General features: G+C 39.1%; 1 protein-coding gene across 1 annotated transcript; it reads left to right on the forward strand.

Annotated features, from left to right (window-relative positions):
* Window positions 1-17,156: 17,156 nt before the first annotated feature.
* Window positions 17,157-83,293, forward strand: GPA33 (glycoprotein A33). The gene is made up of 7 exons (XM_053705865.1): window positions 17,157-17,311; window positions 41,272-41,423; window positions 52,240-52,453; window positions 57,543-57,707; window positions 76,904-77,020; window positions 77,811-77,940; window positions 81,394-83,293. The coding sequence occupies exons 1-7, from the start codon at window positions 17,266-17,268 to the stop codon at window positions 81,572-81,574; spliced, it is 1,005 nt and encodes a 334-aa protein (XP_053561840.1). The 5' UTR covers window positions 17,157-17,265; the 3' UTR covers window positions 81,575-83,293.
* Window positions 83,294-144,179: the final 60,886 nt, after the last annotated feature.

Raw genomic sequence — 144,179 nt, forward strand, 5'->3', positions numbered from 1 at the left:
GTATATATACATATTGTTTTGTATGGTGTTATAGGTATTAGATTTGTGCTCTTTCATTTTCAGCCTACCTATAACTATAAGAGGCTGTAGTAATGTTTTGAACTCAACATCCCCTATATTTATGCCCAAATTGTCTTTTGGTATTGGATCTCTACCTGTTTCACTGAGATATAATTACAGCATACAATTGCTCTCTGTAGTGATCCCGTTAAAATTCTACATGTCATTTAGCTTCCAGCTGCGCATTTAGTATTTATACCATTATGACTTATATCAATTTATTCTATGCTCTGCAAGTTGTGGTTCTCTTATGTACAAATCTTTAAAACACAAACTATTTTCTTGATATAATGTGCAATACATGTAATTGTATGCTACATCTGTCACGCTGCCGCACCGCTACTTGCTATGGCTGTTGCCATAGACACGGCAGTGGTGACTCATTGCTATGGCCGTTGCCATAGACCCGGCAGTGGAGACTAAGGTGTGGTAGCCAAGCGCTAAGACAATCCCTTAAGCTGAATACAAATAAAAGGGTCTAACCAACCCCCAAGGGAAAGAACTAGTAGTAAAGGAATATGTACAGCGCCAATACAGGCTAAGGGATAAATATAAACACTAAAAGATGAAATGTACACCTGCTAAGGCTAAAAAAGGATTTATTGTATTGGTAACAATAGATGTATACCTGCTAAGGCTAAAAAAGGATTTATTACAAATAAAATGGTATTGATAACAATAAATGGATAAAATTAATGAGTAAAAACAATGGTAAGGTAGAGTATCTCTGAAAAACTCACAATGGGCAAATGACAATTGGATCCAAGGGTGTGAGAAAACTAAAATGATGATATTGTGAAATCCACGTGTGAGTGTGGATACACAAATAAGCAAAAGTGTTTATGCAACATAAATGTGCAACATAATATGGGCATAAATGTGCAAATGTTTTTACAGCATAAGTGAGCGGCCAAGTGTGAGAATAGAATTGTGAACACTGTGTGTAAAATAAAAAAGAATCGATTCACAACTAATAATCAAAAATACACAAAAAATTCACAAAAAATGAGTAGTCCTGATAACACTGCAGTGCAAAAAATGAGTCACAGGTGAGTTGATATCAATGGGTGACAAATGTGGAAAAAAGGTGATGTGACACAAGGCAAAAAAGAAAAATATATGTGAAAAAATGATCAAAAAATCCAGTGAAAAACAAAAAACAAAAATGATGTTCAACAAATGTTAATAAAGATCAAAAAAGAACAAAAAGGGTGTTGTAATCCAAATAACATAAAGGACTTGTTACGCTATGTTAATCCTTTTTCTACAGGGACATTTCTAGGACATTGGACAAAGAGCTGACTGTTGTTAGGATTCGCCTGGGAACTCTCCCCCTCAGGATTCAAGGTTCCTTCATATGATTCCATTTCTAATTTACTGTTATTTGGATTACAACACCCTTTTTGTTCTTTTTTGATCTTTATTAACATTTGTTGAACATCATTTTTGTTTTTTGTTTTTCACTGGATTTTTTGATCATTTTTTCACATATATTTTTCTTTTTTGCCTTGTGTCACATCACCTTTTTTCCACATTTGTCACCCATTGATATCAACTCACCTGTGACTCATTTTTTGCACTGCAGTGTTATCAGGACTACTCATTTTTTGTGAATTTTTTGTGTATTTTTGATTATTAGTTGTGAATCGATTCTTTTTTATTTTACACAGTGTTCACAATTCTATTCTCACACTTGGCCGCTCACTTATGCTGTAAAAACATTTGCACATTTATGCCCATATTAGGTTGCACATTTATGTTGCATAAACACTTTTGCTTATTTGTGTATCCACACTCACACGTGGATTTCACAATATCATCATTTTAGTTTTCTCACACCCTTGGATCCAATTGTCATTTGCCCATTGTGAGTTTTTCAGAGATACTCTACCTTACCATTGTTTTTACTCATTAATTTTATCCATTTATTGTTATCAATACCATTTTATTTGTAATAAATCCTTTTTTAGCCTTAGCAGGTATACATCTATTGTTACCAATACAATAAATCCTTTTTTAGCCTTAGCAGGTGTACATTTCATCTTTTAGTGTTTATATTTATCCCTTAGCCTGTATTGGCGCTGTACATATTCCTTTACTAATAGACCCGGCAGTGGTTGTGAGCGTGCGGCGATGACGTCATCACCACACGCTGCCTCTCTCCTGATGCCGCTTCCCCATACACCTGGGAGGTCTCCTTGGCGTGAACAGACGCCTATGTAAGTACCTCCATCACTTCATCTCACTGCCCAAGTATAGGTGTTACTGTGTAACTTCATCTCACTGCCCAAGTATAGGTGTTACTCTGCTTGCTTAATCCTTGTATTGATGGATTGCCTTATCATTGCTGAACTCTGCCTATATGACCATTTTATTGGTTTACCCCTGAACTGCTATACTGCTGGTTTTCCTTTGTTGCTGACACCTGCCTGTTCCTGACCATTCTATTGGTTTACCCCTGAACTGTTATTCTGCTGGATTGCCTTCCTGTTGCCGGATTCTGCCTGTCTTTACCATTCTCTGCCTTCATTTTATTGCCGTAAAGAACTACCCTGTCTACCGTGAGTACTGCTTACCTCATTTCATAAACTCACTCTGTTCTGGGATATTTCCTATCCTTCCACTTTGACGCCGGGATAAGAAGACTACTGGTCAAGTGGTCTGATAGAGAAACATCCCACAAGCATTACAACATCTCTGTTTACCAATCTGTTTGTGTGTGTTTTTTCATTTGTATATGGGAATATTACAGGCCACTGCTATGGCATTTTTCCTTCTATGAATATGTTATTCTGTCTACCAGCCCATCACATGTTCTATACTATTGTTTAATTTTATTGGGCTATTTATTATTACTAAGAATTTACTCACATCTCTCTAATATTCAATAACAGGTTAACCTCAGTGTGTTCAAAAGGATTATTCTCTGGGTGTGATGTTTTTAATGGGCAATTATGTTTTTAGCCAATGACAATGCATTCAATTGTGTATTTATATTCACCTGTATCTGGCTTACTACAGCTATTACTACGGCTCTCAGTCGAAACGTGTAAGCAAGCCAGAGGATCCTGTTTGTGTGACAGACTTGCTTTTATGTTTATATCCGAATAAACACTACGTCTTATTTTTACTTTTTGCTGCTGCTCATTTTATTTGTTATGGACTGTATCTCTCCTGCCTGAATTGAGCACCAGCACCCTGCAACAGTCCTGAATATTTCACTAGCAGCTCCGGGATTTCACTTAGAGCACTACTGTGACCGTTCTGTGGTTGTTCCGTGCTGTACCTTGGATTTTCCTATCTCCCGCTTAGCTCACCGCAGTGTAAGGATACACGAAGAGGAGTCGATCAGCCTATAGGAGGGCTAGAACCGATTATTACATGGCACCTGATCGTCAGGCCTTCCTGCTAGAGGAGCTACCAGATTGTCGGAAGCATCGCTTCCCTCACTGGGGCTGTTCATGCCCACAGAGATGGACCTGGATTCCGTTGAAGCACCGTCAACTTCATCACGCCGAAAGAAAGGTAGAATCCGTAGCCGGAGAATCCACTTGTTTGGTGGAAGCACCGCTTTACCTACCGGGGCCGCTCACGCCCATAAAGACAGACTTGGATTCTGTTGAAGCAGTGTGAGCTGCACTACGCCGAAGGAAAGGCAGAATTTGCAGCTGGTCCGGTGGTAAGCGTTTTTGCTTTTGGACCCATGTACTGACATTACAGAGAGCACACTGGACACGGAAATGATTATTTGCTCCACAGTCCTATTTATTTATCTTGTCATGTACTTCCTCTATAGCACTCTTTTGTTTCCTGTGGGGTTAATGTGGCATAGCCATTCTCCCCAAGAGCTGGGACGTGTTACACTTTTGTCCCTACATCGGAGGTCTCCCTACTTGTATGGTTGTATCTTTTAATATCTTTGAGCCCTTATAACTTTTTTATGAAATATTTTTTGTAATAATTTTTATTAGATAGTGCTATTATGAGTGTAACTGTACTTTTAAATGTGTTTTTTATGTGTTTTGTGCAACTATTTTGTTTCGTGAAACAGTTAACCGGAGCTCTGAGGATGTTTATGTTTACTTTCAACTTGTAATATAAAGCAAACGAGCGCAAACACCCGCGATAAACCCCTTTTCACTTACACATAACTGTTAGCGCACCACTTGTAATCTGGCCCTATGTGTTTAACCCCTTTTGCAAGTATAGTACAATATAAAATACTCTAACACAGAGCATTTAGTATTTGTTCTTTTGAGTCCCTTTAAAGATGGCTTCCTCTGTAATAACTATAATGGCTTCCATTTTTCAGCTGTAAACTGCCATAATCCCCAGTACCATGGTTGTAGCTACAGGGGTCTCAGAAGTTTCTATTGAAGCTGGGCTCACACTTCTAGGGAACCCACCTGTTCCTGAAATCATTATTGATATGACTGGCTCCTTTGTAGGGTTGCCACCTCAGCCATGTTTTCCTGGACACTTATGAGTTACACATGCTGCAGGTTGTGCAAGGAGAAACATGTATTGTGTTTCTGGACAGCACTATTCATGTTCCTCCCTGCACACCCTGCAGCATGTGTAACTTATAAGTGTTCTGTATTTTAAGGGACAGGTGGCAACCCTACTCCTTTGTGTATGGATATGGTGTGACAGGGTTGCCAAGATGGCTGTCACAGTGTTGCTTTACAGAAAAACCTTGCACCATATTTATAGCAAGTGCATATCCCTTGGCACAGACTAACCAGGACACAAAATGATTAACAGTCACAGAGTAGCAGCTCTTCATTCTCCTATGTGACTTCCAGCTCTGCTGATCACAAACATCCACAAAGGGCACTATTGAAATTAATGCCTCATCACAGCGTTGCCTAGGTACATAGAAAAGTCTAGTTACACCCCTACCCAATACATTTAACTGCCAGACCAACATCACCATAAAAGCCCTGACTGCTGAAATTCCCTAACAGCAATAATCCCCCCCCCCCCCCCCAAAAAAAAAAAAATACCCTATCCACTATTAAATCCTTAATCTCCATAATTCTTAACCCAAAAGGCTTGAGCATGTTGTGGGTCTGGTTTAGATGGTTAATTAAAAAGGGGTCCTTTGTGGTTAGCAGGTAAAGTGCTGTGAGATTTCTTTTAACACAGACAAAACTCTTACACCATCAGTAGCACTCAGAAAACTATAAATGTGATTCATGTGCAATTCATAGATATTTAACTCTTTGTTGTTCTTATATTACATATTAAAGGGCTATTCTAGCGAAAAAAAATATGTGTTCTAACTCATAAGAGCAAGTATTTTTTCACTATAATGCAATTTTAGATGTGGAACGAGCAAATTATTTAGCGATTGCAGCAAATACCTTTTGGTAAAGTAATGCGTTATACCTAGAGGTAGGAATCTGCCTGTACCCCCTGCACACTTAATTTTTAGCTTTGTGGACAGATTTTCGCTCCCCCAACATGTTATACTCTAGAACCAAGCCATATTTGTACCCCCCCTGGAATTTAGCCTAGTGATTCCAGATGTACACTCTTGCAGCTGATACAGAACATGGCTGCTGGGTTTGCAATAAATTAACCTTATTGCGGCCATAAGACTCCTGTTCATGCTTCATCTAGCAGCTAGATGAATAAGCATCCACAAGTCACACTCACACGTCATGTTTATTCAAAAAAGTAATGCAACAAAGAACTGTCCTGTAATTCACGTGTATAGAGCCGCATCGTGCTCAGTAGAAACTTTCTACACAGAAAAACCACGGAAAAACATCTTTGTGCGCATGGAACTGACACGGAATGTTATTGGTCATTTAGGGAAAACACAATTCTAAATTTAAAAAACAAATGTAAAAATGTATCCCGTTTATGCTTCTGTTATATGTAATTGTTGATTATGTTTGTCTAGATGAAGAATCTGCAACATAAAACGCACGTAGAGAATTTTCGTGCACTAGCGCCACTCTCTTGGCTCTTTTTGCCTCATTACAATAGAGTTCTCCAGCAAGAAGAACTTTTCTAGCGTGATTAGGTGCAGATTCCTATGGCTGAGACATTGTCCTTGTGGTTTTTTTAATAGTGATTCTTGTTCTTGATAACATGGCTTCCTTAGGTGTCATAACTTACAAGCCCATATCAGGGCCACCATTAGCATTTGTGGGGTCCTGACACCTCCTAGTATCATAAATACGTCTTCATAAACTATATACATTGCACCTTCTCATAACTTTACTCCTAATAAACCCCCAAAAACACAGGGCCCGTGCGAGTGACCCCCTCTCCCTGAGGACAGGCCTGGCCCAAATTGTTTATTGCAACAATCTATCAATCTATGTACCTGGGGAAGTGTGACATACATGACAACATATGTGTGTTATTTATGTGGGGTTTTTTTTATAATGGTTTCCCATATTTCACATGAATTTGCTGTGGCTTTTCCATAATTCTTGGTCTTGAGTAGGGCTGTAACTTATTGTCTATTGTGCACATAAAATAGCACTATTTAAACATATACAATAGAGATTGTTAGAGATATTTAAACTGATTGTTAAACTAAGAGGAAGTGAATGTTTTCGCCCAATTCATCCTTATGGATTAATCGCTCACTGGCTTATAAAGACGACTGCTTTATTGGTTGACATGGACACATCTCAAATACACAAAGATTTTTATTTTCATAACAGGAACATACAACACTACAATACATGATTTGCTATTTAGGCACAACAGAATGGCTACAGGTTGTTTTAATTTGCTTACTATAAAATATCATTATCAGATTTCTGTGCTGATATTGCGGATCATTCAGTATTAGGGCTCTATGTACAAAGCATTGTAAGCTGCTCCAGACCCTTATGAGGCAGGGTTAGCACAAGCTATTAGACCGCCACCCCCCAAACTCGCACTCTTTGGGTGATTGACAGACACTTCTCGCGTGCAATTGAGTGTGTAATTATGCATACGAGCCAGTGGACAAAGCCAGTTAAAGGGACATTCCGGTCAAAATTTAAATGCATATAGATAAATGACATCTTTGATTAGAAACATATTTGCAATATACATGCATTGGCAAAAATGCTTCTAGTAAAAGTTATCTCTATGTTAGTGTTAACATTTTTCTCTGCACGTGCATGTGAAGCATAGCTAGATATTCTCAGTGCACCAGCATTTTAAATACTGCAGCTGCTCAGAGCGCAAGTGGGGCTTATATAATGTTAGCAATTAACAAAATTAGTCATTACCACATGGTACAAGCACCTTAGGCTCTCTGAGCAAGTGCTGTTTTTAAAATGCTGGTGCACGGTGCTTACTTAAGTACACTTTTGAAACAGCTATAGCTTTTATTAGAAGCATTTTTGCTAATATATTTATATTACAATAATGCTTCTATTCAAAACTGAAACACATGGGGCCCATAGTATTTTACGGTAATCTAACACTTTATTCCCTTTTTGTTAACACAACCAAATTAAACTCCCTTGTATGGTATGTGGGAGACAAGCAAAAACATGTACAGTTATAACTAATTGCAGCAGCTTTTTACAGAAGAGATTTGTATGCTGGTGATTAGGAAGTGTCAGAGGAGGCCACTCACACTATCAGTATAAACACTTGTACATCTTAGATACCAGGGGCGCGATCCGATATACGGCGTAGTTTTCGGCGCAAGCGAGGGAACCTGCACCGCCCGTAGTTTCACCTTGCACATCGGGGTATCACATATATGGCGCCGGCAGTTCCTAAAGTGCCTTAAATCAGACAAACTAGCGATGTCCAGAAATAAGCGTAAGTACAAATTTCTGGAGTCGCCAGTGACTTACGGCACTTTAGAAACTGCCGGCGCCTAAAAAAACTAACTAAAGTATAAAATCTCCCGTAACTGTCTAACACGCCTCACAAAAATAGCCCGACACGTATAGCCCTATATCCGCAATCCCCCCTCTCACTCCTAATAATAAATGTATTAACCCCTAAACCACCGCTCCCGGACCACGCCGCCACTAAATAAAGTGTTTAACCCCTAAACCGCCGCTCCCGGACCCCGCCGCCACCTACATTATATTTATTACCCTCTAATCTGACCCCCCTACACAGCCGCCACCTACATTATATTTATTACCCTCTAATCTGACCCCCCTACACCGCCGCCATCTACATTATATTTATTACCCTCTAATCTGATCCCCTTACACCGCTGCCACCTACATTAAATATATTAACCCCTAATCTGATACCCCTACACCGCCGCCACCTACATTATATGTATTAACACCTAATCTAATCCCCCTACTCCGCCGCCAGCTACATTAAATATATTAACCCCTAATCTGATCCCCCTACACCGCCGCCAGCCACATTAAATGTATTAACACCTAAACCTAAGTCTAACCCTAACACCCCCTAACTTAATTATTATTTAAATAAATCTAAATAATATTAATATTATTAACTAAACAATTCCTATTTAAAACTAAATACTTACCTGTAAAATAAACCCTAAAATAGCTACAATATAATTAATAATTACATTGTAGCTATTTTAGGATTTATATTTATTTTACAGGTAACTTTGTATTTATTTTAACTAGGTACAATAGCTATTAAATAGTTAATAACTATTTAATAGCTACCTAGTTAAAATAATTACAAAATTACCTGTAAAATAAATCCTAACCTAAGTTACAAATACACCTAACACTACACTATGAATAAATTAATTAAATAAATTAACTACAATTATCTAATATAAAATACAATTAAATAAACTAAACTATATTACAAAAACAAACAAACACTAAATTACAAAAAATAAAAAAATATTACAAGAAGTTTAATCTAATTACACCTAATCTAAGCCCCCTAATAAAATAAAAAAGTCCCCCAAAATAATAAAATTTCCCTACCCTAAACTAAATTACAAAGTAACCAGCTCTTTTACCAGCCCTTAAAAGGGCTTTTTGCGGGGCATTGCCCCAAAGTAATCACCTCTTTTACCTGTAAAAAAAAAGCAATACAATACCCCCCCCCAACATTACAACCCACCACCCACACACCCCTACTCTAAAACCCACCCGATCCCCCCTTAAATAAACCTAACACTACCCCATTGAAGATCACCCTACCTTGAGCCGTCTTCACCCAACCAGGCCGAACTCTTCATCCGATGCGGGCACAAGTGGTCCTCCAGCCGGGCCGAAGTCTTCATCCAAGCGGGGCAGAAGAGGTCCTCCATCCGGCCGAAGTCTTCATCCAAGCGGGGCAGAAGAGGTCTTCCATCTGGCCAAAGTCTTCATCCAAGCAGGGCAGAAGAGGTCCTCCATCCGGCAGAAGTCTTCATCCATCCGCGGCTCCATCTTCAAGACCTCCGACGTGGAACATCCTCCTCGGCCGACGGACTAACGACGAATGAAGGTTCCTTTAAATGACGTCATCCAAGATGGCGTCCCTCAAATTTCGATTGGCTGATAGGATTCTATCAGCCAATCGGAATTAAGGTAGGAAAAATCCGATTGGTTGATTGAATCAGCCAATCGGATTGAAGTTCAATCCGATTGGCTGATTGGATCAGCCAATAGAATGCGACGTCAATTCTATTGGTTGATCCAATCAGCCAATCGGATTGAACTTCAATCTGATTGGCTGATTCAATCAACCAATCAGATTTTTCCTACCTTAATTCCGATTGGCTGATAGAATCCTATCAGCCAATCGGAATTCGAGAGACGCCATCTTGGATAACGTCATTTAAAGGAACCTTCATTCGTCGTTAGTCCGTCGGCCGAGGAAGATGTTCCGCGTCGGAGGTCTTGAAGATGGAGCCGCGGATGGATGAAGACTTCTGCCGGATGGAGGACCTCTTCTGCCCCGCTTGGATGAAGACTTCGGCCGGATTGAGGACCTCTTCTGCCCCGCTTGGATGAAGACTTCGGCCCGGCTGGAGGACCACTTGTGCCCACATCGGATGAAGAGTTCGGCCCGGTTGGGTGAAAACGGCTCAAGGTAGGGTGATCTTCAATGGGGTAGTGTTAGGCTTATTTAAGGGGGGATCGGGTGGGTTTTAGAGTAGGGGTGTGTGGGTGGTGGGTTGTAATGTTGGGGGGGGGTATTGTATTGCTTTTTTTTTGCAGGTAAAAGAGCTGATTACTTTGGGGCAATACCCCGCAAAAAGCCCTTTTAAAGGCTGGTAAAAGAGCTGGTTACTTTGTAATTTAGTTTAGGGTAGGGAAATTTTATTATTTTGGGGGGCTTTTTTATTTTATTAGGGGGCTTAGATTAGGTGTAATTAGATTAAAATTCTTGTAATATTTTTTTATTTTTTGTAATTTAGTGGGTTTTTTTTTGTAATATAGTTAAGTTTATTTAATTGTATTTTATATTAGATAATTGTAGTTAATTTATTTAATTAATTTATTGATAGTGTAGTGTACTGTGTTAGGTGTATTTGTAAATTAGGTTAGGATTTATTTTACAGGTAATTTTGTAATTATTTTAACTAGGTAGCTATTAAATAGTTATTAACTATTTAATAGCTATTGTACCTAGTTAAAATAAATACAAAGTTACCTGTAAAATAAATATAAATCCTAAAATAGCTACAATGTAATTATTAATTATATTGTAGCTATTTTAGGGTTTATTTTACAGGTAAGTATTTAGTTTTAAATAGGAATTATTTAGTTAATAATATTAGTATTATTTAGATTTATTTAAATAATAATTAAGTTAGGGGGTGTTAGGGTTAGACTTAGGTTTAGGTGTTAATACATTTAATGTAGGTGGCGGCGGTGTAGGGGGATCAGATTAGGGGTTAATATATTTAATGTAGCTGGCGGTGGTGTAGGGGGATCAGATTAGGGGTTAATATATTTAATGTAGGTGGCGGCGGTGTAGGGGGGTCAGATTAGGGGGTAATACATTTAATGTAGGTGGCGGCGGTGTAGGTGGGTCAGATTAGGGGGTAATACATTTAATGTAGGTGGCGGCGGGGTCCGGGAGCAGCTGTTTAGGGGTTAAACACTTTATTTAGTGGCGGTGGGGTCCGGGAGCGGCGGTTTAGGGGTTAATACACTTTCGGTGGGGGATTGCGGTTGACAGGTAGATAGATATTGCGCATGCGTTAGGTTTTTTTTTTCAGGCATTTTACGGTGCTCCAATACTCATCGCAAGGCCTGCTACGGGTGCATTTTGTGGCGAGGTGAAAATGGAGTAAGATTTCTCCATTTTCGCCACGTAAGGCCTTGCACTGGATATTGGATACCAAACTGCGTGTGTTTTGTATGTCAGTCTATGGGGGGAAAAAACTACGGGCGAAGGCAGAAATATACGAGCGTAACTTCTATGTTACGCCGTATATAGGATACCAAACCAGTGCAAAATGGTGTCGCAGGCTTTTGCGGGCGACGCTGCATATCGGATCGGGCCCCATATGTCATTGCTTTTGAAATAACCAATATTACAATTTAGAAAGATTACTGTTAATATTTTCTAGACATTTTTATAAATAAGTATTCAAGGTATTGAGAGATACAAAGAACATATTTGTTACCATATTTCAAACAGAACAAATAGCTTTTTTACTATGTTTCCCATCTTTGAAGGACACAGCTTTACTATGTACAGTACCTACCCTTTACACAGGAGTTATAGACATTGTTAAAGAGACATTACACACTAATTTTTTCTTTGCATAAATGTTTTGTAAATGATCTATTTATATAGCCCATAAAGTTGTTTTTTTTAAAAATGTATAGTTTTGCTTATTTTTAAATAACATTGCTCTGATTTTCAGACTCCTAACCAAGCCCCAACGTTTTATGAGAATACCATCAGCTACCTACTCCAGCTTGCTCCTGTTTGTGTAAAGGGTCTTTTCATATGCAAAAGAAGGGGGAGGGGGGAGTGTCTTATGTCTCACTTGCAGTGGGCTTTCCAGCTACCTTTTCAACAGAGCTAAACTGAGAGCTTCTAAGTAAGTTTTTAAAGGGTTTTATACTGGATTTTTATATCAGTATTTGTGCATCTTATTCTTTATAGTAGTGTCTATTACATGCAGTTATATGAAAATGAGTGTATACTGTCCCTTTAAAGGGACAGTGTACACCAATTTTCATATAACTGCATGTAATAGACACTACTATAAAGAAGAATATGCACAAATACTGATATAAAAACCCAGTATAAAACCCTTTAAAAACTTACTTAGAAACTCCCAATTTAGCACTGTGGATGAGGTTTGGCTGGGACATCCAGTGAAAGGGGCTGGGAAAACAAGAAAAGCAGACACTACCCCCTCCCCTGCATATGAAAAGACAAGTAACATAAACAGGAGTCAGCAGGACTCTGTATACATCAGTATGCATCTGACACTGTGAGGCTTGGTTAGATGTCTGAAATTCAGCACAATGTTATTAAAAAATAAGCAAAACTATACATTGTTACAAAAACACTCCCAGATGGGATATATAAATGGATTATCTACAAAACATTTATGGAAAGAAAAATCTAGTGTACAATGTCCCTTTAAATAAAGCAATTTGATTAAAAAGTGCAGAAAGAAACTACTCTAATATGTTAGATAATTTTATAGTTGCACTATTGCTTGTAATTAGCTGCAGGGCAGCAATGCACTACTGGGAACTAGCGGAACACATCTGCTGAGCCAAAGACAAAAGACATATGCGAGTAGCCACAAATCACCAGCTAGCTCTGGGTAGTGCATTGCTGCTGCTGAGGATATGTACATGATTTTCAACAAAAGATACCAAGAGAAAAAAGTACATTTGATTATAGAAGTGAATTTATAAGTGTCTTAACATTACATGCAGTTTTATTGTTAAAAAAGATAGATAATCTCTTTAATAACTATTTTGCCCAGCCAACATGGTTATATTAATACACTTTTACCTTCAGTGATTACTTTGTATCTAAGCCTCTGCGCACTGCCTCCTGATCACATGGCTATTTATTTATTATCTATTGACTTGCATTTTAGCTGTGTTGTGCAGAAACCACGGGCGTGAGCACAATGTTATCTATATGGCCCACATGAACTAGCAGTCTCCTGTTGTGAAAAGCAAATAAAAAAGCAGGTGATAAGAGACCATCTGTAGTGGCTTAGAAACAGGCAGACATTTAGAGGTTTAAAGGTTATAAAGTGTATTAATATAACAGTGTTGGTTGTGCAAAGCTGGGGATGGTTAATAAAGGCATTATCTATATTTATAAACAATACTAATTTTGGTGTTGACTGTCCCTTTAACAATTGAAGTTTAATTTTGACTTTTCTATCCTTTTAAATTGTACACATTATTGACAGGAATTGGTATTTATATATTTTTATAAAAAGCAAAAAATAATTGGAACTCTGGGTGGGTCATTTATAATTATATATATGGTGGTATTTCTGTGTACCTACTGAGGAATGTAATATTCAATAAATGTTTAAATACAAAACATTTAAACAAAAAAGAGCATTATTAACCATGTTAAAATATTTATCAGCATTAAAGGGACACTGAACCCAATTTTTTTATTTCATGATTCAGATAGAGCATACAATTTTAAGCAACTTTCTAATTTACTCCTATTATCAATTTTTCTTTGTTCTCTTGCTATCTTTATTTGAAAAATAAGGCATCTAATCTTTTTTTTTTGGTTCAGACCTCTGGAAAGCACTTTTTTATTGGTGGAAGAATTTTTCCACCAATCAGCAAGAACAACCCAGGTTGTTCACCGAAAATGGGCCGGCATCTAAAGTTACATTCTTGCTTTTCAAATAAAAATACCAAGAGAATGAATAAAATTTGATAATAGGAGTAAATTAGAAAGTTGCTTAAAATTGCATGCTCTATCTGAATCACGAAAGAAAAAATTTGGGTTCAGTGTCCCTTTAATAAGAATTGTTTATTTCAATTTTGAAACTAACCAGAAGTGTATGTTTTTGGCAATGTTGATTCTGTGGGATAGTTAATTGGCTAGTAATTACAGTTCCCACAACGCTATAATTAATGGACAGTGAGAAGCAACACAAAATAAAAATACAAAAATATATACATATAAATATATATATATATATATATATATACGTGGTAGCCGGTGGCCCAGCACTCCTTCCACATCAATGTTTCCAGTGCCTGGGTGCAATCCTCAAGTAATATGTATAGAATACTAGTAGAGAAGGAGGGCACTCACAGGACTTCATACATAAGATAATCTTTTATTGTAGTTGTAACATAAGTATAGTGTCGACGTTTCGGCCTTTTCTTAGGCCTTCTTCAAGACAAATTTCACAATCTAAAAACATAAACAAAAAGAATATGATAAAATACATTACCAAAGTGCAATGTCCAAGTATACACCAAATTGTGACCCTCCACCAAGAAGGACCATAATAACCCAAGTGAAACTTAAAAAAAGGCTTCAACTGAGACAAAGAAGCCATGACATCCAGCTGCCAAGGGAGACGTGAGAAAAAGGGGAATGGAACAGACAATAGAAGGAAAAGAAAGCGAAAAATAGATGAAAGTGTGACAAAAAGAAAAAGAACCACATATGGAATTACCATAGTCCACATGGTACATAAGCTTCCCATATCAGTAATATGCTATAAAACACCTATTGGCTAGCTTATATCATTGTACACTAGCATACGAGTTAAAAACCATAGTAATAGTTCGATTAATAGACTCAATGGTGTCGAGACAACAAGCAACAAACTCCAAGACTCAAAATTGTACAACTCACCCCACATTCCAGTGTCTATACACCTACCATAGAGAAAACAATACAGTAATAGCATCCATATCCCTCATGGAATCAGTATAAGTGGGACGCTATATTTTGTACCACATCCACAAAAGAACAAATTCAACTATAAACCTACCAATCAAACAGAGCAAGAATTAGTCTGTATATACAGTGTAGGTGTAAAAAAAGATGGCCACTTGGACCAGCCTGTGGCAAGACATTTCCTGGAGCAACGACATGCTGTATCTACCCTTAGGGCTATGCTCATTGATAGGGTGGCCCCCTTGAAACGGGGGGGCGACAGGAATTCAGAACTCCTCAGGAGTGAAGCCAGATGGATCCATAGATTGAACACACTTGCTCCAAATGGCTTAAATGCTAGTATTGACTATGCTTTATTTTTCTGATGATTGAATGCAATTGTTATCTTTTCATTGTCCTTTTGCTGTGTCTGGTTGCCTTAACAGTTCTAGCCCCAATTTGGGCACTTGTTCACCTACTGCTTGCCTTCCTCTTGGATGTCCTTCTCTGTTGGACACATTTGACGTGGGTGTTGGGTCTATGTGGTTTCCTTCTATCCTAAGGTCTCTGTCTGGGGTGCACTACTACTATTACTGACGGACCGGTTGATCGAACTTGTGGCCCCTTGACGGATAGTTGTATGACTTAGGCGCTTTATGACACAATGTTTGGCCTCATATTTGGTTGGTCCTCTGGACCACTTCGATCCCAAGTTAGGGGGTTCAACCCCACCTTCGGGTATGGGTGGTTGTGATTAGCAGGTGCTTTTCTCCACCACTTAACACATGTAACTATATTACTAGATGACCTGTCTGTTCCATTCCCCTTTTTCTCACGTCTCCCTTGGCAGTTGGATGTCATGGCTTCTTTGTCTCAGTTGAAGCCTTTTTTTAAGTTTCACTTGGGTTATTATGGTCCTTCTTGGTGGAGGGTCACAATTTGGTGTATACTTGGACATTGCACTTTGGTAATGTATTTTATCATATTCTTTTTGTTTATGTTTTTAGATTGTGAAATTTGTCTTGAAGAAGGCCTAAGAAAAGGCCGAAACGTCAACACTATACTTATGTTACAACTACAATAAAAGATTATCTTATGTATGAAGTCCTGTGAGTGCCCTCCTTCTCTACTAGTATTCTATATATATATATATATATATATATCCACCGTGTGTGTGTGTATATATATATATATATATATATATATATATATATATATATATATGGAGGATGCAAGAGTCCAGCACTCACTTTACTTTCCATAAACCGGGGTGCATCCCACGTAGTATACAGTAGTCAATCAAAAGATAGCACTCGCCGTGATATAAATTTGTGTTTATTCCATCGTGTAAACGTTTTCGGGGAGTGATCCCGTCATCAGACAAAAAGAACACTGATGATGGGGTCACTCCCCGAAAACGTTTACACGATTGAATAAACACAAATTTATATCACGGCGAGTACTCTCTTTTGATTGATTACTATATATATATATAAACATTTGTTGTATTTTTTTTTTTTTTAAATGTTCACTTTTAGATGCAACATAGAAATATAAAGTATCTCAGACTTTCTGTAATATTTAACTTTTGTTGTAATTTGCAGAAATCTGTGGAATTTGTGCAGTTTTTGGACAGGTTTCATTCTGTTCCCTTCCCCCAGTACACTGTAAATCTTGGTGCCTCTATTTGTTTAATGTTAATGAGTTATATTATTTTCCATTAGAACTAACTTATGGAAACTTTAGTTATGTAGAATTTACAATCATAGGGACATTAATTAATCAAATGTTTTTTTTAAATATATCAGGAGAGAGTAATTGTGATGTTTCCAGAATTCTTATATTGTATCTTATAGAAGTTACTTATCTGATTTGTAATTAATATTTTTATACAATTATACAATTTAATATTTCTCAACACTCTTTTGTCCTATAATATAATTATTTTTACACACAACTACCAGCTATGCATTTTATTTAAAAAAAAATCATAACCATAGTTACAGAATTTTACATGAACAGAGAACAGAAAAACTGGGGTTCCTGCTCTATATTATATGACACTATCCCTTTGGATCTGTTTGGTGTTGTCTGGTATTATTTAGCATTTCTATACAGCCTGTTGTGAGTCAAGAGGGAAACTGTAAAACACCATGAACAGTCGAACAAAAATGCTTTTAAATGGTTTATACAACTTCCCTATTAGTGTTTGTCTCATCCACAAAAGGAGGAGTCATCTGTGCTGTTGTAAGCAACAGGTAGAAACCAGCAGGTATAGGTTACAATTGGCTATGAATGCTGTCAATCAATTGAAAAGGGTAGGTTGGGTTAGGGAGTGTAAATGATCTTAGTTTCTGTTGTAAGCCTGGTCTTTCCTGAGAGACACCTCTGACTTCTGTTGGGATATTTTGTGGTGGGCCTGGGTGTTCTGTGATCATGAGGCTGTGGAGGAGAGAAGCTGTAACCCTAATTGTTTGTACAGGTGAGTGCTGTAATTATTAGATTCATTGTAATAACTTAGATATAAATTCCTCATGTGAAGATCCCTTGCCCCTCCCTGCTGGGACATTTGCTTGTTCTGAGGATCTGGTTACTTTCCTTGTGCTCTGATAAAACAGGGGTTGTATTCAAATCTCCTTAAATAATGTATTGTTATCTGTGTTTGCTTTGTGATAAAACAGTGAAATTCCAACAGTATAATCTAATTGATTCGCTAATACAATGTTGCGATTGGAATCTTTTAGTAAATCTGACAAAAGTCACTGGAGAATAAGCAGAATATTTTCTAAACAGATCAAGATTTTTAAAGTACGTTTTACTAATAGCAACAAAAAAAAAACCATGACTGTATATTAGTGTAATATATAACATTACATATGTTAGTGAGAACAGAAATTACTTTGTAAGAAGAAAATAATCAGCATATTGGGGTTATCTGCAGAGAGTAATTGAAGCATTTGAGTTCTTTGGGCAACATCTAAACTAGTAATTATTTTCCCTTCTCACACAAATAAGGTCAGTTTAGATGGACATAGTGATGTGTGTGTTTCATGCAGAGACTGAACTGTGAGGGGGTCTGGGTAATTGTACACAGCAATTGGTTATAGATACTGGTTGGTGCTTACTTACTGGGGCATATTATGTATTTGAAGGTTTTATTAACCCCTTGTTACTAAGGGGGGGGCTGTAACTCAGAGCAATGATTTAAGGTACATGTATTTCTCTGTTATAACAAAAAACTATTACATTCTAACTATCTAACTTACATTTTTCTATCATCATTCCAAAATGAAAACCTACATTTTTAAACAAGCTGAATGGTCTTACCTTAAAATGGGAAGAATAGTGTGTTTAAAAATCTAAATTGAATCTAATACAACATCACTTGTATATTTTCTACAAATACTCATTGGCTTTTCTTGGCTTTTAAAAGGGAGAAAAAGTTAAACAAGCTTAAATTCTGTTGTTAAGTGAGTATAGTAACCCTCTTAAAGCTATGTAATATATTGCTATTCAATATGGCACTTTAGGGGTTACTATTTAAAAACATATTGATGAGGGAGAGGCTTGAGATCACTAGAAATGTAACTAGAATGTGACTGTAAACAAGCACCAAGCTCTGACTCTATAGATTACCAGCTAAAATATGACCCTTACCACTGTTGAATCTCAATAAAGTTTCTTTTTAAAAAAAAAAAAAAAAAAAAAATGACCCTTACAATGAATATAAAGGCAGCTTATGTATATGATACATTAGTTGTGTTCTATTTGTAAGGGCTGGAGAATTCCTATTGTGTAAATGCTTTTCCCTTTTTTTTTTATTTTTATACTGAAACTGCCTTCCAGCAAAGTCCTTGTAAGAATAGATAGTAGCATGGTTTTTTTGCCCTATTTGATATTTAGGTATTTATAGGTATTACAGAATGTTAGAGAAGGCAGAATAGATGACTTTTATACATATAACTGGTATGTTTTTATTTTAGGGATGGTACCAGTTGTTTGTTCTGTAATGATATTAAACACTCTTGTAAAACATAATGAAGTTTTATAGACTTTGTTTAACCCTACTAGATTCAGCAAACAATATTGTAGTGTGTGTTGAAAAGGCACTTGTGTACCCTGTTTATAAACATGGACTGGTACAAGCTTGAGACTTTTTTTTTTTTTTTTTTTTGTTTATCAAATTTATGCAGCTATTTTGGCATCAGTTGCTGAAAAGCTTACTTAGGTAGGCGCAGGAGTTCACAACTGGAAGCTGGTGTTTGGTGGCTACATACATGTGCCTCTTGTCATTGACTCGCCAGATATGTTCAGCTAGTTGCACACAGTGCATTGCTGCCCTAAAGCTAACTTTAATTATGTCTTTCTTTCTGTATGTTATATCCCCTTTAAAGGGACATGCTAGTGTAAAATAAAGTGTTCAATTTCATTAGAACATTTTATTTTCTCTAGGGGTTAAAATACAGTTATTGTATCATTACTTGCACATATTACACACATTAGATAATACACACATTAGCACAGGTTGGGTTTTGCTGCTTTTATGTTCCTGTAAGGAAAGTAAACAGCTGCTGTGTCCCAAGTACTGTTACAAGAGTGCTTTTGGAACAGACTCAAAATCTCTCTGTTATTTCCTAGATCAATTCCTATATTTCCCGTGATGCAGCTTTACAATCCACTAATCCATTTATTACAATTTGTGTTGTATTAACTGCTCAGAACAGCTAGTCTGCAGGCTGTAACTGCCATGCGTGGTGACCTCTGAACCATTTTGTATTGGCTGTATTATGGAATTTGAAGAGAGAATTTGTGCACTCCTGCAGCATGGTGTGATGTACCTTTTGTGTGCAATGGGGGGACCCCAAAGCATGTACCTTTTTATCTCTAAGTGTAGATCAGTCTCCTTACGGTACACACACATTGTTTAAGTTTGAGTGGTATTTCAAACCCAGCAGCTGCTTTAGGTATTGGTTGCTCAATATGGGTGTAAACCAGGTTATGGGATTGCTGAAAAGGTTTTATACTGGCTGTGCACGTGTGTGTGTGTGTATATATGTATGTATGCTCTAGGAAATCTCTTGAGATCACAGCAAAAGCAATGCATTACCTCAGCACTGCTAATGCTGATTGGCTATTGTTTTTTTTTCCAACTTGCAGCTGGACACCAGCTGAAGTATAACTGTTTACACAGCACTTACTCTGGTGAGCTGAAGATATTTTAAGGTAAAACATTTTCATTTTTGATTTTTTACATAGAGATGTTCAGGTGATATTTTGTCAGCTTTTTACAGTTATGCTGCATCACAAGTGATTATGAGTATTATGTCCCTTTAACCCCGTGTGTGTGTATATATATATATATATATATATATATATATATATATATATATATATATATATATATATATATATATATATATATATATATATATATATATATATATATATATATATATATATATATATATATAATGTTCAGTATCTGCACTCTCACCAACTCTCCACAACTGCCAGGGTGCTCTCAGGAGTATGTAGTAGATAAATGATTCAAAGCACTCTCTGGACTTCTGACAACAAAGACAAAATTTATTGTGATAGTGACGTTTCGGGACCAAACCTGTCCCTTCTTCTGACAGTCAAACAATGCAAAACTCAAACTTAAATAGGCCATACAGACCCTCCCCTGTATTGCTACCAATCACAGGTAAGCGTGTGCAAAAGTGAAGACCACACCAAAAATAAGGTGTGGACAAGTGATAGTGTATCATGTGTAATTATGAATGTGTATAACATAAAAACAACTAAAAGATCATTATTAGTATAATCCTCATGTATACTAGTAACCATTGATCATAATAATTAAATTACAAAGTCATATTAGTGCAAATTTACATACTACATATTAAAGATTCACCCCTTCAAAGTGCTCAAAATGGATTCAACCACTATTCAGTGGAACCACCCCTCTTCATTGATAGGTGTAAATCTACAGTCACCATTCAACTATATACTAAGTTTATTTGGATCATCAAAACAGAAAACCAAGCTATTTCTTATTGCTGTACCTTCACAGCACCTAAATGTGAGGTATCACTAAACAGAAAACACAAAACGATTTCTATAAAAGCAATTTATACAAGCTTGCGATCACATCGTAACCTAATGCTGCTGTCATCATAACAATGCTTGACACACCTCCTACTCTCATAGGTCAAGCATACACACTCCCTCTCCACCTCATTATGTGATGGAAAATAGACAGGCTAAAGCTGACAAATCCTTATTTGTTCAAATGGCCAGAACACAAGGAGCGCACCAATCACAAGCCGTTTCTTCCTTGCACAATACCAGTGTGCCCTGTGTTATCAGATCGCAGCTAGGGACAATCGTCCGCGAGCACACCCCTCAAGATCGCACCGGTCAAGTGTTACCATCTGAGCTGGAGACCAAGTGCACTCTCACAACAATCAACAGCTGACGCACTAGCAGCGCATATCCCATAGGGTATTCATTAATTGTACCAAATTACCATAGCAGTACAGGCCGTACGGACAGATCGCAGCTAAAGGCAACTGTCATCCTGACATCTGAAGCCACACCCCTCACGTTCTCATAGGCCAATAGCCATCATCGCCTATCACCACAATTGGGTACATTGGTGCCCAGAGGCCTCAATATACAATCTGGTTGGCAAGCATTCTTGGGCTAATCCATGGATCCAATTACCAAATGAGAGTCCTGATTTATTTTATATATGTTTAGGAGTGAAAATAATGTCCTAGTCGTTTGTTGCCTCTTATTTAATAATATTTGACTTTTAGCTTTATCCATTTAGTTTATTATCAGCCATTGGGGCCATGTACGCATGGTTTATCCCATTGTTTTGGCAGTTTACAGTAGACACTTGTGCTTTTATTTTAATTTTAATTTTGTATGTGTAATATCAGCTTTTCCTATTTTTCATTTCACCATGTAACACGGGATATTTTACACTACACCACCTTTGTTCACACTTTCATATTGAGTAGAGCTTGATCAGCTCGATATATTAGATTCACTCTCTTGAAGTGCTCAATTGTGGATCTGGGACTTGGTTTACCAATGTATCAATGGTTTGCCCCCTCATACAAATGGCTTCTCTTAGGTTGGATAGTCACATATATTGTAGAATTGTCTCTAGGCCTGGAACATCCATTTGGTAATGGATCTTCATAGGCTGTATAGTAGTTGTAATGAATCTGTATTTACCCATAGTCTTACATTCTGCATCTTTATTAATTTTTAGGTGTTTGTAATTTTTAGGTGCTTATATCTATTATTATATATTTTTTTGGCGCTTATATATCTGTTTGATATTACCCATCACTGTTCTAATGACGAAGTCCTTCTTAGACTATAAAGATTTGGGTATGATAGAGTATACATACATATGTATGTTGGTCTGGTTGTAGTTAATATGTAAATTATGGGAACTACACAACCTAATATGAGGCATGTAGTTGAGTAGAGGATGTGGCTGAGTATAATCACTGCTACGAAGCTGAGACGTCACTTTGTACTTCTGATCTTTGTAGTTGTAGCTAATATGCAAAATATGGGAACTACACATCCTAACAGAAAGTTTTTTATTTGAGCATAAGACATATGATGCTGAGACATCATTTGTGTACTTCTGTTCATTATGGGTGTGTGGGGCCCGTGACCACAATGATAGGAGTTTATGCTGAAGGATACCAGTGTTATTGTATATCATTTGCCTTTGGGACTATCAGTGTGACTGAGACTACTAGCTATTCAGATTTGACATGGGGGTGTGAGGCGCTTAAATTATTGGGATTGGTGACGACGGTTTATTCAAGCTCACATTATGGTTACATATACGTTATACAAGCACTTAATATTTGGGTCTTGATGAATAACCTAGGGATTTGATCTATTGAGGGTTTGTTTGTCTTTATTTGGCGACATTACAGCTTGCGATTGTGGTGATAGGCGATGATGGCTATTGGCCTATGAGAACGTGAGGGGTGTGGCTTCAGATGTCAGGATGACAGTTGCCTTTAGCTGCGATCTGTCCGTACGGCCTGTACTGCTATGGTAATTTGGTAAATTAATGAATACCCTATGGGATATGCGCTGCTAGTGCGTCAGCTGTTGATTGTTGTGAGAGTGCACTTGGTCTCCAGCTCAGATGGTAACACTTGACCGGTGCGATCTTGAGGGGTGTGCTCGCGGACGATTGTCCCTAGCTGCGATCTGATAACACAGGGCACACTGGTATTGTGCAAGGAAGAAACGGCTTGTGATTGGTGCGCTCCTTGTGTTCTGGCCATTTGAACAAATAAGGATTTGTCAGCTTTAGCCTGTCTATTTTCCATCACATAATGAGGTGGAGAGGGAGTGTGTATGCTTGACCTATGAGAGTAGGAGGTGTGTCAAGCATTGTTATGATGACAGCAGCATTAGGTTACGATGTGATCGCAAGCTTGTATAAATTGCTTTTATAGAAATCGTTTTGTGTTTTCTGTTTAGTGATACCTCACATTTAGGTGCTGTGAAGGTACAGCAATAAGAAATAGCTTGGTTTTCTGTTTTGATGATCCAAATAAACTTAGTATATAGTTGAATGGTGACTGTAGATTTACACCTATCAATGAAGAGGGGTGGTTCCACTGAATAGTGGTTGAATCCATTTTGAGCACTTTGAAGGGGTGAATCTTTAATATGTAGTATGTAAATTTGCACTAATATGACTTTGTAATTTAATTATTATGATCAATGGTTACTAGTATACATGAGGATTATACTAATAATGATCTTTTAGTTGTTTTTATGTTATACACATTCATAATTACACATGATACACTATCACTTGTCCACACCTTATTTTTGGTGTGGTCTTCACTTTTGCACACGCTTACCTGTGATTGGTAGCAATACAGGGGAGGGTCTGTATGGCCTATTTAAGTTTGAGTTTTGCATTGTTTGACTGTCAGAAGAAGGGACAGGTTTGGTCCCGAAACGTCACTATCACAATAAATTTTGTCTTTGTTGTCAGAAGTCCAGAGAGTGCTTTGAATCATTTATCTACTACATACTCCTGAGAGCACCCTGGCAGTTGTGGAGAGTTGGTGAGAGTGCAGATACTGAACATATCTATATCTATATCTATATCTCAAAGTTCAGTATCTGCACTCTCACCAACTCTCCACAACTGATATATATATATATTACAAGAAGAAAAGCGAGGACTCAGGAACTTGAAGCCAGGTGACTTTATTTGGTATACAAAGGTGATTAGCACTAACACAGGTGTGCAAGGGGTGCTAGATCTGACGCGTTTCGCGCATGCTCACATGCGCTTCATCAGAGATATATATATATATATATATATATATATATATTGATTGTGTGGTACTTTGGCTGTTAAGTTACAGCCAAGAGCTGGAGTTCTTGAGCTGCAGGCATCTTTCTGCATATGGAAGCGAAGCACGATTGGTGCTCTGGTTCCATATGAGGGCAGATGCCAGATCGTTACAGACACTGTGTGTCACAGTCTGTAACGATCATCTGCTGGTGCCAGCAGGAGGTGTGGGAGGGAGTGGGATGGCCCTACACTACAGAAAAAAAAAATGTTGAGGGAGGGATGGGGAGCTACACTACAGAAAAAAGGTGGTGTGGGGGGTCCTTAGACAACTATCGCTGGAGGGAGGGACCACTACACTACAAAAAAAAAAAAAATGAAATTAAAATATTTATATTTAGGTTTATAGGATATAAGATGGCAGACACTAGTTTAAGGGAGAGAGTTAGAGAGATCAAGGAGGTTGGAGAGTAAAGGGGGATTTTTCACTGTAGAAAAGAAATAATAATAATTTACTGTCTGCCAGTAGTAAAGATGGTGGTGACCAGTGGGGAGGGAAGAGAGCTTTTTGGGAGGGATCAGCTCGTGGGACGTGTCAGGTGGGAGGGTAATTGCTATACTAAAGCTAAAATTAATCTTACAAGCTACCTGATTAACCCCTTCACTACTGGGTATAATAGAAGTGTAGTGCACAGCTGCAATTAGAGGCATTTTAATTACCAAAAGCAATGGCTAAGCCATGTATGTCTGCTATTTTTTGAACAAAGGGGATCCCAGAGAAGCTTTTACAATCATTTGTGTCATGATTGCACAAGCGGTTTGTAAGTAATTTCAGCGAGAAACCCAAAGTTGGTGAAAAAGTAATTTTTTTTTTTTTTTTTTTTATTATTATTATTATTATTATTATTATTATTATATATATATATATTTTATTATCTCACATCTGGTGAAAATGGTGGCATGAAATATAGCAAAATGGGCCTAGATCAATACCTTGAATTGTCTACTTTATAATTTTTTTTTATATATATATATATATATATATATATATATATATATATATATATATATATATATATATATATATATATATATATATATATATATATATATATATATATATATATATATATATATATATATATATATATATATTATAATATTTATTTTTTTAAAAAAGAAAAGCAAACCAAGGCTCTGTTTCTTTTTAAATGGAGTCATAGCAAAAAGTGCTAACAGTTCTGCAGTATTTTGGACAAGTTATTCTCTGAAAGTCCCGGTATCGAAGGGGTTAATGAAAAGATAATTGACACACACCTACTCTATACAGCCAGTCAGAGGGTGTAGTGACTGAGCCATTATTGTCAGTAACCAGATGCTCCTGGATGCTTGTTGGCCCAGAGGAGCACATGATCATTGTCTGCAGATTTTTCACCACAATGCAACATTTCTTACACATTATTAAGATACAGAAGGTGTTGCTTGTCTTATTTTGCTCTGTATTATGTAAATAAAAATGTTTTTAATTCCTATAAGCTAAACATTTTTGCGGCAGACCTGTCAGAGAGAACTCAAGTGTCTTACAGTAATTATTTTTTTTTAATAATAAACCTATCATCATGTATCGGGGGTGGAGAGAGACACTGTGTGTGCACTCAATGACCTTCCATAATTGACAGTAATTCCTCAAGCACTGTGGCCTCTGATTGGCTGGCTGGAGCATCTTCAGACCTCTTTGAAAAAGCCATGTGACTAGGAAAACCTTCAGGGTAGGTTTTAATTAAAATATCCATGAATGAAACATGCATTTATTTTTTTTAAAGGTTGCCCTATACTGCAGTCGTCCTAGGGACATTGTCATGATGGATAAGGTAATGTACCTTTAAAAGCCACTAAGTGAAAATTAATTTCTTACTGAGGCAGAAGCACTTCTATACAGCTCTAGGCCAGTACCAGCAGGTCATATGCATATGAGTGCTTGTTCTACTCATTGTCTCACCCTTCTTAACGACTTGCCAGTGGGTAGTTATTTGGCACAGAGGGCAACCAGTGTGTGTAATAAAACTTATCATTTCTGCCTTTCAGTCTAGGCCCTGAGGCTTCCAGAAACGGCTAACTGGCCATAGCCCTTGTGTGCTGAGCTATTACCAAGTGCTGGATACTGTATGTGGGGGGAGGGAAAACTTTTACTAAACTGGAAAAACCTGATTCCTCAACCTTGCAAAGAATTCGCAGTGACACATTTTGTGTAAAGTTGCCTTTAAATGGACATTGTAAGCAAACACTTAGTACGAAATAGATCAGTAGTTGTAGACAAATACACATTCCCTGCTAGTTTCAATTTAAATGTGAACAACTTTAATTTTTAAAGGCACATAAAATGCTAAGGGCCAGATTATGAGCGCAATCGATAACTGGTTTATCGTGGCTGTTTGCGTGCATCAGATGTTGCGCTCATATTAAAAGTTTAAAGTAAATGCGAAAGTGTGAGCACAATTGCGATTTATGCTAGAATGATTACCACGACCACAGAGCTCTGGTTAACTGTTTTGCAAAAAAAAGTGTCACAAAACACATTAAAACTACATTAAAAAGAGCAGTTATACTCATAATAACACTAATAAAAAATTATTTTAAAAAATTGCACAAAAAAAGTTGTAAGGGCTCAAACATATGAAGTCTCAGGTGTAGGAAAAAATGCATGCAAAGAGCTTTGACATAGAGAGATGTATACTGTATGTACATATTTATTATTTTTTTATTTATAAAGCGCCAACAGATTTCATGGGTAACAAAGATAAAAGGACAGTACAATATGAGACACCAGACAAAATTTAACCAACAAATACAGGGGAAATTGGGGCCCTGTTCCAGTGGGATCTTGCAACCTAAATGGGTAGGAGGGTGAGAAACAGACGGTGGGGACTGCAAAGCTGGGAATGATGTTAGTGTGGAGTTAGATGAGGCAACTATTAGGCAAGTGGAATTCATTAGTTACTGATTTGGTGATGGGCTTCCCTGAACAAGAAGGTCTTTAGGGAGCGTTTAAAGGAGGAGAGGTTGGGGGAAAGTCTTGCAGCTCGAGGAAGTGCATTCCAGAGCGTTGGTGCCGCACGAGAGAAGTCCTGTAGTCTAGCATGGGAGGAGGTGATGGTAGAAGATGCAAGGAGCAGGTCATTGTTGAATCTTAGGGGGCGGGCTGGAGTATATTTGTTGATGAGTGAGGACAGGTAGGGTGGGGCAGCATTGGTAAGGGCTTTGTAGGTCAGAGTGAGAATTTGGAATTTAATTCTGCAGTGAATGGGGAGCCATTCACTGCAGAAAGGGACTTGCAGAGGGGTGCAGCAGATACAGCGCGTCAGGAGAGGTGGATTAGTCTAGCGGAGGCATTTAGGATGGATTGAAGGGGGGAGAGAGGGAGGCCAGTTAGTAGGTTATTACAGTAGTCAAGCCGGGAAATTACTAGGGAAGGGATTAGCTGTTGAGTAATTTCAGCACTCAAATTGTGGAGATATTGTGTAGTTGGTTGCGACAGGATGAAGAGGGTAATTGGATGTGGGGTAGGAAGGACAGATTGGAGTCAAGTGTAACTCCTAGGCAGCGGATGTGGGGTGATGGGGAGATAGTGGTGTCACCAACAGTGATAGTAAAGTTAGAAATTGGAGTAGAATTAGATGGGGGGGGGGGGGGGTTAGAAGAAGCTCAGTCTTGGACCTGTTGATTTTTAGGTGGTGAGAGGCCATCCAGAAAGAAATGCCAGATAAGCAGTCTCTGATGTGGGAGAGTGCAGAGGTGGATAGGTAGTTTTTCTTTCTCTCCTTTTTTTTTTTTTTTCTCGCGCTACCCAGGTGCTGAACCAAAAATGGGCCGGCTACTAAGCATAAATTCAAATAAAGATAACAATAGAACAACTTAAAATAGAAAATACAAGTAAATTGGAAAGTTGTTTAGAATTGCATACTCTTTCTAAATCATGAGAGAGAATTTTTTTTGGTTTCATGTCCCTTTTAATGACCAGCAACATACAAGGTACGTCATGGTTGTTAAGGGGTTGAACAGTAAAACAAATGAGAATGGCACAGACAAAAATATTGGTACTCTTAATCTAATATTTCACAGCACAGCCTTGACTCCTAGAAGGCCACTTCAGAAGGGTCCAATGTTTTCTTCTCATCCGTTCTTGGGTACTTTTTGAGGTATGTTTGGGTCATTATCCTGCTGGAGGACCCATGACCTGCAAATGAGACGCAGGTTTCTGACACTGGGCAGTACATTTCGCCCGGGACATACTGGAAAAATTAAAGACCATCCCTGTATTCTATCGAATAAATATATATATATACAGTGAGAATTTGAACAAATCCCTGAGAATAATCAAAACTAAAAAAATATTACTTTTATAGGGTTTATTAAAATTAAATTTGAAACACTATTTGTTCAACATTAGTATTGTGTAAATAGTAGCCAGGATAAATGTGTTGAGAAATGTAAAATGATATGCAATATTATAGTGGTATATACCTTTTAAAAATTTTTGTATAAAAAGCCGGAAAGAGCCGTTCCTTTATGCAGTGAACAAGTGCACAGTGCATGAAACATGTCTGCTGAGGAACACGATTATGTACTGCATATCCTATGCAACACTTGATGTTTTTACAAGCTTGGAAATAAAGATTTTTACTTTTACTACTTTTTAAACCTGCTTACGGATTCGTGCTTTGGACATATATATATATATATATATATATATATATATATATATATATATATATATATATATATATATATATATATATATATATATATATATATATATATATATATATATATATAATTTCTTTCTCTGCACCAAATAATTGCACACCAGGTTTTACTCACACAATATCAATTAGGCTTTGCTTACATACTATTGGTGAACACCACTAGATCTCTGATGAAGCGCATGTGAGCATGCGGGAAACGCGTCAGTCCAACCCTGCACACTGTGACTGTGTATTCTACTTGACTGTTCATTAAAATAACCACTTTGGAAACAGAGTCTGCAGTGCCTCGTTTTTCTCTTTCCTAATACTATAACTATAACTATATATATATATATATATATATATATATATATATATATATATATATATATATATATATATATATATATATATATATATATATAATTTTATGTAATAAGATTCACACACTTCACCGCGCTACACCCTGTATTGTTATAGAGTAGAACATTCACTGTTTAAAAATCTGTGTGGTATATGTTTTACGATGCAATTTCACTGAATATAAAAGTAGGATTTAATTTACTATGTAAAGACTATCGCATCAACAGTAAAGTCCACTTTTAAAAAACAACAATCAGCTTGCTTGGATGTCTGTCGTATCCCTTATTGGGCTCCTATCCTACTTACATCCAGCTACCTCAATCGTATGAGGTAAGTTGCACCGCTGTAGGCTCAAGTTGAAGTTTCCTGCCGGAGCACCTCCGCTGTATATCTCCCGGGTTCTGCTTCTCCCGACAGTCTGTTATATTTTGGTAATACCTCAGTGCGACCAATGTTAATCTTCCATCCAGATTGTTTTCAAAGTATAAAGTGGGACAAGGAAAATAAAAACATAGCGTAACTCTGTTACAATTTAAATGTTTATTGACATACAGAGTGCTACTTACAATAAGCCACCTCAAGCACTATGAGGTATCATATATGCGGTTTGTAACAAAACGTTTCTTTCCCCAGATATAACGTTTTGTTAGGTTATATGCAACCTGAGAACTGAGAAGGTCCTATAAAATCATCCAGGTCAGTCAGCTGCAATACTCCACTAAAGGGCGACGCCATCTATATATTATCTCTCTCTTTATTTTTATTTTTTTCTCTTCTGCAAACATGGAGTATTTGTGATTTGCCAAAAAGCTCTACTTTTGGTTAGTCTGTCCAAACGACAATCTTCTAGAAGGACTGGGTCTTGTCAACATGAATTTTGGCAAACTCCAGATACTTTTGGGCACATCTGTAATAGTGGATACAAATGTTTTTAGGTGCTTGATTGAGGGACCTCAGTGTCCTGAAAGCCAATATTAGTTATTAAAGGTATCGCCTGTATATTTTATTTGTTATTTTCTTTAAATACACTGGCTAACATGCTGCTTTTTTCTGTATGGTAAAACAACTTTGCAGTGCTTTTATTTATTTTTTAAATACTTTTTTTTTTTTTTTTAGTCCTGAAAGAGCATATGCTGCAGGCTTATGTTGCCACATATATCTATCTAACATGCAGTTTATTATATTATCATTTCTGGGGGTTTTTTCTTTCATCATTCAGATAGCGCACGCAATGTTAAGCAACTTTCTAATTTTACTCCTATTTTTCTTTGTTCTCTTGATATCTTTATTTAAAAAGCAGGAATGTTAAGTTTAGGAGCCGGTCCATTTTATGTTCAGCACCCTGGATAGCACTTGCTTATTGGTGGCTACATTAAACCACCAATAAGCAAGCATAACCCAGGTTCTGAACCAAAAATGGGTCGGCTCCTAAGCTTTACATTCTTGCTTTTCAAATAATAGCAAGAGAATGAAGAAAAATTAATAGGAGTAAATTAGAAAGTTGCTAAAAATTGCGTGCTCTAAGAAATAATTTGGGTTTAGTATCCCTTTAACACAGTGATAGTGGCAAGCCCTGTCATCTTCAGGCTCAAATCTAGGTTGGCCCCTCCAAATAAGGAAAGTGATGAGTGGAACTTGACCGTTGGAAAACATTTGCAGTAAAACACAGACTAATCTATTGTAATATAGTTCAGACTCTGCTTGTTTGTTAATTGACTGGAAGACAGCAGGGAAAAGTTGTGTTTTTTTATGGCACATTTATTTTACATGAAAAGGGGGCATAATAAAGTATATTGCACAATCAACAGTGACTTCTATTTTCACTTTCATTGATACAGTGCATAGATTTCTGTGCTTAACCCTGTGATTCTTTTGCATCAAAAGGTCATTGAACTGCATAACAAAATGTAAAACTGGCAGATTGTTTTATAGCAGAGGAAAGAGATTTTTCTCTCTCATACCTGGGGGCCGATTTAACAAAGTGCGAGCAGACATGATCCGCTGTAGCGATCATGTCCGCTGCACATCGATAAATGCTGAAATCTTTGCGCAAGCAGTTCTGGTGAACTGCTTGTGCAATGCTGCCCCCTGCAGATTGCTCAGGAACAGTAAAGAACCTAGGTTCTAGCTGCTGATTGGTATTTGCATATATATAACGATTGTCATTGGCTCACCCATGTGTTCAGTTAGAAACCATTAGTACTCTTTGTATCTTTATCTGAAAAGCAAGAACGTAAAGATTAGAAGCTGGCCCATTTTTGGTTCAGCAGTTGTGTTGCGCTAGCTGATTAGTGGCTAAATTTATCCACCAAACAGCAAGCGCTATCCAGGGTGCTAAACAAAAAATGGGCCGGCTCCTTGGCTTAAATTCCTGCTTTTTAAAAAAAAAAAAAAAAAAAAAAGATAGCAAGAAAACAAACTTTATAGGAGTAAATTACAAAGTGGCTTAAAATTGCATTTTCTATCTGAATCATGAAGGGGAAAAAAATTAGGTTTAGTATCCCCTTTAAAGACTAGAAATTTTATTAAATACTGCTGTAATTTCTTATTAATTTGGAACTAGAGATAATTCCAACTCCGGTTAATAAAGAATGCTAGGTGTGATTTTCCTACAACTTGAATCCCAAGCATTTAAACTCATATTTGTATCCATTTCAACCCTCTCATGAGTTGCACCCATTTTGCTGTGACTAATAGCGAGTGTCATTCTTTATTGACAATATGAGTAATGTTTTATTGTTTAGTCAACTAAAATATTTTCCTGCTTTCAATTAACCCTTTGATGACCTGGTTAATTAACCCTTTGATGACAGGGTTAATTTGTTTACATCGGAACAACGTTCTGATGTAAACAAATTGAAATCCTGCGATCGTGGACGCAATGATGGGATCGGGTCAGGGGGGCGTCCCCCAGACTGCAATCACATTATGGAAGCACTGTTGGCTTTAGGACAGCCAACGGTTATTACGTTTTATTTCGTCCTAACGGTACTAAAGCCCAGTGTAATTATGACGGAATAGAACGGCATAACGGCGTTTAAAGGTTAACCATGTAGTATCAACAAAACCTTTCTGCTTGTAGGATATATGCAATGATAAATGTTGAGCGAGGCCTTGGCACCTTACTAGTTTAGTTTTAAATTTATTTTTTTTTTTTCTCAATTGTTTCCTCACAGAGCGTCCAAACAGCTTAAGGACAGTACAATCACACTTAAAAATATAGCCCAAGATGATTCTTTAGCTGAAGGTAGTGAAAATAGCTTGCTTTCCTCTCCTTCTGTGTCAACACCAGCTATGCCCGCGCAGGCGATGCCCAGTACATCTAGCGCACGAATTGCGATTACTATGCAACAGTTAGCAGCAGTAATGGATAATTCTATTGCAGCATTTTTATCCAAACTGCCAGCTTTCCTAGGAAGCGTGATTGCTCAGTTTTAAATACAGAAAATGAGCAAGTAGACGCAGAGGATAATTTTATCTGTAGTGCCCTCACATCAATCTGACTTGGCGGTGAGGGAGGGCTTGTCTGAGGGAGAAATTTCTGACACAGGAAAAGTTTCTCAGCAGGCAGAGCCTGATACCATAGCATTTAAATTTAAGCTAGAACACCTCCGCGCTCTACTTAAGGAGGTCCTGGCTACTTTTGATGATTGTGACCCTTTGGTGGTCCCAGAAAAATTGTGTAAAATGGATAAATTCTTAGAGGTCCCAGTACACACTGATGCGTTTCCGATACCTAAGAGGGTGGCGTATATAGTGAATAAGGAGTGGGAGAAACCAGGTGTACCTTTTTGTTCCCCCTCCTATATTTAAGAAAATGTTCCCCATTGTTGACCCCAGAAGGGACACGTGGCAGACGGTCCCTAAGGTAGAGGGGGCAGTTTCAAAGCTAGCTAAGCGCACAACTATACCAATAGAAGACAGTGGCGCTTTCAAAGATCCTATGGATAAAAAATTAGAAGGTTTATTTAAGAACATTTTTGTTCAACAAGGTTTTCTTCTTCAACCAATTTCTTGCATTATTCCTGTAACCACTGCAGCTGCTTTTTGGTTTGAGGAATTAGAAAACTCGCTCCAGAAGGAGACTTCTTAGGATGAAGTCATGGATAGAATTCACGCCCTGAAGTTGGCTAATTCTTTCATTACAGATGCCGCTTTTCAGTTAGCTAAATTAGCGGCGAAAAATTCTGGTTTCGCAATAGTGGCGCGTAGAGCGCTTTGACTAAAATCGTGGTCGGCGGATGTGTCGTCCAAAACAAAATTGTTTAATATTCCTTTCAAGGTAAGACCCTATTCGGGCCAGAGTTGAAAGAAATTATTTCAGATATCACTGGGGGAAAGGGCCATGCCCTTCCACAGGATAGACCTTTCAAAGTTAAAAATAAGTCTAATTTTCGTTCCTTTCGCAATTTCAGGAACGGACCGGCTTCTACCTCTACAGCCACTAGGCAAGAGGGTAACGCACACCAGTCCAAACCAGCATGGAAACCATTGCAAGGCTGGAACAAGGGTAAACAGGCCAAAGACCTGCTGCTGCTACCAAGACAGCATGAAGGGGTAGCCCCCGATCCGGGACCGGATCTAGTAGGGGGCAGATTTTCTCTCTTTGCTCAGGCCTGGGCAAGAGATGTTCCGGACCCCTGGGCACTAGAAATTGTCTCTCAGGGGTATCTGCACGTTTTACGTACCAAACCTGGTTTTCTTCCAAAAGTGGTTTCCAATAAGAATATCAACCAGGAAATAGTTGTTCCTTCTCTGTGTCCTAATCCAGTTTCTAACAAGGAACGTCTGTTACACCATCTTGATGGGGTTCGTGCTTTAAAGTTTTATCTAAAAGCAACTAAAGACTTCAGACAAACATCGTCCTTGTTTGTCGTCTATTCTGGCAAGAGGAGAAGTCAAAAGGCGACTGCGACCTCCCTGTCTTTCTGGCTGAAAAGCATCATCCGGTTGGCTTATGAGACTGCTGGAAGGCAGCCTCCTGAACTAATTACAGCTCACTCTACTAGAGCTGTGGCTTCCACATGGGCTTCCAAGAATGAGGCTTCTGTTGAACAGATTTGTAAGGCAGCGATTTGGTCTTCACTGCATACGTTTGCCAAATTTTACAAATTCATTACTTTTGCTTCTTCGGAGGCTATTTTTGGGAGAGAGGTTTTGCAAGCAGTGGTGCCTTCCGTTTAGGTTACCTGACTTGTTCCCTCCCTTCATCCGTGTCCTAAAGCTTTGGTATTGGTTCCCACAAGTAAGGATGAAGCCGTGGACCGGATACACCAATGTAGGAGAAAACAGAATTTATGTTTACCTGATAAATTTCTTTCTCCTATGGTGTATCCGGTCCACGGCCCGCTCTGGCATTTTGGTCAGGTTTAAATTTATTTTTTGTAAACTACAGTCACCACTGCACCTTATGGTTCTCCTTTTTCTCCTAACCGTCGGTCGAATGACTGGGGGGGCGGAGCCTGAGGGGAGCTATATGGACAGCTCTGCTGTGTGCTCTCTTTGCCACTTCCTGTAGGGGAAGAGAATATCCCACAAGTAAGGATGAATCCGTGTACCGGATACACCGTAGGAGAAAGAAATTTATCAGGTAAACATAAATTCTGTTTTTTCTCTGAGGGTGATAAATCTTTATTTGGGGCCTAATTTCCACATGGCTTGTTAGATTACTCCTAGGAGTACTTTAAGGCCCTCTGACTTTGAGTGCATGGTGGGAGGGGCCTATTTTCTTTTTCAGTCTGAGACATCCAGCTTCCCTGAAGGAGTCCTCTGGCTTATAGGACCTCTATAGAGGGTTTTGTTCCTGCAAAAATCATTTTTAAGGGCAGGCAGTGTGTTTGACTGTTTGTTAGCAGTTTTAATGTTTTTCTAATTCGTTTTTGGGCCTGAGGGGTTAATCATCCATTTGCAAGTGGGTGCAATGCTGCTTTAGTCCCTTATACACTGTAAAAATTTCGTAGAGTTTACTACTTTTTTTCACTATTTTGCAGTTTATGTGGTAGTTTTTTTTTCTCTTAAAGGCACAGTACCGTTTTTTATTATTGCTTTTTTCACATTTATTAAAGTGTTTTCCAAGCTTGCTGGTCTCATTACTAGTCTGTTAAACATGTCTGACATAGAGGAAACTCCTTGTTCATTATGTTTAGAAGCCATTGTGGAACCCCCTCTTAGAATGTGTACCAAATGCACTGACCTTTCTATAAGTTATAAAGACCATATTATGGCTTTTAAAGATTTATCACCTGAGGTTTCTGAGACTGACAAAAGGGAGGTCATGCCATCTAGCTCTCCCCACGTGTCAGAACCTATAACTCCCGCTCAAGGGACGCCAAGTATATCTAGCGTGTCCAATGCGTTTACTTTACAAGACATGGCGGCAGTTATGAATCATACCCTCACAGAGGTATTGTCCAAACTGCCAGGGTTACAAGGAAAGCGAGACAGCTCTGGGGCTAGAACAAATACAGAGCTCTCTGACGCTTTAGTAGCTATGTCTGATATACCCTCACAATGTGCAGAAGTTGAAGCAGGAGAGCTTCTATCTCCAGCCTCTTGCATGCATTGCCCCAGTCACTGCTGCAGCGGCTTTCTGGTTCAAGTCTCTGGAGGAGGCTTTACAGGTAGAGACCCCGTTGGATTATATCCTTGACAGGCTTATTAAAGCTCTTAAGTTAGCCAATTCATTTATTTCTGACGCAGTTTTTCATTTAACCAAGCTAACGGCTAAAAATTCAGGTTTTGCCATTCAGGCACGTAGGGCGCTATGGCTTAAATCCTGGTCAGCTGATGTTACTTCAAAGTCTAAACTTCTCAATATACCCTTCAAAGGGCAGACCCTATTTGGGCCTGGACTGAAGGAGATCATTTCTGATATTACTGGAGGAAAAGACCACGCCCTTCCCCAGGATAGGTCCAACAAGTTAAGGACCAAACAGACTAATTTTCGTTCCTTTCAAAACTTCAAGAGTGGCGCAGCTTCATCTTCCTCTTCTACAAAACCAGATGGAAATTTTGCCCAGTCCAAGCTAGTCTGGAGACCTAACCAGGCTTGGAGCAAGGGGAAACAGGCCAAAAAGCCTGCTGCTGCCTCTAAGACAGCATGAAGGAGTAGCCCTCGATCCGGGACCGGATTTAGTGGGGGGCAGACTTTCTCTCTTCACCCAGGCTTGGGCAAGAGACGTCCAGGATCCCTGGGCTCTGGAGATTGTTTCCCAGGGATATCTTCTGGATTTCAAAGCTTCATCTCCAAAGGGGAGATTTCATCTATTACAATTATCTGCAAACCAGATAAAGAGAGAGGCATTCTTACATTGCGTTCAAGACCTACTAGTTATGGGAGTGATCCACCCAGTTCCAAAGGAGGAACAGGGGCAGGGCTTCTATTCAAATCTGTTTATAGTTCCCAAGAAAGAGGGAACTTTCAGACCAATCTTGGATCTCAAGATCCTAAACAAATTTCTCAGGGTCCCATCTTTCAAGATGGAGACTATCTGAACCATCCTACCTATGATCCAGGAGGGTCAATATATGACTACCGTGGATTTAAAGGATGCTTATTTACATATTCCGATACACAGGGATCATCATCAGTTTCTCAGGTTCGCCTTCCTAGACAGGCATTACCAGTTTGTGGCTCTTCCCTTTGGGTTAGCCACGGCACCAAGAATCTTTACGAAGGTTCTAGGGTCCCTTCTGGCGGTTCTAAGATCGCGGGGTATAGCAGTAGCCCCTTACCTAGACGACATCCTGATACAGGCGTCAACCTTTCAAATCGCCAGGTCCCATACGGACATTGTTCTGGCATTCCTAAGGTCTCACGGGTGGAAGGTGAACAAAGGAAAGAGTTCTCTCTCACCTCTCACAAGAGTTTCCTTCCTAGGAACTCTGATAGATTCAGTAGAAATGAAGATTTATCTGACAGAGGTCAGGTTGTCAAAACTTCTAACTTCCTGCCGTGCTCTTTATTCCATTTCTCGTCCGTCAGTGGCTCAGTGTATGGAGGTAATCGGATTAATGGTAGCGGCAATGGACATTGTTCCGTTTTCCTGCCTACATCTCAGACCACTGCAACTTTGCATGCTTAATCAGTGGAATGGGGATTACACAGATTTGTCCCCTCTACTAAATCTGGATCAAGAGACCAGGGATGCTCTTCTCTAGTGGCTATCTCGGGTCCATCTGTCCAAGGGAATTAGTTTCCGCAGGCCAGAATGGACTATAGTAACGACAGATGCCAGCCTTCTGGGCTGGGGTGCAGTCTGGAACTCCCTGAAGGCTCAGGGTTCGTGGACTCAGGAGGAGGCCCTCCTTCCGATAAACATTCTGGAACTAAGAGCGATATTCAATGCTCTTCAGGCTTGGCCTCAGCTAGCAGGTTCATCAGATTTCAGTCAGACAACATCACGACTGTAGCCTATATCAACCATCAGGGGGGAACAAGGAGCCCCCTGGCAAGGTTGGAGGTTTCAAAGATAATTCTATGGGCAGAGGTTCACTCTTGCCATCTCTCAGCTATCCATATCCCAGGAGTAGAAAACTTGGAGGCGGATTTTCTAAGTCGGCAGACTTTTCATCCGGAGCTCATGGTGTCTCGTCAGAAGGCCAAGCTTCCTTGTTACGGGTCCAGGTCCAGGGTTCCCAAGGCAGCGCTGATAGATGCTCTAGCAGCGCCCTGGTCCTTCAGCCTGGCTTATGTGTTTCCACCGTTTCCTCTGCTCCCTCGTCTGATTGCCAAGATCAAGCAGGAGAGAGCTTTGGTGATCTTGATAGCCCCTGCGTGGCCACGCAGGACTTGGTATGCAGATCTGGTGGAGATGTCATCCTTTCCACCATGGACTCTGCCGCTAAGGCAGGACCTTCTACTTCAAGGTCCCTTCAAACATCCAAATCTAATTTCTCTACATCTGACTGCTTGGAGATTGAACGCTTGATTCTATCTAAGTGTGGTTTTTCCGAATCGGTCATTGATACCTTAATTCAGGCTCAAAAGCCTGTCACCAGGAAAATCTATCATAAGATATGGTGTAAATATCTTCATTGGTGTGAATCCAAGGGTTACTCATGGAGTAAGGTCAGGATTCCTAGGATATTATCTTTTTCTCCAAGAAGGATTGGAGAAGGGTTTGTCAGCTAGTTCCTTAAAGGGACAGATTTCTGCTCTGTCTATTCTTTTGCACAAACATCTGGCTGAGGTTCCAGATGTTCAGACTTTTTGTCAGGCTTTAGTTAGAATCAAGCCTGTGTTTAAACCTGTTGCTCCGCCATGGAGTTTAAATTTAGTTCTTAAAGTTCTTCAAGGGGTTCCGTTTGAACCTTTGCATTCCATAGATATTAAGCTTTTATCTTGGAAAGTTCTGTTTTTAGTAGCTATCTCCTCGGCTCGAAGAGTTTCGGAGTTATCTGCTTTACAATGTGATTCCCCTTATCTGATCTTCCATGCAGATAAGGTAGTGTTACGTACCAAACCTGGGTTTCTTCCTAAGGTGGTATCTAATAAGAATATCAATCAGGAGATTGTTGTTCCTTCACTATGTCCTAATCCTTCTTCAAAGAAGGAACGTCTATTACACAATCTTGATGTGGTTCGTGCTTTAAAGTTTTATTTACAAGCTACGAAGGATTTTCGTCAAACATCTGCTTTGTTTGTTGTCTACTCTGGACAGAGGAGAGGCCAAAAGGCATCGGCAACTGCACTATCTTTTTGGCTAAGAAGTATAATACGCTTAGCTTATGAGACTGCTGGCCAGAAGCCTCCTGAAACAATTACAGCTCATTCTACTAGAGCAGTAGCTTCCACATGGGCTTTTAAACATGAGGCCTCTGTTGAACAGATTTGTAAGGCGGCGACTTGGTCTTCGCTTCATACCTTTTCTAAATTCTATAAATTTGATACTTTTGCTTCTTCGAGGCTATTTTTGGGAGAAAGGTCTTACAGGCAGTGGTGCCTTCCGTTTAAGTTCCTGCCTTGTCCCTCCCTTCATCCGTGTCCTAAAGCTTTGGTATTGGTATCCCACAAGTAATGGATGAACCCGTGGACTGGATACACCTTTACAAGAGAAAACAAAATTTATGCTTACCTGATAAATTTATTTCTCTTGTGGTGTATCCAGTCCACGGCCAGCCCTGTCATTTTAAGGCAGGTGTTTTTTATTTTTAAACTACAGTCACCACTGCACCCTATAGTTTCTCCTTTTTTTCTTGCTTGTCTTCGGTTGAATGACTGGGGGTGGCAGTTAGGGGAGGAGCTATATAGACAGCTCTGCTGTGGGTGTCCTTTTGCAGCTTCCTGTTGGGAAGGAGAATATCCCACAAGTAATGGATGAACCCATGGACTGGATACACCACAAGAGAAATAAATTTATCAGGTAAGCATACATTTTGTTTTTCACTGTAGTGGTCCCATAGATCAGTGCTGTGCAGTAGTTTTATGGGTGCTCATTTTGGAAGAAAATAATTGTCTTAGAACAAGCAGCACAAATGTGAAATTTAACACTAATCCTCATGTAAACTTTCCCAGCCCAAATACCTCTCCTTCAGCTTGTTCCTTTACAGCGTACCTCTCCCTCGGCTTGTTCCTTTACAGCGTACCTCTCGCTCGGCTTGTTCCTTTACAGCGTACCTCTCGCTCGGCTTGTTCCTTTACAGCGTACCTCTCGCTCGGCTTGTTCCTTTACAGCGTACATAGGCAGTTTTTTTTAATTCTTTGTTCTTGTGTTTGTGAACATGTCAAAAGACCTGGGAGAGTTGTTCTTATATAAGAAGTATCAGCTGTGCACAACCTTACATTTGCTGCTAGTTTTTAATATCAATTCAAATAGCTCTAGATTTGATTATTTTTATGCATCTCATACAGTGTTGTGTCTTTTTATTTTTTTAAATGTATAGTTTTGGCTATTTTTAAATAACATTGCGCTGATTTTCAGACTCCAAACCAAGCCCCATAGTTTTAGAAGTAGACTGTTTACCAACTCCCGCTTGCTCCTGTTTGTGTAAAGTCTTTTCATATACAGGGGAGGGTGTGGGGGTTCTGCTTTTTTTTGCTATACAGCCACTCTCAGTGGGGGTTCCAGCTAACCTTTTGAACAGAGCTAAATTGTGAGCTTCTAAGTAAGTCCCTTTTTTTTTTTTTTATACTGGATTTTTGTATCGTACCTGTGCATATTATTCTTTATAGTAGTGTCAATTACATGGTTATATTTAAAAAAGAAAATGGTGTATACTGTCCCTTTTTTAAATTTGTTACAAATATTTTTTTAGATGTTCAAAAATCAAATTTTCTTTCCAAAACTTAAAAGTATAATTTGTAGGCATGAACGTTCGACTTGCGGCCACCACCTTCGACATCCATTTAGTGCCGAAAGGCACATGCCTCATCATTTTTGATCTTTCATCACATTTTTGTATTTATTTAAATTATTGTATTTAAGTTTTAGTGTCAAAAGCAGGTTAATGATTGTTTGCTCTTCCCAATTTCCAATCCCCTTTCACTGGATGTCCCAGCCTCACCTCATCAACAGTGCTAAACTGTGAGCTTCTAAGGAAGTTTTTTTTTTTTTTTAAGGTTTTATTCTGGATTTTGCGATCAGTATCTGTGCATATTCTTCTTTATAGTAGTGTCTACTACATGCAGTTATATGGGGGGGTATTGTTTATTATTGCTGATATCCACGTCGCAAAGCACCACTTGCTAGGATACAGGGCGCGGTACACACCCACTCTGTGACCGACTAAAGTGTTTGCTGTAGCTCTCAGAAGATGAAGATGGGGATAAAATCCTGAAATGCCACAAATGAGAAATAGATATAGAGAAATAGATGTATAGATATAATCTTTTTCTAGTTACTCAGTAATTCATGCTGGCTGCTATATTTGATATAAATGTATTAGCCCCTGTCTTGTGATTTGGTATATTGTAAATTTACATTTAAATAAGAAATTTTGATGTTTCAATATTTGTTTTCTGTCTCTTTGCAGTGTTAACCTCGATTTCTGCAATTGTTGTGCAAACGCCAACCAAAGTAGTAGAAAGCGCAAGAGGGCAGAGCGCCGTTTTGCCATGTAAATACCAGACTTCGACAATAGGTAGAAAATCTGGCAGCGTAGAATGGAAGAGGCTCCCAAGTCAGGTAATAAATAAAATATATATTATTCTTTCATAAAGTGATGAGAGTCCAAAAGCAAATCACTTGTAGGTTTAAACTCCAATCCACTAGGGGGAGGCCAAAATACCCAACATAACAAGAGCTTTTAATCCCTCCCACTTACCTCCACAGGACAAGGTGACAATTGAAGTGCTCTTCATAGATAAGGTGTCTCGCATAACTCTGAGAACCCCTATCACCCTCAGAGAGCTGGGAATAGGACACAGGGGTACAGGAGTAAACAGAGTAATTCTCCCAATTTGAGTTTGTCACTAGCCTGCTTCAGGTTTTATCCTTCAGCGCTCTACTGTTGGCCTTTCAACGTATTCCTGATCCAGATCCTGTTTTAGTCTGCATACTACACAGGATGGGCTCTTTTATTGGAAGTGGGTCTACTGCAGCTGCATAAGCACGGTAGATTGAGTGGTAAGTAAGTACCTTGGCTCACATAGCCCGAACGCCATTGGCATATATATTTCTCATGTATACATAGCCAGGGGAAATATCACCTCTGTTTATACATACACATTCATATTTTTGGGGACACTTGTCAGTTTGCACTAATTTGGGTACGGTCTCTATAAATGTGCCAGTGTTCATATTTTTTTATACTCCTAAGCTCCAGTCATTTGCATCAAGTTTTGCATCTGTTAAGTGTTATTTTTACCTTGAAGACCACTTTATTTACAGGGAGTATATTTTGGATCTAGCACTGCAGGGGGTAACATTTTCCCCCGACAATTAATGTGCCCACTGCCTCTGTTTTTCTTTTTTTCCGGGGGCTATTGGTTTGGCCATCTTGCTAGTTCCAGCAGAATTTTTTTTCTTTTTTTCCTGCTGTATTTCTTTGTTGTTTTTTGTTATGTAAGCAATTTTGGAACTGGTGGTTAAGGGACCGTACTGGGGTTTGAAGCATTGTTTTAAAATGTTACAGAACATTTTGTAAAATTGCTTCATTGGTATGATTTATGTTCATAGTCTTAAATTAACCCCTTGCAATCTTAGGTTCATTAAAATTATTTGTGTGATAGTTATATAGTTACTTTGTCACTGGTTTTCAAACCTGTCCTGAGGCCTCCCCAACAGGCCAGGTTTTTAGGATTACCCTGGATAAGAGCAGGTAAAATAACCATGTCTACTAATCAGTTGTTTATTTCACTTGTGCTCCAGTTCAGATATACTCAAAATGTGGCCTGTTAGGGAGGTCTGAGGACTAGTTTGAAAACCAGTTCTCTAAGGTAAACCATAAGACGTCGGGGGTTAACATACTGAGAAGAGAGAGAGGGGGAAAAAACAATTGACCACACAAACACCAAAGTGCAGTGTTGTTCTCCTATAGCTTCCCATGGAGAGCAAAGTGATTTCTTCCCTGGTTTTAAAGATTGTTATACTATTTATGAGGTTTAGGCTTCCATGCTTCCTGCATGCAGGCTTAGGTGCTTACTGGCAGAGGATGAGACCTATGAGTTTCTCAGACACCTCTCGCAGAAGCAATACTTATGTATGCCACATCAAGGATGCTGACATTGATGATTCTGGGGTCTCTTCAGAGATCTTGTCTGTTAGTCAGGATCCTATGTTGGGTCTAGGGTCAGAGTCCCCCCCCCCAAAAAAATGGAACTTTTACATTGCTTACTGTTTGAGGTTATAATGACCCTATGAGTTCAGGAACCTGTATCAATGGAAGAAAAGTCAGTGAAACAATTTAACTAAGATGCCAGAGGTTTTTCCTGTTCCAGAAGCAATTTTGGAAATGATTTCCGTGTGATGGAATAGGTCTGGAATTCCTTTTGTGCCTCCAAAAAAAAAATCATAAGATGGCATTCAGGAGTCATTAAAAATTATTAAAGTGGCAAAACTTTCATTTGTAATTAAATGGTTGATCTTATCTGCATAAACACCAAGTATTATACTTTTGTCTGTCCTTTTTGCAAGGCAAGATCTTGTTGCAAGTGTCTTGCGGTAATAGTGCCTTTTTTATCTCCATTCAAAAGACTAAGGGCAGAAACAAGTTTGCTGGTCGTTTTTCGTTCCCTTTGTAAAGTCCAGAATTCGAAGGTGGTTCTTATCTTCTTCTAGTCAGAAATCTGACTTCTCCAAGCCCTCTTGGAAGCCAGGTATTACATGGTAGAAATCTGATTCTGCCCCTAAATCAGCATGAAGGCACATTACCTGAACCTGCCCCCTGTTCTGGTAGGGGGCAGGTTGTTTTTTTTTGGGTGGCTTGGTCAGTCTGTTTGGGATTCTGTGATGCTCAACAATGTATTTCAGGGATACAGACTAGTTAGTTCCTCCTGCTAAATGTCCCCACTTACCTGGTAAAGGCAGAGTCCTTTTTGCAATATTCCAACCAATGTATAGTTTAAAAAAGAAGGAATTTACAGACCTATTCTGTATCTGCAAGCCTTAAACAAATTCTCACAAATTCCGACATTCAAGATGGAAACAATTTGAACCTCATTGTACACCTTAAAAGGACGGTCTACACCAGAATTTTTATAGTTTAAAAAGATAGATAAGCCCTTTATTACCCTTTCCCTATAACCAACACTGTTTATATTAATACACTTTTTACCTCTGTGATTACCTTGTATCTAAGCCTCTGCAGAATGCCCACTTATCTCAGTTCTTTTGACAGACTTGCATTTTAGCCAATCAGTGCTGACACCTAAGTAACACAATGATATCTATATGGCACACATGAACTAACACCCTTTAGTTGTGGAAAAAATGTCAGATAAGAAGCAGTTTTCAAGAGCTAAGAAATTAACAAATGAGCCTACCTAGGTTTAGCTTTCAACTAAGAATACCAAGAGAACAAAGCAAAATTGAAAAAAAAGTAAATTTGGAATTTTTTTTAAAATTGCATGCCCTATCTGAACCATGAAAGTTTATTTTTGAGTAGACTTTCCCTTTAACATCACATAATAATAAGGTAATAAAAAGGTGAATTGCTCACAAGAATGTCACAGCTTTGCAGATCGGTAAGGGCTAGGGCTGTGCTCGACAAATATTTTCAAAATCTAAGATCCAGACCAAAAATAAATAAGTCTATTACTATGGTATCAACATTTTTTTATTTAAAGTGCCATTTTAGGCAGCACTGTACCCCTTACTTACATGTGTCAAAAGGTCACTTTAAATAAGACTAATGCACAGGCACCATGTGATAAACACATATATGCAGCAATGGCGGCTGGTGAATTTTTAAGATGGTGGTGCACAATACCACGCCCCTTTGAGAAAGCCCCACCCATTTAGGACAGACTAAGACCAGCCAGGGCCCCTGGGCAAAAGTGTGGCAGGGCCCCCACCCCCTTCTAGCTCCACCTACCTACCTCCTCTGTCCCAACTATCTTGCTCATATGAACAGTACACTGGTGGAAGGATTCGAATTTGAAAATAGTAAGAATGTATCCAACAAGACCACAATGTAGGTACAAACCAGTGTCTACAGATCTTGGTTTAACATAAAAATATTTATATGTAGATCTGTAAACAATGGTTTGAACCTACAATACAGTGTTTGATGAGGGGAAAGGGGTAATTTTAGTGCCCCAAAAAATGTTTATTGTATAGTCAGTTGCTTCACCATACCCTTCACACAGAAAGGAGATTAATCAAAATAATTCATTAAAAGGCAACAAAAGTATGCCTGGCACTGTTTGTAATTTTATATTGTTAAATTAATAATTAGTATTAGTCATTCACTCAAACATTAAAATATTTATTTATACTCTTCTTAATATTGATAGTTTGATTTACCTCAGGAAAATGAGACTTTTGTGTAAATATGAGTGCTAAATAGCCATTAACAGCTCCAGCACAGCACTAAAGAGGTTAAATAACTCTTTTCACTAAGTCCGGAAGTTTAGCTTTCAACTAAGAATACCAAGAGAACAAAAAAATTTATGATAAAAGTAAAATATAAAGTTGTTTACAATTGCATGCCCTATCTGAATCATGAAAGTTTAATTTGGACTTTACTATCCCTTTTAATAATCACCTCAAATATTAATAAAAATCAGGAAGGGCACAAACAAGATTTAAGAGACAAAAGTACGGCCTAAGTTGCAGATGATTACTGTAGTGCTAGTATCCAGGCAGCTCTGAAGTCTCTGATTGGCTGTTACAGTGGCTGTATACTTAGTAACAGATATACATGGCTGCTTGTGAAAACCACAATTGGGCTAAAAGAGGATGATCCTAGGTGGTAACTCGTCATGGAACAAGCTACTGCGCTGTTCGTTCCTAGTAGAGCGCTTTTCTTTCTGTATAAACACAATACAATGTTCCAACAGCTTAAATGGACATTGAATACAAGAAATTATATCATGCAGAAGGAGAATGAAATGCCTGTACACACGTCTGTGGGATAGAAGCTCATTGGCTAATAAGAAAGACTCCTAAAGCTATATTGGTGGACAATGACAAGCTCCACAAGTATCAAAACTTTATTAACACAAAGAGATCTCAACGAGTGTAAAGACATTGTAGATGTATAAAACGTTACTTTCATTTGAGTCCGGTAAAATAAGTAAAGTACATAGTGAAAAAATAGGGCTAAGTTGCCAGCTTACCTGCCCCTACTACAATATGCATTATCTATATCTTATATCTTTCCTATAATATAAAAGGCCAGGTATGTTTGTCCGAAGCTGTCATGCGCAGTAGAGACAAACATACCTGGCCGTTAGGAGCAGAGGCGGTGGAAGTGGCCTTGTGTGGGCGTGGCTGGACAGGAGTGCCGTGAGGGGGCATGGTCGGGCGGGAGTGGCCATGGCAGACAGGAGGGCCGTGATGGGGGCATGGCTGTGTGGGAGTAGGCAAGAGAGGGGTGGGTGAGGGAGCGAGAGAGAGGGGTGGGTGAGGGAGCGAGAGAGAGGGGTGGGTGAGGGAGCGAGAGAGAGGGGTGGGTGAGGGAGCGAGAGAGAGGGGTGGGTGAGGGAGCGGGAGAGAGGGGTGGGTGAGGGAGCGGGAGAGAGGGGTGGGTGAGGGAGCGAGAGAGAGGGGTGGGTGAGGGAGCGAGAGAGAGGGGTGAGGGAGCGAGAGAGGGGGGTGGGTGAGGGAGCGAGAGAGAGGGGTGGGTGAGGGAGCGAGAGAGAGGGGTGGGTGAGGGAGCGAGAGCAAGAGCAAGAGGGGTGGGTGAGGGAGCGAGAGCAAGAGGGGTGGGTGAGGGAGCGAGAGCAAGAGGGGTGGTTGAGGGAGCGAGAGCAAGAGGGGTGGTTGAGGGAGCGAGAGCAAGAGGGGTGGTTGAGGGAGCGAGAGCAAGAGGGGTGGTTGAGGGAGCGAGAGCAAGAGGGGTGGGTGAGGGAGCGAGAGCAAGAGGGGTGGGTGAGGGAGCGAGAGCAAGAGGGGTGGGTGAGGGAGCGAGAGCAAGAGGGGTGGGTGAGGGAGCGAGAGCAAGAGGGGTGGGTGAGGGAGCGAGAGCAAGAGGGGTGGGTGAGGGAGCGAGAGCAAGAGGGGTGGGTGAGGGAGCGAGAGCAAGAGGGAGGGGTGAGGGAGGGAGCGAGAGCAAGAGAGAGGGGTGAGAGAGGGAGCGAGAGCAAGAGAGAGGGGTGAGAGAGGGAGCGAGAGCAAGAGAGAGGGGTGAGAGAGGGAGCGAGAGCAAGAGAGAGGGGTGGGTGAGGGAGCAAGAGAGAGGGGTGGGTGAGGGAGCAAGAGAGAGGGGTGGGTGAGGGAGCAAGAGAGAGGGGTGGGTGAGGGAGCAAGAGAGAGGGGTGGGTGAGGGAGCAAGAGAGAGGGGTGGGTGAGGGAGCGAGAGCAAGAGAGAGGAGTGAGGGAGCGAGAGCAAGAGAGAGGGGTGGGGGAAAGAGAGGGGTGGGAGAGAGAGCAAAAGAGGGAGAGCAAGTGAGGGAGGGAGGGAGAGCAAGTGAGGGAGGGAGGGAGAGCAAGTGAGGGAGGGAGGGAGGGAGAGCAAGTGAGGGAGGGAGGGAGGGAGAGCAAGTGAGGGAGGGAGGGAGGGAGGATCGCTGTACTGCAAAAAATGACCCGTGTATACAGGCTTTAGGACATGTGTGTGCGTTTATATGTATGTGTGTGTGTACAGAGAGAAAGTCCAGCACTGAGTCCAAAATGGGAACAAGTGAAGGGAGCACAGGCTTATGTAATCACCCCAGACATATACAAAACACGGAAGGGGACTGCACTCTCAGACTGGACTGGGTACACATCCCATGACCCTGCTCACTGGCACTCACAGGCAGCTGTGCTGTCCCCAGAGTCACAGGCGTCCCCAGAGTCACAGGCAGCCCCAGACGGGCCTGGGTGCAAGGCCCATAGGCAAAATTACAAAACAAATTAATATAACACACACAGAGTCCAGCACTCACAAACTGTAAGCAAAAATGGAAGGGTTAGTTACCGCATTTGACCAAATGGAACAAGCCCAGGTACCTAGTCAAGGTCCCTTGCACCCAGGCCTGTCTGGGGTTAACTGCCTGTGACTCTGGGGACAGCAAAGCTTCCTGTGAGTGCCAGTGAGCACCCAGGGCTCAGCATGTTGCAGGGTCATATGATGTGGATTGTGTACCCAGTCCAGTCTGAGAGTGCAGTCCCCTTCTGTGATATATATATATATTAATAAAAATAAAGGGAATATTCTTACTAAATGCACCTACATTTTAATATAAAAATTTTTAGGGAATTTAGAATAAATGTGCCAAAGCACCTCCAAAAAACAGGGCAGTCAAGCTCAGTTTTATTCTTTATAAAGAATGGGGTATGGTGCAGACCCTCAAGTTAAAAATAGAACATTATTTGTCAGAAAAAGACCTGGTCTTATATTTTAAAGATCAGTTAAGCAAGGAAATTCAGCACTCAAAACATGGTTTGCAAAAATACATTCGCTATACTAGAGTATCATCTGGAGTTCTAAAGGACCCACCCAGAGACATTATTTGCCAAGACAATAGGTATTGCAGTAATTAATACTTTGTTTATTAATGACAAAACAAGAGAACAAAAACTCCTGCTTCTTTAAATTCAGTAAAGAAAACAGAATCTATACTGCCTGGATTATTAAAAAAGGGATCCCTTTAAATAGTAACATTTCTCTAAACATCCACTTCATTCGAATCAATAATATATTACTAAGAACACATTATGCTATTAGTAACCAGTGCCATTAGATTATTTCATAGAATCAAAACAGGGAATACACAAACATACGAGGTCAGAACCTCCTCTATTATAGTAAGTGTAAGGTGATTAGAATCCTTATATTGTTGCTCACTTTAGGCGATATTATGCTCATTTTTATTCAGCTCCATACAAAAGAGCAGAGAGACACAAACAAGCATGAATGAAATGTTCCTGATAAAGAAGAGGGGGAGTCTCTTGAATAGATAAACAAAGATGCTGTATTGCACACAATTCATCACTTATGCTTCCCACCGCTAGCTCTCATTCATTCCTCTGAGCCTCCTGGCTAATGGTAGCATTTGTAAAATGATGCAAAAATACCAAACAAACAATCCTCCAAAGTATGTACTAGACTAGACTCTGCTGTGTGTTTTCAGCGGATGCCTTTCAATAGGGCTCACCAGCTCTTTACACAAAACGTTTCCTTTTCTGTTTCAGCTGATGCCTTGTAGTTGCAAACTTTCATTCACTGCGGCTTACCGGCTCTTTAAGAAAAGTGTGACTCTTTTCACCTGCTGCAAATTCCTGCTTGGTGCTTTTAGTGCACAAATTCAGGGGTCAGGTACCCATCAAAGGATCATTTCAGAATGCAGCCTGCGGTAGTTTCTGGGCCTCATCAGGACTAATTGTTTAGCTGCCAGGTTCACCTATTTATTAGCTGTATTAACCCTTTATTCCTTTTAACCAATTAGTGTCTCAGTTATTATCATGATTCATGGAATAACATTATCTATATTAATTACACACAAAACACACAGTGGGTATCAACAGTTATAAATTTATAATAAACTGCTTATTACCTGCTGTCTTAGCAAATGCCCTGGCTATCTCCGCATCTCCCTCTAATTCATTCTTATCTTTATGATCACATTTACTGTTTAATTAACAAGAAAAAACAGAAACAAAAAAATGGAGAAAAAAAGACTTTACTTTTTTTTGATAGTTGACTCAGGATAAATATTTTCTTTGATTTTCTTAAAGGGACATACTATGCATGCTTGTTCAAATCTATACTAGTATCAAAAAATACAAGACAAGCTTTACATTATAATTTTGAAACGTACAAATACTTCCATTCCAAACATTTTTCAAAGCTGGATAGAGATTATGACGTATTCAATTTTCTCATTCATTCCATAAGGACTCAGTTTTCAAAACGAAAATCCATTGGATTCCTTTTGCTAAAGACATTTGCCATTATTTCCTCCTCTACCATGTTCTATACCTCCTTATCTATACCTGTAAATATTAAAGAACTTGGATTACTATTATGATATTCCAAAAAAATTTTTGCATCACTTATGTCCCTTTCATATAGAATATCATCACGATGCTCTTGTATTCTATCTTTAAGAAATCTTTTTGTTTTCCCTATATAAAAACAGAGACATGAACATTGAAGGAGATAGACAACTCCTACTGCATTGCAGTTTATAAACGTACGAATCCAGAACTCTTTACTTTGGCCTGTACTGAACTTTTTACTTTTATTCATATATTGGCAATATACACAATGTCCACAAGGGTAACTCCCTTTCACCTGTTGGTGTACACCTAGCCAATTCCTGGCTGTTTGTGACCTAACAAATTTACTTTGGACTAACTTGTCCTTTAAGCTTGGGGATTTCCTAGCAGTTAAAGAGGGGATTTCCCCTACTTTATTTCTTAACCCTTCATCAAGTGTTAGTAAATGCCATTTTTTTAATAAAAGTTCCCTGATTATATTCCACTGACAATTGTAGCTAGTTATAAATCTTATTTTTTGCTGTTCTTCTTTTGGTTGTTTCAGTGAATACAGAAGAGAATCTCCATCCTGTTTTTTTACTTTGTTTAAAGTATATTTTATTAGCTTTTTTGAGTATCCTCTTTTTAAAAATCTCTCACTCTTACTACGTATGGCATGAAACTCAAATTTGCTCCTTGAGGAGCAATTTCTCTTTAAACGGAGGAACTGCCCATAGGGAATTCCTCTTTTTAAAGGAACTGGGTGACTGCTACTGGCCTCTAAAAGACTATTTGTTGCAGTACCTTTCCTATAATTTTCTGTTGCAAGCACAGTACCTTCCTTTTTGATTAGAATGTCTAAGAAAGCTAGTTCATTATCACTGTAGTTTAGAGTCAGTATAATATTTTTCTCATTTTTATTTAGATCATTAACAAAGCTTTTTAAAGCATCTGTGGACCCATTCCATAAGATTAATATGTAGTCCGCATATCTGACCCATAGAAGAATATGGGACTCAAAAACATCAAACATTTCCCATGCCCCCAAATGTTTGTTCTCTTGTTTTGTCATTAATAAACAAAGTATTAATTACTGCAATACCGGTTGTCTTGGCAAATAATTTCTCTGGGTGGGTCCTTTAGAACTCCAGATGATACTCTTATATAGCAAATTTATTTTTGCAAACCATGTTTTGAGTGCTGAAATCCCTTACCTAAAGGGACAGTCAAGTCCAAAAAAAAGTTTCATGATTTAAATAGGGAATGTAATTTTAAACAACTTCCCAATGTACTTTTATCACCAATTTTGCTTTGTTCTCTTGGTATTCTTAGTTGAAAGCTAAAACTAGGAGGTTCTTAGACCTTGAAGACTGCCTCTAATCTGAATACATTTTGACTACTAGAAGGCATTAGTTCACATGTTTCATATAGATAACATTGAGCTCATGCACGTAAAGTGACCTAGGAGTAAGCACTGATTGGCTAAAAAGAGAGAGCGCTTCTCTCTTTTTATTTATGCAAATTATGACATTTAGGGAAGTCTCCCTAAGTGTGATGCGGGAATCCAGACGTGGACCCGTTGCTCAGTGTGCCTAGAGGGATATGGCTGCACCTCACTGACGAGGCCCACAATAGGCCGAAACGTACGTCTGGGGTTTTGCTGTTTCTCTTGTTCAGAGAGGGATTGCCTGGTATTTCGGGGCTGGACTGTACTGTGAAGTCAGGATCAGACTGATATGCTACAGGAAAGTTCTTCTCTGTGAAAGGCACATATTGAGCAAAAAGAGGCTGCTTCTAGGGTGGTAACTAGCCATAGAACAAGCTATTATGCTATTGTTCATTCCCAGGTTGAGCGCTTCTCTCTCTTTATTTATGGCTAAACTGCATGTCTGTCAAAAGAACTGAAATAAGGGGGCAGTCAGCAGAAGCTTAGATACAAGATAATAACAGAAGTAAAAAGTATATTAATATATAACTGTGTTGGTTGTGCAAAACTGGGGAATGGGTAATAAAGGGATTATCTTTCTTTTTAAACAGCAAAAATTCTGGTGTTGACTGTCCCTTTAACTGATCTTTAAAATATAAGACCAGCTCTTTTTCTGATATATATGTGTATGTAGAGAGAGAGAGATATTATACACACACAGAGAAGCACACTCACAGGAACGAACAACTGGAATATGAAAATATATATATATATATATATATATATATATATATATATATATATATATATATATATATATATATATATATATATATTCTTGACAAAGTATGTATCTAGCTCCTCAGCATTCCTACTGGTTCCTAAGTTTGATATCACTTTAAGTCCTTGTTGCAATATATAATAAAATGACCTCTTTTAGATTAAACTAAGAAAAAGAAAACTAATGAACCTTTCTAAGATTTCTGTTTGCTTCTCTTTTCTGTTTAGGAAGAAGTGACGATTCTCTTCTTTAATGATATCACCACTAATGGCTCAAATTATCAAGACCGAGTTTCATTTAATGGTAATGTAAACGCTGATGATGCCACCATAACTATCAACCAACTGAGAATGGAGGATAACGGCACTTACCAGTGTGATGTCAAGATCTCCACTGACCGTCAGGGAACCTCTTTTGCATCATTAGATCTTGTCGTATTAGGTAAACCAATTTATTGAAGACTTTTACCTTTTCTTTATATAGCCACGCTAATGTTCATGCTCTCTTATGTATTGAGGTGTGTGTGTGTGTATATATGTACACTCACTGGCCACTTTATTAGGCACACCTTACTAGTACTGGGTTGGACCCCCCTTTTGCCTTCAGAACTGCCTTAAAGGGACATAAAACAGGTTGAGATATGTGCATATCCTGAAAGGGCTAATTAATTAAAAATAGTTTGCATAAAAAATGTTTAAAAATTGCTGGCAAGTATTTTTTTAAATAATTTAAAAAAATAAGCAAACTTAATTGTATAGCTAAGCTGCCTGGAGCAGCCAACTCCACCCCCCTTATCAGTGTTTAGACACAGACATTGTATTTTGAATAAAACAGCATCTAGCAAATATAAGAGGCGCCTCATGTGTGTATCAGTTACCAAATAGACAAATCAGATAGAAAATGTCAAACACAGGGTACTCACATTTCCATAGAGCACCCTTATGTGCTAGTAGACGCAGGCTGGCAGTAAAAAGGTGTCAGCTCACCTTCTCCCGACAGCTGCACGTAGTTCAGGGACAACTCAAACACACTCAGTGATGAACCAACCAGTAGAACCAACACACATGTGCTCCTGGCAAACACTGGTGTAGTTTAAAAACTGATTTATTAAAACCATATAAAATTCAAACAATACAGTGTTAAAAACTGGTGGGTATACACAGACTGTACGCCCAGATATGCAACGCATTTCTCAGCAGTTACGGACTACAGACTGTGTATACCCATCAGTTTTTAACATTGTATTGTTTGAATTTTATATGGTTTTAATAAAGCCGTTTTTAAACTACAACAGTGTTTGCCAGGAGCACATGTGTGTTGGTTCTACTGTTTGGTTCATCACTGAGTGTGTTTGAGCTGTCTCTGAACTACGTGCAGCTGTCCGGCGGAGGTGAGCTGACACATTTTTACTGCCAGCCTGCATCTACTAGCACATAAGGGTACTCTATGGAAATGTGAGTACCCTGTGTTTCACATTTTCTATCTGATTTGTCTATTTGGTGACTGATACACACATGAGGCGCCTCTCTTATATTTGCTAGATGCTTTTTTTTTTTATTCCACTACATTTGTGTGAGGAGGAGTGCAGCCACTGGAAATTTAACCCCTGATAAACTCACAATATATGGGAGTTCAGTATATCCTGTGACTATGGTTATGGTTGTGTATCATTATCTGTATATACTTTGTTTCACCTTGTATGTTTTATGTATTCTATCGTTAAGCACCCCCTATAGAGCCATTTTTATAGTTCTTGTTGAATTATGGCATTGTATTTCAACTGAGTTCACAGATTCTAGGCATGCTCCAGCAGATAATCCCTATGCATTTTTGTATTCTACCAAAACAACAATATATAGATACAGCCATATAAGGAATTGTGTGGGGGAGTTAGAGCTTTACAATTCAGAAACTAAAAAGAAAGAGTTAATGGCAAGACACTGCAGTATAAATTTGCAGGTAAATAAATTTAAAGTACATATTATTATATTTTGTCTCTATCACAACTTGTTTTATGTCCCTTTTTAATTCTTTGTGGCATAGATGCAACAAGGTGTTGGAAATATTACTCAGCCATTTTGGTCCATATTGACATGATAGTATAACGCAGTTGCTGCATATTTGTCCACTGCACATCCATGAAGCGAATCTCCCGTTCCACCACATACCAAAGGTGCTCTATTGGATTGAGATCTGGTGACTGTGGAGGACATTGGAGTACAGTGAACTCATTGTCATGTTAAAAAAAACAAGTTTGAGATGATTTGAGCTTTGTGATATGGTGCATTATCCTGCTGGAATTAGCCATCAGAAGATGGGTACACTGTAGTTATAAAGGGATGGATATGGTCCGCAACAATACTCAGGTAGGCCGTGGCATTTAAACGATGCTCAGTTGGTACTAAGGGGCCCAAAGTGTTCCAAGAAAATATCCCCCACACCATTACACCACCACCACCAGCCTGAACCGTTGATACAAGGCAGGATGGATCCATGCTCTCATGATGTTTACGCCAAATTCTGACCCTACCATCTGAATGTTGCAGCTGAAATTGAGACTCATCAGACCAGGCAACGTTTTTCCAATCTTCTATTGTCCAATTTTGGTTAGCCTGTGCGAATTGTAGCCTCAGTTTCCTGTTCTTAGGTGACAGGAGTGGCACCCGGTGTGGTCTTCTGCTGCTGTAGCCCATCTGCTTCAAGGTTCGACGTGTTGTGCATTCAGAGATGGTATTCTGCATACCTTGGTTGTAACGAGTGGTTATTTGAGTTACTGTTGCCTTTCTATCATCTCGAACCAGTCTGCCCATTCTCCTCTGACATCAACAAGACATTGTCGTCCACACAACTGCCGCTCACTGAATATTTGATCTTTCGGACCATTCTCTTTAAACCCTAGAGATGGTTGTGCATGAAAATCCCAGTAGATCAGCAATTTTTGAAATAGCCCTTCTGGCACCAACAACAATGCCACGTTCAAAGTCGCTTAAATCCCCTTTCTTCCCCATTTTGATGCTCGGTTTGAACTTTAGTCTTCACCACGTCTAGATGCCTAAATGCATTGAGTTGCTGCATTGTGATTGGTTGATTAGCAATTTGTGTTACCAAGCAAATGAACCGATGTACCTAATAAAGTGTCCGGTGGGAAAATAAAAAAATAAAAATAAATATATATATATATATATATATATATATATATATATATATATATATATATATATATATATATATATATATATATATATATATCAAAGGTATGCACTCCTCATCACAAGTAATGGCCAAGGTGCTGACAGAGTAAATCCAAATTTCGCATATAGAAAGCACTCTGGACTTTGTCAAATGATTCCAACGAGACAAAACATGTATACCACCCCTCACACCACCTCTCCTTATATACCCTTAATAGTGCAAGCAAATAACCAATAATACTTAGCCCAAACGCTTTCTGCAGGCATCGTGTGCACCGCCGCAAACACCAGTGTCGTGATGACATCATCACGGCGCTACGCACCCGATATGCCAACACGCACCTGGAGAGGGCAGTGTCACCACTGACAGCTGTCGGAGACATATGTTCCATCGGTCACATATTATTATCGATCACGCAAGTTACTAGCGTGATATACCTACATCATATATGAAAATATATACAAGGGCTAAGATAAAAATACATAGTATGTTTAAAACCACTTGTTGATGTTATATACATAATAAAGACACTATTAGTGCTTCATGTCTAATCAAATATAGTAGAAACCGCATACAACATCAGAGAAAACAGTGATAATGCTGTGAAAACACGTGTAAAATATATATTTCTTGTCTTGTCCCAAAAGGAGACGTATTGTGTCATTATGTATTTGCCTCCCTTCTCTATAATGCATTGGCCCTATTGCCCCCCCCTAGACATTGGGGGTATATGGTCTATTAACATAGTTTTCAAGCTTGAGATGCTATGTTTTTTCTTACAGAAGAGTCTAGCCACAGGTTGCTCAGAGTCGCCTTTATCGATGGCTTCCCTGATAGCACACCTATGGTTGGCCATGTGATCTCTGAAAGCTGTTCGTTTTACCCACATAAAAAAAGGGAACACGGGCAAATGAGAATATAGATGACATGATCACTCGTACATATCAGACGATAGTTGATTCTATATCTTTTATTAGAATGTGGATGCTGAAACAAGGAGCCCCTCAGCATACTGTTGCATGTCACACAGTTGCCGCATTGAAAGCAACCTTTCTTATTTGACTGTAGCCACATCGTTTTGCGATAACACTTCACTGGGTCCGACTCCACCAGTATGTCTCTTAAATGTTGTGCTCTGCGATATGCCATTCTCGGGGGTTCTATGTGCTGGAAAGGTAGGGACTTCCCAGCGTCTCCTCAATGAGATATCAAGTATCCCATGGGCAGTATCGAATGTAGTCCATGAAATTTATCCGGTCTGTATCAGATGGTCTTGCAGATATAGTGATGATTTCATCCTGTGTATGCTCCAGTAATTAGTTGCCACCCATTTCATCAGAAGCGGGGGGTAGTCACCTCTCATCTCGCCAGAGTCATTAGAAATAACACAGAGACATCAACAATGAGTGAGCAACTGGATGTGATGGGGAGAAGCTACTAAAGAGAGGCTATGATGGTAGATTGGTTACTGAAATGTAGAAAAGAGTGTATATATATATATATATATATATATATATATATATATATCACCCAGGGCTGAGCATGTTGCAGGGTCATAGGATGTGTACTCAGTCCAGTCTGAGAGTGCAGTCCCCGTCCGTGTTTTGTATTTGTCTGTGAACCAGTTTCTTTGATTGAGAGCTTGCATTAGTATGGCTGTATTAGGGACCCAGGTTTTGGAAGAGACCTTGACGTGGTACCATGTGGTGCACCCTGTGCATCTAACATCCCTTTTTAGAACTTGCTAACCATGAATAGCCTAACAGGATTAGTGGACATAGGATCACATATATTCTATCTGTATATATGTAATAAGATTAGAGGTCTGTGAAGCTAAATTTTGTGTTTGCTGCATTCACCACATTAGGGGATCGCTGTGTGTTAACACAGTTTTTGAAGCAAAGAGTTTTTGAGATGTTTCATATCTAATTTGCATATCCTACCCAGAATCCTCTTGTGCATTGGATACTTGCCTAGATGTGCTAATTTCCTGTGCAACAAAATAGATATAATATATTTATGCTACTCCTGGATTAAAAAAAAAAAAAAGAATTTGAAGTAATGCTGTAGAGATGGACTTTAGAATGTAATTTCTTAAGAAAGTAATTTTTGCTATTGTTAAAATTGATTTGGTATAATAACAATTTGCTTTCCCTGACTTCATAAACTACAGTGATATTTTTACACACGAACACTGTTACATTATAAACTTAAACTTTAAACCAACATAACGTGAAGCGCACATTATTTGAGTGAAAGTGTGAGCTAGATATGCACTTGTGGTCTCTGTCCACATAATGTAGTCTTTGTATCCTATAAATACTTTATCTACTTACAGTGGCTCCAACCAAACCCAACTGTGGTATTGCTGGGACAGCGGAATATGGGCAGGTAATCACCTTGACCTGCGCCTCCAGCGAAGGGTCTCCTATCCCAGACTATTCATGGAAAAGCTTCTCTCCAGACAATCAAGAGAGACAACTACCGCTTACATCAGAAAGAGGTGAGGAAATATTCTGGTCCACATTGTTTCTAATGAATGGGGTTACCAGGTACCCTTTTAAAGAGAATCTTCTATAATTAAAGGAACAGTAAACACATCAAGACCTTATATTGAAACAACTTTGCATATACTTTCACTATTTATTTTGTTCCCTTCGTGTAATTTTAGCTAAAAAAATCTAGATTTTTCTAATTTTCAGAACTTAAAGTGCACCCTGCTGGTTTATCAAGGCTAACCCTGCTACATAAATGTCAGTAATTTTGGCTTTATTTACCTGATATAATGTTAGTATAAAGTACATTGTTTTGATGCTGACGGTGACCTTGTCTGTAGACCTAAAGCCAATATTGGCTCCTCCAAATAAGGTAAATGGTGGATGAAGTTTGGCTACTGAAAACCAATTGCAGTAAAAATGAGTTAACTTGTTTTTAAAACTTTTAGACTTGGCTAATATATTATTCTATAGCAACACAACAGAATTGAATTGTAGTTACAGGGTGTTTTACTGTACCTTAAAGAGGAATACAGGTAGACTACAAAAGTGAATCATTCTTTTTCAGGAGTATACTTTTTCAATAACTCCACAAAATATGTAGTGTGTATAATCTGAAGAACTTTTTTAATGATTGTCTGAAGCCACTTTTATGTATACATACCAACAGCACTTGAAAGATTAAAATGGCCTTTCTTTCATTGCAGCAGGGTCACATTAGCCCTTAATCATGCTGTTCTAATATACAATCCCAATCAAATATATATTCCTTCCACCACCAATCAGTGTGTAGCTGTGCAAACGCCATCTAGTGTTCCAACCTAAAAACACAATTTACAAAAAATGACTTTCAACCATTATTGTAGTTAGGATATCTATCTCTAGTCTCTCTTTTAATACATGAACTTAAGTGTGTATCCATAATGCTTTTTACTGCTAGCATAAAACATGCATAATGTACTCAACTGTATATAATAATTATATGACACATTATTAGGATTCAAGGCTGCTTTATGAGGTTTCAAAAACGAAAACATTTATATACAGTTAGTGGTTATATATACCATAGCCCCCATTACATTTACTGTATTTAATGATACTGTATCATTTCTAAGATCCAGTCATATTTCTAAAGCCAAATTAGTGAGCTGAGTTATTAAGTTGTACCTTTGTCTGGTTACTCCACGTGAAGGGGGGAGTGTGAAATTATCATAATCATCGTCCTCATTGGTCTTTTTATTAATATTATTGTTGTGGTTGTTTTTATTCATTTTATATAAACATATTCCAATTTAAAATGGTAAAGTAAAAATGTGACCATAAGATGAGCATGACGTACTGTTACAATTAAAAGGTTGTCCTCCTAGAATCTGAAGATATGTGTATGTCCTAGAGAGAGATTGAGGGAGGGTCATTAGTAGCTGGGATGGAGTAGACCATCAGATGCAGCCCTCTACAAGTATGTGGAGAAGAGAACGCAACATCGACAGAAGTACTAAGTATCTGAAGTCTTAAAGGACCACTAAAGACAGTAGAATGGACTAAAAGACACATAATAAAAAGACAATACAGTAGCACTTATTTTGAATTTGAAATGAGCAGTATAATTTTTTTAGCAAATTTCAAAGTTAATCCAATTTTCTCCCTGTATCATGTGATATCCATCAGCCAATCATAAAATGTGTATATACTGTACACTTCTGTGTGTAATGATATAAAGAAGAGAAAGGGCGCCTCCTAGTGTAGCCAATAGATGGTAAAGATGAAGTACAATTATGATGAAATATACTCACAATGTGTGAAGGTAATGCCTAGGAGGGCGGCCTGAGAACTTGTGTCCCACAAACTGTGCACAAGTCAGGGCAGCTCCTTCCAGAATCTAAGCAGGATACAGGTAACTATTTAGGGATAACAAAAGAAGGGCGACTCCTAGTGCAGACCAAAGTGATATTCAAGACCCCGTATCAGAAACCCAAGGTATAAGGGTACTCGCATTTAGCAGCACACCCAGTGGTGCAAATCGCACAAACTGGACTATTATAGTGGCCCAGTGCACATAATCAGCCGACTCCCAGGTGCGTAGGCTCCGATGTTAATAAGGCAGGTATTCGTACCAAAGAGACTAAAAAAAGTGCTTAGAATAAAAAATGCTTTATATTTAAAAAATTGTACAGAACATACAATAAGGTTAAAACCAACAGTATTATTCGCTACGCATTTCTCTGCGTCTACCGCACCGTTTCCACTTTTGTGTGTGCTCAGTATGAACAGGAACATCTAGGTGTGCATAAAAAAAGAATGTGCACGTTTTGAAAAGGAAGTGTTTTTTAAAATGTAATGCTTTAGCTGAATCATGAAAGTTTTTTACATTTTGAGTTTAGTGGCCCTTTAAGGATAGGAGAGGGCAGCATAGGAGCAGCCTTACCTGGTGCTTACAATAAGGGGGGTTGAAGAGATAATCAGTGCTTGGAAGAACAGGATCCTTGGAAGTGACCTGGACCAGTTGTGTGAGAGAGAGAACAAGTAACAAGTGTAGCTGATACTGATGTCCTAAAGCTGGGAGAGTGTATAGGATTCATCTGCACCATAAACGGGCAGGACTTGGGGTAGAGACAGCAACATATAGAAATGCATTTGCACCTTGCTCACTCCCCCATAGCACTGGAAGCACAAGAGATGCAGTAACTCGTTACACTGAGGGCTGAGTGTTCTGCTCTGTTGCACGTGAACCTGTATTGTACGCACAGAGTGAGCAGGTATCCTGGAAAATGAAGACACAGGAGAGTGCTAATGTGCCAGTCTGTTTATATTTAAATTAAAGGGACACAAAACCCAATTTTATTCCCTTCATGATTCAGAACATACAATTTTAAACAACTTTACAATTTCCTTATCACATTTTCTTTGTTTCCTTGTTATCCTTTGTTGAAAAGCAGTAAGGTAAGCCCAGGAGTGTGCACGTGTTTGCAGCGCTATATGGCAGCAGTTTTGTAATAGTTATACATTAGCAAGAGCACTAGATGGCAGCACTATTTCCTGTCATGTAGTGCTTCAGGCATGTGCACGCTACCTATCTCTAGATATCTCTTCAACAAAGAATAACATGAGAACAACACATTTGATAATGTTGAATACCTTTTTAAAAGTTTCCAATTTATTTATATCTGAATCACAAAAGAAAAACATTGTTTCATGTCGCTCTTGAAAAATGTGTTTGCTTTCCAATGTCATGGAGAGTCCGCAAATCCATTCTAATTACTATTGGGAATTCAACTCCTGGCCACCAGGAGGAGGCAAAAAAACAAAAATAGTTTTTGCAATCACGTGACACCTCTTCAGCTGAGCGACCTTTCTCTTTCTCAGTCGGCTTGGAGAGGGGAGTGCCTATGGAGCGTGTTCGATCGTAAAAGAGTGGTTGGATCTTTCTTTTCAGCGGATCCGTGGAATTTTCAGACCATTTAAGAGCTGTTGCTGCAAATAGCTCTTTACTAAAAGCTGGTCCTTTTCTTTTGTCACCGGAGGGGTGAGTCTCCCCAGCAAGGCTGGGGCTATAGTGGTGCCTATTTAAATTTCTTTTCTATAATCCACCATATTTCGTTTTTTTTATATATATATATATATATATATATATATATATATATATATATATATAAACATCATTTTTATTGCTTCTGGGAAGGGAACTTTTTTTTTTTTTTTGTTTTTTTGACCCATTCTAGACCTCAGGTGTCAACAAATTTCTCAGTTTCGTCCTTCAAAATGGAGACCATATGGTCCATTCTCCCTTTAGTGCAGGAGGGTCAGTTCATGACTACCATGAACTTGGACGTGTATCTTCATGTTCCTATTCACAAGGAACATTTCCAATTCCTGCGGTTTGCCTTTTTGGACAAACGCTTCCAATTTGTAGGCCTAGCCACGGCCCCTCAAATTTTTACGAAGGTTTTAGGGGCTCTTCTGGCTGTGGCTAGATCTCAAGGAATTGCGGTGGCACATTACCTGGACGATATCTTTGTTCAGGCGCCATTTTTTCATTTAGCAAGATCCCATACAGATTCTCTGTTGTTGATTCTCCACTCTCACGGGTGGAAGGTGAATCTGGAAAAGAGATCCTTGATACCAGGGTATGTTTTTTGGGGATGATCATAGGCTCGATCTCCATGAAGATTTTCTTAACAGAGGCCAGAAAATCCAAACTTATTGCTTCCTGCCTTTCTCTTTAGTCCCCTGTCCGTCCCTCAGTGGCGCTGTGTATGGAAGTCATTGGTCTAATGGTGGCTTCCATGGACATTATTCCTTTTGCTCGTTTCCATCTGAGACCTCTACTGTTATGCATGCTCCGACAATGGAATGGAGATTACTCGGACCTCTCTGAGGATAACCTTAGACATCCGAATGAGAGATTCCCTAACCTGGTGGCTCTCTCAGGAACATCTGTCCTAGGGAACATGCTTCCTGAGACCATCTTGGGAGATTGTAACTACGGATGGCAACCTTTTGGGTTGGGGAGCAGTTTGGGGTTCCTTGAGAGCTCAGGGAATTTGGAGTCTGCCCTCCCAATAAATAGTTATATATTGTTAGTGGGAAAGGTAACCATGTCTTATTATAAACCCAAAAAACAGAATTAGTACCAATACAGTAATGTGTCAGCACATGCTGTAAGTATTGGTAATAAGGTTAAGTAACCCAACAGTATTAATTAGTAATGGGGGGGTGCTCACTGTCTGGTAAATAACAAAAAAAATATGTAAAGAGAAAAAATGACCGTAATGGAGCATTCGCAGAAAGGTTATAGTAAATAGAACCGACAGTAGAGGCTCTCCGAGTCGGGTGTGTAATTTAAAACTTAACATTTATTGAGAAACAATTTAAAAAGTGACAAAAACTACTAGTTTAGTTGTATATAAAACTTGGATTAAAAGTAAAGTCAATGGAGTGTTAACATATCCACACGTTACCCATAAATGATACAATTACATACATAGTGAGTAAAATATGCCAATATAACAATACTGAGCGAATTGTAAATAAGTATACTTAGGCAGGTGTATACTCGAAAATACTCACGGATTGCACAACAGCTGACTATAAATGAGGATTGACCTCAACACATAATCTATCTCAGTGCAATACTGGAGCAGTATAGGCCTGCCAAAGCAACAAATTATTGACAATTAGTACATATTAAACCCAATAATTAACAACCCTATATGAATAGTAGCAAGGCAAATTATGGAGGGATAGCTAAACTGAACAAGCGCCTGATGCGCATTTCGCCAGACTAGGCTTTCTCAAAGGCTAAAAAAAACAATAAATATCCTAGAGTTGAGAGCAATCTTCAATGCACCTGGCCTCAACTGATTTTTGTCCGAATTTAATCAGACAACATTCGGTGGCATATATCAACCACCAGGGAGGAACACAGAGTTCCTTAGCTATGAGGAAGGGGACACGCATTCTTCAGAGGGCGGAGTCACACAATTATCTCATTTCTGCTATCCACATCCCAGGGGTGGACCAAATAATAGGCATTATGGATTCTGATAAAAATATATTTATGTCCTTTGACAAATTTTTGGAGGCTCAGATTATTCCTCCGGTGCAGTTTTGTTCCACATGTGTGAATAAGAAAAATGGAGACACCCTCTCAGAGCTATCTGTCTATCAGGATATTGTTGTCCATGACATACCTCAACTTTCTCCTCAGATGTCTCCTCCTTTGGCAGTTTCCCAAATGAGGCTTCTGTGGAACAAATCTGCAAGGTGGCCACCTGGTCTTCGTTGCATACTTTTTCCAAATTCTACAAATTTGATGTTTTTGCCTCTGCTGAGGCTTCTTTTGGGAGGAAAGTTCTTTGAGCGGTGGTGCTTTCTGTTTAGGTATGCCTGTCTTGTTCTCCCTCCCTGCCATTCAGTTTCCTCTAGCTTAGGTATCGGTTCCCAATTGTAATTAGTATGGAATTGTGGACTCTCCTTGCCTTTGGAAAGAAAACAAAATTTTATGCTTACCTGATAAATTCTTTTCTTTCCTGGGATGGAGAGTCCACGACCCACCCTTATTTCAACTTTGAGACGGCTTTTGTAATTTTCTAAACTTCAGGCACCTCTATACCCTTTTGTGTCCTCTTCTCTTTCCATATTCCTTCGGCTGAATGACAGAGGGATTTGAATGAGAGAAGGGACCCTAAATAAGAAGGTCCTTCCTCAGAGGCCGTCTCCAAGGTGGAAGAGATGACATCTCCACTAGGTCTGCATACCAGATCCTGAGACTCCACGCAGGGACTATCAGAATTACTGACGCTCTCTCCTGTTTGATACAAGCAATGACTAGTGGAAGGAGAGCAAACAGAGAAAACAGGTATGCCAGCCTGAAATCCCAAGGAACCGCCATAGCATCTATCAGAGCGGCCTGTGGATCTCTTGACTTCAAACCGTACCTTGGCAGCTTGGCATTTGCTGAGACGCTTTTAGATCCAACTCCGGCACCCTTCATTTGAGGGTTAAGTTAGAGAACACCTCCGGATGGAGTTCCCACTCCCCAGGATGAAAAAACTGTCTGCTCAGGAAAACCGCTTCCCAGTTGTCCACTCCTGGAATGTTCATGGCAGATTGTAAGCTTCCGCCCACTGAACAATCAAAGTCACCTCCTACATGGCTAAGGAACTCAGAGTTCCTCCCTGGTGGTTGATGTAAACCATTGAGATGATATTGTTTAACTGGAACCAAGCTAAGAACAACTGAGGCCAAGCCATCAGAGCATTGTAAATCGCTCTCAAATCCAAGATGTTAAAGAGGAGAACTAACTCTTCAGAGTCCAAAATCTGTGTGCCTTAAACAAGACCCAAACTGTTTCCCAGCCCAGCAGGTAGGTGTCCGTTGTCACATCACCCAGGAATGTCTCTAGAAACACGCGCCCTGAGACAGATACTCCTGAGAAACCACAATGCGAGAAAGTCTCTTGTTGACCAAGATCTGTCCTCTGAGACAGATTCGAATGTTCTCCATTTTATGGAAAATAGCAAAGGGAATGATGTCCATGATAACCATCAGACCAATTCCCTCTAGGCATTGAGTCACCGAAAAGTGAAGATAAGATCAACTGCAGCTAGATCTAAACTCCCAACCTTCTGGTTGCAAAATGGCTAAGCTATTTACCGGACCACAAGAGCTTGCAGAGTAGACTGCAGAGAAAGGAAAAGGAATAAATCCTTGAATATCTGACCTCTGTTAGAAATCTTCTCCTAGATGGAGAATCTATTAAGGTCCCCAAATAAATCACCCTTGTAGATGAAACAAGGGAACTCTTTTCAGATTCATTCCCTATCCATGGGAAAGTAGATTGGACAAGATCTCTTGAAAGAGAGTTTGCTCGAATGATGACGCCTGAATCATACATTGTCCAGAAGAGCACCCTTGCAATACACTAATATCTAAAAGTCTTTCTAGGATGACAAGACTCAAACTTGAGAAGATCCTGAATAATGGGAACAAATAATTACACATCCTACAGGTCTATGTTCATTATGAACAGACCCTCCCTATTGAACCAAAGAAGAATGGATACTACTTGAAGGTCAGAACCTGAGAAAATTGAGGAAAATACCTAGATTCCATTTCTGGACTGGAACTATCACTCCCAGAGAGGAAGGCCCTGAACCCAGTTCAAGAAATGCCTCCCATCATACCTGGATTGCAGATACTCTAGAAGGAGAAATCTGCCTCTGGGAGGGAATCTTAGATAGGACTCCAAGAGACATGACTGACCCTGCAGAAAGAGGAAAAGGGAAAAACTGGCTATAGTCTTCCTCTCTTGACGTGGGGTAGAAAAAACGCCTTTTTCCACCCAAAAAGTCAGAGGATTATCCTGCCAGACAAAGTCCAAACAAGGTATCATCCTTGAAGGGAAACGCCAAAAGCGTGGATTTGGAGGAAACTTAAAATATTGAACCTGCAACTGCAGAACTATAATGCCTAGGCTGTACCACTAAGCCACAGGTAGGCTTCTCATCTGACCAAGATTTCAACCACAACACCCGACAGGCTAGCACAGCAACTCTAATAAGGCCAGGCATAGCTCTAAATGAGCAATTAAACCTCCAGTTACTTATCCATGGATCTGAAAAGGAGCTAAACAACCTCCACAGGGATCGAAGTTCTCTGAGCTATAGTAGAAAAAACTCCCTTCTACTAAAAGCACTGTGCATTTTAATGGAGTCAGCGACAGGAAAATCCTTCAAAGAACGGGAGATAGGGAGAAGGCCTAGCTTCCCCTATTCCTGTGAAAATTTCCATAGCACGTTTAGAACACTTCCTCATAGGAAAGAAAATCCTAGAACTGATCAAATTAAAAAAAACTTCCAAGGGTTGACGACAGGGAGGCCAATGTCGTCCAAGTAGCTAAAACCTCCTTAAACAGTACAGGAGTGTCAGGGTTTTTCCCCTGCCTTGTTTGCCATGTGCTGCTGGCAGCCATTTTACTCACCTCTCTTGCTGACTCTGGTGCATACTGTGTGATGCTGCTCATTTCCTGCACTTCCTTTTATGGCCAGACTGGTGTACATCATCCGTGTGAGACAGGATGCAGTCTCAGAATTGTGATGTCATCACTTATTATTTAAAGGGCCTCTGTTCAGTATGTTTTGCCCTTGCGTTGTCTCAGACCTGTTTGTGAGAGCTCCTGTGTATTACCTGGCTGTCTGACGTCCCTCCTGGTTCCTGATCCCAGGCTTGTTCCTGACTCTGCTGTTCTCCTTGTTCCTGATTCTGGCTCGTCTGACTGCTCGCTTTGGCTCCTGACTCGGCTTGTCTGACTACCAGCTCTGGTTTTGATTCCTGGCTTATTTGACAAGTGGACTTTTTATTATTTTTTGCTATTAATAAAGGTGTGATTATTTTTGCACTTCTCATCTCAGTCTGATTCCTGGCACCCTGACAACGAGGTGTTGAAGCATCCATCTGAAGGAGACCACTTCCGCATCAGATGAAGGAATTATACTGTCTAAATCTGAGATTTCATTAAGGAGGGGTTGACCTAAGCGCCGAATGAAAACCTCTGTGCCTGGGGGCGGGTGATTCCTAGCTGTTACCCTTAAAGGATTTAATGAGAAAAAAGTGGGGGACACAGGCGCCTACCCTAGGAGGCTGAGGTTAAAGATACCAGGAGATGGCTTAAAACAAATTTAATAAAAGTGATTCCTCACAGATAGCACTTACACAAAACACTTCAAATAAAAAACAATAGTGTGGTAATATTACAATAGATATACTTCATGGATCCATGAGTGGGAGATAAAACCATCAATAAATGATAATAAAAACAAGGGGTACAGTTTCAGAAATGAATCAATAAATAAAAAACAATAAAATCAATAATGGTAGTCCTGACTCTTCAATAATTAAACATAGTGTAAAAAATGTGTCAAAAGTCCACAACAATTCACAAAAAATAACGGTGATTCAAACAGCTGGGTGCTCGTTAAATCCAGTGATGGGATAGTGAGAAACAAATCCAAATCCAAAATAAATTGACTGAAATCCAAAGTGTGAAAAAAAGTAGATAAAATAGAACAAAGTACGTGGTAATAAATGGCAGTCACAAATATAATGTTCAAAAATAGTGTGGTAATAAATAAACAATCTTCAATCACAGTGCCAAAATAAGAAGTGGTCCACAATAAATGAAAAAATAATATAAAAATAAACGATCCGCCTGTGGAAAAAAGAACAAAACAAATATAGTGTAGATTGTCCTTTAAAATTGGCAATAATAGAATAAGGCTTACCAGTGCTGGTCTACGCGTTTCGGCCCGTGCTAGGCCTTTATCAAGACTGGTTTATAGGTGCTGGATGGTGGCCTTATATGGGGTAAATGACCGGATATTGCAAAACTTATTTACTTCCGGTTTCTTTATTTTTCATTTTAGTCAATAAATATAGTCTGTAAATATATTCAAATGTTTACTAAGAGTTTATTTCAGGAGGAAGGACAAGGGGATTTTATAAAATTTGATAATCTTTCGATTTGTGATAAATGTTTATAGCTCCGTTTAATTCGTGACGTCACTTCCGGTCCAAGTTTACTAGTCCGATCTGAGAATAATAATCGGAGGGATAGTCTGTAGGTTTCAAATGGGGGAATCAAATAGGGGATTCAAATAAAGTTATTTTCGGTAGTAAACCTCAAGATTGGAGAGGAGGCCATTATGAAAAGAAACTCCTCACAGCTGAATCAAGGTGGATCTTCAATCTAGACTGTCTGTATCCAAGAGGTCTCAATAATAAAGAAGATCTGTCTCACCTTTTTAATATGGTCTGAATATAAAATTAGTCTCTTCCAACTAGCAAAACCACTCTCATTGAGCAAATTACCAGATAGATAGTATCTATCTATACACCTCTCTCTAAGATTCTGCACTTACTTACATTTTAAATTCTATTACATTACCAGAAGTTGTTTACCAATCTAGTTCGATTCAGTATCAAGTTTTTTAACCAAGTTTTCATACTAGGGTTCAAAGCTAATACACCCTAACCACATATCTTCTGGCTCCCATTTGAACCCTTAATCTGATCTTTAGGCCTATTCCTAATTGTATAGGCCCACTGGTAATGGTTTCTATAAGAAACACACACTTTATAGTTTCTATCCAGTCCCTTATGGAACCGAGTCCATCAGAATTATTTTTCGATTTATTATTTCTGTTAGATACCATATAGGTCCCCTAATCTATGCACACTATTTTATTTACCTTGTTACGACCCTTCCCTATCTAAGAAACACCCACAAATCACCCTTTAGGATTAGTCTTTAGTTTCTTTAAGACCTTCAGTAGATGTGTATACGTTAGTTACTGCTTTTGTCCACATCCTACCACGGTTTTACCACCATACATTCTGGATTTTATTCTTATTGTATAGAAAAAATTCTTCCGCGATTTTGTGACTTGAATTTTATAAGCAAGGACAACTTAGCCCATTTTATAGGGCCCAGTTGACTTTCATGTGAGCACATAATAAGCTGGTCAACCAAGTATGGGCACCTAATACTGCCCGAATTTAGTATTCCAAATCGTCAGCACCTTATAAATCTACAAAAATCTTATGGGATATTTTATTTTATTATATTTTATTCCCTTTAGTGAAGTTGTCACTAGAATTAAGAACTAAGTTTTTGATCTGCCCTTTTATTCCACTTTACTTTTAAAATCCTGAAATTAAATTTAGTGATTTGCTAGAGAATGGAAACCTCTATGCGCAATTAAAATCAACCACTTCAGCATAAATTGGAACAGAGATTATAGATTACCGTTATGAACCACTAGGTTAATCTACATACCCTATACACGTAAAGTACATTTCTAAACTAGTTGATTTAACTTATCACACTATTCACATTAAATCTGAGGAGTTTGAATTCCGCCTAGATGATATTCAATATCGTTGCAAAATAATGACACTCTGCTTATTTTCTCTTTTGCCCTCCAATTAAATATCGCTGCAAAATAATGACACTCTGCTTATTTATATTTATGTTTATTTTCTCTTTTGCCCCAATGCGGACCATACTCTTCCCCTCCAATGAAAAAGAGACCATACTCTTCCCCTCCAATGAAAAAGAGAAGAAGTCACACACCTCCAAAAGGGCCACCTACGTAGCCCTCATTATATGCCATTAAGAATCTAGGAATCATAGACGCACCTTTCTCTCAACCCAATCATAGGCGTATACCCTTTGTCGTGACGTCACGACCAATCAGGTTGGTCCATTAACGGACCCAGTTATTGCCAGCTTACTATTATAATTTTTTCAAACGATAGAGGTTTACTACCGAAAATAACTTTATTTGAATCCCCTATTTGATTCCCCCATTTGAAACCTACAGACTCTATCCCTCCGATTATTATTCTCAGATCGGACTAGTAAACTTGGACCGGAAGTGACGTCACAAATTAACGGAGCTATAAACATTTATCACAAATCGAAAGATTATCAATTTTATAAAATCCCCTTGTCCTTCCTCCTGAAATCAACTCTTAGTAAACATTTGAATATATTTACAGACTATATTTATTGACTAAAATGAAAAATAAAGAAACCGGAAGTAAATAAGTTTTTTGCAATATCAGGTCATTTACCCCATATAAGGCCACCATCCAGCACCTATAAACCAGTCTTGATAAAGGCCTAGCACGGGCCGAAACGCGTAGACCAGCACTGGTAAGCCTTATTCTATTATTGCCAATTTTAAAGGACAATCTACACTATATTTGTTTTGTTCTTTTTTCCACAGGCGGATCGTTTATTTTTATATTATTTTTTCATTTATTGTGGACCACTTCTTATTTTGGCACTGTGATTGAAGATTGTTTATTTATTACCACACTATTTTTGAACATTATATTTGTGACTGCCATTTATTACCACGTACTTTGTTCTATTTTATCTACTTTTTTTCACACTTTGGATTTCAGTCAATTTAATTTGGATTTGTTTCTCACTATCCCATCACTGGATTTAACGAGCACCCAGCTGTTTGAATCACCGTTATTTTTTGGATTTTTTGTGAATTGTTGTGGACTTTTGACACATTTTTTACACTATGTTTAATTATTGAAGAGTCAGGACTACCATTATTGATTTTATTGTTTTTTATTTATTGATTCATTTCTGAAACTGTACCCCTTGTTTTTATTATCATTTATTGATGGTTTAATCTCCCACTCATGGATCCATGAAGTATATCTATTGTAATATTACCACACTATTGTTTTTTATTTGAAGTGTTTTGTGTAAGTGCTATCTGTGAGGAATCACTTTTATTAAATTTGTTTTAAGCCATCTCCTGGTATCTTTAACCTCAGCCTCCTAGGGTAGGCGCCTGGGTCCCCCACTTTTTTCTCATTAAATCTGAGATTTCACTCTCAGATTAGAAAAAGGCCACCTGTTTAGCTGCATGTGGGGCAGAAACCTTATCCGAAACTATAAATGTCCTCTTGCATTTTCCCTATAGGAAAGGGAAAACAAAAAAAACAAACAGACCAAGCCGCAGATACCTCAGAGGATACCTGAGCTGCAATTCTGTATGCAAATACACTCCTGGAGATTGAGAGGAACCGCAGGGCACTGCATGCGACACCATAAAATACCTCCCAACATTTCAAAATTCAAAAGAGGGACACCCCCCCCCCCGCAAAAAATTGAAATGTGGTGGGCGGGGCTTAAAAAAATCATAAGACCAAAGTAATAAAAATAAAATTCTAAATAAAGTCATATATTTTAATACACTTAGGCAGCAAATCAAACACAAGCTCAAACCACTGGTATGGCTATGTGAGCGCTGTATTTAATTAGCCTTTGCAAAGACATTGCTAAATATTTTTAACTTAATTGCACATTTATTAATAAATTCTTTAAAACTGCTCTCTGCATTCCCAATTAATATTCTAGATTCTGGCCTTTAAAGTCAGCAAAAATGCACAGTAGCACACTACATAGCATACATACATGCAGATACACACACACACACACACTACATAGCATACACTTATACATGCAGATACACACACACACTACATAGCATACACTTATACATGCAGCATACACTTATACATGCAGATACACAGACACTACATAGTATACACTTATACATGCAGACACACACACTACATAGCATACACTTATACATGCAGATACACACTTATACATGCAGATACACATACACACACTACATAGCTTACATTTATACATGCAGACACACACACACTACATAGCATACACTTATACATGCAGATACACATACACACACTACATAGCTTACATTTATACATGCAGACACACACACACACTACATAGCATACACTTATACATGCAGATACACATACACACACTACATAGCTTACATTTATACATGCAGACACACACACACTACATAGCATACACTTATACATGCAGATACACATACACACACTACATAGCTTACATTTATACATGCAGACACACACACACTACATAGCATACACTTATACATGCAGATACACATACACACACTACATAGCTTACATTTATACATGCAGACACACACATACTACATAGCTTACATTTATACATGCAGATACACACACTACATAGCATACACTTATACATGCAGATACACATACACACACTACATAGCTTACATTTATACATGCAGACACACACACACTACATAGCATACACTTATACATGAAGATACACACACACAGTTATGGATACAGATAGACACACACACTACATAGCTTACATTTATACATGCAGGCACACACACACACTACATAGCATAAACTTATACATACAGATACACACACACACAGTTATGGATACAGATAGACACACACACTACATCATATATGGGTATCTGTAATTCATTGTATGGGGTCCTGGGGTTGGCAAGCACATTAGCTGGCAGTCTGCGGCTGCCACTGTTCGTTACCCTGGTATTAGCACTGCTCATTGTATAAAACTGAAAGCATGCTAGTATTATCACCAGGGGTTAGATATCATCATTACCAGAGGTAGGTTAGAGAGGTCACCATTACCCGTGGTCAGAGTGCATACAGCCTTCTTACTCCTGCTTAACCCACATACCATTCCTTTTCCACAGGGAATCTAACAGGTATCTAACCTTGTGAGAGCAAAGCCAGCTGCTTCTGAGTATGGGCCCAATAGAATTTAAAAAAAAAAAAAAATTTTTTTTTTTTTTTAAATGCCTGGGGCAAATCGGGACAGACCCCTAAAATCGGGACTGTCCCGCGAAAATCGGGACAGTTGGTGGGTATGCCATAAGGCTTGGGACGTTACAGGAGAAAACTGTGGCATTGCCTGAACAGCATCTTCCTGGGAGACATTAGGCTAAGAGGGCAACACCCATCTTTACTATCAATAGGTGAAAAAAATGCAGCACAGAAATTGCATATGCAAATACTCTGGCTAAATAAGTCCTAAACGACATGAGGCTCCACAATAATATCTTAATTTTTTTAAAAGATTTATTCCAACGTGAGAGACAGATATGCTTTTTTTTAAAAAAAAAAACAAAACAATTTGGTCCTCACGAGCCATAAACAAATATATCTTAGGAACAGAGTACTAGGACCCTGTACACATTAACAGTGGAAATGACTGTATATTCTTAAAAAACCTTCACTAAAGTTTGTAAGACTGCACACCCAAGGGGATAAGAAAATAACGGGCCTTGCTAAATAAAGCTTAAATATGCTAGCAAGAAACCTGTGCCCCCATATGAAAAAAAGAAGAAACATAACTGTTTAATACTGTTTACTTCATACATAAGGGGCTAAGACAACTAACAGGTCTTGCTAGGTAAATCAGATCTAAGTTAGCAAGAAACTGCGCTCTCATTTTAGCAATTTCCCCTTTCAGCACAAAAATTGCATAAGCTCCTAAGATAATGAAGCGGATCATGCAGCTGTTAAACCAGTTAAAAATGGCACCGCTGCACTTCTCCGAGAAGGAGGCGGGCTATTACTAAAAGTCGAAAATTTTGTACTCTGCTCTCTAAAAATGTAAAAGAAATGACGGCATACTCCAAGAGACACGGAGGTCCCTGTCCCAACAGGGCACAAGCAAATTAACCTAACACTGCTCCTTTTTTGATTTGGTATCGCTTCCCTGAAAGAGCGGTATAACTCTATAGAAAATCATAGGAAATGCGCCCTCAATATCACGCTCTCCTAACGGACACACAGCTTGTGCTGAATAAAAACTTAAGACTTAACCCCTACTGTACCACAGAGCTTCTGTTAAATTATTAACCTAAAACCATAAGGCACACTTAAGGAAATAGGGAAGATTGCCCAAATAAGATAAATCTGAGCCACAAAGGAGGATTAACTCCTTCCTCTCCATAGACGCATACATTTCAGTTCCTGCCTACCAGTAAAAAACCTTCTCTATGAAGGATTTTATGTCCCACATTAAGTGCAGCATTTCCTAGCGTCCTTAACCTCCTAGCCCCAGAAGACAAAAAGGCACTTACCTGCACATCCAGCTGTCCGGCAGGAGGACAGCTCCCTCGGTATGAAAGGATGCCACTCCTCACAGAGACCTGTGGCAAAAATAAAGAAACAGAGTAAACCTACTCTGGCTTTCTATACTAGGGCAGCAAAAAGTTAGGAAAACACAGAGAAGCCCACTTCACAAGTTTCTAACTGCTTAAAAGCCACCACTGCACTACTGAAGACACTAACGTTGAGTATGGCTAGACCCAATCTTGTGAGGAAAGATCAGAGAAAACCTACTCTGGCTTTCAAAAAAATAAAATCTTGATTGAAGTTAAATAAATCCAATTTTTCTTCAGACACATAAACATCACCACTTCCTTGCACCGAAGACAAAGAGAATGACTGGGGATTGTGGGAAGGGAGTTGACATTTAACAGCTTTGCTGTGGTGCTCTTTGCCTCCTCCTGCTACTTCCAGTGAATATAGGGTGATATCCCAGTTTAGCCTGCTTATAGCTATATGGCTACTAAGGAACTCTTATTAGTTTTAGTCAAAGGACAACATCATCGGAATACAAAACAGTCAATGTATTATTTCTATCAGAGAAATTGATTTGTTCTTTACTCATGTTAAGTATTTTTGCTGCTTGGGCATCAACAAAAACTTGCAACATTTTAGAGGAAAAATTATTTTCTATTAGTATTCAAAACTGTGTGTTACAAGTGAACATAAGAGAACTAAGGAAGTAAACCTTTACATACCTGATTTACATGATCGGAACAGCCAATAGAATGCGAGCTCAATCTGATTGGCTGATCGGATCAGCCAATCGGATTGAACTTGATTGATTGGCTGATTCCATCAGCCAATCAGAATTTTCCTACCTTAATTCCGATTGGCTGATAGAATCCTATCAGCCAATCGGAATTCAAGGGACGCCATCTTGGATGATGTCCCTTAAAGGAACCGTCATTCTTCAGTTGGACGTCCTCGGAAGAAGATGGGTCCGCGCTGGAGGCCTTCACGATGGAGCCGGTCCTCATCGGATGAAGATAGAAGATGCCGCTTGGAAGAAGATGGTTGCCGGTCCGGATCTACTCTTCTTCCCAGATAGGATGAAGACTTTGGACCCTCTTCTGGACTTCTTCAGCTGTCGGATGATGGATGTCTAGCCCCCGCTGGGGCTTGGATGAAGATTTTCGAGCCAGGACGGATCGGTGATACCCGGTGAGGTGAAGATAAGGTAGGAAGATCTTCAGGGGCTTAGTGTTAGGTTTATTTAAGGGGGGTTTGGGTTAGATTAGGGGTATGTGGGTGGTGGGTTGTAATGTTGGGGGGGGGGTATTGTATGTGTTTTTTTACAGGCAAAAGAGCTGAATTTCTTGGGGCATGCCCCGCAAAGGGCCCTGTTCAGGGCTGGTAAGGTAAAAGAGCTTTGAACTTTTGTAATTTAGAATAGGGTAGGGCATTTTTTATTTTGGGGGGCTTTGTTTTTTATTAGGGGGCTTAGAGTAGGTGTAATTAGTTTAAAATTGTTGTAATATTTTTCTAATGTTTGTAAAAAAAAATTTATTTTTTGTAACTTAGTTCTTTTTTATTTTTTGTACTTTAGTTAGTTTATTTAATTGTATTTATTCGTAGATATTGTATTTAATTCATTTATTGATAGTGTAGTGTTAGGTTTAATTGTAGGTAATTGTAGGTATTTTATTTAATTTATTTATTGATAGTGTAGTGTTAGGTTTAATTGTAACTTAGGTTAGGATTTATTTTACAGGTAAATTTGTAATTATTTTAACTATTTTAGCTATTAAATAGTTCTTAACTATTTAATAGCTATTGTACCTGGTTAAAATAAATACAAAGTTACCTGTAAAATAAATATAAATCCTAAAATAGCTATAATATAATTATAATTTATATTGTAGCTATATTAGGATTTATTTTACAGGTAAGTATTTAGCTTTAAATAGGAATAATTTATTTAATAAGAGTTAATTTATTTCGTTAGATTTAACTTAGGGGGGTGTTAGGGATAGACTTAGCTTTAGGGGTTAATCCATTTATTACAGTAGCGGCGAGATTCGGTCGGCAGATTAGGGGTTAATAATTGAAGTTAGGTGTCGGCGATGTTAGGGAGGGCAGATTAGGGGTTAATACTATTTATTATAGGGTTATTGAGGCGGGAGTGAGGCGGATTAGGGGTTAATAACTTTATTATAGTAGCGGTGCGGTCCGCTCGGCAGATTAGGGGTTAATAAGTGTAGGCAGGTGGAGGCGACGTTGAGGGGGCAGATTAGGGGGTTAATAAATATAATATAGGGGTCGGCGGTGTTAGGGGCAGCAGATTAGGGGTACATAAGTATAACGTAGGTGGCGGTCGGCAGATTAGGGGTTAATTATTGTAGGTGGCTGGCGGCAACGTTGTGGGGGGCAGGTTAGGGGTTAATAAATATAATATAGGGGTCGGCGGTGTTAGGGGCAGCAGATTAGGGGTACATAAGTATAACGTAGGTGGCGGTCAGCAGATTAGGGGTTAAAAAAATTTAATCGAGTGGCGGCACCTCAGTTTAGGGGTACATAGGTAGTTTATGGCTGTTAGTGTACTTTAGAGCACAGTAGTTAAGAGCTTTATGAACCGGCGTTAGCCCAGAAAGCTCTTAACTACTGACTTTTTTCTGCGAATGGAGTTTTGTCGTTAGATTTCTAACGCTCACTTCAGACACGACTCTAAATACCGGAGTTAGAAAGATCCCATTGAAAAGATAGGATACGCAATTGACGTAAGGGGATCTGCGGTATGGAAAAGTCGCGGCTAAAAAGTGAGCGTTAGACCCTTTCCTGACTGACTCCAAATACCGGCGGTAGCCTAAAACCAGCGTTAGGAGCCTCTAACGCTGGTTTTCACGGCTACCGCCAAACTCTAAATCTAGGCCTGAGTTTGTTCTGATTTGGGATCAACGCCCCTGGGTCAAAGTGCCCATCATTTTTTTTATTATTTATGTATACTGTTAACTAAGCTCCTAATGTGTCCAGTCTAGGGTCTTGCTGATATTATATATGCATCTATTGTGATAGGCGTGTTGTTGTCAGATGTAATACAACGTAGAAAATGTCCTAATAATAATAATGACGTATTACAGCAATTATCTGAATTACTGGCAGCTCTTCATGTGATATAAAATATGTATCTCTTTATTCTCAGTGGCAGGAGGTTTGACATTAAAAAATATCTCAATGGACACATCTGGATTTTTTATTTGTACTGCAAAAAATAAGGTGGGATCCGACTTCTGTAATCTCACACTAGCGGTGATGCCACGTAAGTAATGTGAAATATACAAATTAGTACAAGCCAGAATATCCTTGCATTTGTGTATATATTTATGTAATGAAATAGTCTATAACTAAAACGTTAAAATTTAATAGAATAGCTCAGTAAGATCTGTGTATTCTTAAAATATAGATATTTAAACAAATCCAATAATATCCACACATCACTTACACCCATAGTGACCAGCGTAACTTGTGACAGCAAAGAGAAATAGAATAAATATTTATTGATCTTTCCTGTGTAAATCTGTTTGAGTCACAATAAAGATTTATAATTGACAAGTTCCTCCCTTTTTTATTTTATTTAAATAATAAAAAAAAATACATTTTGCCTATATAGCCAGGGGGCCCCTCTAGTTTTTATTGCAACCCCCCAAAATCCATTATGTATAGGGGATACCATATAAATCTTTATATGTGTATTTCACTGTTTTTTAAATCTGTTCTCAGACCTCCCTAACAGGCCATATTTTGAGGATTACTGAACTAGAGCACAGGTGAAACAATCAGCTGATTAGTAACCATGGTTATTTTACCTGCTCTCATCCAAGGTAATCTTGAAAACCAGTGGTCTATTTTAATAAAGAATATAATATTAAACTCACAGGCAGCACCTGTGTATTATGGTGAAAATCTAGCATCTGTTTTTATTTTTCATATAATGAAAAACTTTCTCTATTTTCTCACAAATCTTATGATAGCATCAGAAAATATGTCCAATATAATTATGAATTTTAGTAGGCGTGTTTTTAAACGGCTCAAAATTATTTCTTTATCAGCTTCTATGAACATTGCTTTCTATGCTGGGATCATTGGAGGGAGTGTTGGAGGAATTATAGTTCTTGGAATTATTGCCTATTGCTGCTGTTGCCGAGATAAGGACAAAGGGGAATATGACTATGAGATGCCGTAAGTTGTTGATCTTTTTGTTATGGAAATGTATTAGCGATGTGGGCTAGTTTGTTGGTCCTCGATCTATCTGATAATGAGCTGGATTTTACATCAGGAGTATAGTCGCCTTCAGTCAGAAACTGTCCTACCTGTATGTTAAACTGATACCTCTCTACATGGCAGTTGTTTTATAGTACATACAATATATGAAATAAAGCCCTGGGTTGTAAAGCTATGGAGAGGATGCAATGAGGCATATTTATCAAGGTCTGGTGGATCAGGTCCGCCAGACCTCGCTGAATACGGCGAGCAATACGCTTGCCGTATTCAGCATTGCACCAGTAGCTCACAAGAGCTGCTGGTGCAACGCCGCCCCCTGCAGACTCGCGGCCAATCGGCCGCCAGCAGGGGGTGTCAATCAACCCGATCGCAATCGATCGGGTTGATTTCCGGCGATGTCTGTCCGCCTGCTCAGAGCAGGCGGACAGGTTATGGAGAAGCGGTCTTTGTGACCGCTGCTTCTTAACTGCTGTTTCTGGCGAGTCTGCAGGCTCGCCAGAAACACGGGACATCATGCGCCATTCGGAGCTTGATACATATGCCCCCATGTGTGTTTTACAGGCTTAGTCTAATATTAGTTAAAGGGATGTTACAGTGTAAACTAATTAGAGCATATGTTAACACTAGCGACCCTGATATATTTAACAAATAATATAAAAAAAATAAAATAAATGGAAAACTTACTTTTACTTTGCATTAACCTAGAACCCAGCCCACATAAGCGCCACTTAAAGGGACAGTGTACACAAGAATTTTTAAAGATCATCCCTTTATTACCCATTTCCCAGTTTTGCATAACCAACACGGTTATATTAATATACTTTTTACCTCTGTGATTACCTTGTATCTAATCCTCTGCAGACTGCGCCCTTATTTTAGTTTTTTTACAGACTTACATAGGAGTTGGCACTGATTGGCTAAAATGCAACTCCACGGGCGTGAGCACAATGTTATCTATATGGCACACACGAACTAACACCCTCTAGTTGTGAAAAAAATCAGAATGCATTCAGATAAGAGGCGGCCTTCGCGAGCTAAGAAATTAGCATATGAGCCTACCTAGGTTTAGGTTTCAACCAAGAATACCAAGAGAACAAAGCAAACTTGCTGATAAATTGGAAAGTTGTTTAAAATTACATGCCCTATCTAAATCATGAAAGTTTTTTTTTTTTTTACCTCAAACCTGAAACTTAATGGACAGTTAAACTAAGCTTTTACAACCTATAAAATATTGAATTATTACAAACATATCATTATTGCAATTTATGTTTATTTTTCTTCTTTTTGCTGTAAAATGTTTTTATAGTTTTTTCCACTTCCTCATAGGGAGGCTTGGGTTAAAGGGACAGTGTAGTGTAAAATTGAGTCCTGTTTAATGTGTGGGAAGTTATACCAGCTGCAGAGTATAAAATGTATGGAGAATTGCTCATTTAGGTTTATGTTTGTTTGCATATGGAATAGCTATTTTTTTAAAACAACAACCCATGAAAAAAATTAGTTTTTAGAAAACACATTTGCTGCACTATTTAAACAAATACTGAATATTCTGTGACAAATGACATTTGTTTTTGTTAAAACTAATGTAAATGTTCCTTACTTCAGGTAAGTGTCACTTGTAGTTTTATATTTACTTTGTTCCAATGTAGACAAATAAGCCCGGTTAAGAAGGGGTTAAACACTTTGTTATTACAAGACACATCTGTTTTCTTGCTATAGAATAGTATATCTGACATATTCCAATCACAACAACCAATCACGCATGCAACACCTCCCTTATTTGGAGGAGACAATCTGGGCTTGCTTTTCCAGAAGTGCAGTGTTTTTTGCTCTTATGTGCTAACACCAATAAGTTATAGATATGTAGCAGGGCTAGCCTTAAGAAGTCAGCAGAGTGCATTTGCGCTTCTTTGAATTGAAAAATCTACAATTTTCAGAGCTAATTTTCATGAAGGGGGGGAAATAAATGGTTATTTTTATTACACAAACATTTTATAAAAAGATCTAAATGTTTATTATCATTGCTATATCCCATATCCATTGGTTTCACATTCTAGTGACCATTTATAACTGTCCCTAACTATCTGGTCTCCGCAGAGAAGGAAAACAACCCACGGAGCTCTATGGACACTTTATTCTCAGGCTAATCTTTGCTTTAAAGGGACATGAAACCCACTTTTTTCTTTCATGATTCAGATAGACTAGAGCATTCAATGTTAAACAACTTTCTAATTTACTTCTATTATCTAATTTGCTTAATTCTCTTGATATCCTTTGCTGAAAAGCATATCTAGATAGGATTCAGTGTCTGCTGATTGGTGGCTAGACATAGATGCCTTGTGTGATTGGCTCATTCATGTGCATTGCTATTTCTTCAACAAAGGATATCTAAAGAATGAAGCAAATTATATAATAGAAGTAAATTGGGATGTCGTTTAAAATTGTATTCTCTATCTTAATCATGAAATAAATATTTTGGGTTTAGTGTCCCTTTAAATACATCATTCTATTTAGCATTTATTTACTGTTTAATGTTTCTATGAATCCGCTGTATTCTGTCATCTGTCCCCAGATGCCTCAGCTGGAAAAAATAAATAGGTAAACCTAGGTTCAAACATGGCAATGCCAATTTTACTTTTTAGACACGTTTTAAATGACACGAAAGGGAGCAAATTCTATATACTGCAGCTAAATTGCAAACACATTTTTACTACAATTACAAATTTAAACAATTTATAGAACAGCATCAAACTGTTTTATGTCCTTTTTAGTAAAGAGTGAATGCTGTTTGTATACTACCAGTATAAAGGCTCATCTACTTATAGATAACGTGAGATGTATAATACCAGTATGCAGGCTCATCTACTTATAGATAACGTGAGATGTATAATACCAGTATAAAGGCTCATCTACTTATAGATAACGTGAGATGTATAATACCAGTATGCAGGCTCATCTACTTATAGATAACGTGAGATGTATAATACCAGTATGCAGGCTCATCTACTTATAGATAACGTGAGATGTATAATACCAGTATAAAGGCTCATCTACTTATAGATAACGTGAGATGTATAATACCAGTATGCAGGCTCATCTACTTATAGATAACGTGAGATGTATAATACCAGTATGCAGGCTCATCTACTTATAGATAACGTGAGATGTATAATACCAGTATGCAGGCTCATCAACTTATAGATAACGTGAGATGTATAATACCAGTATGCAGGCTCATCTACTTATAGATAACGTGAGATGTATAATACCAGTATGCAGGCTCATCTACTTATAGATAACGTGAGATGTATAATACCAGTATGCAGGCTCATCTACTTATAGATAACGTGAGATGTAAAATACCTTTATAGTAAGTAAACTATTATAGGCTAATTTATTCCCTCTGTTTTACAGAGACAAAGATCAAGAAGAAGATGATGAAGACGTTGAAGAAAGAAAAGTAGCTCAACAGAAGCAGCGATATGACTATAATGACGACGAGGAAATTGATGATGAAGAAGATCAGCGCAGAGCTGGTCCACCAAAGCCGCCATCCAACAAACCTCGCTTAGTAATGAATAGCGTGGATGCGTAATATAGGAAATAGACTCTGCTTCTGTTTTTTTTTTTCCTTCTGAAAGTCTCGTTTTTTGTTTTTCTCATAAAATATATTTTTTAATGTAGTTGGTTTTGACTTTTTTAAACATCATTTAAAAAGACATTAAAGTATTTTTTTATAAATGCAAAGTAAATATCAACAATGAAGCACTGCATTGCATTCAATCTGCTTACAGAATACATATTTTATCAGCATTATAAAGCTTTCATTTTGGTAACAGAATTTTGCATGAATTGGAAAAGCCTTGAGTGTGTTTTCATAGCCTTAGGGGTGTCCAGTCAGATGACTGATTTGCACATACTCCTGCTCTTCTCTAAGCAATAATTCTGCAGCATACTTAAGTATCCAGTGTACTACCTGACTCTGGGGAAAAAAAAATACAATTTGGAGAGGTAAATTAGATAAAAAGCAGGCGAAATGAATGAATAATTAATGTGCATTGCATTAGTTTTACAGTGCTTAATTAAACATTTAAATCATGTGGGATTTAATTTTTGAGTTTAAAATCCCTTTAGTCTACTCACTACCCTGCTGACACCAAAACCCACTAATTTGTCAAGAGTTCAACAAAAATAAAGTAAATGGTTAAAAAAAATATAAAACAAGACAACGGCAGTGCTTTACAAATTGTACAATTTTTTTTAAGAGGCATTACTGACAAACACTTTAATGACCACCCTTATGACCCTGGAAGTGCTGCCAATGAATTCTTAGGTCTAAATAAAATTAGACTGTTGTGTTTACCAGTGTGTGTGTCTGTGTATATGTATGTGTGTGTATATTTGTGTGTCTGTGTATATGTATGTGTGTGTATATTTGTGTGTATGTGTATATGTATGTGTGTGTATATTTGTGTGTCTGTGTATATGTATGTGTGTGTATATTTGTGTGTCTGTGTATATGTATGTGTGTGTATATTTGTGTGTATGTGTATATGTATGTGTGTGTATATTTGTGTGTCTGTGTATATGTATGTGTGTGTATATTTGTGTGTCTGTGTATATGTATGTGTGTGTATATTTGTGTGTCTGTATGTATGTAGATATATACACAAACACTAAGTGTAGATTTTACCAATAATAAATAAAAGTAAACAAGGTTTCATCCCTTAACATCCACACAAGCACCATTGTCTTTCTTAAAAAGCTAACTAGCTTAGTCCATGTGAACATAGGTTTTTATTTTTAGATTTTCTTTGGGCAAACACTGTGTGAAAAGTACAGACGGCTCCTAAACAAGTTGGAAAACATTTAGTGCACGGAGACAGAGGGGTTTATAACAAGTTTGTGTAATGCTACATTTAGTAACGTTCTAGCATTTTGAAACATAAATACTCACTTCATTGTCTAATTGATGCACATAATGTAACTGTAAAAGGGGGGAAAAAATACTAAATGATGAAAAGTTTTGTACACGTTCACTGAAACGCCCCAGCCTGTTCTAAATTTGTATAACAATATATTTTCTTTTTAAATAACTTTTTGTGATCTATGAAAACTAATAAAGTTGTAGTATTTGTATTGTACAAACTTCAGTGGATATATTATTACACTTGAATTTCATAACCTATTTTTACATTACAGTTAAAGTGGTGAAGCAATAGCGTTGTAAATATATAATAACAATGTATTTCAACATTTAAATATTTTCTTTTGTATTATTAATAAATAAATGGAAATAAAACCTATGTCCTTATATACTTATGATGCCTTTCATTTTATATTTAAAAGACAAATGTGTATTTATTGAAATAAACATGTTTCCTAGGAGGCCGGTCTAATCTATGCTGAGCCTCCCTACTTTTACCTATCCTACCTAAAATCACATTATCTTGCCGCTGGCTCCTCCCACCCCAGTGCAGTTTACTTATTAAGCTCAGGAAAATATATCCTACAAGATATTTGTTTATATGTTATACAGTTAAGGCAATTGATCTAGTTATATTAATTTCAGGTGATTTGCTAAATTATAGTGGATATCTGCACTTGTAAGAACAATTATTACCCCCATTTCAAATTCTGAGGTTGATATTGTCGAGACTTAGGGGGTAGATTTACTAAGGGTCGGGCGGACATGATTCACTGTAGAGAGTCATTAGTTCTCTTTGGATTTGACTACACAGAGTTTTTTTTCTTTTTGGTTTTATTTCACGTGTTATTTCTTTTTCTTTTCTTTCTTTCTCGCTGCATTTGCAGCTTTGCACATATTGTTTGTAATCACAGGGTATATGGAAAGATTTGTTATACATACGAAACAGAGTTCCCCCATAATGCCGCCAAAAAGTAAGGATAGAAAGGTTAGGAGTGCAGACACCTCATTGGACCCCTCTGTGGAGGGGGTATGGCTCATTTAGACATAGGTAATTTAGTATCGCAACTAACCAATATATTCACTCCTCAGTTTGATATTATTAAGAAAGAGCTTAGCAGTATATCTACAGACATTGTTTCATTGTCAAATGAGGTCAAGCAATTTGCCTCAAGAATAGTGGAAGCAGAAAATAGGATCTCTGACTTGGAGGACCGGGTTAATATTCAAGATAAACTTACGCAAGACCATGAAGCTAAAATTTCAAGTTTACAATTCCATCTGGAGGATCGCTCCAGGCGGAATAACATTAGAATTATCGGACTTCCGAATCCCCCGAGTATGAGGATCTTATTAAAGTTACCTCTTTATTACTCCCTAAGGCATTAGGTTTTCCTGAACAACAACTTCCTCTTGCAGTTGAAAGAGCCCATAGAGTTGGATATAGTAGAACAAGTACATCTATGGGTAATAGAAGTAGAATGTCTATTTTCAAACTTCTTAGATATCAGAATAAGGTAGACTTATTAAAAGCATATAGAAAGATAGGGGAATTTGTATTTGAAGGAAACAAGTTGTTGATGTTTCAGGATTTCTCAATAGAAACGTCCACTAAAAGGAAACAAATGATCCAGTTATGCACCAAGATTATTGATAAAGGGTTTAAAGCCTGGGTGGTATACCCTGCAAAGATTGTAATGGAAGAGAATGGTGTCAGGCGAGTTCTTAATAATCCCCAAGAGGCCCATGAGTTTATCAGTACCCTATAGCATTTTAGGGGAATTAATTCTTACCAGAATGAAAATCTGTTTTGAACAAGATTGATGTGTTATTTGATTGGTTATATTGTTTTAGTTATAGCTTGGTTGGATACATTGTTTATTAATATTTTTAAAAGGGGAATTTTTTTTTTTTTTAACTGAATGTTTTTTATTCTAAGTTTAAATTCCTCTTAGGTTTAGTATGTCGGTACAGGATGGCAGATTTTTCCTTTTTTTTACTTATGTTGTGTTTGTTTGTGTTTTTTTTTTTGGTTTTTTTTTTGCTTCTTTGTAGTTTGTTTTTGTCTTTTTTTTTTCTCCTCCTCCCGCCCCTGGTTATATGCCCAGCCTAAAAGATATGGAATATTATCTTATGTTGAGGATTGATGGCATCCAAGATTAATATACTTTCTTGGAACGTGGGGGGCATCACGTCTCCTAGAAAACGTAAGTTAATTATCAAATATCTCGCTAAATTTAATCCTGATCTTGTGATGCTACAGGAAACACACCTTAATATGGTTGAAGCTGCCAAATTGATGTGTAAATGGGTAGGCGAATGCGTTGCAGCGTCAGGTGTCAAAAGAAAATCAGGAGTAGCAATATTGTTACATAAAAATTTAGTTTATAATATTGTAAAAACGGAGGCTGATCCAGAGGGAAGATTTTTGATCCCACATATCCAGATTAATAATTGTAACTTTGTTATATGTAATATATATGGCCCCAATTCTTTTTCACCGTTTTTTTGGGATACTATTAGAAGCAAACTATTTTTATTCTCAGCAGCTAATTTAATTTTAGGGGGGGATTTTAATATGACACTGTGCCCTATATTGGATAGATTATCGGCAAAAAATTTACGTGAAAACGCCAAATTGGCAAAATATTTTAAACTTTTCTGTCATGAATTAAGATCAGGGAAGCAGCTATTCTGACAGTAGACGCCGAGAAGGCCTTTGATGCAGTGAATTGGAATTATTTGTTTACGGCTTTAGAGCATTTTGGATTTAAGAATCAGTTTCTTGAATTTGTTATAAATTTATATAAAAATCCGATTTCCTTTCTCTGCATCAACGGTCACTCTTCTCCGTATATATCACTCAAAAGAGGAACTAGGCAAGGGTGTCCCCTGTCCCCCTTGCTTTTTAACTTGGCTCTGGAACCATTTGCTATTTTATTACGGGATAGGTTGCCAGGGATCCCATTAGACTAAAAACGCTTTTGTATGCAGATGATTTGTTAATATTTCTGGATAAGGCTGAACATTATATTCCTATAGTGTTACAATTATTTAAGGCTTTCTCCTCCTTTTCAGGATATAAAATAAATTTTGATAAGTGAACTTCTATGGTTACATAAGAACGGTCCCAATTGGGGAGATCATCCTTTTAAAGTAGTTGAGTCCTTCCGGTATTTAGGTATTATTCTTCATAGAAATCCAGCAAATTGGTACAAATTAAATTTCACACCGGTCTTGTTGAAAATTAAAAATGATCTAGAAAACTGGTCCTCTTTACCAATTTCATTATCTGCAAGAGTCAATTTGATTAAAACTATTATTTTGCCTAGAGTTTTATATCTTCTCCAGAATCTTCCGTTACTTATGACTAATAAAGATATTAGTGATGTACAGTCCTGGCAATCTAAATTTATATGGGGCAATAAAAAGCCTAGGATTAGTCTGAACAGGTTGATGCAGAAACGCTCTCAGGCAGGGCTTGCATTGCCAGATTTTAGGTTATATAATTGGTCCTGTCTAGCTAAATTGGCCTTCGATTGGATTACGGGGATAGATAAATTTGTTTCGGTAGGTTTGGAAACATTCTTGATTTCTCCCTTCTCTCTAAAAGCCATTCTCCACTGTCCGGTAAAAAAATTGCCTTTGAATATAAATAAATTGATCTCTTTTAAAAACATTATTATAGCCTGGCATAAAATTTGCCGAGTATTAAAAATTTCTCCATTATTTTCTGAATTTCTCCCGATAATAGGTAATCCTGAATTTATAACGGGTATTAACCAGAGAGTGTTTAGATTGTGGGCTGAGGCAGGACTGATATATGTTTATCAGTTATTTGATTCTAATCAGTTATTATCCTCAGAATTATTATTCCATAAATTTAATCTACCCCACTCGAATTTATTTGCGTATTTCCAGCTACGTCATTATATATTCTCGCAAAAGTGGAATACAGAGGTGTTTGTGGATTGGATGGATATTAAGAATATAATTAGTCAATTTTCCTTGGGTCGCTCCTCAATATCTTTGATTTATGATATTCTCCTGGCTAAACAGGGGGACCTCAATATGGATAAATTATATAATTACTGGAAGAGATACTTCCCTCAATTGGAGGAGAATAGCATAGAGCGCAGCTTCCTAGAGTTAGTAAAATTACAAATCTCTATATCCTGGAGAGAAACACATTTAAAATTAGTTAATAATTACTATCTTTCTCCCGATAAAATGGCTAGATTCTTTCCCACCCAAAAGTATGCTTGTTCACGGTGTACTCTGGATAGGGCTGATATTTTTCATATATTCTGGTCTTGTCCTAAGATTCAACAATACTGGCAAAAGATAAGATATTGGTATAGTAAACATTATAAAGATATGACCCCGTTTGCTGCTGAGGAGATATTTTTTTTTAACTAATGCTGATTTACGTCCTAAACGTGTGATAAAAATATTAAATAATATTATTTTAACTGCAAGACAATTAATTGTCAAGGGCTGGAAAGATCATATAGCTCCCAGGGTCACAGAGTTTCTTAAAGAAATTCAGTTTCAAATTTTATTTGAATCTTTCCACACTAAATATCTGACGGATAGTAGAATCTGAGTTTTTCTCATGGATTGGCTTCCGCTAATTATATCTTATCCGCTTCAGGTTCAAAGGCGTATTTTACAGCCTTTTTTAAATACTATAGCTTTCTTAGAATTGGTTATATTAGAACTGTTTCCCCCATTATGGGTATCTGGTCCCCGGGAGATTACTACATGAGATAGGAATTAAGGAATAGTTTGGAGAGAAAGGGAGGGGGAGAGAAGGGGAATGGGAAGGGGAGAAAGATAGTGAAAGAAAATAAGATTAGGGGAAATAGGAGAGGAAAGGAACGAGAAAGAGAAGGAAAGAAGTAAGGGAAGGAAGAAGGGAGTTAAGACAGAGATAAGACAATATATATTAAGACTGATGGTTGCGTGTAATAATACTGGTACTTTGATAATTTAGGGAGGCGGAGGAGGAGACAGGAGAAAGGAAAAGAAAAAAATATATATATATTTTTTTTTTCTCTTTTTTTTCTTCTGTTTTTTTTTTTCCCTTTTGGTTGATTGTTTATTATATATAAAAACTCCAGTGACGTACTCAGCTATATTATGAATGTCAGGTTCTAGTACATATTTTGTCTGATCTATTGTACTGTGAATTATTTTTTTCAATGTACTAATTCATATATGAATGCCCGCTGGGGCTATTTGAAATGTATCCTGATATGTTTATTTTTTCTGCTGGAATCATCAAAAAATAAAATAAAAAAATGATTCACTGTAGAGAATCATGTCCGTTCGACCTCGCTAAATGCCGACAGGATATACTGTCGGCATTTATCATTGCACAAGCGTTTCTAGTGAAATGCTTGTGCAATGCAGCCCTCTGTTCACCGGAGGCCAATCAGCTGCTAGCAGAGGCTGTCAATCATTCCGATCATATCGGACTGCTGCTTCTTAAAGGGACATGGAACCTTTCATGCTTCAGATAGAGAATACGATTTTAAACAACTTTCCAATTGACTTCTATTATTTAATTTCCTTCTCTTGTTATCCTTTGCTAAAAGGTTTATCTAGGAAAACTCAGGAGCAGCAAACAACCTAGATTCTAGCTTCTGATTGGTGGCAGCATATATATACCGATTGTCATTGGCTCACCCATGTGTTCAGTTAGAAACCAGTAGTCATTGCTGCTCCTTCAACAAATGATACCAAGAGAATGAAACAAATTAGATAATAGAAGTAAATTATAAAGTTGTTTAAAATTGTATCCTCTATCTGAATCATGAAAGAAAGATTTAGAGTTTCATGTCCTCTTTAACTTAAGTTTTAGACGAGCCTGTAACCATGGTGGTAGGAAGCAGCATCCGCTGCTTAATAAATCTACCCCTTAGTGCCTGATTCTAGGGCTGACAACTTATTTTCATAATCAATTAGTTGGCCAATAATTTTTTTTTTCTGATTTAATTGTATTGCAATCTACTAAAGGAACAATCAGAATAATTGTTATAGGGACTAGAACATCCATTCAAACCATTGTATTGCCTCCCACATAGTTCCCCATAAACTACTCCTCGACTATTCTCCATATTTCTTTTTCCTATAACTGGCCTGTTACAGACCCAATGGAGGAGGATCGAATACATTTGTTAACTACTTGTATGTATGTGTAGAATTGGGCTACTTCTCTTGCTTAAAGGGACAGTATTCACCTATTTTCATTTAACTGCATGTAATAGACACTATTATAAAGAAGAATATGCACAGATACTGATCTAAAAATCCAGTAAAAAAAAACTTACTTAGAATCTCCCAGTTTAGCACTTTTTAATGAGGTAAAGCAAGGACAATCACTGAAAGGGGCTGAGCAGACCCTCCCCCTGCACATGTAAAGACCTATTATACAAATATAAGCAATCTGAAGTCTGTATACATCAGTATAAATCTAAAACTTTGGGGCTTGGTTAGGAGACTGACAATCAGCACAATGTTATTTCAAAATAAGTAAAACTATACATTGGTACAAAAACACTCCCAGATGGGCTGTATCTTCTACAAAACATTAATGCAAAGAAAAATCTAGTGTAAAAACATAATTTATGTAAGATCTTACCTGATATTCATTTCTTTCATATTAGCAAGAGTCCATGAGCTAGTGACGTATGGGATATACATTCCTACCAGGAGGGGCAAAGTTTCCCAAACCTCAAAATGCCTATAAATACACCCCTCACCACACCCACAAATCAGTTTAACGCATAGCCAAGAAGAATCAAACTGAAACAGCTGCCTGAAGTACTTTTCTACCAAAGACTGCCTCTGAGGAAGAAAACACATCAAAATGGTAGAATTTAGTAAAAGTATGCAAAGAGGACCAAGTTGCTGCTTTGCAAATCTGATCAACCGAAGCTTCATTCCTAAACGCTCAGGAAGTAGAAACTGACCTAGTAGAATGAGCTGTAATCCTTTGAGGCGGAGTTTTACCCGACTCGACATAGAAGTGGGGTGATAAGACAAAAGTGCGAAAGCATAAAAAATAAGGAATTGGAATAATTGTGCTTTATACAAAAAATCATAACCACCACAAAAAGGGTGGGCCTCATGGACTCTTGCTAATATGAAAGAAATGAATTTATCAGGTAAGTTCTTACATAAATTATGTTTTCTTTCATGTAATTAGCAAGAGTCCATGAGCTAGTGACGTATGGGATAATGACTACCCAAGATGTGGATCTTCCACGCAAGAGTCACTAGAGAGGGAGGGATAAAATAAAGACAGCCAATTCCGCTGAAAATAATCCACACCCAAAATAAAGAACGAATAAATTCCATTTTGAATAAATATGAAGATTTATCAGCATCAATCTCTGAAACAGAATCCTCTGAACCAGAGGAATCATTATCAGAATCAGAATGATGATGTTCATTTAAAAATTCATCTGAAAAATGAGAAGTTTTAAAAGACCTTTTACGTTTACTAGAAGGAGGAATAACAGACATAGCCTTCTTAATGGATTTAGAAACAAAATCTCTTATGTTAATAGGAACACTCCGAGTATTAGATGTTGATGGAACAGCAACAGGTAATGTAACATTACTAAAGGAAATATTATCTGCATTAACAAGTTTGTCATGACATTCATTACAAACAACAGCTGGAGGAACAGATACCACAAGTTTACAGCAGATACACTTAACTTTGGTAGATCCAGCACCAGGCAGCGACTTTCCAGAAGTATCTTCTGACTCAGGGTCAATCTGGGACATCTTGCAATATGTAATAGAAAAAACATATAAAGCAAAATTGATCAAATTCCTTAAATGACAGTTTCAGGAATGGGAAAAAATGCCAGTGAACAAGCTTCTAGCAACCAGAAGCAATAAATAATGAGACTTAAATAATGTGGAGACAAAAATGACGCCCATATTTTTTAGCGCCAAAAAAGACGCCCACATTATTTGGCGCCTAAATGCTTTTGGCGCCAAAAATGACGCCACATCCGGAACGCCGACACTTTTGGCGCAAAAAAACGTCAAAAAATGAAGCAACTTCCGGCGACACGTATGACGCCGGAAACAGAAAATATTTTTTTGCGCCAAAAAAGTCAGCGCAAAGAATGACGCAATAAAATGAAGCATTTTCAGCCCCCGCGAGCCTAACAGCCCACAGGGAAAAAAGTCAAATTTTAAGGTAAGAAAAAAATTGATTTATTCATATGCATTATCCCAAATATGAAACTGACTGTCTGCAATAAGGAACGTTGAACATCCTGAGTCAAGGCAAATAAATGTTTGAACACATATATTTAGAACTTTATATAAAAGTGCCTAACCATAGCTTAGAGTGTCACAGAAAATAAGACTTACTTACCCCAGGACACTCATCTACATGTAGTAGAAAGCCAAACCAGTACTGAAACGAGAATCAGTAGAGGTAATGGTATATATAAGAGTATATCGTCGATCTGAAAAGGGAGGTAAGAGATGAATCTCTACGACCGATAACAGAGAACCTTATGAAATAGACCCCGTAGAAGGAGATCACTGCATTCAATAGGCAATACTCTCTTCACATCCCTCTGACATTCACTGCACGCTGAGAGGAAAACCGGGCTCCAACCTGCTGCGGAGCGCATATCAACGTAGAATCTAGCACAAACTTACTTCACCACCTCCATAGGAGGCAAAGTTTGTAAAACTGATTTGTGGGTGTGGTGAGGGGTGTATTTATAGGCATTTTGAGGTTTGGGAAACTTTGCCCCTCCTGGTAGGAATGTATATCCCATACGTCACTAGCTCATGGACTCTTGCTAATTACATGAAAGAAATGTCCCTTTAATACTGTTTTCTTTAATTGAAACTATTTCAGTAATCTGACTGCAACTAAGAAAAACATAATTTATGTAAGAATTTACCTGATAAATTAATTTCTTTCATATTGGCAAGAGTCCATGAGCTAGTGACGTATGGGATATACAATCCTACCAGGAGGGGCAAAGTTTCCCAAACCTCAAAATACCTATACATACACCCCTCACCACACCCACAATTCAGTTTAACAAATAGCCAAGAAGTGGGTGATAAAGAAAGGAGTAAAAAGCATCAGCAAAGGAATTTGGAAATAATTGTGCTTTATACAAAAAAAATCATAACCACCATAAAAAAGGGTGGGCCTCATGGACTCTTGCCAATATGAAAGAAATGAATTTATCAGGTAAGTTCTTACATAAATTATGTTTTCTTTCATGTAATTCGCAAGAGTCCATGAGCTAGTGACGTATGGGATAGCAATACCCAAGATGTGGAACTCCACGCAAGTCTTACTAGAGAGGGAGGGACAAAATAAAAACAGCCATTTCGCTGAAAAAAAATGAATCCACAACCCAAATATAAGTTTATTCTCTAAAAATAAAAACTTAAATCATAAGCAGAAGAATCAAACTGAAACAGCTGCTTGAAGAACTTTCCTACCAAAAACTGCTTCCGAAGTAGCAAATACATCAAAATGGTAAATTTAGTAAATGTATGCAAAGAAGACCAAGTTGCTGCTTTGCAAATCTGATCAACTGAAGATTCATTCTTAAAAGCCCAAGAAGTGGAAACTGATCTAGTAGAATGAGCTGTAATTCTCTGAGGTGGGGCTTTACTTGACTCCAAATATGCTTGATGAATCAAAAGCTTTAACCATGATGCCAAAGAAACGGCAGAAGCCTTCTGACCTTTCCTGGAACCAGAAAAGATAACAAATAGACTAAAAGTCTTACGGAAATCTTTAGTGGCTTCAACATAATATTTCAGAGCTCTCACCACATCCAAAGAATGTAAAGATCTCTCCAAATAATTCTTAGGATTAGGACACAAAGAAGGGACAACAATTTCTCTATTAATGTTAGAATTCACAACCTTAGGTAAGAATTTAAATGAAGTCTGCAAAACTGCCTTATCCTGATGAAAAATCAGAAAATTAGATTCAAAAGAGAGCGGATAATTCAGAAACTCTTCTAGCAGAAGAGATGGCCAAAAGGGACAACACTTTCCAGGAAAGTAGTTTAAATGTCCAAAGAATGTATAGGCTCAAATGGAGGAGCCTGTAAAGTCTTCAAAACCAAATTAAGACTCCAAGGAGGAGAGATTGATTTAATGAAAGGCTTGATACGAACCAAAACCTGTACAAAACAATGAATATCAGGAAGTTTAGCAATTTTCCTGTGGAATAAAACAGAGAGCAGAGATTTGTCCTTTCAAGGAACTTGCAGACAAACCTTTATCCAAACCATCCTGAAGAAACTGTAAAATTCTAGGAATTCTAAAAGAATGCCAAGAGAATTTATGAGAAGAACACCATGAAATGTAAGTCTTCAAAACTCGATAATAAATCTTTCTAGAAACAGATTTACGAGCCTGCAACATAGTATTAAAGGGACACTGAATCCAATTTTTTCTTTCATGATTTGGATAGAGCATGCAATTTTAAGCAACTTTCTAATTTACTCCTATTATCAATTTTTCTTTGTTCTCTTGCTATCTTTATTTGAAAAATAAGGCATCTAAGCTTTTTTTTTTGGTTCAGACCCTGGACAGCACTTTTTTTTATTGGTGGATGAATTTATTCACCAATCAGCAAGGACAACCCAGGTTGTTCACCAAAAATGGGCAGGCATCTAAACTTACATTCTTGCATTTCAAATAAAGATACCAAGAGAATGAAGAAAATTTGATAATAGGAGTAAATTAGAAAGTTGCTTAAAATTATATGCTCTATCTGAATCACAAAAGAAAAAAAAATTAAGTTCAGTGTCCCCTAAATCACTGAGTCAGAGAAACCTCTATGACTAAGCATTCAATTTCCATACCTTCAAATTTAATGATTTGAGATCCTGATGGAAAAACAGACCTTGAGATAGGTCTGGCCAAGGTTGGCAACTGGACATCTGAACAAGATCTGCATACCAAAACCTGTGAGGCCATGCTGGAGCCACCAGCAGCACAAACGATTGCTCCATGATAATTTTGGAGATCACACTTGGAAGAAGAACTAGAAGCAGAAAAATATAAGCCGGTTGATAACACCAAGGAAGTGTCAACGCATCCACTGCTTCCGCCTGAGGATCCCTGGACAGGTACCTGGGAAGTTTTTTGTTCAGATGAGAAGCCATCAGATCTATTTCTGGAAGCCCCCACATCTGAAAAATTTGAGAAAACGCATCTGGATGGAGAGACCATTCTCCCGGATGTAAAGTCTGACGACTGAGATAATCCGCTTCCCAATTGTCTATACCTGGGATATGAACCGCAGAAATTAGACAGGAGCTGGATTCCGCCCAAACAAGTATCCGAAATACTTCTTTCATAGCTTAAGGACTGTGAGTCCCACCCTGATGATAGACATATGCCACAGTTGTGATAGTCTGTCTGAAAACAAATGAACGGTTCTCTCTTCAATAGAGGCCAAAACTGAAGAGCCCTGAGAATTGCACGGAGTTTCAAAATGATGATTGGTAATCTCGCCTCTTGAGATTTCCAAACCCCTTGTGCTGTCAGAGATCCCCAACCTGAAAGACTTGCATGTGTTGTGATCACAGTCCAGGTTGGACGAACGAAAGAGGCCCCTAAAATTATACGATGGTGATCTAACCACCAAGTCAGAGAAAGTCGAACATTGGGATTTAAGGATATTAATTTTGATATCCTTGTATAATCCCTGCACCATTGGTTCAGCATACACAGCTGGAGAGGTCTCATATGAAAACGAGCAAAGGGGATCGCGTCCGATGCTGCAGTCATGAAACCTAAAACTTCCATGCATATAGCTACTGAAGGGAATAACTGAGACTGAAGGTTCCGACAGGCTGCAACCAATTTCAAACGTCTCTTGTCTGTTAGAGACAAAGTCAACTCTATCTGGAAACCTAAAAAGGTTACCTTTGTCTGAGGAAAGAAAGAACTTTTTGGTAAATTGATCCTCCAACCATGTCTTTGTAGAAACAACACTAGTTGATTCACGTGAGATTCTGCAGAACGTAAAGACTGAGCGAGTACCAAGATATCGTCCAAATAAGGAAACACCGCAATACCCCACTCTATGATTACAGAGAGTAGGGCACCAAGAACCTTTGAAAAGATTCTTGGAGCTGTTGCTAGGCCAAAAGGAAGAGCAACAAATTGGTAATGTTTGTCTAGAAAAGAGAATCTCGGGAACTGATAGTGATCCGGATGTATCAATATATGAAGATATGCATCCTGTAAGTCTATTGTGGACATATAATGCCCTTGCTGAACAAAAGGCAGAATAGTCCTTATAGTCACCATCTTGAAAGTTGGTACTCTTACATATCGATTCAAAATATTTAGATCCAAAACTGGTCTGAATGAATTTTCTTTCTTTGGGACAATGAATAGATTTGAATAAAACCCCAGGCCCTGTTTCTGAAACGGAACTGGCATGATTACCCCTGATAACTCCAGGTCTGAAATACACTTCAGGAAAGCCTGAGCCTTTACTGGGTTCCCTGGAATGCGTGAGAGAAAAAATCTTCTCACAGGTGGTCTTACTCTGAATCCTATTCTGTACCCCTGAGAGACAATACTCTGAATCCAATGATTTTGGACTGAATTGATCCAAACATCTTTGAAGAATTTTAATCTGCCCCCTACCAGCTGAGCTGGAATAAGGGCCGCACCTTCATGCGGACTTGGGGGCTGGCTTTGATCTCTTAAATGGCTTGGATTTATTCCAATTTGAGGAAGGCTTCCAATTGGAAACAGATTCCTTTGGGGAAGGATTAGATTTCTGTTCCTTATTATGTTGAAAGGAACGAAAACAGTTAGAAGCTTTAGATTTACCTTTAGGTTTTTTATCCTGAGGCAAAAAAACTCCCTCCCCCCCAGTGACAGTTGAAATTATTGAATCCAATTGAGAACAAAATAATCTATTACCTTGGAAAGAAAGAGAAAGCAATCTGGACTTAAAAGTCATATCAGCATTCCAAGATTTGAGCCACAAAGCTCTTCTAGCTAAAATAGCTAAAGACATATCTAACATCAATTTTGATGATATAAAAAATGGCATCACAAATGAAATTATTAGCATGTTGAATTTATTATTATTATCAGGTATTTGTAGAGCGCCAACAGATTCTGCAGCACTGGATCAACTTAACAATGCTAGACAAATCATGCTGAATATAAATAAGCTTTCCTTAGATAAGATTCAAGTTTCCTATCTAAAGGATCTTTAAAAGAAGTACTATCTTCCGTAGGAATAGTAGTAAGTTTAGCAAGAGTAGAGATATCCCCATCAACTTTGGGGATCTTTTCCCAAAACTCCAATCAAACTGCTGGCAAAGGAGGTTTATAAACAGAATTTAAACTTTTACTAGTTTTAATATCAAGAGGACTAGTTTCCTCCATATCCAATGTAATCAACACTTCTTTTAATAAAGAACGAATATACTCCATTTTAAATAAAAAAAGAGGATTTGTCAGTGTAAATATCTGAGGCAGGATCTTCTGAATCAGATAGATCCTCATCAGAGAAGGATAAATCAGTATGTTGCCGGTCATTTAAAATTTCATCAACTCTATGAGAAGTTTTAAAAGATCTTTTATGTTTATTAGAAGGTGGGATGGCAGACAAAGCCTTCTGAATAGAATCAGAAATAAATTCTTTTAAATTTACAGGTATATCTTGTGCATTAGATGTTGAGGGAACAGCAACAGTTAATGAACTACTACTGATGGATACATTTTCTGCATGTAAAAGTTTATCATGACAACTATTACAAACCACAGCTGGAGGTATAATCTCCACAAGTTTATAACAAATGCACTTAGCTTTGGTAGAACTGTTATCAGGCAGCTGGGATCCATCAGTGAATTCTGAGACAGGATCAGATTGAGACATCTTGCAAATGCAAGAGAAAAAAACAACATATAAAGCAAAATTATCAATTTCTTTATATGGCAGTTTCAGGAATGGGAAAAAATGCAAACAGCATAGCCCTCTGACATAGAAAAAGGCAAGAGGCAAATAGGAATGGGGTCTTAAATAATGAAAATATTTGGCACCCAGTATGACGCACAACAAACAGAAAAATATTTTTTGCCGCCAAAAACGTCTGAAAACGACACACTCGCGTCATAGATGATGCAACCTTGTGAAGGACTCAGCGTCAACTAAGATGCCAGAAATGATGAATTTGCGTCAACGAACGTAACTTTGCGCCAAAAAATCTCGCACCAAGAATGACGCAATAAACTTTTTTTTTTTTGCTCCCTCGCGAGCCTAATTCTGCCCGCGAATTTAAAAGACAGTCAATTTGAAAAAGACTATACCCCAGGTAAGAAATAAATTGAATAAAAAAGCATTTCCCAGATATGAAACTGACAGTCTGCAAAAAGGAAATATACTGAAAACCTGAATCATGGCAAATATAAGTACAATACATATATTTAGAACTTTATATAAATACATAAAGTACCAAACCATAGCTGAGAGTGTCTTAAGTAATGAAAACATACTTACCAAAAGACACCCATCCACATATAGCAGATAGCCAAACCAGTACTGAAACGGTTATCAGTAGAGGTAATGGATTATGAGAGTATATCGTCGATCTGAAAAGGGAGGTAGGAGATGAATCTCTATGACCGATAACAGAGAACCTGTGAAATAGATCCCCGTGAGGAAAACCATTGCATTCAATAGGTGATACTCTCTTCACATCCCTCTGACATTCACTGTACTCTGAGAGGAATCAGGCTTCAAAAAATGGTGAGAAGCACATATCAACGTAGAAATCTTAGCACAAACTTACTTTACCACCTACATAGGAGGCAAAGTTCGTAAAACTGAATTGTGGGTGTGGTGAGGGGTGTATTTATAGGCATTTTGAGGTTTGGGAAACTTTGCCCCTCCTGGTAGGATTGTATATCCCATACGTCACTAGCTCATGGACTCTTGCCAATTACATGAAAGAAAAATATATTCAGGCTTTACATTCAAAAGATTGGACAATGCAATAAATGCCTTTAACTTGTTATCTTGTAGTTCAATGTGCACAGGTCACTATCCACCTGAATACAGAGGTATTTTGTATTCATATCCCACTACTAGCATTGCCAGGACTTTCTCTTACAGGGGTATTCTTAACTTGCACAATGTTATGATTTTATTGCTGTTCATTTAATAGGTATGTGTCCCAGAAGCTGCTGACAAATGTATTAAAGGGACATTAAACATTGGTTTTCCTGTAACCAAATTTTGCATCCTATGTGTAGAATTATGTAACATAAGAGTGGCCTTTTACTTGATTTTGTTCATGTAAATGAGTAATTTGGGGCCAAAAACTAAAATTACCTGCTGTCCAAAGCCATCCTCTTCTGTGTGCAGGTTTTGTTCAAATAGCGCTTCACTGGCTCAGTGTTTAATCACAGTGAGCTCTGTGGCGCCAGTCAACTGCATGTAGCGCGTTCCTGCATTAGGTAAAGTTGCTTGTGAAGGTATAATCTAGATTTTATTAAAGACACAGAGACGAGTATTTTGCATTCTCTCTTTTACTATATAAGATATAACCTAGCACCATAAGACACAATATTAAAACAGAACAGAAAACAAAGTAGTGTCCATAAACTGACCAATACACAGCTAAACCTCCTCTTTCTCGTCTGATGCTCACAATGGAGGAATTAAAGAAAAAAACAAAAAGTCCAGAGTCCCAACAGACAAAATAAACATATGAAGCAAAAACTGGAAAGTTGTCCTGAAGAGATCTTGCTAGAAAAGATCTTGCTTGCAGAACGAAAGTTGGGCCTTGGTCTAGATGAGGAAGGCTGATCCGCTTTAGATGTAGGTATGAATCCGGACAGATAGCTCAGTATGCTAAGGCACTGTGGCTGAGCTCTGTAGCAACCTAAGGGTTGCAGGTTCGATCCCCGGCGAGGTCCACTCAGCCTTTCATCCTTCCGACGTCGATAAAATGAGCAGCGCCTTGAGACCCTTACGGGTGATTAGCCGCACTTTATAAGTACCCAATACAATAGGAAAGGATTCTGTTTAGTTGGAAACTGTCAGAAAATGGATAATTAATAACATATATCAAATGAGGGGGAGGGGATTGAGGAGGGAAAATACTTGTCTCTGTGTCTTTAATAAAATCTAGAATATTCCTTCACAAGATAGGATAATAGAATTTGATTACAAGACCAGAGACTCCTATTTTGCAAGTTTAAAGCAGTTAAGAAAATAAATTGAGAGGCATGTTAAATGGGTCTGAAATAAAATTGAAGATATAATCTGAGGACCCATCAACAACATTCAAAATATAGCAGTACAAAGGACAATAAAAACACTTCAGCGCTTAGTCTGCACCCTATATATGATTTAGATATAAGAGATTGAGTATCTAAATATGCGAAATATGTATCTATATATGCAAAATATTGATTATCTAAATATGCAAATAAATACACCATTATACATCAAGCAGTTTTCAAAATTGAAATTAATTTGAACAAGTGTATAAACATTACTCCCAAATAACTGCACAGTCTTCAAATGAATATATAATAAAGGTATTCTTGCTGAAAAAAAATTGGCAAATACAGTACCTTAATTGCAAATTGGCACAAAATGTGATTTGTAGTAAGCCAGTTCATTCTCCGTTTCAAGGATCAAATGAAAAGAATCCAGCAATGCAGCTCTCTTTAAACCATGCTCTCTCTTTTACACGGATGCAAATCCAGACAATGCTTGTAGAGAAAAAACAAAGTGCTAAACGGATTCAAGTGTAGATTTATTTAACAACAAATACACACAAATAAAAATGTACTTACAGTAAAAGAAGTGTATATATAAAACACCTTAAAAGACAGACTGAGTCCACACGGAACTGCTGAAAAAAACACAGAGAACAGCTGGAAGATGTTTCCCTTGTACTGGCTTTCTCTCAGGGGTATCCGGATTCCTACTGGAGCTGTGGTCGCTGGATGGGCAAGTTCCATTTGGGCAATCTGTGAGGATATCCCTCAGAAGGGAACAGCTATCCTAATAACCCCAACGCGTTTCACCCGGTTGTCACCGGGCTTTTTCAAGAGGATTTAGTATATCAGTAAACTGTACGAGTCTCCCTTATGAAGCTGTAAGTACATAGCTCCACCCCCAGTAGCTCCACCCCCAGAGGAGTGTCCGTGAAACATATACGCTATTGGTTGGTATTGAACTAATCAAAATAAACGTTTCATGGGGGGGTGTATGGTGAAAGTGTAACAAACCAAATTACCAACTGTTTATATTTACATTTACAAATAAAAAACATGCATTTGTATATAATATTTGATCTCACCTAACATTCTACCTAAACTCAAATGATGGAAACGAACTCAATAGCATATTGCAAGTTTTTGGGGGGAAACAAATCGCCATAATTTTAGAAAAATACAATATCAAATAACGGATACTATACATTCCAAAAATTCCTAGCTAAAATATGTTAAGGACTAAAGCATTACCAATTCGGACATATACAATACATTATCACGGGTACAACAGTCTATAGTATATAATAAACATATATAGAAATTCATCTGCATATTCATTATACCTTGCTATAGCATACAGTATATATATATATATATATATATATATATATATATATATATATATATATATTTTATATATTACGATCAATGTGCCCAAAAATTAATTGGCCAGTGTCTATCTTCATAAGTACATATATATATATAAATATATATATATATATATATATATATATATATATATAATTAGAAAAAACATTGAAAACATTAAACAAACTCTACCACCCTAAAATGAACGACTATGTATAAATTAATCTAAATAAGAGAAATTCCATACACACTAGACTAAATATCAACAAAAATGTATCTAAAGATCATTATTCCTTAAAATAAAAAACTAGTATCAGTTCTAACTATATATAAAAATTAAAAAGAAACATTAAAAACACTATATTAGTGTAAGAAATAGAAAGTTACAGGAAAATAATATTTTGGCCAAAATAGTAAATAAATAGTTTACAATTGCTTAAAAAAATTAATAAACCTGATATTTTGTGGCCACTGGTCTATGCGGGACAAATTCTATTTTTACTTTTACTAGAAAAGACTACAAAAGAGCTAATGCCATAAATTGACCTATAACCCCCATAAGATTGTGAACTTTATACATCACATATAAGCTGCCACAGCTATATCGATGTGCATGCCCAATGGATATAAAGTTTTTAATTTATAGATCCAATAAGTCTCAAGCTTTCTAAGCTCCAATAATCGATTATGTTTTGTGGTGGTACCCAACCTATGACCTGTACTCTTAAATGGGCTGGGTTGCTATTGTGGTGGTCCATAAAGTGTTTAGCCACACCGTGTTTAATTCATTTTTCTTTAATGCTATAAACATGTTAATTTACTCTGCGTCTGATTTGCCGTTTTGTGCGGCCCACATATAGTAGGCCACATCCACACTCCAAAAGGTAAACTACAAATGTAGATTCACAATTACTTTTAAAACCTATCTCAAAGGTATCTGTTTTATCCGAGTTGTTGAAATTCTTGGATCTATAGAACATTCTGTTTCATGTCCCTTTAAAACCAATCTAAAATTTGCTAACAAGCTGTGCCTTCATGTCTCCCCCTCCCTAGCTATAAACACCACCAGTGTGCTCCATTTGCTAATTTACAGAGCTGTGTTCCTAGTTGCTCTAATGGCAGAGGGGTTAACACTACTTTGCTGCAGTAATGTCAGGGTACTGGCATAGGTAGGGTTAATAGTGCTGTGTTTCCAGTTGCTCTGATGGCAAAAGGGTTAACAGTACTATCCTACAGTAATGTCAGGGGACTGGCATAGGTGGGGTTAATAGCACTGTATTTTCCCAGTTGCTCTGGTGGTAGAGTGGTTAACAGCACTATGTTCACAGTTTCTCTGGCAGTAGAGGGGTTAACAGATCTGTGTTATTAGTTCCTCTGGCAGTATATGTGTGTCTGTGTAGTGGGAGGTGACAGGCATGATGGCAAGCTGTGCCAGGGGACTTGGCACAAACTTATCACATTGTAGCCTGAGCTTTAGGCACAACACAAGAGGGGTTATATGAAATGCTTAGAACCATGATGTATAAATAATTAGTGGGGAAAGAAACAGTACTCCGAACAGTTCACTTCCCTGTACACTGCCAAAAGCCACTCAAGCTTTTCAATTGCGATCAGAAACATTCAAAAGTATTTAGGTAGGAGTATGGCAATATGTGGTATCAGTTAAAGGGACACTCTACCCATTTTTTTCTTTTGTGATTCAGATAGAGCATGACATTTTAAGCAACTTTCTAATTTACTCCTATTATCAATTTTTCTTCATTCTCTTGGTATCTTTATTTGAAATGCAAGAATGCAAGTTTAGATGCCGGCCCATTTTTGGTGAACAACCTGGGTTGTCCTTGCTGATTGGTGGATAAATCCATCCACCAATAAAAAAGTGCTGTCCAGAGTACTGAAACAAACAAAAAAACATAAATTTATGTAAGAACTTACCTGATAAATTCATTTCTTTCATATTAGCAAGAGTCCATGAGCTAGTGACGTATGGGATATACATTCCTACCAGGAGGGGCAAAGTTTCCCAAACCTCAAAATGCCTATAAATACACCCCTCACCACACCCACAATTCAGTTTAACGAATAGCCAAGAAGTGGGGTGATAAAAAAGTGCGAAAGCATATAAAATAAGGAATTGGAATAATTGTGCTTTATAATAAAAAATCATAACCACCACAAAAAAGGGCGGGCCTCATGGACTCTTGCTAATATGAAAGAAATGAATTTATCAGGTAAGTTCTTACATAAATTATGTTTTCTTTCATGTAATTAGCAAGAGTCCATGAGCTAGTGACGTATGGGATAATGACTACCGAAGATGTGGATCTTTCCACGCAAGAGTCACTAGAGAGGGAGGGATAAAATAAAGACAGCCAATTCCTGCTGAAAATAATCCACACCCAAAATAAAGTGTAATGAAAAACATAAACAGAAGATTCAAACTGAAACCACTGCCTGAAGTACTTTTCTACCAAAAACTGCTTCAGAAGAAGAAAACACATCAAAATGGTAGAATTTAGTAAAAGTATGCAAAGAGGACCAAGTTGCTGCTTTGCAAATCTGATCAACCGAAGCTTTATTCCTAAACGCCCAGGAAGTAGAAACTGACCTAGTAGAATGAGCTGTAATCCTTCGAGGCGGAATTTTACCCGACTCGACATAGGCATGATGAAAATAAAGATTTCCACCAAGATGCCAAAGAAATGGCAGAAGCTTTCTGGCCTTTTCTAGAACCGGAAAAGATGACAAATAGACTAGAAGTCTTTCGGAAAGACTTAGTAGCTTCAACATAATAATACAAAGCTCTAACAGCATCCAAGAATGCAATGATTTCTCCTTAGAATTCATAGGATTAGGACACAATGAAGGAACCACAATTTCTCTACTAATGTTGTTAGAATTCACAACCTTAGGTAAAAAATTCAAAAGAAGTTTGCAGCACCACCTTATCCTGATGAAAAATCAGAAAAGGAGACTCACAAGAAAGAGCAGATAATTCAGAGACTCTTCTGGTAGAAGAGATGGCCAAAAGAAACAAAACTTTCCAAGAAAGTAATTTAATGACCAAAGAATACATGGGTTCAAAAGGAGGAGCTTGAAGAGCCCCCAGAACCAAATTCAAACTCCAAGGAGGAGAAATTGACTTATAGACAGGTTTTATACGAACCAAAGCTTGTACAAAACAATGAATATCAGGAAGATTAGCAAACTTTCTGTGAAAAAGAACAGAAAGAGCAGAGATTTGTCCATTCAAGGAACTTGCGGACAAACCGTTATCTAAACCATCCTGAAGAAACTGTAAAATTCTCGGTATTCAAAAAGAATGCCAAGAAAAATGATGAGAAAGACACTAAGAAATATAAGTCTTCCAGACTCTATAATATATCTCTCTAGATACAGATTTACGAGCCTGTCATATAGTATTACTCACAGAGTCAGAGAAACCTCTTTGACCAAGAATCAAGCGTTCAAACTCCATACCTTAAAATTTAAGGATTTGAGATCCTGATGGAAGAAAGGACCTTGCGACAGAAAGTCTGGTCTTAACGGAAGAGTCCACAGCCGGCAAGAGGCCATCCGGACAAGATCCGCATACCAAAACCTGTGAGGCCATGCTGGAGCTACCAGCAGGGCAAACGAGCATTCCTGTAGAATCTTGGAGAATACTTTTGGAAGAAGAACTAGAGGCGGAAAGATATAGGCAGGATGATACTTCCAAGGAAGTGATAATGCATCCACTGCCTCCGCCCGAGGATCCCGGGATCTGGACAGATACCAGGGAAGTTTCTTGTTTAGATGAGAAGCCATCAGATCTATTTCTGGGAGTTCCCACATTTGAACAATCTGAAGAAATACCTCTGGGTGAAGAGACCATTCGCCCGGATGCAACGTTTGGCGACTGAGATAATCCGCTTCCCAATTGTCTATACCTGGGATATGAACCGCAGAGATTAGACCGGAGCTGGATTCCGCCCAAAGCAAAATTTGAGATACTTCTTTCATAGCCAGAGGACTGTGAGTCCCTCCTTGATGATTGATGTATGCCACAGTTGTGACATTGTCTATCTGAAAACAAATGAACAACTCTCTCTTCAGAAGAGGCCAAGACTGAAGAGCTCTGAAAATTGCACGGAGTTCCAAATATTGATCGGTAATCACACCTCCTGAGATTCCCAAACCCCTTGTGCCGTCAGAGACCCCCACACAGCTCCCCAACTTGTAAGACTTGCATCTGTTAAGATTAAAGTCCAGGTCGGAAGAACAAAGAAACCCCCTGAACTAAACGATGGTGATCTGTCCATCACGTCAGAGAGTGTTGTATAATCGGTTTAAAGATATTAATTGAGATATCTTTGTGTAATCCCTGCACCATTGGTTCAGCATACAGAGCTGAAGAGGTCGCATGTGAAAACGAGCAAAGGAGATCGCATCCGATGCGGCAGTCCTAAGACCTAAAGAAAACCACAAAAAAAGGGCGGGCCTCATGGACTCTTGCTAATATGAAAGAAATGAATTTATCAGGTAAGTTCTTACATAAATTATGTTTTCTTTCATGTAATTAGCAAGAGTCCATGAGCTAGTGACGTATGGGATAATGACTACCCAAGAAGTGGATCTTTCCACACAAGAGTCACTAGAGAGGGAGGGATAAAATAAAGACAGCCAATTCCTGCTGAAAATAATCCACACCCAAAATAAAGTTTAACGAAAAACATAAGCAGAAGATTCAAACTGAAACCGCTGCCTGAAGTACTTTTCTACCAAAAACTGCTTCAGAAGAAGAAAATACATCAAAATGGTAGAATTTAGTAAAAGTATGCAAAGAGGACCAAGTCGCTGCTTTGCAGATCTGGTCAACTGCAGCTTCATTCCTAAACGCCCAGGAAGTAGAAACTGACCTAGTAGAATGAGCTGTAATTCTCTGAGGCGGAGTTTTACCCGACTCAACATAGGCAAAATGAATTAAAGATTTCAACCAAGATGCCAAAGAAATGGCAGAAGCTTTCTGGCCTTTTCTAGAACCGGAAAAGATAACAAATAGACTAGAAGTCTTACGAAAAGATTTCGTAGCTTCAACATAATATTTCAAAGCTCTAACAACATCCAAAGAATGCAACGATTTCTCCTTAGAATTCTTAGGATTAGGACATAATGAAGGAACCACAATTTCTCTACTAATGTTGTTGGAATTCACAACTTTAGGTAAAAATTCAAAAGAAGTTCGCAACACCGCCTTATCCTGATGAAAAATCAGAAAAGGAGACTCACAAGAAAGAGCAGATAATTCAGAAACTCTTCTGGCAGAAGAGATGGCCAAAAGGAACAAAACTTTCCAAGAAAGTAATTTAATGTCCAATGAATGCATAGGATCAAACGGAGGAGCTTGAAGAGCTCCCAGAACCAAATTCAAACTCCAAGGAGGAGAAATTGACGTAATGACAGGTTTTATACGAACCAAAGCTTGTACAAAACAATGAATATCAGGAAGAATAGCAATCTTTCTGTGAAAAAGAACAGAAAGAGCAGAGATTTGTCCTTTCAAAGAACTTGCGGACAAACCTTTATCTAAACCATCCTGAAGGAACTGTAAAATTCTCGGTATTCTAAAAGAATGCCAGGAAAAATGATGAGAAAGACACCAAGAAATATAAGTCTTCCAGACTCTATAATATATCTCTCGAGATACAGATTTACGAGCCTGTAACATAGTATTAATCACAGAGTCAGAGAAACCTCTTTGACCAAGAATCAAGCGTTCAATCTCCATACCTTTAAATTTAAGGATTTCAGATCCTGATGGAAAAAAGGACCTTGTGACAGAAGGTCTGGTCTTAACGGAAGAGTCCACGGTTGGCAAGAGGCCATCCGGACAAGATCCGCATACCAAAACCTGTGAGGCCATGCCGGAGCTACCAGCAGTACAAACGAGCATTCCTTCAGAATCTTGGAGATTACTCTTGGAAGAAGAACTAGAGGCGGAAAGATATAGGCAGGATGATACTTCCAAGGAAGTGATAATGCATCCACTGCCTCCGCCTGAGGATCCCGGGATCTGGACAGATACCTGGGAAGTTTCTTGTTTAGATGGGACGCCATCAGATCTATTTCTGGAAGTTCCCACATTTGAACAATCTGAAGAAATACCTCTGGGTGAAGAGACCATTCGCCCGGATGCAACGTTTGGCGACTGAGATAATCCGCTTCCCAATTGTCTACACCTGGGATATGAACCGCAGAGATTAGACAGGAGCTGGATTCCGCCCAAACCAAAATTCGAGATACTTCTTTCATAGCCAGAGGACTGTGAGTCCCTCCTTGATGATTGATGTATGCCACAGTTGTGACATTGTCTGTCTGAAAACAAATGAACGATTCTCTCTTCAGAAGAGGCCAAAACTGAAGAGCTCTGAAAATTGCACGGAGTTCCAAAATATTGATCGGTAATCTCACCTCCTGAGATTCCCAAACTCCTTGTGCCGTCAGAGATCCCCACACAGCTCCCCAACCTGTGAGACTTGCATCTGTTGAAATTACAGTCCAGGTCGGAAGCACAAAAGAAGCCCCCTGAATTAAACGATGGTGATCTGTCCACCATGATAGAGAGTGTCGAACAATCGGTTTTAAAGATATTAATTGAGATATCTTCGTGTAATCCTTGCACCATTGCTTCAGCATACAGAGCTGAAGAGGTCGCATGTGAAAACGAGCAAAGGGGATCGCGTCCGATGCAGCAGTCATAAGACCTAGAATTTCCATGCATAAGGCTACCGAAGGGAATGATTGTGACTGAAGGTTTTGACAAGCTGTAATCAACTTTAGACGTCTCTTGTCTGTTAAAGACAGAGTCATGGACACTGAATCCATCTGGAAACCCAGAAAGGTTACCCTTGTCTGAGGAATCAAAGAACTTTTTGGTAAATTGATCCTCCAACCATGATCTTGAAGAAACAACACAAGTCGATTTGTATGAGATTCTGCTAAATGTAAAGACTGAGCAAGTACCAAGATATCGTCCAAATAAGGAAATACCACAATACCCTGTTCTCTGATTACAGACAGCAGGGCACCGAGAACCTTTGTAAAAATTCTTGGAGCTGTAGCTAGGCCAAACGGCAGAGCCACAAACTGGTAATGCTTGTCCAGAAACGAGAATCTCAGAAACTGATAATGATCTGGATGAATCGGAATATGCAGATATGCATCCTGTAAATCTATTGTGGACATATAATTCCCTTGCTGAACAAAAGGTAAGATAGTCCTTACAGTTACCATCTTGAACGTTGGTATCCTTACATAACGATTCAATATTTTTAGATCCAGAACTGGTCTGAAAGAATTCTCCTTCTTTGGTACAATGAAGAGATTTGAATAAAACCCCATCCCCTGTTCCGGAACTGGAACTGGCATAATTACTCCAGTCAACTCTAGATCTGAAACACATTTCAGAAATGCTTGAGCTTTTACTGGATTTACTGGGACACGGGAAAGAAAAAATCTCTTTGCAGGAGGTCTCAACTTGAAACCAATTCTGTACCCTTCTGAAACAATGCTCTGAATCCAAAGATTGTGAACAGAATTGATCCAAATTTCCTTGAAAAAACGTAACCTGCCCCCTACCAGCTGAGCTGGAATGAGGGCCGCACCTTCATGTGGACTTAGAAGCAGGCTTTGCCTTTCTAGCTGGCTTGGATTTATTCCAAACTGGAGATGGTCTCCAAACTGAAACTGCTCCTGAGGATGAAGGATCAGGCTTTTGTTCTTTGTTGAAACGAAAGGAACGAAAACGATTATTAGCCCTGTTTTTACCTTTAGATTTTTTATCCTGTGGTAAAAAAGTTCCTTTCCCACCAGTAACAGTTGAAATAATGGAATCCAACTGAGAACCAAATAATTTGTTACCCTGGAAAGAAATGGAAAGTAAAGTTGATTTAGAAGCCATATCAGCATTCCAAGTTTTAAGCCATAAAGCTCTTCTAGCTAAAATAGCTAGAGACATAAACCTGACATCAACTCTGATAATATCAAAAATGGCATCACAGATAAAATTATTAGCATGTTGAAGAAGAATAATAATATCATGAGAATCACGATGTGTTACTTGTTGCGCTAAAGTTTCCAACCAAAAAGTTGAAGCTGCAGCAACATCAGCCAAAGATATAGCAGGTCTAAGAAGATTACCTGAACACAGATAAGCTTTTCTTAGAAAGGACTCAATTTTCCTATCTAGAGGATCCTTAAACGAAGTACCATCTGACGTAGGAATAGTAGTACGTTTAGCAAGGGTAGAAATAGCCCCATCAACTTTAGGGATCTTGTCCCAAAATTCTAGTCTGTCAGACGGCACAGGATATAATTGCTTAAAACGTTTAGAAGGAGTAAATGAATTACCCAAATTAAACCATTCTTTGGAAATTACTGCAGAAATAGCATCAGGGACAGGAAAAACTTCTGGAATAACTACAGGAGATTTAAAAACCTTATTTAAACGTTTAGATTTAGTATCAAGAGGACCAGAATCCTCTATTTCTAAAGCAATTAGGACTTCTTTAAGTAAAGAACGAATAAATTCCATTTTAAATAAATATGAAGATTTATCAGCATCAACCTCTGAGACAGAATCCTCTGAACCAGAGGAATCATCAGAATCAGAATGATGATGTTCAGTTAAAAATTCATCTGTAGGGAGAGAAGTTTTAAAAGATTTTTTACGTTTACTAGAAGGAGAAATAACAGACATAGCCTTCTTTATGGATTCAGAAACAAAATCTCTTATATTATCAGGAACATTCTGCACCTTAGATGTTGAAGGAACTGCAACAGGCAATGGTACTTTACTAAAGGAAATATTATCTGCTTTAACAAGTTTGTCATGACAATCAATACAAACAACAGCTGGAGAAATAGCTACCAAAAGTTTACAGCAGATACACTTAGCTTTGGTAGATTCAGCACTTGACAGCGATTTTCCTGTAGTATCTTCTGACTCAGATGCAACGTGAGACATCTTGCAATATGTAAGAGAAAAAACAACATATATATAAAGCAAAATTGATCAAATTCCTTAAATGACAGTTTCAGGAATGGGAAAAAATGCCAAAGAACAAGCTTCTAGCAACCAGAAGCAATAAAAAATGAGACTTAAATAATGTGGAGACAAAAGTGACGCCCATATTTTTTCGCGCCAAATAAGACGCCCACATTATTTGGCGCCTAAATGCTTTTTGGCGCCAAAAATGACGCCACATCCGGAACGCCGACATTTTTGGCGCAAAATAACGTCAAAAAATGAAGCAACTTCCGGCGACACGTATGACGCCGGAAACGGAAATAGAATTTTTGCGCCAAAAAAGTCCGCGCCAAGAATGACGCAATAAAATGAAGCATTTTCAGCCCCCGCGAGCCTAACAGCCCACAGGGAAAAAGTCAAATTTTAAGGTAAGAAAAATGTTAAAATGCATTATCCCAAATATGAAACTGACTGTCTGAAAATAAGGAAAGTTGAACATTCTGAGTCAAGGCAAATAAATGTTTGAATACATATATTTAGAACTTTATAAACAAAGTGCCCAACCATAGCTAGGAGTGTCACAGAAAATAAGACTTACTTACCCCAGGACACTCATCTACATATAGTAGATAGCCAAACCAGTACTGAAACGAGAATCAGCAGAGGTAATGGTATATATAAGAGTATATCGTCGATCTGAAAAGGGAGGTAAGAGATGAATCTCTACGACCGATAACAGAGAACCTATGAAATAGACCCCTTAGAAGGAGATCACTGCATTCAAATAGGCAATACCCTCCTCACATCCCTCTGACATTCACTGCACGCTGAGAGGAAAACCGGGCTCCAACTTGCTGCGGAGCGCATATCAACGTAGAATCTAGCACAAACTTACTTCACCACCTCCATCGGAGGCAAAGTTTGTAAAACTGAATTGTGGGTGTGGTGAGGGGTGTATTTATAGGCATTTTGAGGTTTGGGAAACTTTGCCCCTCCTGGTAGGAATGTATATCCCATACGTCACTAGCTCATGGACTCTTGCTAATTACATGAAAGAAAGAGAAGTTTTAAAAGACTTTTATGTATACTAGAAGGAGAAATAACAGACATAGCCTTCTTAATGGATTTAAAAAATAAAATCTCTTATGTTAACAGGAACACTCTGAAAATTAGATGTTGACGGAACAGCAACAGGTAATGTAACAGTACTAAAGGAAATTTTATCTGCATTAATAAGTTTGTCATGACATGCAATACAAACAACAGCTGGAGAAACAGATACCAAAAGTTTATAGCAGATACACTTAGCTTGGTAGCTCCAGCACCGGGCAGCGATTTTCCTGAAGTATCTTCTGACTCAGTTGCAACGTGGAACATCTTGCAATATGTAATAGAAAAAACAACATATAAAGCAAAATTGATCAAATTCCTTAAATGACAGTTTCAGGAATGGGAAAAAAATGCCAGTGAACAAGCTTCTAGCAACCAGAAGCAATAAATAATGAGATTTAAATAATGTGGAGACAAAAATGACGCCCATATTATTTGGCGCCTAAATGCTTTTGGCGCCAAAAATGACGCCACATCCGGAACGCCGACACTTTTGACGCAAAAAAACGTCAAAAAATGACGCAACTTCCGGCGACACGTATGACGCCGGAAACAGAAAAAAATTTTTGCGCCAAAAAAGTCTGCGCCAAGAATGACGCAATAAAATGAAGCATTTTCAGCCCCCGCGAGCCTAACAGCCCACAGGGAAAAAGTCAAATTTTTTAAGGTAAGAAAAAATGATTGATTCAAATGCATTATCCCAAGTATGAAACTGACTGTCTGAAAATAAGGAATGTTGAACATCCTGAGTCAAGGCAAATAAATGTTTGAATACATATATTTAGAACTTTATAAAAAAGTGCCTAACCATAGCTTAGAGTGTCACAGAAAAACATAATTTATGTAAGAACTTACCTGATAAATTCATTTCTTTCATATTAGCAAGAGTCCATGAGCTAGTGACGTATGGGATATACATTCCTACCAGGAGGGGCAAAGTTTCCCAAACCTCAAAATGCCTATAAATACACCCCTCACCACACCCACAATTCAGTTTAACGAATAGCCAAGAAGTGGGGTAATAAAAAAAGTGCGAAAGCATATAAAATAAGGAATTGGAATAATTGTGCTTTATACAAAATCATAACCACCACAAAAAAAGGGCGGGCCTCATGGACTCTTGCTAATATGAAAGAAATGAATTTATCAGGTAAGTTCTTACATAAATTATGTTTTCTTTCATGTAATTAGCAAGAGTCCATGAGCTAGTGACGTATGGGATAATGACTACCCAAGAAGTGGATCTTTCCACACAAGAGTCACTAGAGAGGGAGGGATAAAATAAAGACAGCCAATTCCTGCTGAAAATAATCCACACCCAAAATAAAGTTTAACGAAAAACATAAGCAGAAGATTCAAACTGAAACCGCTGCCTGAAGTACTTTTCTACCAAAAACTGCTTCAGAAGAAGAAAATACATCAAAATGGTAGAATTTAGTAAAAGTATGCAAAGAGGACCAAGTAGCTGCTTTGCAGATCTGGTCAACCGAAGCTTCATTCCTAAACGCCCAGGAAGTAGAAACTGACCTAGTAGAATGAGCTGTAATTCTCTGAGGCGGAGTTTTACCCGACTCAACATAGGCAAGATGAATTAAAGATTTCAACCAAGATGCCAAAGAAATGGCAGAAGCTTTCTGGCCTTTTCTAGAACCGGAAAAGATAACAAATAGACTAGAAGTCTTACGAAAAGATTTCGTAGCTTCAACATAATATTTCAAAGCTCTAATAACATCCAAAGAATGCAACGATTTCTCCTTAGAATTCTTAGGATTAGGACATAATGAAGGAACCACAATTTCTCTACTAATGTTGTTGGAATTCACAACTTTAGGTAAAAATTCAAAAGAAGTTCGCAACACTGCCTTATCCTGATGAAAAATCAGAAAAGGAGACTCACAAGAAAGAGCAGATAATTCAGAAACTCTTCTGGCAGAAGAGATGGCCAAAAGGAACAAAACTTTCCAAGAAAGTAATTTAATGTCCAATGAATGCATAGGTTCAAAGGGAGGAGCTTGAAGAGCTCCCAGAACCAAATTCAAACTCCAAGGAGGAGAAATTGACTTAATGACAGGTTTTATACGAACCAAAGCTTGTACAAAACAATGAATATCAGGAAGAATAGCAATCTTTCTGTGAAAAAGAACAGAAAGAGCAGAGATTTGTCCTTTCAAAGAACTTGCGGACAAACCCTTATCTAAACCATCCTGAAGGAACTGTAAAATTCTCGGTATTCTAAAAGAATGCCAGGAAAAATGATGAGAAAGACACCAAGAAATATAAGTCTTCCAGACTCTATAATATATCTCTCTGGATACAGATTTACGAGCCTGTAACATAGTATTAATCACAGAGTCAGAGAAACCTCTTTGACCAAGAATCAAGCGTTCAATCTCCATACCTTTAAATTTAAGGATTTCAGATCCTGATGGAAAAAAGGACCTTGTGACAGAAGGTCTGGTCTTAACGGAAGAGTCCACGGTTGGCAAGAGGCCATCCGGACAAGATCCGCATACCAAAACCTGTGAGGCCATGCCGGAGCTACCAGCAGAACAAACGAGCATTCCTTCAGAATCTTGGAGATTACTCTTAGAAGAAGAACTAGAGGCGGAAAGATATAGGCAGGATGATACTTCCAAGGAAGTGATAATGCATCCACTGCCTCCGCCTGAGGATCCCGGGATCTGGACAGATACCTGGGAAGTTTCTTGTTTAGATGGGACGCCATCAGATCTATTTCTGGAAGTTCCCACATTTGAACAATCTGAAGAAATACCTCTGGGTGAAGAGACGATTCGCCCGGATGCAACGTTTGGCGACTGAGATAATCCGCTTCCCAATTGTCTACACCTGGGATATGAACCGCAGAGATTAGACAGGAGCTGGATTCCGCCCAAACCAAAATTCGAGATACTTCTTTCATAGCCAGAGGACTGTGAGTCCCTCCTTGATGATTGATGTATGCCACAGTTGTGACATTGTCTGTCTGAAAACAAATGAACGATTCTCTCTTCAGAAGAGGCCAAAACTGAAGAGCTCTGAAAATTGCACGGAGTTCCAAAATATTGATCGGTAATCTCACCTCCTGAGATTCCCAAACTCCTTGTGCCGTCAGAGATCCCCACACAGCTCCCCAACCTGTGAGACTTGCATCTGTTGAAATTACAGTCCAGGTCGGAAGCACAAAAGAAGCCCCCTGAATTAAACGATGGTGATCTGTCCACCATGATAGAGAGTGTCGAACAATCGGTTTTAAAGATATTAATTGAGATATCTTCGTGTAATCCTTGCACCATTGCTTCAGCATACAGAGCTGAAGAGGTCGCATGTGAAAACGAGCAAAGGGGATCGCGTCCGATGCAGCAGTCATAAGACCTAGAATTTCCATGCATAAGGCTACCGAAGGGAATGATTGTGACTGAAGGTTTTGACAAGCTGTAATCAACTTTAGACGTCTCTTGTCTGTTAAAGACAGAGTCATGGACACTGAATCCATCTGGAAACCCAGAAAGGTTACCCTTGTCTGAGGAATCAAAGAACTTTTTGGTAAATTGATCCTCCAACCATGATCTTGAAGAAACAACACAAGTCGATTCGTATGAGATTCTGCTAAATGTAAAGACTGAGCAAGTACCAAGATATCGTCCAAATAAGGAAATACCACAATACCCTGTTCTCTGATTACAGACAGCAGGGCACCGAGAACCTTTGTAAAAATTCTTGGAGCTGTAGCTAGGCCAAACGGCAGAGCCACAAACTGGTAATGCTTGTCCAGAAACGAGAATCTCAGGAACTGATAATGATCTGGATGAATCGGAATATGCAGATATGCATCCTGTAAATCTATTGTGGACATATAATTCCCTTGCTGAACAAAAGGTAAGATAGTCCTTACAGTTACCATCGTGAACGTTGGTATCCTTACATAACGATTCAATATTTTTAGATCCAGAACTGGTCTGAAAGAATTCTCCTTCTTTGGTACAATGAAGAGATTTGAATAAAACCCCATCCCCTGTTCCGGAACTGGAACTGGCATAATTACTCCAGTCAACTCTAGATCTGAAACACATTTCAGAAATGCTTGAGCTTTTACTGGATTTACTGGGACACAGGAAAGAAAAAATCTCTTTGCAGGAGGTCTCAACTTGAAACCAATTCTGTACCCTTCTGAAACAATGCTCTGAATCCAAAGATTGTGAACAGAATTGATCCAAATTTCCTTGAAAAAACGTAACCTGCCCCCTCCCTACCAGCTGAGCTGGAATGAGGGCCGCACCTTCATGTGGACTTAGAAGCAGGCTTTGCCTTTCTAGCTGGCTTGGATTTATTCCAGACTGGAGATGGTCTCCAAACTGAAACTGCTCCTGAGGATGAAGGATCAGGCTTTTGTTCTTTGTTGAAACAAAAGGAACGAAAACGATTATTAGCCCTGTTTTTACCTTTAGATTTTTAATCCTGTGGTAAAAAAGTTCCTTTCCCACCAGTAACAGTTGAAATAATGGAATCCAACTGAGAACCAAATAATTTGTTACCCTGGAAAGAAATGGAAAGTAAAGTTGATTTAGAAGCCATATCAGCATTCCAAGTTTTAAGCCATAACGCTCTTCTAGCTAAAATAGCTAGAGACATAAACCTGACATCAACTCTGATAATATCAAAAATGGCATCACAGATAAAATTATTAGCATGTTGAAGAAGAATAATAATATCATGAGAATCACGATGTGTTACTTGTTGCGCTAAAGTTTCCAACCAAAAAGTTGAAGCTGCAGCAACATCAGCCAAAGATATAGCAGGTCTAAGAAGATTACCTGAACACAGATAAGCTTTTCTTAGAAAGGACTCAATTTTCCTATCTAGAGGATCCTTAAACGAAGTACCATCTGACGTAGGAATAGTAGTACGTTTAGCAAGGGTAGAAATAGCCCCATCAACTTTAGGGATCTTGTCCCAAAATTCTAATCTGTCAGACGGCACAGGATATAATTGCTTAAAACGTTTAGAAGGAGTAAATGAATTACCCAAATTATCCCATTCTTTGGAAATTACTGCAGAAATAGCATCAGGAACAGGAAAAACTTCTGGAATAACTACAGGAGTTTTAAAAACCTTATTTAAACGTTTAGATTTAGTATTAAGAGGACCAGAATCCTCTATTTCTAAAGCAATTAGGACTTCTTTAAGTAAAGAACGAATAAATTCCATTTTAAATAAATATGAAGATTTATCAGCATCAACCTCTGAGACAGAATCCTCTGAACCAGAGGAATCATCAGAATCAGAATGATGATGTTCAGTTAAAAATTCATCTGTAGGGAGAGAAGTTTTAAAAGATTTTTTACGTTTACTAGAAGGAGAAATAACAGACATAGCCTTCTTTATGGATTCAGAAACAAAGTCTCTTATATTATCAGGAACATTCTGCACCTTAGATGTTGAAGGAACTGCAACAGGCAATGGTACTTTACTAAAGGAAATATTATCTGCTTTAACAAGTTTGTCATGACAATCAATACAAACAACAGCTGGAGGAATAGCTACCAAAAGTTTACAGCAGATACACTTAGCTTTGGTAGATTCAGCACTTGACAGCGATTTTCCTGTAGTATCTTCTGACTCAGATGCAACGTGAGACATCTTGCAATATGTAAGAGAAAAAACAACATATATATAAAGCAAAATTGATCAAATTCCTTAAATGACAGTTTCAGGAATGGGAAAAAATGCCAAAGAACAAGCTTCTAGCAACCAGAAGCAATAAAAAAATGAGACTTAAATAATGTGGAGACAAAAGTGACGCCCATATTTTTTCGCGCCAAATAAGACGCCCACATTATTTGGCGCCTAAATGCTTTTTGGCGCCAAAAATGACGCCACATCCGGAACGCCGACATTTTTGGCGCAAAATAACGTCAAAAAATGACGCAACTTCCGGCGACACGTATGACGCCGGAAACGGAAATAGAATTTTTGCGCCAAAAAAGTCAGCGCCAAGAATGACGCAATAAAATGAAGCATTTTCAGCCCCCGCGAGCCTAACAGCCCACAGGAAAAAAGTCAAATTTTAAGGTAAGAAAAAATGTTAAATTAAAATGCATTATCCCAAATATGAAACTGACTGTCTGAAAATAAGGAAAGTTGAACATTCTGAGTCAAGGCAAATAAATGTTTGAATACATATATTTAGAACTTTATAAACAAAGTGCCCAACCATAGCTAGGAGTGTCACAGAAAATAAGACTTACTTACCCCAGGACACTCATCTACATATAGTAGATAGCCAAACCAGTACTGAAACGAGAATCAGCAGAGGTAATGGTATATATATAAGAGTATATCGTCGATCTGAAAAGGGAGGTAAGAGATGAATCTCTACGACCGATAACAGAGAACCTATGAAATAGACCCCTTAGAAGGAGATCACTGCATTCAAATAGGCAATACTCTCCTCACATCCCTCTGACATTCACTGCACGCTGAGAGGAAAACCGGGCTCCAACTTGCTGCGGAGCGCATATCAACGTAGAATCTAGCACAAACTTACTTCACCACCTCCATCGGAGGCAAAGTTTGTAAAACTGAATTGTGGGTGTGGTGAGGGGTGTATTTATAGGCATTTTGAGGTTTGGGAAACTTTGCCCCTCCTGGTAGGAATGTATATCCCATACGTCACTAGCTCATGGACTCTTGCTAATTACATGAAAGAAATAAGCTTACTTACTTACCCCAGGACACTCATCTACATGTTGTAGAAAGCCAAACCAGTACTGAAACGAAAATCAGCAGAGGTAATGGTATATATATATAAGAGTATATCGTCGATCTGAAAAGGGAGGTAAGAGATGAATCTCTACGACCGATAACAGAGAACCTATGAAATAGACCCCGTAGAAGGAGATCATTGCATTCAAATAGGCAATACTCTCCTCACATCCCTCTGACATTCACTGCACGCTGAGAGGAAAACCGGGCTCCAACTTGCTGCAGAGCGCATATCAACGTAGAATCTAGCACAAACTTACTTCACCACCTCCATAGGAGGCAAAGTTTGTAAAACTGAATTGTGGGTGTGGTGAGGGGTGTATTTATAGGCATTTTAAGGTTTGGGAAACTTTGCCCCTCCTGGTAGGAATGTATATCCCATACGTCACTAGCTCATGGACTCTTGCTAATTACATGAAAGAAACTTAGATGCCTTCTTTTTCAAATAAAGATAGCAAGAGAACAAAGAAAAATTGCTAATAGGAGTAAATTAGAAAGTTGCTTAAAATGGCATGCTCTATCTGAATCACAAAAGAAAACATTTGGGTTCAGTGTCCCTTTAAGTGTGACCCCTACAATCAATCCTCACATTAAGCCCGCACAAACCACATGCTATTCCGATATCTGGCAATACTATAGTACTTGATAAATATGCCGTTTTACCTCTGCCGTCTTCCTTACCGCTCGTGTTATCCAAAGCTGTCTTGTGGTGTTACCGAGTTCCAGTCACTGCTTGTGCCCCTCACTCGCTTTGCCAACAGACCGCTCAGGGTCATTGATTACTGAGATCAGAGAGGTCTTTCCAGCTTCCGTTCTCATGTACAAGTAGCGGTCCTGGGGGAACTCTGGTTAAATTCTCCACCACTTTTCTTCAGAACTTGAATGCGGCTCCCAGAACAGCCACAGCTGCACACCGGCCGTTACCAAACACTAAGTAGGGGAGAGAGTTGGCAACCTTGTCTAGTACCATTCATTATATGAAATGGCTCAGATAGGACCCCTTTTATAAGAATATTGGCATTTGGTTGGGAATATAAGGATGTTATACGTGATATGATGTCTTTGCCAAATCCCATTGCTTCTAAAGTAAGTTGTGATTTTTCCTTTGTTATCTAACATGTAGGATATAGGAGGATTTTGATTTTTTTATTAATGTATCGTGCCATTGACATTCCTGGTTTGTTTTGTTCTATGTATGTTTGTTGTTTGAGAAACAAGTATTGCCTAGTATGTTAAAGTAGCTGCTAAATGGAAGCGTTTAGATTGGAGGAGTTGTAGGGTGTCTTCATTCTTGGGGTGCTGTTTGTGTGTATTTTCAAGTTGTGTTATTTCTGTTATGAGGTTAGTGATACCCTCTGTCTTCAATTAATTAATATGGGCTTTTTGAGCTATAAGTGTTCCTCCTATTACACTTGTGTGCTTCCCAATTATTTTGTGGGGTAGTGTCTTTTTTGTGATTATGTTGAAAGAAATCTGTTATATTTTCCTGTAGTTTCAGTTTAAGCTCAGGATTTTCAGTCAGTCGGTTTTCATCAAGTCGCCATATAAAGTTTCTGAGTGGCTTAGAAGGCCATGTGAAGGTGCATTAAACTCCTGCATGATCTGAACAAGTGATTGGGGTTATATTTGCAGATCGGAATAGGCTCATGCTAGTGATGTCTGAGAAAATATAATCTATTCTTGTGTATACTTTATAAGGAAAAGAATAGAAGGTATAGTCCTTAGATACTGGATGTAAAGTTCTCCATACATCAAGACGTGATTTCTTTGAGTATATGGTTAGATTTAGAAATATAAGCAGAAGGAGTGGATGTTTTAGTCATGGAACAGTCTAATTCTGGGTTCAAGGTTAAGTTCAGGTCACCCCTAGTATTAGAGTACCTTTTTGCTCTAATATGACATTTGCAACATGTTTGAGGAACATGTGTTGTTTGGTAGCTGGTGCATATATGGAAACTATAGTGATCAGTCGACCGTATAGAAGGCCTGAGAGAAGGAGGTATTTCCCTTCTTTGTATTTAATCATTGTGATCTCATGAAAATACATATTTGCTTTAATAATGATTCCCACTCCCTGGATTTTTTTATTTGGGTGTGAAGTATAAAATGTTTTACTGTATTTATAGCGGAATGTTTTGGGTTCCCTACCTTTAAGAAAGTGTTTCTTGTATTAGAATTATATCACCTGCTTGGCGTTTGAAATCTGCTATAGCTGTAGTTCTTTTCCTAGGAGAATTGAGGCCTTTGGCGTTGATGGTAATGATGTTCAGAAGGTTGTTATTGGTGTGTTTGTGAGGTCATCAATAAGTTGTTGTGAGTATATTATTATTTTGTTTAGGAGTGCGTATAGTCTGATGTCTGGAGGGGTAATGGTTAAATACATAGTGTGACTGTCAGGTTGCCAGGAATCAGACAGACGAGAAGTGCAAAAATAATCACACCTTTATTAATAGCAAAAAATAATAAAAAGTCCACAAGTCAAATAACAAGCCAGGAGTCAAAACCAGAGCTGATAGTCAGACGAGCCGAGTCAGGAGCCAAAGCGAATAGTCAGACGAGCCGAGTCAGGAGCCAAAGCGAATAGTCAGACGAGCCGGAATCAGGAAAAAGGAAAACAGCAGAGTCAGGAACAAGCCAGGGATCAGGAACCAGGAAGGACGTCAGGCAGCCAGGTAAAACACAGGAGCTCTCACAAACAGATCTGAGACAACGCAAGGGCAAAGCATACTGAACAGAGGCCCTTTAAATAATAAGTGATGACATCACAATTCTGAGACTGCATCCTGTCTCACATGGATGATGCACACCAGTCTGGTCATAAAAGGAAGTGTAGGAAATGAGCAGCATCCCCCATAATGCACCATAGTCAGGAAGAGAGGTGAGTAAAATGGCTGCCAGCAACACATGGCAAACAACAGGGAAAAAACCCTGACAGTACCCTCCCCTCAACGACCCCTCCCCCACGGGAGGACAAAAGGCTTAATGGGGAAACGGGCATGGAAGGCACGGAGGAGGGCGTGAGCATGAACATTAGAGGAGGGAACCCAAGTGCGCTCCTCCGGACTGTAGCCCCTCCAGTGAACCAAATACTGTACACAGTCAATAATGCTGCTGACCTCATACTCCTCATGGTTGTCAACAAAGATAGGACGGGGACGAGGCAACAGTGTTAAACCCATTACAAACCAATAATTTCAAGAGGCAGACATGAAAAACATTGGAGATGCACATAGCAGGAGGAAGGTCAAGAGCATAGGCCACAGGATTAACCCGTCGGAGTATTCGAAAAGGACCAACATAACAGGGAGCCAATTTATTGGAAGGCACACAAAGGTTCAAGTTGCGGATACCTTGGAGGAAGCATTAATAGCACTATTACAAGCAAACTCTGCCCAAGGTAACAGTTGAGACCAATTATTGTGGTGATCTGAGACATAGCAACGGAGGAACTGTTCCAGAGCTTGATTAGACCGTTCCCCATTGGATTGAGGGTGATAGAAGGAAAGCTGGATCCCCATTTGAGCACAAAAGGAACGCCAAAATCTGGAGACAAACTAGCTACCCCGGTCCGTCACTATCTCCTTGGGTAAACCATGTAAACGGAAGACCTCCCGGGCAAAAATCGAAGCAAGCTCCTGAGCGGTAGGCAACTTCATCAAGGGAATGCAATGTGACATTTTAGAAAAATGGTCAACCACCATAAGGATAACAGTATTGCCATTGGAAACAGGGAGCTCGACAAGTAAGTCCATGGAAAGATGTGTCCAAGGACGCTCACCATTAGCAATAGGTTGAAGAAGACCCACAGGAAGACGTCGAGGGGTCTTATTCTGTGCACAAACTGAGCAGGAGGCAACATACTCAGCAATATCAGAACGAAGACCAGGCCACCAGAATTGTCGAGTGACAGACAAAATCATTTGGTTCTTGCCTGGGTGACCTGCGGCTTTAGGATAGTGGTAAGTGTGCAAAAGTTTAGTTTGAAGATTCTCAGGAACAAAACACTTACCACTAGGTTTCTCAGGAGGTGCATTGGTTTGTGCAGCCAGGATCTCCTCCCCCAAGGGAGAAGTCAAATTAGTACGTATGGTAGCCAAAATGGTCAGGAGGTATAACAGGAGTAGGTACAGACTCCTCCTTGGACAGAGGCGAAAATTGTCGAGAGAGGGCATCAGCCCTAACATTCTTACTACCAGGCAGGTAGGAGACCACATAATTAAACCGAGACAAAAATAGTGCCCATCTGGCCCGTCGGGGCGACAAACGTTTTGCTTCAGATAGATAAGTTAAATTCTTGTGGTCAGTAAGAATGAGCACTGGCACGCTAGTACCCTCGAGAAGATGCCTCCATTCCTTGAGTGCCAAAATTATGGCCAGTAATTCCCTGTCGCCAATTTCATAATTGCCCTCCGCTGGAGACAATTTCTTAGAGAAGACCACACGGATGCAAGGAACTGTCAGGCGTAGGACGTTGAGACAAGAGGGCACCTACTCCAGTCTCAGATGCATCGACCTCAAGAACGAAAGGCAGGACAGGGTTAGGATGAGCCAGAACTGGAGCGGCAGCAAAGGCAGTCTTAAGACTATTAAAGGCCTTAATGGCAGTAGGTGACCAATGGAGTGGATCATTCTCTTTACAGGTCATGTCTGTGATAGGTTTGACCAAGGAAGAAAAGTTTTTAATAAACTTTCTATAGTAATTGTCGAACCCCAAAAAACGTTGAATAGACCGAAGACCAAATGGGCGAGGCCACTGCAGAACTGCAGATAACTTGTCAGGATCCATGGAGAACTCTGCAACGGAGATAACATAACCTAGGAAGGTTACTTGAGTCTGATGGAACTCACATTTCTCGAGTTTACAAAACAGGCCGTTCTCACGTAGTCTCTGAAGAACCCGTGTAACATCAGAACTATGAGCCTCAAGTGTGGGTGAGTGTATGAGGATGTCGTCTAAGTACACCACAACATACTGTTGCAACATATCTCGTAGGACATCATTAATAAATTCCTGAAAAACAGCAGGAGCATTACATAGGCCATAGGGCATTACAAGATACTCATAATGCCCGCTCCTGGTGTTAAATGCTGTTTTCCATTCGTGACCCTCCTTAACCTAACGACATTGTACGCTCCTCTCAAATCAAGTTTAGTAAAGACCGTAGCTCCCTTGAGGCAGTCAAAGAGTTCTGTAATGAGAGGTATAGGGTAAGCATTCTTAATGGTAAGATGATTAAGACCCCTATAATCGATACATGGTCTTAACTCACCACCATTTTTCTTCACAAAGAAGAAACCAGCCCCTGCAGGAGAGCAGGATTTGCGGATGATTCCCCGCGACAGAGTATCGGCAACATACTCCTCCATAGCACAATTCTCTGCAACAGACAGAGGGTACACCCGGCCCCGAGCAGGAATGGCTCCGGGTTGCAGGTCTATGGCACAATCGAAAGACCGGTGAGGAGTCAACGTACCGGCACGCACGTTGTCAAACACGTCTAGGAACTCTCGGTACTCCTCTGGCAATTGAGATACCGAAGAAGTGCACAAGACTTTAACTGGTTTCCGAAGACAAGTGGAAATACATTGTGCGGACCACGACAAAATTTCGGACCTGCGCCAGTCAAGACTGGGATTGTGCTTTTGGAGCCAGGGATAACCCAGAACAACCGGAAAATGCGGAGAGTTTCACCTGGAACTGGAGGGTTTCAAAATGGAGAGCCCCAACAGCCATGGACAACAGAGCAGTTTTGTGAGTAACGAGTGCGGGCTGAAGGGGCCTGCCATCAATGGCCTCAATAGCAAGCGGAACGAGGCAAAACAGGAATGGAGTGCTTTGATACAAAAGCACTGTCAATGAAATAGCCCGCAGCACCGGAGTCAACAAGAGCCTGAGTGACTATGGAGGAGTCCTCCCAGGAAAGGACAACTGTGACAAAAGTTTTCTCTTTAAGCGGTTCCGGGGACAAGGATAAACCACCCAAGGTCTGCCCCCGACAGGACCTTAGGTCTGAGAGTTTCCCGGCCGTGTAGGACAAGACTTCAAAAGGTGGCCCTGTAACCTACAATAGAGGCAGAGCCCCTCCCTCCTCCTAAAGGCCCTCTCTGCCGCAGAGACGCATGAATCCCAACTGCATTGGCTCAGCAGTACCTGGTGACTCGGGACCAGGAGGCATGGAAGGAGAGGGAGGCATGGGTGGGAACGAACACGTAGGAGACAACGGAACAGGAGGCTTCCGCAAGCGCTCCTTGAAAGAGGGCCTCTCTCTGAGTCTGATGTCAATTAGGATAAAAAAAGACACCAATGCCTCGAGATCCTCTGGTAAATCTCTGGCAGCAACTTCGTCTTTAATCGCATCAGAGAGCCCATGAAAGAAGGCGGCAACAAGGGCTTCATTGTTCCAACTTACCTCTGCGGCAAGCGTACGGAACTCAATAGCATACTGAACAACAGATCTTGTACCTCGCTGAATGGACACGAGTTGTTTAGCAGCAGAGGAGGAGCGAGCCGGAACATCAAATACCCTTCGAAAGGAGGCCACAAATTCAGGGTAATTTGAAATCACAGGTTTATTAGTCTCCCACAAGGGATTAGCTCAGACAAGAGCTGTGTCAGAGAGTAACGAGATGAGAAATCCCACCTTAGCTCTGTTAGAGGGAAATGCCTGAGATAACATCTCAAAGTAAATGCCCACCTGGTTCAAAAACCCTCTGCACAGAATAGGATCGCCTCCATATCGCTGAGGTAGAGGTGCAGAACTGGACATGCTCCTGGTAGGCATAGGTGCAGCAGCGGAAACAGGAGCAGCCATAACTTGCGGGACACTTTGGTCCAAATGTGCAGTGCGAGTCAGCAGGGTTTGCAGGGCTAGTGCAAATTGATCCAAGCGGTGATCCTGTTCATCCATCCTGGAAATGATGTCAGGTAAAGGTGGATTATTAGCACCATCAGGATTCATGGCCTTTGCGTAATGTCAGGGTGCCAGGAATCAGACTGAGACGAGAAGTGCAAAAATAATCACACCTTTATTAATAGCAAAAAATAAAAGTACACAAGTCAAATAACAAGCCAGGAGTCAAAACCAGAGCTGGTAGTCAGACGAGCCGAGTCAGGAGCCAAAGCGAATAGTCAGATGAGCCGGAATCAAGAACAAGGAAAACAGCAGAGTCAGGAACAAGCCAGGGATCAGGAACCAGGAAGGACGTCAGGCAGCCAGGTAATACACAGGAACTCTCACAAACAGGTCTGGGACAACGCAAAGGCAAAGCATACTGAACAGAGGCCCTTTAAATAATAAGTGATGACATCACAATTCTGAGACTGCATCCTGTCTCACATGGATGATGCACACCAGTCTGGCTATAAAAGGAAGTGTAGGAAATGAGCAGCATCCCCCACAATGCACCATAGTCAGAAAGAGAGGCGAGTAAAATGGCTGCCAGCAGCACATGGCAAACAACAGGGAAAAAACCCTGACAGTGACAGAGATACAATAAACTGTTAATAAAAACTTTAGCAATACAAAACATGTAAAACAAACAGAAAAAATAGTAACAATACTAAAATAAGTCTTGAGAGGTGAAGAATGGGGAGATGCCTCTCCTCCCCATCGCCTTTCCTGTGCTGCCTATTTTGAAATATGGAAAGGGACTCGGCCATCAAGTTAGTATTCTGCAAAATCACAATAATGATTTAATGGCCTTGTCTATTGCCCCTCTCAGTATAAATGCATCAAGATACTGAAGAGTCAAAGCATAATGGTGTGCCTACCTATATTAAGGAAATTATGTAAATACAAAGAAGCCCAAAAGGCAAAAACAAAGCAGGAACTTATATTGAAAAATAGTCTTTACAAAAAGTACTTATCTGATCATCTAGGAAGCTGTGGTCTGGTTGGTGATATTTATCTTCATCACTTTGGAGGTAGTTTTAATGAAAAGTTAGATGGCTTATCTCTTTTTCCTTCTAGTTACTGTTGTCCAGGATGATGTATGGTTAATTGATAAAGAGCCGTTGGGGTTGGAAGCTTCGTCTTCATCTGTGAGAGTAGGTGGTGGGTTGAAGGAAAGTCCCAGAGATTTTGAAATGGTAGGGAGGTCTGAAATATCTTTGTATATCAGCATTTTCCCATCTTGTGGGATGATCAGGCTAAAAGGGAATCCCCATCTGTATTTCACTCTATGTTCTTGTAGTATTGAGGTGATGAATCTCAGAGATTTCCTCTTTTCTATGCTTGTGGGACTTAGGTCTTGGTAGATTTGCAGTTCTTTATTCATGAATTAAAAAGGGATGCATAGATCTTGCTGCATTCCGGATAGATTATCTGTCCTTAAAGTGAAGTAATTTAACTATGACATCCCTGGGTGGGGCTGTTGGTTTAGGATGTGGTCTTAAAGCTCAGTGAGCTCTTTCTATTGCCAAGTCTGTGAATGTTGTAGAATTGGTGATGGTATTAAACAGTTGTAGAAGATAAGGGTGGAGATTTTCTGTTGTAATATCTTCAGGTATGCCTCATTCTCAAGTTGTTCCTTCTCCCCCTATTCTCAAGATCTTCAACTTTCTCTTGTAAGGAGCATATCATGGATGCATGTTGTGAGAGACCAGATTCAGCTGTAGAGATTAATGTAGAGATAGAATCTGGGCTGGTTTCCAGCTATTCTATTCTGGAGCCCAGTATATTTATTTCTTTTTTGACTGTAGAGAGGCTTGTTTAAATTGTTTCAGATCTGTGTAGTTTCTCTATTGCTGTTTGCAAAAGAGATAATTGTTGCATGGTTAGGTTCTCATGAAGTTGATGAGGGGCTTGTGTGTCTTCCTGAGGTGTGTCTGACGACCTAGTTTTATTCAATTCTTATGGAATGAAAAATGAGGTTACTGAGGAAGGGTTGACAGTGGATTTTCCATTATTAGTAGATTTCCTAGACGTCATTGTGAGGTTCTGATGTTAGCAGCTGTTAGCAGATTTAGTGGGAACAGTGATATGTAGTTGCGTGCTAAGTTGAACAAACAGCGTTTTATTGTGAAGGTTTAAAATTGATTCCAGCTTTACAATATGTGTAATGTTAGTTACTGCAAAGGAGAGATATGGATCAATTTCCAGGTCATTAGTAAAGATTGGTTAGAGTTCAGGCATTGACCAATGCTAATTAATGCTTTGTCCGCTGCTTATCTCAGCGCTTCTGTCTTGTTTATATCTCTTATTCAGAGGTGTTTTTCAAGTCTCTGTTTGTATGAAACAAGTGTCCCCGCTTTTAAAAGTAGTCCTCATGCTAACTGCAACTTATTTTATAGCTTCCTTTATGTTCGGTAGTGATGTAGGCTTATGTCTTATTATATAGTCATCTCTGGTCAAGAGCTTCACATTTGTATTGATTTCCAACTTTTGTGTGTCCCCTACTCGGTTCTTAAGTTAAGGTGTAATAAAAGTGCTGGGCCCCCATTCCTGGCGTGTATGCATATTTATAGAGAGTCTGTTTTACCTTGCTAGGTCATTGTTCTCTCCTTTGTGGTATGTCTTTTCTTAGGCTCGTTATGCTTGATTGCCCGTTTAACAACTTCTATCTGGTGGAGAGCCATTTTTCAGAAGGCTGTAAGTGCAAGTAGGCCGTGTTGCGTGTTTCAGTGAAAATTTATTCAGAATCAGCTAACAGATTGTGTGATGCTTCGGATATTTACTTCCATTTTTTTTAAAAAAGTTGCCCCTCAGGTTCCAGGCATGTTGAGCTATCTTTATGTTAGCTTTTTTTAGGCACTATGATCCCTTTTAGTAAGGCGTTGGGGAAAAATTGCCCAGAGTTTCAGCACTGTACAGCCATGTCCTTGCATGGCCAGACTCCGCCCCTGGATTAATAAACTTTTAAATATTTAACTACACAAAGGGAAGGTTTGGAAAGAAGATAAAGATAGAAAATAGAAGAGTCTTAGTAATGCGAGAGAGGAAATAAAGTAACTTCTTTAGGAGGGAAGCATTTAACGTCACAGTCTAAGGCTTTAACGTCTGAAACTCTACGAAAAGATATTAAACAAAGAAGATTAGCACATTTGGCAGAAAGCTGTTTGATGGATATAGAAGCATTATCAGGCCAAGATTTGAAGAGAGAGAAAATAAGATCTACATCCCAGAAAAATTCATGATTCGGGATAGGGGGACATTTTAATCTAATGGCTTTGAGCAATCTACATACTAAAGGGTGTTTGCCTATAGAAAGGTTATCAATTAGATTATGTCTGGCTGATATGGCAGAACGAGAAAGATTAATGGATCTATAAGCTAGACCTGAGTCAAAAAGATGAGACAGATAATTAATAATGTCGCTAAAATCTGAAGAAAAGGGATCCAGGTCTCTCCGTAAGCACCAGCAAGACCATCTGGAAAAAGGGGAAAAAAAAAAAGACCATGCGGGAAAAGTAGCATTACTGGGGCACAGGAATCTCGCATGAGCGGTCTAGCTCATTTTGAAAGTACTTGGAGAGTCCAGGGTCCCCTGATATTGTCCATGCCAGTAGTCAGAGAAACCCTTAAAGAACTAGACTGTGAAAATTGCCGTCTGGATCTGTGAGGAGATGAGGAAGAAGAGAAAAGAGGATTGGAATTTTGATGGACATTTCCAGTTAGGAGGGGTACCAAGTCTGGGCTGGCCAAAGGGGGTCACTATCGTTAAAGATAAAAGATCCCTGCCAAAAATGTAAATTGTCCTCAGAATCATGGAGAAGGGGGGAAAAGCGTATGCTCCCTGAAGCGGCCAAGGATGAAGGAAAGCATCTATCGCTGCCGCATCCGGGCACCAACCGGGACGAATTTAGAAGTTGAGTCGGGATGCAAAGAGATCTAATAGAAAAGGACCTCTGTGGGATTGAAGAGAAAGAAAAAGATTCCTGTCCAACCTCCAGTTGCTAGATTCTGATAAATGGTGAGATCCCCAATATGCTGCAAAATTTAATTGACCTGGAATATATTCTGCTTTGATGGAGATGTTCCTGTCTAGGCAGAGATGAATGAACTCCTTGGTAATGTTGAAAAGGTTTCTGGATTTCGTGCCTCCTAGTCGATTTAGATACTGAACTGCCAAAATATTGTCCATACGCAGAAGAATGAAAACAGGATTAGAAAGTTTGACAAAACTCTTGACCGCAAAGAAACCCGCCAAAAGTTCCAAACAATTGATGTGAAAACTTCTCTTCCAGAGTCCATTTACCTCCTGTGATGGAGGGACTGCAACAAGCTCCCCAACCCGAAGATTGGCGTCTGATTCTATGACTAGATCTGGTGCTTTGCCAAAGATAGCTCTCCCATATCAGGCTTCCAAATGGGAAAGCCACCAAGAAAGTTCCTCCTTGGTTTCTGGAGATAACGAGATAGGATGAGAATAAGAGAAACCTTTCCTCAAATGAGAGATCTTTAATCTCTGTAGTCTGCGTTAATGGAGAGGGGTGGGAAAAATAGCCTGAATAGAGGATGATAGTATTCTGGCTATAGTTCTGATAGGGACAGAATCTTTGGAGAGGGTTTTGGAAATTAATTCTCTGATGTTCTTCATTTTCTGAAGGAAGACTGGTAGGAGAAAGGACAGATTTCTGTTTGTTGACAACGAAGCCTAGGGACTCTAACCTGGTTATTGTGGTAAGTGATTCTGAATGGAGATAAAAATCTGATCCATAATTAGAATGTCGTCCAAATAAATTATTAGACGAATGCCATAAAGTTTCAGCCATGAAACCACTGGTTTGAGTAATTTGGTCAAATTAAATAACTGAAGACCAATTTTGAGCGAATAGAGCCAGTTTGCCACCAATTTTTAATGTGGAAGAAAGAACAGGGAAAAGAAAGGACGACGTGATCTGGGTCTACCTCTTGCACCTCATTGGTTCAATGGATGGGCTCGGGAAGGAAAAAGGTGGATATTAAGGATTCTTGAAACGTTCTTTGGAACTGATATGGGCACTGATTTTGCTGGAATTGATAATATTGAGACCTGGACAAGTAGGCATGGTGGCCGGGAAAGTGGCCTCGACCTTTCCCGGCCCTGTCAGGGAAATTCTAGTGAGGGTAAAAAATTGTCTTAACAGAAGCTTTTACTTTATTTAAATTGGAAAAAGTATTTACATACTGGTTTAAATCTTTAAGGAAAGAGTCACCAAAAAGGAGACCGTTATTGTCTGAGGCCAGTTCATTTGAAGCAAAATCAGAAACGTTAGGTTGTATTTTGCGTAATATATTATGACGTCTTTCTAAAGACATCGCTGTTTTAGTGTTTCTCCCAAAACAAAGTAGCCTTTGAACCCATTCACGTACTATATAAGGGCTAAAAAGAGCATTGTCTGCTACTACCTGCTCGGACATTTCAAACAATTTAGTGATGGGGCCTACAGTGTCCAATAACTGATCTTTACATGATCTGTCCATACATTTTTTAATTTTATAGACTGGAGCGCCAAATAACTAACATTTTTGGGTCCACCTCTGGGGTGACAAAGGCATTTTTATGTAGTAAAGGACGAGGGCACTCTGCTCACATTTTGTTGCGAGTTTGTTTCTTTAGGGGTTTCCAAAGTTGGTAGTCTATACACTTTGCAATGTCAATGGTTGGACACCATTCTGCAGAACGTGGGTGGTGTAATTTATCAAGATTGAACCTGAAATTACCTTAACAGTCTGTAAAATCAAAATCTTCTTTATCTTTAAGTTTCTTAAAGAACCAGTCAACACAGTAGATTTGCATAATCAACAAATGCAAGATAACAAGACAATGCAATAGCTCTGAACTTCAAATCATCAAAGTTTACAAAGCAGCCGTTTTGATTTAAAACTTACCTTTTTTTTCTTTTCACAGCCAGAGCAGCTTCCCCCTCCTGGAAATCCTCTCTACACATGTCAGCAATGACTAATCCGGCTTCCTCCAATCAAGGCTTTCCCCCAGGGTAGTCATTGCCTGAGGCCATGCTGTGATTGGAGGAAGCCGGATTAGTCATTGCCGACGTGTGAAGAGAGGATTCTGTTAAGGTTAACTGGACCTTATAGAACTTGTAGCGCTGCAGAATCTGTTGGCGCTCTACAAATAACGGATAATAATAATAATAAAGCCGGAGAGTTCCGTCTGTTACAACTAGTAGGCTGGTAAACAAATAAGCCAATGCGTGTGGCGATGTGAGGAAAACACGCCAAGATGGTTCCGGGTCACGTGACCAGGTGTATAGTTGCGTGATTAATTGGCAATGATTGCTCCATAATCCAAGACGTAGGATAGGCCTGGATGATGATGTCTGTTTATTTGACTCAATCCAAGGTGTGGGATTGGTGGAGAGGCAACTGTGTACAAACTAAAGTTGGTAATAGGTTCAATGTCGGCTTTACTTGCTCTTGGTACATGAAATAGTTTCAGAAAAATATCTATATCACAAACCCAGGAAAACTCTGTAGAGTCAAAGTTCAGCTTAGCGGGTAGTGGGCTTAGTGAAAAGGAAGATAGATTTTAGGTTGACAAAAACTTGTCAATCATCATACAGTTTGTACACAGTTGCCTCTCCACCAATCCCCCACCTTGTATTGAGTCAAATTAACAGACATCACCTTCCAGACCTATCCCACGCCTTGGATTACTGAGCAATCATTGCCAACCAATCAGATAACTATACACCTGGTCACGTGACCCAGAACCATTTTGGCGTATTTTCCTCACATCACCACACGCATTGCCTTATCTCCTTGGTCTTACATGTTTAGCAATAAACCTTGCAAGGTATATTTATGGGTTTATGGTTGTATATCAACGTGTTTTTTTATTAAAGTGTATTAATTTAACATTTTCACAGTAGTAGTTTTTATTACCCTCTTTGGGTTTATCACATCTTTATTTCTTTATTATAGTCCTTATCTCAATCTGCTTTTCATTTAGCGCTCACCCATATTGTTTGTCATTTTCTGTAGTCTAATACATCTTGAGTGTTTCCCCTCATATTGTTTTTTCACTAATATGCATATAAATAGTTGGAAAGATAAAGATATTTGAATGTTTGAGTTCTAAGTTTCATACAAGCCTAGGGATTTCCCAGACACTCCCTTAGAGATAATTCTGCATGGGAAAATAGATGGTACGGTGGTTCCAAATTATATAAACGTCTTACAGTTCATTATAATTCTATCAGATCTCACTAGAGGGTTACCCTGGCAACTTAAAGCGTGGAGTAGATAATTGGGAAGAGTAGTCACTGGCCAAGAATTTAAAAAGACTATACTCCTGACCAAGAAAACTCTACATTGTGTTACAATATTAGAAGTCTCTCTCAAACTATTGCTGAAATGGCATAGAACACCAATGAGACTAGCCAAAATGTTCCCGATGACCTTACCCCACTGCTGGTGACTATGCAGTGAAATAGGGTCAGACCTCCATATATGGCAAGACTGACCGAAACTAGCTACTCTATGGCAGGAGGAAACATCCCTCATAGACTCTCTCAACCTTATTTCAACTCTATCGCCCTCATATGCTCTGCTACATATGGGGTCCCTTACTCGTCAAGGAGACTGATGATATATATTTTAACCGCTACAAAATTATGTATCGCACGAGCTTGGAAAAGGCCGGAGTCCCCACAATTAGATAAGGTATGGTCTTTGGTAGATCATATGGCCACAATGGAAAACCACTTCTATAATTCAATAGATTAAATGGAAACCTACTGGAACATCTGGGATTCTTGGTTACACCGCTAAATTGATAATTTTGACATATCTATCTGATCCCTTTTACTTGGCTCAATTATTACTAGAGAAAGGGAGAGAGATCCTCCTTTTTACTTTATACTCTTATATATCACATCACTGAAGAAAAACAAAATTTATGCTTACAAGATAAATTCCTTTCCTTCCTGGCAAGGAGAGTCCACTAATTCATTCCTTACTGTTGGGAATACAACACCTGGCAACCAAGAGGAGGCAAAGACACCCCAGCCAAAGGCTTAAATATCCCTCCCACTTCCCCTATCCCCCCAGTCATTCTGCTGAGGGAACAAGGAAAAGTAGGAGAAACATCAGGGTATAAAGGTGCCAGAAGAAATAATTCAAAAAGGGAACCGCCCAACACAAATAAATTATGGGCGGGTCGTGGACTCTCCCTGCCAGGAAGGAAAGGAATTTATCTGGTAAGCATAAATTATGTTTTTCTTCAATAAGGCAGGGAGAGTCCACGACTTCATTCCTTACTGTTGGGAAAACTATACCAAAGCCCAGAGGACACTAAATGAATAACAGGAGGGAACAAAAGAGAGGTGGACCCTATTCTGAGGGCACTACAGCCTGCAAAACGTTTCTCCCGAAAGCTGCTTCAGCCGAAGCAGACACATCAAACTTGTAAAATTTAGAAAAAGTGTGTAAGGAGGATCAGGTAGCCGCCTTACAAATTTGATCCATAGAGGCTTCGTTCTTAAAAGCCCAGGAGAAAGCCACTGCTCTAGTGGAATGAGCCGTCATTGTCTCAGGAGGCTGTTGTCCCCCGTCTCATAAGCTAGGCGGATGACACTTCTCAACCAGAAAGACAGGGAAGACGTATTGACCTTCTGGCCCCTACGTTTACCCGCATAGATGACAAACAAAGATGAAGATTGCCTGAACTCCTAGTAGCCTGAAGGTAGCACTTCAAGGCATGAACCACATCTAGATTGTGACGAAGACGCTCCTTTGCCGAAGAAAGATTGGGACACTAGGAAGGAACAACAATCTCTTGATTAATGTTGCGATCTGACAGCACATCTTAGGAAGGAAAACAAACTTAGTACGTAAAACTGCCTTATTGGCATGAAAAAACGGGTAAGGGTAGGTCACATTGCAAAGCAGAAATCTTAAACTCTGCTTGCAGCGGCAATAGCCAAAAAAAACCAAAAAAAAAAAAAACCTTCCAAGATAACAATTTAATGTCAACAGTATGCATTGGCTCAAACGGAGCCTGCTGTAAAACACGAAGAACAAGATTGAGGCTCCAAGGCGGAGCCCCAGATCTAAACACAGGTCTGATCCTAGTCAAAGGGGCCCATTTATCAAGCTCCAAATGGAGCTTGTGGGCCCCTGTTTCTGGCGAGTCTGAAGACCGCTGCTCCATAACCCTGTCCGGCTGCTCTGAGCAGGCGGACAGGAATCGCTGGAAATCATCCCGATCGAGTTGATTGACACCCCCCTCTGGCCGCGAGTCAGCAGGGGGCGGCGTTGCACCAGCAGCTCTTGTGAGCTGCTGGTGCAATGTTAAATACAGAGAGCGTATTGCTCTCCGCATTTAGCGAGGTGTTGCGGACCCGATCAGGTCCGCAACACCTTTGATAAATAGGGACCAATGCCTTAACAAAGGACTGCACTCGGCCAATCTTGTGTGCAGAAACACCGACAAGGCTGATATCTATCGCTTTAGGGAACTAGCAGATAAACCCTTCTCCAGTCTATACTGGAGAAAAGATAAAACTCTGGCAACCTTATGTCAGGAAAAGCCACGCACTTCACACCAGTACAAGTAAGTCCTCCACACTTTAGGATAGATACGACGAGTAATTGGTTTACGAGCTTGAATCAGAGTGTCAATAACATTCTCGGAAAACCCTCTCTTGGCTAAGACTAAACGTTCATCACCATGCAGTCAGCCTCAGAGAATCTAGATTTTTTTTTGAAAATTATTTTTTTATTGAAGTTAAGACATATATCATCACAACAAGAACTCGCCCTAAGGCCAAAGTTACAACAAAGAGATTAATACATTGTCTATACATAGGCATTATTGAGAAAGCAATATGCACACACAGCAAGAGAAAATACATTTCAAATCTGGTTTTGAAGATAGACAGTATCTTAGGCGAGATGGAATAAAACTTCATTTTATATTATATTGTCAGCGTATGAACTCCACATTCTAATAATATTTTACCTAAGACCAAAATATCAGCCTGTGGAAGGTTAACATAAATATCAGCCACTCTTGGGCCGAGATATATAGGGGGGAGGGGGATATTCAGCGGGTAAGCACCGCTATACGCATAGGGAAAGGGGTGGGGGGACAGAGCCATATATAAATGTAAGTAGCATATGGTACCTGGTGTGGACTCATAAGTGCCCGATCGTAGAGACCGTAGGTTTTGTAGCTGGGCTACTAAAAAGCCAAATGAGATATGCTTTGGAAGGTTAGTCTACTTAGGAGTAGATAGTGGGGTAAAGTAACTTCTTAACACAAAATGGAGTAACTAAATAGGGGTCAAAGGCCACTCTGCTGAGCCATTCAGGGAGACCTAAACATTACAAGCATAAACTATAAAGAGATGTATACATGTCACGATAATGTCAACTCACATAGGTGTTCAGGATTGATCCAGGTGTTCAGGATTGATCCAAAGAGTAACGAAACAGGCGATATATGAACTTATCCAAACACTGCGTATCAAACTTGCCCACTAGCAGAGGTGGAGCATGATAGAAAATATACATCTCCATATAACATTTGAGAAGATAGTAAACAGTTTAGTAATGATGAGGTACATTTGAACATACAATAAACACATTATATATGTAGGACACAACATAACCTGCAAGGAGGTAAGGCAATTTATAGGATCCCTTTAACAGTAGTATATAATAGTACTAATTGTAGCAAGATAGCACCATGCACAAACTTCTCTGAGTTAGACCTTAATAGGATTAGTTGTAATCGCACTAAGTGAGTAATATGTTAGGCCTGTTATTATGTGTCTGGTGACGTTCATTCAGGAAAGTTGACTAATTGAGAGAAAGAGCTAGACACACAAAAAACAATGCTCTGCTACACTATTTTCTTAACAGTTCAAGGCCTCAGGCATAAAAGCGATATAAACTGGACAGGCAAAACTAACCCCTCTCCTATCAAGATATGCAGAAAGATATATTGCACCTCTAGTGTAGGCTTATTAATAAAATTGGATATTGCAGGGAATATAGGTAGGGAGTGTATGGGTAGACCCTCTGTGTGCTTCTAGTTAGGTGTTAGCTAGAGATGTTGTATATGCATAGTTATCCCTTCCCAGCTAGTAAGCCTGCGGCAGGAGAGGGCTGTGGACCTATCTAATATCAACTATTAGTATTTAGGTTTAGGGTGTCACCTGATGGAACCCATAGTAAATATGTGATCATAGGTAGTGCAGCAGGTGACGTATCCTATGTGAAGAATAGCCTAAGCTAGTGGATATCCAAAAAGGTTCATCTTTCTCCAGATAGAATATTGCAAACTTTGCAAGGGCAAGTGTCTGCTATCGTAACCTGGTAGTAAGCAATAATAAAATAGTCAAACACATAAAACCTCAGCATGGAGCCCTGTATAAGCAGGAGTTATTGGCATATGCCAAGACTTATGTGGTGTCGTGTAGCACAGAACTAGGATACACATATTTATATAATAATATAGTCACCTTAGTATTCCCTCAGGTTATTCTAATGGAAGCATCCTACTTTTAACCTATAGACCTATAAGTAGAAATATATATAAAAAAAAAAAATAGTATAATAAGCAGTATTCACTAAAACATACATAGCAAACTGACCCATATGTGTAAACAGCAATTGTGGGCATAAATATACCCTAATTAACGTGTGCCTTGTACACTAAAGCTGTCTGCAAGTAACATGGTAAATGAGCTACTGAGACCCGCTTATCAGGCTGAATGAGCAATGGTTGCTCTTTTGTGCAAGATCAAATTATGGAGATTTGGTGAAAAGAAAGCTGTGAAGATATATATTATTTATATTATGTCAACATTTTACATCTCACAATTTAGATCTACTACATATTATCTCAGGTATATTATTTATGAGACAGCTAGGGTATCTTTGCTTAGGGGAGCATGTAACAAGCTATTGAGGGTGCATGAAACAAATAGCTGGTGAAAGAACAGTTCAGGCATACAGTATAATAATTATCAGCAAACAATAAGTGGCATGTACCTGAATCCCATTCCTGTGAGCTAAACATATACTAAACCTATCCCATATATGTTAAAATCTATTATGGGCACAAATATATCCTATTTCAACCTAATTTTTCGAGCAGAATATCAGACAGGTACTCCTGGTGTTATGCAAATGGGAGCAGTCGTCAAGAGTAGCCTAAGATTTATTCTATCAGGAGGGGATTCAGATGTAGATTATTATGGCCAAACGTCAGAAGGCACTTAGGATCAGTGCAGAGTCTGCTGCAAATGGCTCTCATAACATTTAAGAGTCACAGCTGAGAGGAAGCCTGATGTTGGAGCGGATGGCTGAGGCTTCTGTGACACTAGCCATATTCACCCCACTCCAGCCTTTGTAAAGCGATTTGAGGGTAAGTCCAATTCAGGTTGTAGCGTAAAACTCTATAGAATGCAGTTAACAGCGTGAGGTTTGACAGATTGGGTCTGTAGATAGCAGGATCCAATAAAATCCTTATGTGTGATGGGGTCTGAGCCCCTATTGCACCGTATCTGTTGGTCATTCAGATCATCCATAGGCAAAAGCCTCTGTCTAACGGATGGAGTAAAGCTTCTCTGTGACCACAGCACTACAATGAAGCATTGCGAGCTGTCAGCGTTGTATAGCGAAGCTCCGCCGCCCTCCCCGACAACTGCAGCACTAACCTCCATCTCTCTGCTCATTTCCGCCGAGTGCGGTGTAATAAGTGACCCTGCAAACAGTTCCATAGGCACAGTGTCACAGGATGTGTAAAGGATGGTGCGTTCTTGTGAATACACATACTCTCCTTGAGAGCATAAGTCCCCTGCCAATTGCGCCAGTGCGCCACCCTTGTTTTGAGCATGTACAGTTCTTTTAGCCTCCATTCCATAGCTATCATGCGGTAGCGCGGATCTCTCCAAGATGTAGGTTGATCTAGCAAAAAGTTCTCCCGCCATCTCACTTATCGGTTGTTCTTGTGGAAGGTGTTGCTCTTTGCCAGTCAGGAGGCTTGTACTATCTCTTCCGACTTGCAACGGGATCTCTTGCTGTTCCATAATGAACCTTAGACAGGCTGATAGGTCTTCATAGCCAGCATCAAGTTGTAAATTAAGCTGCCATAGTGCCTCGTAAATAGCTGCAGAGCCCACCTCCATATCTGACGCCATAGTTTTAGTAGGCCGCAAAGGCCCAGGGATTTCTCAGCAAAGATAAATAGGATGAATAACTGGTTTGAGGAAAAAGTAAAACGATTTACTAACAGTGCAAGAACAGTCCTGCTTGTTCACTATTAGGATTGGGGCAAATTACAGAGGATAGATTGCAATTTGCCTGTATTTTAAATTAAATCTTTGCAGGAGCTCTCTGAAGCACGTCTTCCCTGCTCGGCTGTTGGCTCCGCCCCCAGAGAATCTAGATTTTGATGTACGAAGGGACCATGTATCAGCAGATCTCTGTGACAAGGTAACCTCCACTGAGGACATCCCTACTAGATCCGCAAACCACGTCCTTCGTGGCCACGATGGAGCAATCAGAATCACTGATGCTCGCTCCTGCTTAATGTGAGCCAGCACAAGAGGGAGAAGCGGTAACGGAGGAAAAAGATATAGGAGTCTGAACCTCCATGGTACGGATAGGGCATCTATCAGTTCCGCCTGAGGATCCCTCGACCCGTACCTGGGTAGCTTGGTATTGAGGCGGGATGACATGAGATCTATCTCCGGCGTCCCCCACTTGCTGCATATCACTGCAAACACCTCGGGTGGAGAGACCATTCCCCTGGGTGAAAGGATTGCCTGCTGAGAAAGTCCGCTTCCCAGTTGTCCACACCCAGAATGTGGATTGCTGACAGCGTACAGCTGTCAGTCTCCACCCACTCTAGGTTCATCGCCAAGGAACTTCTCGTTCCCCCCTAATGGTTGATGTAGGCAACTGAAGTTATATTGTCTGATTGGAATCTGAAACTGGGACAAACCCAGAAGGGGCCAAGCCTTCAGAGCATTGAAGATTGTCCGGAGTTCCAATATATTGATCGGTCCACAGCCCTTGTGCCTTCTTGGCACCCCAAACAGCTCCCCAGCCGGAAAGGCTTGCATCCGTAGTCACAATCTCCCAGGATGGTCTCAAGAAGCACGTGCCTTAAGAAAGATGATCTGGACAGAGCCACCAAGAGAACGAGTCTCTCGACAGGTTGTCCAACACAATTTGTTGAGAAAGATCTGAATGGTCACTGTTCCATTGTCTCAGCATGCATAGTTGTAAGGGTCTGAGATGGAATCTGGCAAAGGGAATGATGTCCATACAGGACACCTTGAGTCCAATCACCTCCATACACTGGGCCACTGAGGGTCTCAAGGAGGCCTGGAGGGCAAGACATGCAGAAGTTAGCTTGCATCGTCTCTGATTCGTCTCATGGAAATTAAGTCTATTGTCCCCAAGAAATTTACCCTGGTATTTGGAGTACCAAAATACCAAGTTTATCTTCCATCCATGTGATTGAAGAAGACTGAGAAGGGATTCTGAGTGGTCTCCCGCTAGACGAAAAGATGGTGCCTGTACCAAGATACAGTCCAGGTAAGGTGCTACTGCAATACCTTCTGTTCTGGCAATGGCTAGAAGAGCCCCCAGAGCCTTCGTAAATATCCTTGGAGCAGTAGCTAGGCCAAACGGAAGAGCTATGAACTGGAAGTGCTGGTCCAGAAAAGCAAACCTCAGGAACTGAAAATGTTCCCTGTGTATCGGAATGTGAAGGTATGCATCCTTCAGATCTATGGTGGTCATAAACTGTCCTTCTTGAACCAGAGGAATAATTGACCGTATTGTCTCCATCTTGAAAGAGGGGACACTCAAACTTGTTTAGGCACTTTAAAGGGACACTGAACACAACTTTTTTCTTTTGTGATTCAGATAGAGCATGCAATTTTTTTTTAAATCATCTTTATTAATTCCAACAGGTTTGTACATTTTCATGTAATTTCAAGACAAAGAAAAAATCAGTAAGCAGTTCACAGATTATTATAAATGGAATTCCATTCTGTCATTCCTTAGTGGTTATAATTTCCCTGTTGGAATATGCTTTTTATCCCCGTTTTTTCCCCTCTATCCCTCCCCTCCCCCCAAGCAGGACAAACATCGAGAGCAATGACCAGAAATAGAATCAAAAACAATCCTTCCCTCTTCCCCCACCCCTTTCTTCTTTAAACGGATAACGTCAATACATGAAAATTGGAGTATATCGCTTATATTGTGTAAACCACAGAAACCCCAATGGATTTCAAGTCTCAATCCTAAATACTCCCTGAGCTGCTGTAATATCAACCTACTCAAGGTTGATCCTGCGGGAGGAGAAAAGAAAGAAGAGAAAAAAATAATAAAAAATTGTATGTTTATATAGAGAGAATTCTCCCACACCGTACAAAGAAAAGGGAGAAAAATTAAAATATGCCTTGCTTTTACCATATTCCCAAAAGTACCAATTCTGAATTTTGAAAAGGAAATATTATTTGATCAATTTCTGGCGGTGTAAGGGATTTGATAAATGGTGCCCACTTTTTAAAGAAAGATTGAATATCTGGTACTGTTGGTAAGTTTCTTGACTTCCACTTCTTGAAGATTAAATACCTAACTGCCAAGATAATTATAGTAATTAACTTTCCATTGGGCCTATGTTCTTCTGGGTTATTTAAACAGAATATAACCTGAATCAGTGAGAGACCCAGAGGGGAAATTCTAAGTGACGTTTTTGCCCAGAATTCAACTTTAAACCAGCACTGTCTGATCAATGGACAGTCCCAGATCATGTGTCTCAGGGTCTGCGGCCTCCATAGAACATTTATCAAACATTTAACTTAAATGCTTTCTCAGGGGTATAGTAATATCTATGTAAAAGTTTTAGATGAGCCTCTCTCCAGGTAGCTGAGATTGTGGCCTGGGATACCCTACAAATGGAGGTTTTTATAAATTGGCTGTCAATGTGATCCTGTAGCAGGACTAAGTTCCAATCTTGGGTTAGTTTTCCAAGGAGATGTTCCCCTTTGCCTTCACCCAGTAGATGGTAACATGGGGTAATCGACATTAACCCATTCCTTACAAGAGTCAGCCAGCTCTCCAGACTACCCAAGTCGCATCGCCAGTTAGCTCATCTCATAGTATCTATAATATAGTGCCTTGCCTGTAGATAAGCGAAAAAGTCCTTGTTTGAGAGGTTAAAGTTATTTTTAAGTTCATCAAATGCTATAATACACTTTCTCTCTTGATCCACAAATTTTATAAGTCTGTTTAATCCAGATACGTGCCAATGTTTAAACACCGCTGAGTCTAGGCCTGCCTGAAATTTAGGATTACCTATTAAGGGTAAATATTGAGATATCTGACAATTTAAATCCATAATCTTTCCTATTCTCCTCCAGGCCCTCAAAGGGTTTGAGAACATTTTAAGTGCTCTAATATTAACTGGCCACTCTTTAAGTTCACAGTGTAAAAGAGCTATAGGTGTGTATGGATAACAAATTTTCTCTTCCAATTTATTATGCAAGACATAGTCTTTAGAGAAGATCCAATCCGCCGCAATTCGCGCTAGGAACGCCAGATTATATAACCTTATATCTGGCAATGCAAAGCCTCCACAGGCTTTAGGAGATGACAATTTGATCAAGGAGATTCTGGGTCTGGCTTTTTGCCAGATGAACCTCCTGAGTAGGCTATTACTCGTATGTCCTTTTCTAGAAGCATTATCGCCGTGTTCTGTAGAACATATAGCAACTTTGGAAAGAGGACCATCTTGAAAAGCGCTATCCGTCCAGAAATAGAAAGTGGCAAACTCTCCCAGTTTCTGAGCTTTTCCCTGAATATTAATATAATTGGTGAGATGTTAAGCTTATAAAGATCTTTAGGATCACTCGGGATGTTGATACCCAAATATTTAAATGAGTCTTTAACTAATCAAAAGGGGATAATACTGGGAGAGGAGTTGTTTTTCCTAAGCCAGAGTAATTCTGACTTCGTAGTATTTACTTTATATCCCGAAAAGGACCCAAATTGATCAATAATTTGTAGTAGTTTAGGAAGATTTTTTTTTACTATTTGATAAGTATATAAGAATGTCATCTGCATACAGGGCTAGCTTTATTTCGTAATCCTCTATTTTAATACCTTCTAGTTGTTGCCTAATCGCAGTTGCCAAAGGTTCAATGCAGATGTTGAAGAGAAGAGGAGAGAGGGGGCAGCCCTGACGGGTCCCCCTACCCAGTACAATCTGGGACGACAGCAAGTTGTTTACGATTAGCCTTGTATAAGGCTGTTTATATAGGTTTTTAATGAAGTCAAGAAAACTTCCTGTGAACCCAAACTCCACTAAGGAAGTAAAAAGATGATCATAGTGAACAGAATCAAAGGCCTTCTCGGCATCAACCGAGATGACCGCTAAATCTGGTGGGGTCCTTCCCCCTCTTCTCCCCTCCTCCCTATTATTAAAAAGATATTCTGATGTTACCAAAATCTCTCTAATTTTTGCTGCAGAATTTCGAGCATTTAAGAACCCGGCTTGAACTTTATGGATGATATCACCTAGTATTTTTTGTAACCTTTGAGCAATAATTGATGTAAAGATCTTGTAATCAGAATTTAATAGGGCAATTGGTCTATATGACTCCCTTAAAGTTGGATCTTTTCCACTTTTAAGTATTAGGGTTGTATAGGAAGATGTAAAAAGTTTTGTCATCTCTTCTCCGTTTATATAGATAGAATTATAATATTTACAAAGATGGGTTGATCAGGAGATAACATTTTGTATAACTCATTGGGTAGCCCATCTGGCCCAGGAGTTTTGTTCAGAGCAAGGTCAGAGATAGTTTTTTTTTTTTTTTAATTGATTTTTGTTATAATAAAGGTGGAATAGATACAACAGCTGTACGAGACAATCGTACGTCAAATATAAGTATAAGATAAGAAGCCAGTAACTCTAGAGTGTTCAAATTTCATGAACAAAGGGGTAGATGGAGTTATGGTGAGTTGGGTGTAGGGGGTGAAAGTTGTATGTGGCGGGGTTGACCAAAGGTCTCCCACCTTCGTAATACCCAGCCGGGCCCAAGCGTTCGGGTGGGAGTCCGGTAAACCGGACAGGAGACCAGTTACAGAGGTAATTGGGGAAGGGTGGGGGGCTACCTTGGGGTTATGCCTTAGGCGGTCCCAGGCAGCCAGGCATTCCTTGATAATCAGGTTAGAGGCACCTAGGTTCCTTCTGCAATGGGATGGTGTCCATATTAGGTCCCTCAACGTAAGGTTATATGGTAGGGAGGCTTGCTCAATAGATCTCCATTTGCTGTCCGATTCCTTGACGCCCCATTGAGAGATATGAGTGAGCATAGTGGCATCCGCATACCTAAAGATAGAGGGGGAAGCAACTCCGCCGTGTACTTTGGGGTATTGTAGGACATTATGAGCAACTCTAGGGGGTTTACCCTGCCAAATGTATTTGGTGCAGGCGCTCTGGAACTGAACTAAAAGGGTTCTGGGAACTCTTATTGGTAGGCAACGAAGGGCATATGTGAGTTTAGGGAGATAGCTCATTTTTAGAGCTGTTATGCGTCCTAACCAGGATACACATTTGAAGTTCCAACGGGTGGGCAGGGGCCTCAGTTCGGTCAGAAGTGGTTTGAGATTATCTTCAAGAATTTGGGGGAGAGAGTCGGATAATTTAACCCCAAGGTGGGATACATACTTATGGCTGGGAGTAAATTTATATTCTTTACAAAGGGTCTTGGAGATCTCCTCAGGTAACCCAGAGGTGAATAATTCGGATTTCGAGCGATTTAATTTATAGTACGACAGGGAGCCAAATGTCTCTAGAAGGGACAAGAGTCTCGGTATCTCTCGTTAGGGTCTGGAAAAGAATAAGGTAGTATCATCTGCAAACAAGGCTACCTTATGGACCGTGCCGTGGAGAATAATTCCAGAGATCTCGTTATCTGTCCTGATGGCTGCAGCCAGAGGTTCCATGGCCAGTGCGAATAAAATCGGGGAAAGGGGGCAACCTTGACGGGTGCCATTAGAGATAGGGAAAGGGAGTGGGGTCAAATCCCAGTCCTCTTACTGAAGCCACTGGGGAGGAATATAAAGCCTTAATTGCTAGAATAACACGCGTAGGGAACTGGAAGCTCTCCAAGACCCGCCAGAGGTATTCCCACCTGACGCGGTCAAAGGCTTTCTCGGCATCTAGAGAGAGCACCGCAAGTGGTCTATTCAGTCTCTTGGCCTCTAGAAGTATGTTAAGGAGCCTCCTGGTGTTATCAGGGCCTTCTCTCCCTGGTATGAAACCGACCTGGTCTGGGTCTATCAGTGTTGGGAGTAATTTTGCCAGCCGATTAGCCAATATTTTGGCGTATATCTTAATGTCAGTATTGATGAGTGAAATGGGTCGGTAGCTAGCACAGAGGGTAGGATCTTTATTGGGTTTGGGGATGGTAATAATGGAGGCCTCAAGGAATTCCCTGTCAAATGTCCGTGTGGACATGGCCTTGTTGAAAAATCTGGTGAGTATAGGGACGAGTTCCGTTAGGTAGGTCTTATAGAAAATGGCCGTGAAGCCATCAGGTCCAGGGGCTTTAAGGGATTTTAGTTTTTTGATAACCGATTTAACCTCTTGGCTAGTAATTGGGGAGTCGATGCACTCTTTGTGGGAGTCATCTAGGGTGGGGAGGTCAAGGGAGTGAAGAAAAGAATCTATATTTTCTGAGGGGGCTTTCCCTATCGCCTCTGTATTGCCTATATTATAAAGTTCAGAGTAAAACTGATGGAACTGTTGGCCAATTTG

This window comes from Bombina bombina, chromosome 3, assembly GCF_027579735.1.
Source record: "Bombina bombina isolate aBomBom1 chromosome 3, aBomBom1.pri, whole genome shotgun sequence".
NCBI lineage: Eukaryota > Metazoa > Chordata > Amphibia > Anura > Bombinatoridae > Bombina > Bombina bombina.

Coding starts and splice junctions, on each gene's coding strand:
- GPA33 (XM_053705865.1), top strand. CDS start 17,266: ATGAGGCTGTGGAGGAGAGAAGCTGTAACCCTAATTGTTTGTACAG. Junction 52,454..57,542: donor ATTAGATCTTGTCGTATTAG/GTAAACCAATTT, acceptor ATCTACTTACAG/TGGCTCCAACCAAACCCAAC. Junction 77,941..81,393: donor GAATATGACTATGAGATGCC/GTAAGTTGTTGA, acceptor TCTGTTTTACAG/AGACAAAGATCAAGAAGAAG.